Below are 144,179 nucleotides of genomic sequence, written 5' to 3' on the forward strand. Positions count from 1 at the left end.
TCCATGTGTAGGGAGGAGATAAATCCAATTTGTAAAAGAAGATACCCAAAAATGAGTAAATGCTCACATAAGATGAAGAGTTGAAAATGTACAAGATTTATTAGTAAAAAAAAACTATGAGCAATATTAAAAATATGAGATATTTTGGGTATCCAAAAATGAGTAAATGCTCACATAAGATGAAGAGTTGAAAATGTATAAGGTTTATTAGTAAATAAACACATATGTAAGGAAGGGGAGTTCTTTAAAGGAGGTGCATATTTCACATAAGATGAAGAGTTGAAAATGTACAAGGTTTATTAGTAAATAAACACATATGTAAGGAAGGGGAGTTCTTTAAAGGAGGTGCATATTTCACATAAGATGAAGAGTTGAAAATGTACAAGGTTTATTAGTAAAAAAACTATGACACATATGTAAGGAAGAGGAGTTCTTTAAAGGAGGTGCACATTTCACATAAGATGAAGAGTTGAAAATGTACAAGGTTTATTAGTAAAAAACTATGAGCAATAAAATTTTGACACATATGTAAGGAAGGGGAATTCTTTAAAGGAGGTGCATATTTCACATGCTTGAATGAGTTTTAAACTCAAAAATAATGTGATATTTTTATCTCTCATCTCTCTTGAACCAAACCAAATCAAAATGGAACCAAACCAAATCAAAAAGTAACCAAACTAGGTCCAAATCTAGTCCAAATTCAACCAAACTGACTTGGAAAATTCTAGAATCAGTTTGTTTGGTTAGGAGCTCAAATTTTCCTATAAATAGAAGCCTCCCCTTGTTGAAAAAAATATAATGTCTTATGCTTTGTTACTCTACTCCACCTAAGCCAAATTAGATAGTGTCTTATGCTTTGTTACTCTACTCCACCTAAGCCAAATTAGATAGAGTCTTATGCCTTGTTACTCTACTCCACCTAAGCCAAATTAGATAGAGTCTTATGCATTGTTACTCTACTCTACCTAAGCCAAGAGTTGTGAATTCTTTAATAATTCACTAGTTTTTGATACTTCTCTCTTTCTTCGATCCCCATTGGTGGCTCCATCAACATACTAAACCAATTGATTGGTTGGGGGCCTCTACCGTGAATAAAGAATCAAGCAAATCATAAGGTAAGTATATTGAATTTTGATCTTTTCTATGATTTCTCAATGATTCTCTCTTCTCAACCCCTCTCAAGCTTGAGAAGTTTAATTGGTATGGTTTTTTTTAAATGCTATTGAAGTTAATTGGTGAATAGTAGTGAAGAGTTACATAATTTAATAAATGCTATAGAAGTTAATTTCCACTTATATTTAAATTCTAATGGTTTTTATAATTTCTCTCTCTCACTCAAGAAATGGTCATACTCATGACCCATTCTCAATCCAAATGAAGCTTTTCATAAAGCTTTTCCTTAATCCAAGATTAAGCTATGCTTGAGGCCAAATTAATGGCTTTTTGCTATGCTTTTAGTTTATGCACATTGATGATTCAATCCATTATGGATTGATGACCCAATTAGAGACCATTCTAATTGTTTTCTTAATGATCCAATTAGAGACCATTATGGATTGATGATCCAATTAGAGACCATTCTAATTGTTTTCTTAATGATCCAATTAGAGACCATTATGGATTGATGATCCAATTAGAGACCATTCTAATTGTTTTCTTAATGATCCAATTAGAGACCATTATGGATTGATGATCCAATTAGAGACCATTCTAATTATTTCTTTAATAATGAGCTTTATCACTTAGAAAAAAATTTGAGATTTATCAGTCATAGTAGCGGAGCTATGGCAAAATTTTTATAGAAATTACGCATAAAATAAATTCATTCAAAGCATAAAAAGAGGACTTCCTACCATATTCTAGGAACTATCATCCTAGATTAATTAAAAGAATTTTATTATGCATGGAGATGTGGATGTTTGCATGTAGATGTAGATGTATAGATGTAGATGTGGATGTGGAGGTGGATGGATGCATGTAGATGTAGATGTATAGATGTAGATGTGAATGGAGATGTGGATGTATGCATGTAGATGTAGACGTATAGATGTGGATGTGGATGTATACATGTAGATGTAGATGTATAGATACGGATGTGGATGTGGAGGTGGATGTATACATGTAGATGTAGATGTATAGATGTAGATGTGGATGTGGAGGTAGATGAATGCATGTAGATGTAGATGTAGATGTATAGATGTAGATGGGAATGGAGATATGGATGTACGCATGTAGATGTAGATGTATAGATGTAGATGTGGATGTGGAGGTGGATGGATGCATGTAGATGTAGATGTATAGATGTGGATGTGGATGTATATATGTAGATGTAGATGTATAGATACGGATGTGGAGGTGGAGGTGGATGTATACATGTAGATGTAGATGTATAGATGTAGATGTGGATGTGGAGGTAGATGAATGCATGTAGATGTAGATGTATAGATGTAGATGGGAATGGAGATATGGATGTATGCATGTAGATGTAGATGTATAGATGTAGATGTGGATGTGGAGGTGGATGGATGCATGTAGATGTAGATGTATAGATGTAGATGTGAATGGAGATGTGGATGTATGCATGTAGATGTAAATGTATAGAGGTGAATGTGAATGTGGATGTGGATGTATGCATAGGGATGTAGATGTATGCATGTAGATGTGAATGTACGTATATAGTTGTGGATGTATGGATGTGAATATACGATTGTGATGTGAGGGAATCTGAAGTGATGGGATGGAAATGATGTGATGGGATGAGTATACATATAAATGGAATATGGAATAAGTAATGTAGATTGAGGAGGGATAATGTGGAAAAATGAAAGTTAAAATAGAAATTGTATTGTAAACTGTTTGTAAATGCTGTTTGTAAATGCTGTCTGTAAATGATTGATTTATGTCAAGAATGCTGGGGGGAGCATTTTGACCGTCTTGTGATTAAGGTCGTGATGAGAAAGTTGCAACTGCTGACGGGGAGTCAATGAAGGACGTCTCGCGTAGCAAGGTCGGCCGAGGTCTTGACCAGCCTCGGTGCGATTAAAATGGTGAGCTTCCGGTACGGTGGATGAGGGGCCAAGGAAGCGGCCTATGCGTGAAGCGCTAGGTTACCTGCGAAGGATCCTAGAGGGTGCTGACCATACGGTGCTCGGGCTCTGGGTTGCCTAGGATACCCACGCGTGCGTCGAGGAAGATATTGGAACAGAGTTGGAGTTGTTTTCTGAAATCGAGCATGGATCTGGTTGATTGACCTTGCTGGTCTTCAATGGATGAGTCCATGGCTCCTTATATGGATCTGTTGGTTGATCTTGCTGATCTTCAACGAGAGTCCATCATGTTAAGTGATTATATTGCCAAGTATTATGGGCTAGGAACTATCGAAACGGCTCCTGAGCGTTCTAGTTGCCAATGATGCCATAGATACTCTGATGAAGGAATGATGGGAAATTAAGAATCAATTGGATAAATTGGAAGATGGTGATCAATGATACTATGGTTTTATTAAAGGATTGTTTTAAACTGGTTGAATCTGGTTGAAAAAGGCAATTTCATATTGGGTGTGTGAGTGGTGTGACTAGTTTTATTTTGCATGAACATCCGGCTAGGGGGCCTTGGAACTCTTTTCCTTGGTACCCGGGACAAAACCTAACCAAATTTTTAATTGGATCCCATCACTACAGTGGTTGGGCGGTTGGCTAACCCATGGGATTGGATGGGGTTAGGCTGGACTGATGGATCCGTAAATCGAGACTCAAACTTTTGTTTTTACGATAGAAAAAAAAAATCCCGGACAGTAACTGTTCTATGGATAGGAATCAACGGCTGTGCCTCTTGAATGGGGAAAAAAGCGTTGATCCCAATGATCCAAGTGCAAGTTTCTTCCTTGAACTGACTAAGTATCTTATAGATGTAATTGGATCATCTCGATCAGAAATGATCTTGACTACGTTAGAGTAAAAAGTTATCCTGGTGGAATCGCCCGTGCTTCCGGTTAAGAAAGTTTTTCCGGGTTCGGTTTTGGAACAACTGACGGATTAGTCTCTTATCCGGATATCTGTGGGCGAGGCCCCGAGTGTGGGACCCCTGTCCCGCGCGAGAAGCGCTACTTCCGCTGCCAGTACCCTGAATCCGTTGCTCGGTGGGAACAGGGATCTTACAGAGATGATGTGCCTATGATTGATGTCATCATTCAGGGGCAAACAATTTCTAATGCATACATTGATGGAGGTGCATCAATCAATGTCATGAGTGAAAAAACAATGAAAGATGCTGATTTAAAGTTGTCTTCCACTAACTCTCCCTATCGCATCAAACTTGCTGATAATACTAGGGTGAAAACCTTAGGAATTGTCAGGAATTTGGGAGTGGATGTATGTGGTATTTCTGTGCCTACAACTTTTCAGGTCATTCCTACAAAGCCTGATGCTAGGGCTTACCCATTGATATTGGGTAGTAGGCCATGGCTTCGCCAAGTGAAGGCGATTCAAAAGTGGGAGACAGGTGATCTTATTCTACAAGGTGAGAATAAGAAGGTCCACTACAACATCAAGAGTTGTCTCGCAAGAAAGTGGTAAGAGGTGAACCTTCAACTTCCGAAAGTTCAGAGTCAGAGTCATCCAATGAAGAAGAGACAAGTGGTAGCTCCGAGGATTCCATCTCAGAAGGAGAGGTGGAGGAGGGAGTTGCATTTGGTCTTTCCCTGGGAAGGGATTGAGGGGATGCTGAAGACAATGGAGCCTTGGAAGGGAAAGCTTCATCAACCATGTGCAAGAAAGGAGATGTGGACCTCACTAGTCTTCACCAATAGAATGAACTTCTTCGTGTTGAGTCTATAGCAGGTACTGAAAGGGAGAATTACTTAAAAATGTTGGATGGATTTTCTAACCTTTTGGCAAACAGCTACTCACAAGTACGCCAAGTTACCCTAGTAGAGCATAAGATTGATCTCAAGCCCCAAAGTAAGCCAGTGGTGCAGCGGCTAAGGCATTTGGGAGTAGTGCAAGCAGAGGTGCTTAAGAAGGAGGTAAAACTAATTTGCTTGAAGCTGGATTTATTTTTCCAGTAGAGAATTCAGAGTGGATTTCCCCAGTTGTAGTCACTTCCAAAAAGGGTGGAAAATGGCGTGTGTGTGTGGACTTTCGCCCTTTGAATGCATGCACAAAGAGGGATTATTATCCTCTACCCTTTCAGGATGAGATTTTGGATCAGTTGCAGGTCATGAGTTGTACTCAGTGTGTGATGGATACTCAAGATACTTTCAAATCCGGATTTGTGAAGAAGATCAAAGGAAAACCTCATTTATCACCCCTTGGGGAGTGTATGCCTATAGGGTGATGCCATTTGGCTTGACCAATGCACCAGCAACTTTTCAACGCTTAATGAGTCAGGTATTTGCACCTTACTTGGGGAAGTTTATAAGGGTCTTTTTGGATGATTTTTGCATTTATTCAAGCCGCATGGATCACTTGGAAAAGTTGAGGTTGGCCTTGCAAAGTATTGATGATGCAAAAGGGTGTCTTAATCCTGGAAAATGTCGCTTGGCACGAAGGAAGGTGATTCTCTTGGGACATGTTATCTCAGAAGAAGGCATAGAGATGGATCCTGAGAAGGTGCAGGCAATTGTGGCCCTCCCACCACCTACCAATGTAAGGGAGGTAAGGAGAATTTTGGGTAAAACAAAGTATTACCAACGCTTTGTTGACATGTTCTCTGAGAAAATGTATCCTATAAAACTGTTAACAAAGAAGAATGTTTCTTTCCAATGGGGCCCCGATCAAATTCAATTTTTTTGTTTGCTCAAGGAATGCATGAGTCAAAGTTCAACAGCCTCCTAGGTGGGGGGAGGACTTTTATGTGAACCCAAGTGTCTCATCACATTCAGAGGGTGCTATACTCTTGCAAAAGGGAGAGCAAGGGCGTATGCAACCAGTGTATTATGCAAGCCGACAACTCACTGATGCCGAGGAGAGGTATGGTGAAATGGAAAAAGGTGGTTTGTCTCTTGTTTTTGCAGTAAAGAAGTTCAGGTCATACTTGTTACCTCGCCCTTTTTTCTTCCTCACATCTCAACCTTCTTTACAATTCTTGGTCCGCAAACCCAATCCTGCAGGAGGGAAGTTTGCAAAGTGGATTTGCGAGCTTCAAGAATTCTCTTTCACTTTTATTACAGAAAACACCACTAGGGCCTCTCTTGCAGATTTGCTTACAAGGAAGGAAGAGGAAGAAGGAACAGGAGCAAAGGAAGAAGTATATGAAGATTTGGAAACGCCACCAACTTCTTTCACTATGCATTTTGATGGAGCCTTTAGCCCTTCCAGCCAATGTGGGGCTGGGGGGATAGTTTTATTTGATCCAGAAGGAAAAGAGGTATGGGCCAAGGGTAGGGAATTTCCAAAGGCTATATCAAATAATGTGGCTGAGTACAATGCATTAATTTGGGGATTAGAAGATTGCATAAAAGATGGAATTGAAGAGGTAGAGATTAAAGGGGATTCACAATTGGTCATCCGACAAATGAAAGGAGAATATAAGGCAAGGAGTCCTAATCTCCAAGAATAAAAGGGCAAGAGAGTTAAAAGAAGCGTTTGAGTTTTGTAAATTTGTGCATGTTAACAGGAAGGATAATCAAAAGGCTGATGAATTGGCTACTAAAACCTTGGCTTCTTTCAAAGTAGCTACTCTTGCATTAATGGATACAGGTTGGCGTGAGCTCCAAGATGTTCAACACTATTTAGATACAGGATACTTCCCTCCTGGATTGAATCCTCAATAGAAGCAAAGGCTTACAAGGAAAGCTCATCCTTACACAATTCTAGGGGATGTTCTTTACAAGCAAGGTAAGGATAAGATTCTTAGGAGGGTAGTGAGCCTGGAAGAATCTACAAGGATTATGGAATTATGTCATGAATGTTCAGGTCACTTTGCCTCAGCCAGCACAACTCGGAGGATCCTTAACACAGGGTATTATTGGCCTCGACTCAGCAAAGATGTCTATGAGTGGTGCAGAAGCTGTGAAGTATGCTAGGCTTATGGGCATAAGCAATTGGTTCCTGGACCCTTAAACCCTATCCCAGTATATGGTCCATTTGAAAGGTGGGGATTAGATTTTGTGGGCCCACTTCCTCGTTCCTCACATGGGAAGTATTACATATTGGTGGCCACAGATTATGCAACAAGGTGGGCAGAAGCAAAGGCAATGGTCAATAATAAAGCAGTGGCTGTGGCATCTTTTCTCAGGGAATACATATGTGCCCGATTTGGGTGTCCATTAGAAATCCTTACGGATGGGGGGAGGTCTTTCAGGAATGACTTGATTGTGCAGAAATTAAAAATAAAGCATGCTATGTCAACTCCCTATTATCCCGAATGTAATGGTTTAGTAGAAAAAACTAATAGACTGCTTTGTGGATCTTTGTCTAAGCTAGTGGATACTGTGAAGAGAAAGTGGGATGTGCATTTGCCAGAGGTCCTATGGGCCTATAGGACAACTCACAAACTCTCTCTTGGTTTCATACCTTTTCAGTTAGTTTATGGAATGGAGGCTATTTTGCCAATAGAATTGGAAATCACAAGCCTTCACATATCTTTTGCACGCTTGAATAATGAAGAAGAAACACATGCCCAACGCCTAGCACAACTGGAGATCTTGGATGAGAGGTGACTTCAGGCACTTCAAAATTTGGAGGCTGCACAACAACGACGCAAGGCAAGGCATGACACTCTCACGAGGAAGAAGAAGAAGCCAGAACTCAAGCAAGGAAGCTTAGTCATGAGGTATGATGGCCGTGTGGAGAAACGGCTAGATAAGAAGCTTCTTCGACGTTGGGAAGGCCCCTTCAGGATAAAGCAAAAGTTCAAAAATAACACCTATCTTCTAAAGGATGCAAGTGGCCAGGAGGTTCCCGGACGTGCCAATGAGTACCGGCTAAAGATATTCTACCCTCGAGCACCATGGCCAGCAAACCCCCCAGACAAGCATGGAGGATCTGCTGGGGGGGGGGGAAAGATGTGACGTGAAAAATTGATATCTTTCATTGTCAATTTTATGCATATTTTGATGGTTTCTCAATCGTAATAAGTTGGAAGCTTGTCCAAGAAGATTGCGGTGCCCACAATGGAATAACGGCGTGATGATGCGACGGCTTGGCGGCTACCCCGATAACAGCATTGTATCTTCAAATATAATGGTTTTACTACTTGATTTACGGTGCACACATTGTAAATGCCACAAGTATGCTTGATAAATACTTTGGTATGGTAGATAGGCTAGTGATGTGGAAAATAAAAGTGGGCCTTCATGCTCACATGGATTTTAATTGTATTATTAATATGGTATTCACCATAAGGCAACAAGTTAGGGAGTGTGGAAGGCATGTGGAGGAGTGTGTGTAGGTGCATAATTGGGAAAGATTCTTCTAGAATGCCTACATGGAAGAGGAGAATTCTGCCATGTGTAAGTGGGATCTCCACCTACATGCCACTTAGACTTGGTTATTATCTTATCACACTCTCAAAGTCAAAAAGTCTTCAATTTAATAATCAATAGAAGACTTAGCCTAAGAGGACAATTGATGGTGACATCTACCCTTATGTCACTGAAGGGTTGAAGATTTTTATGTTGTAATTTGTAACAATGGAAGAGAGGCTGATTCTCCACCTATAAAAGGAGCCCTCCTCTCCCTTTCAAATCAAGGAATGAGCCTCCTCAATTGAGCATTTTGTGTCATTGCCATTCTCTTATTTTTCAAACCCCTATTCAAACACTCTCTTTACATGTGAATGTCTCATTTAGCATTAGCTCCTCATGCTTAACCCAATTTTGGACCTCTTTGATGATTCATGATAAGTGGGATAAGGAGTTATTATCTTGGCAGGCCTATGACTTCTCAAGGTAGCCCTTGCCTAGCCCTTGCCTTATTACCGCCCTCCTTTGGAGGTACCAATGGTTTTAGCGGTAATAAGCATATGGAAAGACTTTGAGAACCATAGGTAAATCTTTACGATTGTCTGCTGAGCAATATTAACCCTTACCCTTTAGCTTGAATCATGAAGGAGATGAAAGGCAAGAGGCTATGTGAAAATTGAGGGAAGAGCAGTTTTTGTGGTCCAATACCCAAATTTCAACCGGTAATTACTCATCACTCGGGTATTGGTTTCTTAAATTGATCATATGGCTAGGAAGCTCTTTATATGCTCTTTCCACTCATGTAACTAATTTCTTAATCCCTTACTTCATTGATGATCAGAATTTCTCCCAAAGTTGCTAACCTTTAGGCGAATTTTGGCAGTTTTATAGTCTTGTAGTAAAATGCTCATAACTTTTCGCTCGGTTGCCCGTTTTTGAAAGTTTTTATATAGGCGCGAAGCTCTCTTCAAGATGTACGCACCTATATAATCCTCTTTTGCACTATCTATATGGATTTAAAACTGCAGTTCTCTGTGTATCTCTGTTTTTTATAGAATTTTGACAGTTTTATAGTCTTGTAGTAAAATGCTCATAACTTTTTGCTCGGTTGCCCGTTTTTGAAAGTTTTTATATAGACGCGAAGCTCTCTTCAAGATCTACGTATCTATATAATCCTCTCTTGCATAGCATATATAGATTTAAAATTGCAATTCTCTGTGTATCTTTGTTTTTATAGAATTTTTGGCCATTATTTCTTCTTAATCATGATTAATTTCTCTTAATCTCTTATAAAAAGCAAATCCCATGTGTCTTATCCTCTTGTAAGTGATTGCTATATTCATTTGCTTTAATATGTTTCGACCAAATCGTCCAATTCGAACGGATGAACCTTACCAATATTCCCCGTATGTTTCCGTTCACATAATCCTGAGTCGGAAGATTTTCTTCCAACAAAGAATCGCCCTCTTGTTTGGAGCTGCAAGACTGGCAGAAATTCTTACTTCTTTGGAACCTTTCATCTTCCCTTCCATGAATTATGATCTCACCTTTGATGTGTATATCTTTATCTTAACCTAGGGAGAGAAAGGGAGGTGAGGAGGCTGTGAGGTTTCATACAAGTGTGTTTTGATTCTAAGAAGTGACCGAAGTCCAAACCCCAACTTCGTGTCACAATATCTCAATATTTATCTTCCCTTTCCAATCATATGTTCATTCAACATAACACACACACACACACACACACAATGTAGACAAATAAAACATATTGGATAAACATTGAGTTATGATAGAGAAATATGCAATGTGACTAACCTCATATGAGAACATAACAAAATATTAAAATATTCAATTAATATACCCAAATATATGTATCTCAACTCCACTATTGTTAATGGAGCTTGAATTCAAAAAATAGAGTGAAATTGTGCGAGAGAGGGAGAGAGAGAGAGAGAAAAGCTTTCAAAAGAAAATAGAGTGAAATTGTGCGAGAGAGAGAGAAAAGCTTTCAAAAGAAGCTTGCGATACATAATGATGCTTAAGATTACTACATGTGTCGCTTTGCAACACATTTGCATTTTAATAAAAAGAGTTTGTTGATGGCAAGTATGCAATTTTATAAAAGGGCAACTTCTAGATAAAAATGTTTTTTTTGGGGTGTGCTTAATGTCACCTATCATCTCAAAATTTTAATGTCACCTATAATGATAGGTGCTTAATGTCACCTATCATCTCAAAATTTTAGAAGTTTCCATGATGATACGAGTGTATTTGACCCCCTATTTTCTTGTAGTTGATGTTAATTATGATCATACATATGTGCTAAGATGTTCACCTACATACACAATTTAGTTTCCTTGTATGATGATATCTACACATGAGTATACTATTTTCGTGATTGTGAGTATATTTGAGCACATGCATATCCATAGATTCATGATAATGGGCATACCAAGTCTATGATCCTATCCTAACTTTTGAAGACCTATTATTCTTGTTGTAAAGTTACTTCTCACAAAGAGACAAGGATAGCTAGCATGTAAGCATATATAGGCACAAAGATAGTTTTTGTACAAATGTGAACAAAGGCATTAGTGGGCATGAGCATTATAATAGACATTACGAAAGCATCCACCTTTCAAGCCACAATGCTAGAACTTGCTAACGTTGAAGTATGCATAAATAAAAATGTAGAAATCTTATATCAAATATAAGAATTCTCTTGTATTCTATAAAAAGATGTGATAAGACGTGATAAGAGGTGTATGAGATGTGATAATATGTGATAAGATGCGTATGGGAAGTGATAAGAGGTGTATGAGATGTGATAATATGTGATAAGATGCGTATGGGAAGTGATAAGATGTGATAAGAGGTGTATGAGATGTGATAAGATATGATAAGATGTGTATGAGATGTGATAGGATATGATAAGATGTATATGGAATGTGTAGAGCGAGAATGGATGTAATATGGATGTATGGATGTGAATACGGATATGTATGTATGAATGTGAATATGGATGTGGATGTGTATGTATGAATGTGAATGTGGATGTGGATGTGGATGTGGATGTGGATGTGGATGTATGGATGTAGATACGGATGTGGATGTATGTATATGGAAGTGGATGTGTGAATGAGGATGTGAAAATGGATGTATGCATGGATGTGTATGTAGAATAATGAATGTGAATGTGTATGGGAAATAATGTGTCGTCGATATGAGTGAATGGATGATGATGAATACATATGAATGGGATGTGGAATAAGTAATGTGGACTAAGGAGGATAAAATGGAAAGACGAGAGTTCGATATAGAAACTAAATTTTATGAACTGTTTGTAAATGACTGTTTTATGTCAAGAATGCTGGGAAAGCATTTTGACCGTCTTGTGGATTAAGGTCAAGGAGACCTAACTGATAAAGTTGCAACTGCTGACGGAGAGTCAATGGAGGACGTCTCGCGTAGCAAGGTCGGCCGAGGTCTTGACCAGCCTCGGTTCGATTTAAATGGTGAGCTTCCGGTACGGTGGATTAGGGACCAAGGAAGCGGCCTATGAGTGAAGCGCTAGGTCACCTGCGAAGGATCCTAGAGGGTGCTGACCATACGGTGCTCGGGCTGTGGGTCGCCGAAGATACCCACACGTGCGTCGTGGAAGATATTGGAACAAAGAGTAAGAGTTGTTTTCTGAAACCAGGCATGGATCTGGTTGATTGACCTTGCTGGTCCTCACGGATGAGTCCATGGCTCTTTTATATGGATCTGTGGGTTGGTCTTGCTGATCTTCCATGGAGATTCCATTCTGTTATATGAATATATTGCCGGTTACTATGAGCTAGGAACTATGGAAAAGGCCCTTGAGTGAACAGGGGGTGAGCGTTCTAGTTGCCAATGATGCCATAAGTACACCGATGAATGAATGACGGGAAATAAGGATTCAACCAGAGACTTTGAGGATTGTCATCAGTGACATAATGGTTTCATTAAAGGATTGTTTGAAAGTTAGTTGATGCTGAGAAAAAGGCAATTTCATATTGGGTGTGTAAGTGGTGTGACTAGTTTTATGTTTGCATGAACTTCCGGCTAGGGAGCCTAGGAACTCTTTTTCCTGGTACCCGGGACAAAACCTAACCAAATTCCTAATTGGATCCCATCACTACAGTGGTTGTAACCCATGGGAATGGATGGGGTTAGACTGGACTGATGGATCCGTAAATCGAGATTTAATTTCTATTATTACGATAGATGAAGTAAATCCCGGATAGTAATTGTTCTATGGATAGGAATCAACGGCTGTGCCTCTTGATGGGGAAAAAAGCATTGATCCCAATGATCCAAGTGCAAGTTTCTTCCTTGGTCTGACCAAGTACCGCTAGAGGTGCAGTCGGATCAGTTTGATCAGTAATGATCTTGACTATGTTAGAGTAAACAGTTATCCTGGTGGAATCGCCCGTGCTTTCCGGGTAAAGGAAGTTTTTCCGGTTTCGGTTTTGGATAAACCGACGGATTAGTCTCTTGTCCAGATATCCGTGGGTGAGGCCCCGAGTGTGAGACCCCTGCCCCGCGCACGATGTGCTACTTCCGCTGCTAGTACCCCGAATCCGTTGCACGGTGGAGATCGGGATCTTACAGACAGAATTTAAAATTATGATTATACCAAAAAGGTACAAGTGATGGTGCTCTCCACTCATGCTCTCCCAAGTAGAGTTTAGATGGCGATCTAGACAGACTCTGGATGGAGCATGTACGAAGTGTAGAAGAGGGTGGATACTCACATGCATTGGATACCTTAGCTCATGGCAACTATGTCCATATATAGTACTGTAGGCATTATCGTAGACACGTATACAACGAGAATGGTTACACTACATCGACACAATCATCGCTCGCGTATCAAGAACGCGGCCCAGCAACCAGCGACCACTGCCCACTAATGATAGACCTGGTATCCGAGGGAATATTCCTCATACCGTCACCTACATTAATGGACCCCAGCTAATGCTTGTATCCTTGACCATCTCCTAACCATCATCAATGGTCAAAATAATGACCCCATCGACGCCTAAGTGCCGGGGTTCCCACTAAAGACATGCACCATGGCTACTCCTCATAATGGGGGCCTACAATTGTGCATTATACATCAAAGTGAGATACATGTTGAGATGCAAGCATTGAGTGTATACTAACATAGAGAACAAGAGCACTCTATTGTATTAGAATAAGAGAATGAGTGGTGAGACTACAAAATGACCCTTATCTTGGCCCCCAACCTTCACCCCTTGGGCGACCATACTTTAAAACTATCCATGGCTATCCACGGCTACCTAGGCTTGTGCAAACACTTAATCTAAGAATTCAATCTCCATAATTAATCTCGTGGCACGCCTTTGATAGAGAAGCAACGATCACACACGTAAAATATACAATGATGCTGGACAGGTGTCCAATGAGGGTTAACAAAGACAAAGATATACTTACTACTTCATTTGCTCTACAAGCTTGATAGTAGAGCAATCTCACTAACTCTCACTAGATCTATAATTGTACATAATGCTTGGTGATTCTTTGCCCTTGTAATGGAGAATATTTCTCGCTAATTTACAGGCACCGTTTTTCTAGAGAAAATATGAGATTTCTGCTTCATCAAATGCAATGGGTCTAATTCCTCTTGGCCCTAGGGGCTTTCAAGGGTGCTCTACAAGTAGTGAAGACAGAATTTGATTTGATCAAGTCTACAGTGAGATCCAAGCTCTTTATAAAATCTGCAGAGGTGACTTTGGTAAAACAAAGATTAAGCATTCAATCGGTCAAATCTTGTGTTTCTTGGCTTAATCCTCTACTAGACTAATTACTATTGATGGCCTTGAAAGGATTTGAGCTCATTTGAACTCTAAGGCCTCAGATCTCGGCTCCCCGCATACTCTATTTTTTGCACACAAAACAGAGGATTAATTTACTAATCAGTGATTAATCAATGCTAATCACTATTTTTTGGTACAATTGAGGGTTCAAATTAACCATTAGGTATCCGATACAGATCCTTATAACTTTAGATTGCAATTTGGAGATGGTTTGATACTCCAACCATTCCGTACAAATTGGTTATCCTTGATTTAATGTAATTTTTGGTGATTTTATGCTGATAAATCTATTGTAATCATCTCCTAAACACGAAATTGAGTTGTAAAAGGGTATACACTGCCCTTGAATCTTGAAATTGGATCAAGAGGTAAGACCCCCTTCACATTATCATGAGTACGGCACAAGAAATAGCCAAATTTAATGGGGAGCAGTTTTACACATGGCAGACCATGTATCTGCTCATGATGAGGAAAAATCTGTGGGGGCTAGTTGAGGGAAGAGATGAATGCCCGGAGGTGAGAGGGAAAAATGAGTGGAAGAGAAGGAATGAAAAAGGATTGGGACTTATCGCACTCAGTTTAAATGATGAAATCATTCATCACATCACAAGGATACAATGGGCAAAAGATGCATGGGATGAACTCAATAAATTATTTGGCACACAAGCTAAAAATTCAAAAAGAAATCTGTTAATACAATTTTAAAAATTGGATATGAAGAAAAGTGAACCTTTAATCACACACTTGAACAGATATAAAAGCATCATTAAGCAGCCAACTGGCAGCTATATTGCAAAAAGGTAGAAGATGATGAGGCACTAGCAGTGCTACTAAAGAGTGTGGACAAAGGTGAATATGAAAACATTATAGCAACACTAAAGAATGTACCTAAATTGTAGCTACATGAGATAGAAGGAGCTCTACTAGAGCAAGAGACCAGAGACAAAGAGAAGAAATGGCTCAACTCAACAGCAGGAGAAGAAAAAACATTCTTCACCCGAGGAGGATTCTCTTGAGGACGAGGACGAGGAAGAGGCAGAGTAGGAGGAAGGACCTTCACTTGTTGCCACAACTGTGGAAAGCCAGGACACATGGCAAGAGATTGCTATAGCAGACCCAATGGAGAAGGAATGACATCGGCAAACTTCATGGAGGCTCCTAAGGAAGTGGAGTCAGATCATCTTTTCTGAGAGAGAGAGAGAGAGAGAGAGAGAGAGAGAGAGAGAGAGAGAGAGAGAGAGAGAGTGAAACCCCACAACCCAATGTAACCTGCCCCAACAGAGTAAAACCACCTCTGAGCCACCAATGATATAGGCCATGTGGTAGATGTATGTGTGAGCACTTTAGTCAAGGTCACGGGCACTTATAGTAGCCTTGGACACATAGAGAGAGAGAGAGTGTCAAGGACTATGAGTTTAGGGACTTGAGGCACTGGTCGCGGACTATCAAGTAAGAGGGAAACTTGGTATAGGGTCCAGGTGTGCTAGGAGTATTCACTTGAGGGGAGGTGTTGAAATATACAAGTGAATGGAACAAGCCCTTAGCAAGAGGCTATAAAAGAGAATCTGTAAATGTGAGAGAACCTATGAAAAGGTGAGAAGTATCTACTGGGAGAGAATAAAGGGTAGCATGAGAATATTTAGAAAGTGTGGAGATATTCTAAGAGAGGTGGAGAGAATCAAGCAAGAGAGGTGGAGTGAATCAAGGAGAAATCAGTGGGATTAGATGCTTGGATGTAAACCCTATAAATTGAGGCATTGGCCTAATGAGAATTTGCCGGTTTTTGATTATCCATGCCTATATTAAGCTATTAGTTAATTGCCCACTAATCATGTGTTAATTATCATGTAATCTCTTTGTTAATAATATTGATTCTAGCATTTGATCCACCATAGCTCATCACATTGCTGTAACTTTAACACAAGTTCCCTCTCTCCTAGGAAAAGCTGCAAGATCCCTAGGAAGTGCTTTTCAATTTTCCTACATCTTTTGGAGCATAATAGCACAGCCATGTCCTTGACATAAGCCTTATCCGATTTCTTGCTACTTGAGGACGTTCTAAGATAGACTTCAGATGGAGCTTTTGATCTCTCAAAACCCTTTAGTGCCAGCCTCTCAGGCAAAAATCTGAAAAGTGTTTTGAGCTTGTGTACATATGGGATGCATGGCAATCAGGTGAAAAAACTTTGCCCTGAATGCCCTGGCAAATGTATAGAGTGGGTGGTTTTATGTTTTTTTTTACGAGCTCGTGGTGATTCCTTCACGTGAAAGTGTTACGGGAACCTCGAATGTGATGATGGTTGGTCAATCTGGGCTGATTCTAGATGCAGAGACGGCGCTCCATTTTTAGCAAGCAGGTGATGAAGATCGAAAGAACATGGCACCGACTGCAATGGTTGTGTTTTGGTAATTATGATGCTGCTGATTACGAGCTGTGGGCAGATATTGCATTATTTTGGAAAGTCGTGGGCACCGCATGTTCACTTGAAGCACAAGGTAATGAAAAGGAGCATTGTGGCCATCCTTGAGGCTTTAAAGAAAAATAAAAAAAAATATACAGCATCAACATGGCCAGCAAAAGAAAAGTCCACTTGGTCGTTTATTTTGCTGCCAGCAATTCGCCAGCACAACGTGAAGGCGAGAAGGTTGGAGAACGCCAACTGGGAGTGGGTTGAGGTCACCGGTGGTAGCCGCAGGTGCAAAAAAAGGTTGCTTTTGGGGTTTTAGTGTGGAAGGGTGTCGGCTAGTGAAAGAGCCGCGTCGATTGGATGCTGGAGAGAGGCTGGTTGTGACGGCCTTTGGTATGCACAGGCGAAGACCAGAGAAGCCTTGGGTTTTGGTTTCGTCTGCCAGAGCAGTAGCTGGCAAGGGGCTGAGCGCACAGAGCTGACGAAGCTGAGAGAGCTGTAGAGGACAGGTACATTTTGCTGACTACGAGTATGGCTGGTAATGACTACAGACGGAGGGCTGCCTGTTGCTGCGGACGACGACTGGTGGCGACTGCAGGCAGGGCAATAGAGAATTTTCACTGCAATGAAGCTAAAGGAGAGAGCAGAGTGAAAAAGAAGCTGGCGCCAACTACAGGGAAAATTTCAGGCTATTTTGGAGGACGAGCTGGTGGGCTATTTTAAATGGCTGCATTTACAGCTATATGCATGGAGGTTTGGCTACGTGTACAGGGGCTCAGGGATGTATCTCAGGAAAGATAGGAGACAGGCTTGTGTGGGTTTGTGAACTCGAGGCTGTTTGGTACTCCTTGTCTTAAGAATCAGGGACCTGGTCGGAACGTAGTGTTCATGTACTTACAGTTTGTGACAGCCTACGCAATTCAGCGAGGGCTCTTTGAGAGTGTTGGGTAATTATTTTGTTGTTGGTGCCCCTATTTTGGCTATCTTTCTGGTGTGGGTGGGTGGTAAACTGTGTGAGAAGTATTCCAGCCGATGGCTGGAATGGTGGTGCCCCCATTGGTGTTAGTGTTTCCAAAGTTGGGAGGTGAAGGGCTATAGAGGCATGGTCTTTCTTTCTTGTTTTCACCTCACATCTTTTTGGTGCCCCCACTGAGGAGAGCTCTGGTGTTGTTCTTTGCCTAGAAGGGTGTATGTCCCACTGAGGAGAGCTCAGGGATTGTTACAAGTTTTTATGATGTGGTCTTATCCAGAATTTCATGGTAGGAAGGGTGAAGATGTGTTTGACTTTTTGGAGCAAATGGAGTTGGCATGCATTAGCAATCATGTTACAGATGAAGAGCAGGTTTTGAAGCTAATAAAGATTTTCTTGAAGGAAGATGCCCAAGGATTTTGAAGCACAGGATGCGGCATATGAGCTACATGGTGTTTTGACTTTAGACAGGTTGAAAGAAGGCCTTTTGGAGCATTTTCAGCAAGCGGAGGAGCCTAGTGTGCTTTGGCAGGAGTTCAGCATCTTGAAGCAGGTCCATGGGCAATCACTGGATGATTTTGTGAAGGTATTTACATGTTTTTGGGGTAAGTGGTGTATGATATTAAAGCAGGAAGTTCCTCCTATGTTTCTGAAGAAGAGCTTGTTTATTGATGGTTTGTTACCCCATTTGAAGGTCAGGGTTGAGTTGAAGAATCCCAAGTCATTTGATGATGCAATTAGGGTTGCTAGGGAAAAGGAAGGCAAGATTTTGAAGCAGATGGAGATGGGTATTTATCCGCATGAAGGTATTGTGTCTGCAAAGGATATGCATGTAAATTTGGTTGAGGTGGATAAGAGTTCTATGTAAAGTTTGATAAGACAAGAGCCTCAAAGGCCTATACAGGTGCAAAGGGGGATGTTCTATGTGCCTTCTGATTTTTTTCCAAAGTCATTAAAGCATGTGAGGGTGGATGAAAAGCAGGATGAAGAATCTGGGTCAAGGTTTGAGACTTTTGCAGATCAGGAGAGTTGCCAGTGGATTCTTCTTTGGATTTGGAAATCATGATTGTACATGACAGTGATTTGGAATGCTCTATTGAAGATCATTTACATTCGGATTTGGATGACATGCAGCACATGGAAGCAAAGAGGATGATGCCTTGGGATTGGTTGATGATAAGAAGGAAGAGGAGTTGGATACAGAATACTTTGAGGATGATTCTTTGCCAGATTCTACAAGGGGGGAGGATGGGGTAGAGACTTGTGATGAAGTGAAGATGGTTTGCAATGCGAATGTGGAGAGCATGGAGGAAGATCCTATTGTTATGGATTTTCTTGGACAGCTTGATGGTGGTCTGGTACCTACAATGAATGATATGGATGTTTTTCCATTTGATGCGTTATGTGCTGAGGAGTCTTTGGACGATGACACTAGGGGGGTTGGCAACACTCAAGAAGATATGCATGTAGATTGGGCTGATGAAGAGCGTTGTGATGAGAGTATTGTGCTTGAGGATGATATGTGGGAAGTTGCTAGCCTTGACGAACAGGAGCCAGAGGTGGACATGGATGCAAATATGGTTGTGATGAGAGTATTGTGCTTGAGGATGATATGTGGGAAGTTGCTAGCCTTGACGAACAGGAGCCAGAGGTGGACATGGATGCAAATATGGTTGAGAGCATTGTGATGAGAGTATTGTGCTTGAGGATGATATGTGGGAAGTTGCTAGCCTTGACGAACAGGAGCCAGAGGTGGACATGGATGCAAATATGGTTGAGAGTGTAACTTGCGTGTTGCTGAAATGCTAAAAGCAAAGTCCATGGATGACAAAGATTGTGAACCAGTTGAGCTGTATGGTTGTGAAGAGATGCCTATTTCAGCCACAGGTTTTGAAGACAGGGAGGTTTGTTGTGGGTGAAGTGTTCTTTTATGGTTTATTTGAAGAGCAAAGGCTTGAGGGTGATGCTGTGTGGTCAGAGTCTGTGAATGCTTATCAGATGATGGATGGAAATGATTTTGTGGCAAATATGGTTGATGTTTGGTATGTAGTGATACAGCCATTGTTTTTCACAGATATTGGAAAATGGGATGGTGACTTACAGCTGTTTCCTTTTGATCCTGGTGGATAGCTATTGGACTTTATCTTTTTGCTGCTGAGCATGAATGCTCTAGCAGATGGGGGGGTTGGCAAAGTATGTCAGGCGAAAATCTGAAAAGTGTTTTGAGCTTGTGTACATATGGGATGCATGGTAGGTGAAAAAACTTTGCCCTGAATGCCCTGGCAAATGTACAGAGTGGGTGGTTTTATGTTTTTTTTACAAGCTCGTGGCGATGCCTTCACGTGAAAGTAATACGGGAACCTCGAATATGATGATGGTTGGTCAATCTGGGCTGATTCTGGATGCAGAGACGGCGCTCCATTTTTGGCAAGCAGGTGATGAAGATCGGAAGAACATGGCATCAGCTGCAATGGTCGTGTTTTGGTAATTATGATGCTGCTGATTACGAGCTGTGGGCAGATATTGCATTATTTTGGAAAGTCGTGGGCACCGCATCTTCACCTGAAGCACAAGGTAATGAAAAGGAGCATTGTGGCCATCCTTGAGGCTTTAAAGAAAAATAAAAAAATATATACACCATCAACGTGGCCAGCAAAAGAAAAGTCCACTTGGCCATATATTTTGCTGCCACCAGCAATTCGCCAGCACAACGTGAAGGCGAGAAGGTTGGAGAACGCCAGCTGGGAGTGGGTTGAGGTCGCCCGGTGGTAGCCGCAGGCGCAAAAAAAGGTTGCTTTTGGGGTTTTAGCGTGGAAGGGTGTCGGCTAGTGAAAGAGCCGCGTCGACTAGATGCTGGAGAGAGGCTGGCTGTGGAAGGGTGTCGGCTAGTGAAAGAGCCGCATCGACTAGATGCTGGAGAGAGGCTGGCTGTGACGGCCTCTGGTGTGCACATGCGAAGACCAGATTGGGTTTTGGTTTCGTCTGCCAGAGCAGTAGCTGGCGAGGGGCTGAGCGCACAGAGCTGACGGAGCTGAGAGAGCTGCAGAGGACAGGTTCATTTTGCTGACTGCGAGTATGGCTGGTAACGACTGCAGACGGAGGGCTGGCTGTGGCTGCGGACGACGACTGGTGGCGACTGCAGGCAGGGCAGTAGAGAAGCGCTGACTGCAATGAAGCTAAAGGAGAGAGCAGAGTGAAAAAGAAGCTGGCGCCTGCAGGGAAAATTTCGGGCTATTTTGGAGGACGAGCTGGAGGGCTATTTTTAATGGCTGCATTTACAGCTGTATGCATGGAGGTTTGGCTGCGCGTACAGGGGCTCAGGGATGTATCTCAGGAAAGATAGGAGACAGGCTTGTGTGGGTTTGTGAACTCGAGGCTGTTTTGTACTCCTTGTCTTGAGAATCAGGGACCTGGTCGGAACGTAGTGTTCATGTACTTACAGTTTGTGACAGCCTATGCAATTCAACGAGGTCTCTTTGAGAGTGTTGGGTAATTATTTTGTTGTTGGTGCCCCTATTTTGGCTATCTTTCTGGTGTGGTTGGGTGGTGTGAACTGTGTGAGAAGTATTCCAGCCGGTGGCTGGTGATGCCCCCGTTGGTGTTAGTGTTTCCAAAGTTGGGAGGTGAAGGGCTATAGAGGCATGGTCTTTCTTTCTTGTTTTCACCTCACACCAGCCATATTAACATTACAATCAAGGGTGTCTATAAAACACTCATTAAAGGTCATTGTCCTCTACAAAATAAAGATAGTTGTGTAGATTTGGATCTTGTAAACCATCAAGTAACAACGAGATCAAAACCAAATTAGCTTGGTTTCTCGTCAAACTGACAAAATGGAAATAGTAGTATCTCTTATGCTTCGAATGTTCTTCCATACAAACTCAGATTTTTATTAGTAGTTGACATTATTGAGATGGTGGACTCCACTTGAGTCTAGACTTTTAGAATTCTAGCCTTCAAGTATTTTTCAAGGAAACATATGTAGCCTTGTAAGAGGCTTTAGGGTTTGAAACTAACATCGAGATACATCTAAGTTCAAGCCAAAAGCTAATATTAGGGTACATTTATCACAAACAGCTTTTCCTTCGCACATTCTCTCAAAAATTGCTAGGTGGTGCTAAGCATATTGTGTGCCATCATACTTGTGCATCTCTGAACATCTTGAGCTTTTGACTGTATTGTTTTTAAGGAGCACGAGTGTTAGTCCTATCCTCAACCCTCAATCCATAGTTTCCATAAAAGGTGGCATTTCTAGAGAGAATCATAGAGGGAGTTTTTGTCCAACAGGGGCGATCGATGACATAAGAGGTACAACATGGTTTAACAAAACTTCATGTAAATGAGGTGGAACAAATATAGGTGTTGGTTAAGATATGACAACCATTCTTGGTGAAGGAAAAACCATACTAATCATGGGTATAAATGGTTAGACACTTTGGGTCTCATATTGGTCTAATTTAAGGGTGTAGAGAATCCCTAAAAATCCCAAATGTTTGTTCTGAAATAGATGAAGTCTTAGGTGGGTTTCTCAAAAAGTCTAAAGGCTCATCGTTTGGCTCAGAGATGTGGAGATGTTTGGAATTTTTGAGTTTAAAACTCATTCAAGCATGTGAAATATGCACCTCCTTTAATGGACTCCCCTTCCTTACATATGTGTCAAAATGGAATCATTATACCCAAAATATCTCATATTTTTAATATTGCTCATAGTTTTTTACTAATAAACCTTGTACATTTTCAACTCTTCATCTTATGTGAGCATTTACTCATTTTTGGATACCCAAAATATCTCATATTTTTAATACTGCTCATAGTTTCTTACTAATAAACCTTGTACATAGTCAACTCTTCATCTTATGTAAGCATTTACTCATTTTTGGGTATCTTCTTTTACAAATTGGATTTATCTCCTCCCTACACATGGATTGTTGCTATTGGCCCATAGGAACCTTAATTGGACCATAATCCAAAAATTTTTGAAAATCTAGACCCTTAGGCTAAGGTCCTTTATACCCATTTCCAATTAATTCCAATTGCACATTGAAAAGTTCTTTTTGAATTTCTGTTTCAGGGGAATTCATTTTAATAATATGAGAAATTTTTCTATCTAAAAATAATAATTCCAATTGCACATTGAAAAGTTCTTTTTGAATTTCTGTTTCAGGGGAATTCATTTTAATAATATGAGAAATTTTTCTATCTAAAAATATTCAAAATCTGAATATTCTCTCTCTAGAATATTTTCTCTCTCTAAGCCAAAACAGTCAGAGACAAGATCTCTTATATTTCTGAAGAGGGAATTGATTACAGGGAAATATGCTGGACATTTTGAGAGGCTGGGGAGGAATCTTACATTCTCTCCCACTTGAAAAACGCGAGATGTCCTCATCTCGCAAACTTGGGATAATTTCGCAAGATGCACGAACATGAGACTTAGAGAAAAATTTAATTAAGATTAACCACTAAATAAAAAAAGTCTCAAAGAGAGTAAGGGTCAAGACAAGAACAAGATTTAAACTTTATTCATTCTTGGAACATATACAGTAAAGATAGAAGAACTCTTTACACTTCCATAAGCCCATCCATCATATGATCACAAAAGCAGCACTCACAAGCTGCGCACGTATAAGGTAACTCATCTATGGGAATAATTCTGTTGGTTATTGCCGCACCTATCTCAGTGGTATGAGGTGTTCTAACAAAAGGACCTCTGAGAGGCAAGCCAAAAACGGGGTAAAGGCATATCTTCTGATGAGGAAGAAAACACGCCAGTAAGAAGACCCGCTCAGAAAACCCAAGATGTCTTGATCTCATGACGCAGTAGTATCGGGGACCCAAACCCAAGGCTTCAATAACCATGGCCAAGCGGACATTGTTACGAAAGTGCTGCTGACCCCAGGGTGTTACCCTAGTTATGTCTTGATAGGTCCGCCATTTGGTCTGAGCTACAGAAGTTCCTAAGTGAGGAAAAAGTGAGCGCTCATACTGTTCTATAAAATCCTTCTTCACAGACTCGCTTGCGTCTTGAAGGTGAGAAATCATCATGGATAAAACTAATTCCTGTTGCCAAGCCATGAAGGAGATTAAGAAATAAAGGAGATCGATGGAAGTAAGATTACTGTGATCGACAAGTAAAAGTTACGACTTATATAAAGGAAGGAGCTAGCATAACTTAGAAGCCAACGGTAACTTGCCACTGAAGTTTTTTCGTCTTTCCATGATTTGGGTTTGGCACAAATTTCTATAGGAGGAATTAAGAACTTTGAGATGAGGAGATAAAAGAAGTTCGTAGGCTAAGTCACTTACTTTCTTTGGTCCACAATATCTGGGGGATAACTACTTATACTCCCCTAGAGATAAAGAAATTCTTTTGGTCGGTATTCAAATGAAGACTATAACTGCTTCTTTGAATTCTCTGACTGTCCTCTTCTTATCTGAATATTGTCTCTATCGATCCTGGGTAGCGTTTATATCTTTATGAATTGCCTGCATCTGTTGCTCTAAGTCGTCAAGCATTTGACTGGTTATCTCAACCCTAATCAATAGGTCGGCGGTGTTGAAATATACAAGTGAATAGGGTGTGTGTGGGAACAAGCTCTTGGATAGAGGCTGTAAAAGAGGAGATGTAATTGTGAAAGAACCTGTGAAAAGGTGAGAAGAATCTACTGGGAGAGAATAATGGGTAGCATGAGGGAATTTAGGAGTGTGGAGTTATTCTGGGAGATAATCAGGGAAAAGAGAAGAGGTGGAGAGAATCAGGCAAAAGGTGGAGATATTCAGGGAGTGAATCATGGAGAAATCAATGGGATTTGATGCTTGATGTAAACTCTATAAATTGAGGCATAGCCCTAATGAGAATTTTGCTAGTTTTTGAGTATCCATGCCTACATTAATCTATCTGCTAATTATTCACTAATTACGTGTTAATCATTTGCTAATCACTTTCTTAATCATGTTGATTCTAGTGTTTGATCCACCATAGCTCATCATTATGCTCAAATTTCAACATGGTATCAGAGCCATGCCTAGAATCAACTAGATTTATGAGCCCATTAGTGAGTTAATTAGGATTAGTAAAATAATTAGCAAAAAATCAATTTTTTAGTAAGCTTTCACTCTTCCCCTTCACCCCCAGCCAGTGGAGGACTCTATTCTCCATGCACAGTCAATATTAGGCTAAGCCCTTTTAGGCACTTATAGTAGACTCATAGGGCTATACTCAACCTAATTCTTGTGGGCCAATTTAGCGCAGAAACGCAGATTTTCGCAGAATTAAGGGCGCCGTTTTTCTGAGGTATTTTTGCCATTGCTACTTGCTTCAATTCCTCCTAGCCCAAGGGGTTTTCAAGCATGCTCTACAAGCTGGTGAAGACAGAAATCAATTTCATCAAGTCTACAGAGAGATCAAAGCTCTTCATCAAATCTGCAGGTGACTTTGGTAAAACAGAGATTAAGCTTTCATTATTTGGTCAAATCTTGTGTTTCTTGGCTTAATCCTCTACTAGACTCATTGCTATTGATGCCTTTGAAAGCATTTGAGCTCATTTGAAGTGGAAGGCACCAGATCTGAGCTCCCCGCATACTCTGTTTTCTGTACACAAACCAGAGCATTAATTTGCTAATCAGTGATTAATCAGTGCTAATCACTGTACTTTGGTGCAATTGAGGGTTCAAATTAACCATTAGGTATCTGATACAGATCCCTATAACTTCAGATTTCAAATCGGAGTTGGTTTGATACTCCAACCATCCCGTACAAATTGGTTACCCTTAATTTAGTGTAATTTCTGGAAAATTGTGCTGATAAAAATTATGAAAATCATCATTTTGCATTTAACCCTTGGTTAATGCCTGTAAATCTCACTCAAATTCAAGATTATTCACAGCCAGAGTTGCATTTGGAATGTGCATGAGAATGAATGCTATACGCATTATGTATTGGGCACATTTTATCAGTGTAAAAATGGGAACAGACACTGCCCTTGTCCACATTAAGGCAAGAGGTAAGACCTCCCGCATAAATTTGGGTTTGCATTGCATAATGACAAAAGATAAACATAAAAAGCCCAAAGGAACTGTCAGCAAAACATTGAAACATGTTACTCACATGGAGCAAAAAGACCTGACGGACGAGCTCACGGCCCCAGCCATGAAAGAAGAAGAATATCTCTTCCCAAGAAGAGGATCCACACCGAGAAGAAGACCTGAAGGAAGACAGGGACACGAAAAGAGAAGCTGCCACAAGAAGAGAAGCTGCCCCGAGAAGAGAAGCTGCCCCGAGAAGACTGAAAGAAGAGACGGACGCGTGGAGAGAAGCTGCCACGACAAGAAGACTGAAGACAAGAGAAGATGTGAGGCTCCAAAGAGTGAGGAGCCATGTGAAAATCTCTGAGAGAGAGAGAGAGAGAGAGACCCCACAACCCAATGTAACCTGCCCCAATAAAGTAAAACCACCTCTGAGCCACCAATGATGTAGGCCACGTGGTAGATGTATGTGTGAGCACTTTAGTCAAGGTCACGGGCACTTATAGTAGCCTTGGACACATAGAGAGAGAGAGTGTCAAAGACTATGGAGTTTAGGGACTTGAGGCACTGGTCGCGGACTGTCAAGTAAGAGAGAAACTTGATACAGGGTCCAGGTGTGCTGAGATAACTTGAGGGGAGGAGTAGACACTGGTCGCGGACTGCCAAGTAAGGGGAGGCAAACTTGGTATAGGGTCTAGGTGTACTAAGAGTATTCACTTGAGGGGAGGTGTTGAAATATACTAGTGAATAGGGTGTGTGTGGGAACAAGCTCTTGGATAGAGGCTGTAAAAGAGGAGATGTAATTGTGAAAGAACCTGTGAAAAGGTGAGAAGAATCTACTGGGAGAGAATAATGGGTAGCATGAGGGAATTTAGGAGTGTGGAGTTATTCTGGGAGATAATCAGGAAAAAGAGAAGAGGTGGAGAGAATCAGGCAAAAGGTGGAGATATTCAGGGAGTGAATCATGGAGAAATCAATGGGATTTGATGCTTGATGTAAAGTCTATAAATTGAGGCATAGCCCTAATGAGAATTTTGCTGGTTTTTGAGTATCCATGCCTACATTAATCTATCTGCTAATTATTCACTAATTACGTATTAATCATTTGCTAATCACTTTCTTAATCATGTTGATTCTAGTGTTTGATCCACCATAGCTCATCATTATGCTCAAATTTCAACAGGCGGACCTAGTTAATGGAGTTAAGCAATCTTGTCCGAGACGGACCATGATTAGATTGGTATGAAGGAATTGGTCTCTGAATTTGGGTTCTTGACTTCCCTGTGCCCTTGTCATGGCAGGAGTCGGGCAGTCTTTTAACTGATGACCAAAACCTTGGCATCCAAAACACCGGTTCTCACTTCTGAACTCATTGTTATGAATCCTTAAAACAGGTGGGCTCCTGATAAGGTATTCTGGGGAAAATGTCTTCCCTTTTTAAATAGAATCTTTCTTTTATTTTAGAGAGGGAATAATTTTAAGATCAGAAAGGGAGATTCTTACTCCTGTATACCTCGAAGGTTGGGGGAGGAATCTTACATTCTACCCCACTTAAAAAGGTGCAAGATGTCCTCATCTCGCAAAGTAGAGGACAACTCTTTTTCTTAAGATCCAATTTATTCTGGGGTTCCTTATATTTTGGTCAAACCAACAGAATACTGGGATAAATATTCTTTCTATAGAACTCATCATTAAATAACAATTCATTTAGATCATATCATTCATACGATAATGGTCCATTAGACCAAAAAATTTCCTTCTGAACATTTCTCCACAGGAATTTCAGTTAAGTTCTCAATTTATCATCCCTTAACTTGATCTACCGTGTCAAGTGTTAACAGTAGCAATTTGATAACACAATCCACTAATCTCATAGTGATTTGCTAAATTCATTATCATCATTCTAGTTATGAATATCATCACAGGGACTCGTCCCAATCATCCACATTGTGGTTTCGCTCAATTTATTACATTTCAATCCATTTTCAGGGATCATCATTTTTCAATCAGAATCCAAATCAACTCATCAGTTCTCAAACAGAATTAAAAAATCATATCAACCACATTCGGAATCATCATCTGGATAGTATTAATGCTTATAACTTCAACTCTTGGATTTACTCGTATATACTGCCGGTAAAGAGTTGCAGTTATACCCTCGGTATATACGGTAGTCGTGATACTTGGAACTATAAGGTAAATACCATCATGTCTAGGCCTCAAGCAAGTCAGGGTTCCATACAATCGCGGTACTTCCAATTGAAGACCCAATTACTAATTTACGAATTTCAATTTGAATTAACAATTTATATGAATTATATCACACAATTACAACCTTTTTGTGCGTCTTGATAAACCTTTGACATAATTGGCTCCTCAGTTGATCTTATTGGAGATCTATAACATAAGTCTGATAAACAGATTTTTCTTTATCCGATCGTCTGTAAACAAACACTTAAATTAAAAAAAACATTTGTATATTTATATACAAGTTGCAATAAGTACATAGAGTGGCTCGGCTCCAAAATTCAAAATCTCCTCGAGAGACGCATAAGACGACGGTACTGGGCCATAGTCATGCCCTGTTATATAATTTCTCTAATTGCGAAGGGAGCTATTATTTTCTCCTTAGGGATAAATCGACTAAAGAGTCTATAAACTCGGCAAGCAAGTCTGAAATTTTGAGGCGTTGAATGATATAGAATGACACCACGCGTCATTTTCAGCGTTATCAAAATCATGGCCAATGAGAGGTTCTGCCTCAGCATTGCATGCCGATTGCAAGAGGCATGGATATATAGCCCTGCAAACCACTTATGCTGTTGTCTCTCCACTAGGTTAGGAAATCATAATTCCTCAAAATGGCATGCGAGTCTTGCTGGGCTTGTTCACGTTGAAGCGGAAGAGATGAGATGCTCGAAGGCAAATGCAATCATATCTTGAGACTGGGTGAGGTCGGGAATACCAGATAAATGGGAAACTTCCATCTATAAAAACAATTTCTTTGATTAAATTTCTTCATTAAAGAAGCTTACGGAATGAAAATACATTATGAAAATGTTGTTTTTGAATTCTTATTACCAATTTCAGATAAGAATACTAGCAGCGGAAGTAGCACATCGTGCGCGGGGCAGGAGTCTCACACTCGGGGCCTCGCCCACCACGGATATCCCGAAAAGAGACTAATCCGTCGGTTTATCCAAAACCGAAACCGGAAAAACTTCCTTTACCCGGAAAGCACGGGCGATTCCACCAGGATAACTCTTTACTCTAACGTAGTCAAGATCATTACTGATCAAACTGATCCGACTGCACCTCTAACGGTACTTGGTCAGATCAAGGAAGAAACTTGCACTTGGATCATTGGGATCAACGCTTTTTTCCCCATCAAGAGGCACAGCCATTGATTCCTATCCATAGAACAATTACTATCCGGGATTTACTTCATCTATCATAATAATAGAAATTAAATCTCGATTTACGGATCCATCAGTCCAGCCTAACCCCATCCATTCCCATGGGTTAGCCAACCTCCCAACCACTGTAGTGATGGGATCCAATTAGGAATTTGGTTAGATTTTGTCCCGAGTACTAGGGAAAAGAGTTCCTAGGTCCCCTAGCCGGAACTTCATGCAAACATAAAACTAGTCACACCACTTACACACCCAATATGAAATTGCCTTTTTCTCAGCATCAACTAACTTTCAAACAATCCTTTAATGAAACCATTATGTCACTGATGACAATCCTCAAAGTCTCTGGTTGAATCCTTATTTCCCGTCATTCATTCATCGGTGTACCTATGGCATCATTGGCAACGAGAACGCTCACCACCTGTTCACTCAAGGGCCTTTTCCATAGTTCCTAGCTCATAGTAACCGGCAATATATTCATATAACAGAATGGAATCTCCGTGGAAGATCAGCAAGACCCACCCACAGATCCATATAAAAGAGCCATGGACTCATCCGTGAGGACCAGCAAGGTCAATCAACCAGATCCATGCCTGGTTTCAGAAAACAACTCTTACTCCTTGTTCCAATATCTTCCACGATGCACGTGTGGGTATCTTCGGCGACCCACAGCCCGAGCACCGTATGGTCAGCACCCTCTAGGATCCTTCGCAGGTGACCTAGCGCTTCACTCATAGGCCGCTTCCTTGGTCCCTAATCCACCGTACCGGAAGCTCACCATTTAAATCGAACCGAGGCTGGTCAAGACCTCGGCCGACCTTGCTACGCGAGACGTCCTCCATTGACTCTCCATCAGCAGTTGCAACTTTATCAGTTAGGTCTCCTTGACCTTAATCCACAAGACGGTCAAAATGCTTTCCCAGCATTCTTGACATAAAACAGTCATTTACAAACAGTTCATAAAATACAGTTTCTATATCGAACTCTCGTCTTTCCATTTTATCCTCCTTAGTCCACCTTACTTATTCCACATCCCATTCATATGTATTCATCATCATCCATTCACTCATATATCGACGACACATTATTTCCCATACACATTCACATTCATTATTCTACATACACATCCATGCATACATCCATTTTCACATCCTCATTCATACATCCACTTCCACATACATACATCCACATCCGTATCTACATCCATACATCCACATCCACATCCACATTCACATTCATACATACACATCCACATCCACATTCACATTCATACATACATATCCGTATCTACATCCATACATCCATATTACATCCATTCTCGCTCTACACATTCCATATACATCTTATCATATCCTATCACATCTCATACACATCTTATCACATCTCATACACCTCTTATCACATCTTATCACTTTCCATACGCATCTTATCACATATTATCACATCTCATACACCTCTTATCACATTTTATCACTTTCCATACGCATCTTATCACATATTATCACATCTCATACACCTCTTATCATGTCTTATCACATTTTATATCTTTTTATAGAATACAAGAGAATTCTTATAATTGATATAAGATTTCTCTACATTTTTATTTATGCATAAATTCCATTTAAGAAGACTAACACTTTCGAATTAAAAATCAATCTTTTATGCATCTTCCTTTGCATAATTTCATTTTAAATGAAAATGACACTTTTGAATTAAAATTCAATCTTTTATACATCTTCTTATGCATAAATTCAATTTGGATGAGGATTGACATTTTTGAATTAAAAATCTATCTTTTATGCATCTTCCTATGCATAAATTCAATTTGGATGAGAATAACGCTTTTGAATTGAAATTTTATTCTTTTATGCATCTTCCTATGCATAAATTCAATTTAGATGAGAATGACACTTTGAATTAAAAATAAAACTTTTATGCATCTTCTTATGCATAAATTCAATTTATGCATCTTCTTATGCATAAATTCAATTTGGTAGGAATTACACTTTTAGAATAAAAGAATTTCTCTTATGCATCTAAGTTATGCATAAAATCCATTTATGATGAAAATCACACTTTTAGTATAAAAAGAATATCTTTTATGCATACCTCTATGCATGAAATCCAATATGATAAAAGTAACACTTTTACAATAAAATAATCAACTTTTATGCAAAACCTCTATGCATGAAATTCAATTATGATAAAAGTCACACTTTTATAATAAAATAATCAACTTTTATGCATACCTCTATGCATGAAATTCAATATAATAAAAGACACACTTTTATAATAAAATAATCAACTTTTATGCATACCTTTATGCATGAAATTCAATTATGATAAAAGTCACACTTTTATAATAAAATAATCAACTTTTATGCATACCTTTATGCATGAAATTCAATTATAGTAAAAGTCACACTTTTATAATAAAATAATCAACTTTTATGCATACCTTTATGCATGAAATTCAAATATGATAAAAGTAACACTTTTGATATAAAAATTTATCCATTATGCATACTTCTATGCATGAAAATAAAAATGATAAAAATAACACTTTTGATATAAAAATTTATCCTTTATGCATACTTCTATGCACGAAAATAAAAATTGATAAAAGTAACACTTTTGATATAAAAATTTATCCTTTATGCATACTTCTATGCATGAAAATAAAAATTGATAAAAGTAACACTTTTGATATAAAAAATTATCCTTTATGCATACTTCTATGCATGAAAATAAAAATGATAAAAATAACACTTTTGATATAAAAATTTATCCTTTATGCATACTTCTATGCACGAAAATAAAAATTGATAAAAATAACACTTTTGATATAAAAATTTATCCTTTATGCATACTTCTATGCATGAAAATAAAAATTGATAAAAGTAACACTTTTGATATAAAACTTTATCCTTTATGCATACTTCTATGCATGAAAAAAAAAATGATAAAAATAACACTTTTGATATAAAAATTTATCCTTTATGCATACTTCTATGCATGAAAATAAAAATTGATAAAAGTAACACTTTTGATATAAAAATTTATCCTTTATGCATACTTCTATGCATGAAAATAAAAATTGATAGAAGTAACACTTTTGATATAAAAACTTATCCTTTATGCATAATATAAAAATTCAATTTCTCCATGATTACACATTCCATATACATCTTATCATATCCTATCACATCTTATCACATCTCATACACCTCTTATCACATCTTATCACTTTCCATACGCATCTTATCACATCTCATACACCTCTTATCACATCTTATCACTTCCCATACGCATCTTATCACATATTATCACATCTCATACACCTCTTATCACGTCTTATCACATTTTATATCTTTTTATAGAATACAAGAGAATTCTTATAATTGATATAAGATTTCTCTACATTTTTATTTATGCATAAATTCCATTTAAGAAGACTAACACTTTCGAATTAAAAATCAATCTTTTATGCATCTTCCTTTGCATAATTTCATTTTAAATGAAAATGACACTTTTGAATTAAAATTCAATCTTTTATACATCTTCTTATGCATAAATTCAATTTGGATGAGGATTGACATTTTTGAATTAAAAATCCATCTTTTATGCATCTTCCTATGCATAAATTCAATTTGGATGAGAATAACGCTTTTGAATTGAAATTTTATTCTTTTATGCATCTTCCTATGCATAAATTCAATTTAGATGAGAATGACACTTTGAATTAAAAATAAAACTTTTATGCATCTTCTTATGCATAAATTCAATTTATGCATCTTCTTATGCATAAATTCAATTTGGTAGGAATTACACTTTTAGAATAAAAGAATTTCTCTTATGCATCTAAGTTATGCATAAAATCCATTTATGATGAAAATCACACTTTTAGTATAAAAAGAATATCTTTTATGCATACCTCTATGCATGAAATCCAATATGATAAAAGTAACACTTTTACAATAAAATAATCAACTTTTATGCATACCTCTATGCATGAAATTCAATTATGATAAAAGTCACACTTTTATAATAAAATAATCAACTTTTATGCATACCTCTATGCATGAAATTCAATATAATAAAAGACACACTTTTATAATAAAATAATCAACTTTTATGCATACCTTTATGCATGAAATTCAATTATGATAAAAGTCACACTTTTATAATAAAATAATCAACTTTTATGCATACCTTTATGCATGAAATTCAATTATAATAAAAGTCACACTTTTATAATAAAATAATCAACTTTTATGCATACCTTTATGCATGAAATTCAAATATGATAAAAGTAACACTTTTGATATAAAAATTTATCCATTATGCATACTTCTATGCATGAAAATAAAAATGATAAAAATAACACTTTTGATATAAAAGTTTATCCTTTATGCATACTTCTATGCACGAAAATAAAAATTGATAAAAGTAACACTTTTGATATAAAAATTTATCCTTTATGCACACTTCTATGCATGAAAATAAAAATTGATAAAAGTAACACTTTTGATATAAAAAATTATCCTTTATGCATACTTCTATGCATGAAAATAAAAATGATAAAAATAACACTTTTGATATAAAAATTTATCCTTTATGCATACTTCTATGCACGAAAATAAAAATTGATAAAAATAACACTTTTGATATAAAAATTTATCCTTTATGCATACTTCTATGCATGAAAATAAAAATTGATAAAAGTAACACTTTTGATATAAAACTTTATCCTTTATGCATACTTCTATGCATGAAAATAAAAATGATAAAAATAACACTTTTGATATAAAAATTTATCCTTTATGCATACTTCTATGCATGAAAATAAAAATTGATAAAAGTAACACTTTTGATATAAAAATTTATCCTTTATGCATACTTCTATGCATGAAAATAAAAATTGATAAAAGTAACACTTTTGATATAAAAACTTATCCTTTATGCATAATATAAAAATTCAATTTCTCCATGATTACAATGAAATTCTTTTAATTAATCTAGGATGATAATTCCTAGAATATGGTAGGAAGTCCTCTTTTCATGCTTTGAATGAAATTATTTTATGCGTAATTTTTATAAAAATTTTACCATAACTCCGCTGCTATGACTGATAAATCTCAATTTTTCTAAGGGATAAAGCTTATCATTAAGAAATAATTAGAATTATCCCTAATTGGATCAATAATCCATAATGGATTCAATCATCAATATTCATGAAATACATAAACTAAAAGCATAGAAGAAAGCCATTAATTTGGCCTCAAGTATAGATTAATCTTGGATTAAGGAAAAGCTTTATGAAAAGCTTCATTTGGATTGAGAATGGGTCATGAGTATGACCATTTCTTGAGTGAGAGAGAGAAATTACATAAAAACCATTTGAATTAAGCATAAATAAAAATTTATGTAATTCTTAACTATCATTAATCAATTAACTTCAATAGCATTCATCAAATTATGTAACTCTTCACTACCATTCATCAATTAACTTCAATAGCATTCAAAAACCATTCCAATTAAGCTCCTCAAGCTTGAGAGGGGTTGAGAAGAGAGAAACATTGAGAAATTATAGAAAAGATCAAAATTCACCATTTACCTTACAAATTGCTTGATTCTTTGTTCACGGTAGAGGCCCCCAACCAATCGATTGGTTAAGTATGTTGATGGAGCCACCAATGGGGATTGAAGAAAGAGGGAAGCTCCAATTTCTTCAATTTGGAGAGAATTTTAGAGAATAGTAGAAATTAGCATTATTTCAGTATAACTCTAGTATAGTAAAATTCTTCTATTTATTTTGAAGGACTCATGTTCTATTTATAGAAGAGGGAAGCTCTAACCAAAGCTAACTGAATTCTAGAATTTTCCAGATTCAGTTTGGTTGAATTTGGACTAGATTTGGATCTAGTTTGGTTCCTTTTTTATTCGGTTTGGTTCCATTTTGATTTGGTTTGATTCAAGAGAGAGGAGAGATAAAAATATCACATTATTTTTGAGTTTAAAACTCATTAAAGCATGTGAAATATGCACCTCCTTTAATGGACTCCCCTTCCTTACATATGTGTCAAAATGGAATCATTATACCCAAAATATCTCATATTTTTAATATTGCTCATAGTTTTTTACTAATAACCTTGTACATTTTTAACTCTTCATCTTATGTGAGCATTTACTCATTTTTGGATACCCAAAATATCTCATATTTTTAATATTGCTCATAGTTTCTTACTAATAAACCTTGTACATAGTCAACTCTTCATTCTATGTGAGCATTTACTCATTTTTGGGTATCTTCTTTTACAAATTGGATTTATCTCCTCCCTACACATGGATTGATGCTATTGGCCCATAGGAACCTTAATTGGACCATAATCCAAAAAATTTTGAAAATCTAGACCCTTAGGATAAGGTCCTTTATACCCATTTCCAATTAATTCCAATTGCACATTGGAAAGTTCTTTTTGAATTTCTGTTTCAGGGGAATTCATTTTAATAATATGAGAAATTTTTCTATCTAAAAATATTCAAAATCTAAATATTCTCTCTCTAGAATATTTTCTCTCTCTAAGCCAAAACAGTCAAAGACAAGATCTCTTATATTTCTGAAGAGGGAATTGATTACAGGGGAATATGCTGGACATTTTGAGAGGCTGGGGAGGAATCTTACATTCTCTCCCACTTGAAAAACGTGAGATGTCCTCATCTCGCAAACTTGGGATAATTTCGCAAGATGCACGAACATGAGACTTAGAGAAAAATTTAATTAAGATTAACCAATAAATAAAAAAAGTCTCAAAGAGAGTAAGGGTCAAGACAAGAACAAGATTTAAACTTTATTCATTCTTGGAACATATACAGTAAAGATAGAAGAACTCTTTACACTTCCATAAGCCCGTCCATCATATGATCACAAAAGCAGCACTCACAAGCTGCGCACATATAAGGTAACTCATCTATGGGAATAATTCTGTTGGTTATTGCCGCACCTATCTCAGTGGTATGAGGTGTTATAACAAAAGGACCTCTGAGAGGCAAGCCAAAAATGGGGTAAAGGTATATCTTCTGATCAGGAAGAAAACACGCCAGTAAGAAGACCCGCTCAGAAAACATAAGATGTCTTGATCTCATGACGCAGTAGTATCAGGGACCCAAACCGGACCATGATTAGATTGGTATGAAGGAATTGGTCTCTGAATTTGGGTTCTTGACTTCCCTGTGCCCTTGTCATGGCAGGAGTCGGGCAGTCTTTTAACTGATGACCAAAACCTTGGCATCCAAAACACCGGTTCTCACTTCTGAACTCATTGTTCTGAATCCTTAAAACAGGTGAGCTCCTGATAAGGTATTCTGGGAAAAGTGTCTTCCCTTTTTAAACAAAATCTTTCTTTTATTTTAGAGAGGGAATAATTTTAAGATCAGAAAGGGAGATTCTTACTCCTGTATACCTCGAAGGTTGGGGGAGGAATCTTACATTCTATCCCACTTAAAAAGGTGCGAGATGTCCTCATCTCGCAAAGTAGAGGACAACTCTTTTTCTTAAGATCCAATTTATTCTGGGGTTCCTTATATTTTGGTCAACCCAACAGAATACTGGGATAAATATTCCTTCTATAGAACTCATCATTAAATAACAATTCATTTAGATCATATCATTCATACGATAATGGTCCATTAGACCGAAAAATTTCCTTCTGAACATTTCTCCACAGGAATTTCAGTTAAGTTCTCAATTTATCATCCCTTAACTTGATCTACCATGTCAAGTGTTAACACTAGCAATTTGATAACACAATCCACTAATCTCATAGTGATTTGCTAAATTCATTATCATCATTCTAGTTATGAATATCATCACAGGGACTCGTCCTAATCATCCACATTGTGGTTTCGCTCAGTTTATTACATTTTAATCCATTTTCAGGGATCATCATTTTTCAATCAGAATCCAAATCAACTCATCAGTTCTCAAACAGAATTAAAAAATCATATCAACCACATTCGGAATCATTATCTGGATAGCATTAATGCTTATAATTTCAAGTCTTGGATTTACTCGTATATACTGCCGGTAAAGAGCTGCAATTATATCCTCGGTATATACGGTAGTCCTGATACTTGGAACTATAAGGTAAATACCATCATGTCTAGGCCTCAAGCAAGTCAGGGTTCCATACAATCGCGGTACTTCCAATTGAAGACCCAATTACTAATTTACGAATTTCAATTTGAATTAACAATTTATATGAATTATATCACACAATTACAACCTTTTTGTGCGTCTTGATAAACCTTTGACATAATTCGCTCCTCAGTTGATCTTATTGGAGATCTATGACATAAGTCTGATAAACAGATTTTTCTTTATCTGATCGTCCGTAAACAAACACTTAAATTAAAAAAACATTTGTATATTTATATACAAGTTGCAATAAGTACATAGAGTGGCTCGACTCCAAAATTCAAAATCTCCTCGAGAGACGCATAAGACGACGGTACTGGGCCATAGTCATACCCTGTTACATAATTTCTCTAATTGCGAAGGGAGCTATTATTTTCTCCTTAGGGATAAATCGACTAAAGAGTCTATAAACTCGGTAAGCAAGTCTGAAATTTTGAGGCGTTGAATGATATAGAATGACACCACGTGTCATTTTTAGCTTTATCAAAATCATGGCCAATGAGAGGTTCTGCCTCAGCATTGCATGCCGATTGCAAGAGGCATGGATATATAGCCCTGCAAACCACTTATGCTGTTGTCTCTCCACTAGGTTAGGAAAATATAATTCCTCAAAATGGCATGCGAGTCTTGCTCGGCTTGTTCGCGTTGAAGCGGAAGAGATGAGATGCTCGAAGGCAAATGCAATCATATCTTGAGACTGGGTGAGGTCGGGAATACCAGATAAATGGGGAACTTCCATCTATAAAAACAATTTCTTTGATTAAATTTCTTCATTAAAGAAGCTTACGGAATGAAAATACATTATGAAAATGCTATTTTTGAATTCTTATTACCAATTTCAGATAAGAATTTAATTATCCTTATTAGCTTTCAATTTGGCTCTGATACCAACTGTAAGATCCCGGTCTCCACCGTGCAACGGATTCGGGGTACTAGCAGCGGAAGTAGCACATCGTGCGTGGGGCAGGGGTCTCACACTCGGGGCCTCGCCCACGGATATCCGGACAAGAGACTAATCCGTCGGTTTATCCAAAACCAAAACCAAAAAAACTTCCTTTACCCGGAAAGCACGGGCGATTCCACCAGGATAACTCTTTACTCTAACGTAGTCAAGATCATTACTGATCAAACTGATCCGACTGCACCTCTAACGGTACTTGGTCAGATCAAGGAAGAAACTTGCACTTGGATCATTGGGATCAACGCTTTTTTCCCCATCAAGAGGCACAGCCGTTGATTCCTATCCATAGAACAATTACTATCCGGGATTTACTTCATCTATCATAATAATAGAAATTAAATCTCGATTTACGGATCCATCAGTCCAGCCTAACCCCATCCATTCCCATGGGTTAGCCAACCTCCCAACCACTGTAGTGATGGGATCCACTTAGGAATTTGGTTAGGTTTTGTCCCGGGTACTAGGGAAAAGAGTTCCTAGGTCCCCTAGCCGGAAGTTCATGCAAACATAAAACTAGTCACACCACTTACACACCCAATATGAAATTGCCTTTTTCTCAGCATCAACTAACTTTCAAACAATCCTTTAATGAAACCATTATGTCACTGATGACAATCCTCAAAGTCTCTGGTTGAATCCTTATTTCCCGTCATTCATTCATCGGTGTACCTATGGCATCATTGGCAACCAGAACGCTCACCACCTGTTCACTCAAGGGCCTTTTCCATAGTTCCTAGCTCATAGTAACCGGCAATATATTCATATAACAGAATGGAATCTCCGTGGAAGATCAGCAAGACCAACCCACAGATCCATATAAAAGAGCCATGGACTCATCCTTGAGGACCAGCAAGGTCAATCAACGAGATCCATGCCCGGTTTCAGAAAACAACTCTTACTCCTTGTTCCAATATCTTCCACGACACACGTGTGGGTATCTTCGGCAACCCAGAGCCCGAGCACCGTATGGTCAGCACCCTCTAGGATCCTTCGCAGGTGACCTAGCGCTTCACTCATAGGCCGCTTCCTTGGTCCCTAATCCACCGTACCGGCGGAAGCTCACCATTTAAATCAAACCGAGGCTGGTCAAGACCTCGGCCAACCTTGCTACGCGAGACGTCCTCCATTGACTCTCCGTCAGCAGTTGCAACTGTATCAGTTAGGTCTCCTTGACCTTAATCCACAAGACGGTCAAAATGCTTCCCCAGCATTCTTGACATAAAACAGTCGTTTACAAACAGTTCATAAAATACAGTTTCTATATCGAACTCTCGTCTTTCCATTTTATCCTCCTTAGTCCACATTACTTATTCCACATCCCATTCATATGTATTCATCATCATCCATTCACTCATATCGACGACACATTATTTCCCATACACATTCACATTCATTATTCTACATACACATCCATGCATACATCCATTTTCACATCCTCATTCATACATCCACTTCCACATACATATATCCACATCCGTATCTACATCCATACATCCACATCCACATCCATATCCACATCCGCATCCACATTCACATTCATACATACACATCCACATCCACATTCACATTCATACATACATATCCGTATCTACATCCATACATCCATATTACATCCATTCTCGCTCTACACATTCCATATACATCTTATCATATCCTATCACATCTCATACACATCTTATCACATCTTATCACATCTCATACACCTCTTATCACATCTTATCACTTTCCATACGCATCTTATCACATATTATCACATCTCATACACCTCTTATCACATCTTATCACTTCCCATACGCATCGTATCACATATTATCACATCTCATACACCTCTTATCACGTCTTATTACATTTTATATCTTTTTATAGAATACAAGAGAATTCTTATATTTGATATAAGATTTCTCTACATTTTTATTTATGCATAAATTCCATTTAAGGAGACTAACACTTTCGAATTAAAAATCAATCTTTTATGCATCTTCCTTTGCATAATTTCATTTTAAATGAAAATGACACTTTTGAATTAAAATTCAATCTTTTATACATCTTCCTATGCATAAATTCAATTTGGATGAGCATTGACATTTTTGAATTAAAAATCCATCTTTTATGCATCTTCCTATGCATAAATTCAATTTGGATGAGAATAACGCTTTGAATTGAAATTTTATTCTTTTATGCATCTTCTTATGCATAAATTCAATTTAGATGAGAATGACACTTTGAATTAAAAATCAAACTTTTATGCATCTTCTTATGCATAAATTCAATTTGGTAGGAATTACACTTTTAGAATACAAGAATTTCTCTTATGCATCTAAGTTATGCATAAAATCCATTTATTATGAAAATCACACTTTTAGTATAAAAAGAATATCTTTTATGCATACCTCTATGCATGAAATCCAATATGATAAAAGTAACACTTTTACAATAAAATAATCAACTTTTATGCATACCTCTATGCATGAAATTCAATTATGATAAAAGTCACACTTTTATAATAAAATAATCAACTTTTATGCATACCTCTATGCATGAAATTCAATATAATAAAAGACACACTTTTATAATAAAATAATCAACTTTTATGCATACCTTTATGCATGAAATTCAATTATGATAAAAGTCACACTTTTATAATAAAATAATCAACTTTTATGCATACCTTTATGCATGAAATTTAATTATAATAAAAGTCACACTTTTATAATAAAATAATCAACTTTTATGCATACCTTTATGCATGAAATTCAAATATGATAAAAGTAACACTTTTGATATAAAAATTTATCCATTATGCATACTTCTATGCATGAAAATAAAAATGATAAAAATAACACTTTTGATATAAAAATTTATCCTTTATGCATACTTCTATGCACGAAAATAAAAATTGATAAAAGTAACACTTTTGATATAAAAATTTATCCTTTATGCATACTTCTATGCATGAAAATAAAAATTGATAAAAGTAACACTTTTGATATAAAACTTTATCCTTTATGCATACTTCTATGCATGAAAATAAAAATGATAAAAATAACACTTTTGATATAAAAATTTATCCTTTATGCATGCTTCTATGCACGAAAATAAAAATTGATAAAAGTAACACTTTTGATATAAAAATTTATCCTTTATGCATAATTCTATGCATGAAAATAAAAATTAATAAAAGTAACACTTTTGATATAAAACTTTATCCTTTATGCATACTTCTATGCATGAAAATAAAAATGATAAAAATAACACTTTTGATATAAAAATTTATCCTTTATGCATACTTCTATGCATGAAAATAAAAATTGATAAAAGTAACACTTTTGATATAAAAATTTATCCTTTATGCATACTTCTATGCATGAAAATAAAAATTGATAAAAGTAACACTTTTGATATAAAAACTTATCCTTTATGCATAATATAAAAATTTAATTTCTCCATGATTACAATGAAATTCTTTTAATTAATCTAGGATGATCATTCCTAGAATATGGTAGGAAGTCCTCTTTTCATGCTTTGAATGAAATTATTTTATGCGTAATTTTTATAAAAATTTTACCATAACTCCGCTGCTATGACTGATAAATCTCAATTTTTCTAAGGGATAAAGCTTATCATTAAGAAATAATTAGAATTATCCCTAATTGGATCAATAATCCATAATGGATTCAATCATCAATATTCATGAAATACATAAACTAAAAGCATAGAAGAAAGCCATTAATTTGGCCTCAAGTATAGATTAATCTTGGATTAAGGAAAAGCTTTATGAAAAGCTTCATTTGGATTGAGAATGGGTCATGAGTATGACCATTTCTTGAGTGAGAGAGAGAAATTACATAAAAACCATTTGAATTAAGCATAAATAAAAATTTATGTAATTCTTAACTATCATTAATCAATTAACTTCAATAGCATTCATCAAATTATGTAACTCTTCACTACCATTCATCAATTAACTTCAATAGCATTCAAAAACCATTCCAATTAAGCTCCTCAAGCTTGAGAGGGGTTGAGAAGAGAGAAACATTGAGAAATTATAGAAAAGATCAAAATTCACCATTTACCTTACAAATTGCTTGATTCTTTGTTCACGGTAGAGGCCCCCAACCAATCGATTGGTTAAGTATGTTGATGGAGCCACCAATGGGGATTGAAGAAAGAGGGAAGCTCCAATTTCTTCAATTTGGAGAGAATTTTAGAGAATAGTAGAAATTAGCATTATTTCAGCATAACTCTAGTATAGTAAAATTCTTCTATTTTTTTCAAAGGACTCATGTTCTATTTATAGAAGAGGGAAGCTCTAACCAAAGCTAACTGAATTCTAGAATTTTCCAGATTCAGTTTGGTTGAATTTGGACTAGATTTGGATCTAGTTTGGTTCCTTTTTTATTCGGTTTGGTTCCATTTTGATTTGGTTTGATTCAAGAGAGAGGAGAGATAAAAATATCACATTATTTTTGAGTTTAAAACTCATTAAAGCATGTGAAATATGCACCTCCTTTAATGGACTCCCCTTCCTTACATATGTGTCAAAATGGAATCATTATACCCAAAATATCTCATATTTTTAATATTGCTCATAGTTTTTTACTAATAAACCTTGTACATTTTCAACTCTTCATCTTATGTGAGCATTTACTCATTTTTGGATACCCAAAATATCTCATATTTTTAATATTGCTCATAGTTTCTTACTAATAAACCTTGTACATAGTCAACTCTTCATCTTATGTGAGCATTTACTCATTTTTGGGTATCTTCTTTTACAAATTGGATTTATCTCCTCCCTACACATGGATTGATGCTATTGGCCCATAGGAACCTTGATTGGACCATAATCCAAAAATTTCTGAAAATCTAGACCCTTAGGATAAGGTCCTTTATACCCATTTCCAATTAATTCCAATTACACATTGGAAAGTTCTTTTTGAATTTCTGTTTCAGGGGAATTCATTTTAATAATATGAGAAATTTTTCTATCTAAAAATATTCAAAATCTGAATATTCTCTCTCTAGAATATTTTCTCTCTCTAAGCCAAAACAGTCAAAGACAAGATCTCTTATATTTCTGAAGAGGGAATTGATTACAGGGGAATATGCTGGACATTTTGAGAGGCTGGGGAGGAATCTTACATTCTCTCCCACTTGAAAAACGTGAGATGTCCTCATTTCGCAAACTTGGGATAATTTCGCAAGATGCACGAACATGAGACTTAGAGAAAAATTTAATTAAGATTAACCAATAAATAAAAAAAGTCTCAAAGAGAGTAAGGGTCAAGACAAGAACAAGATTTAAACTTTATTCATTCTTGGAACATATACAGTAAAGATAGAAGAACTCTTTACACTTCCATAAGCCCGTCCATCATATGATCACAAAAGCAGCACTCACAAGCTGCGCACATATAAGGTAACTCATCTATGGGAATAATTCTGTTGGTTATTGCCGCACCTATCTCAGTGGTATGAGGTGTTATAACAAAAGGACCTCTGAGAGGCAAGCCAAAAATGGGGTAAAGCTATATCTTCTGATCAGGAAGAAAACACGCCAGTAAGAAGACCCGCTCAGAAAACCCAAGATGTCTTGATCTCATGACACAGTAGTATCGGGGACCCAAACCGGACCATGATTAGATTGGTATGAAGGAATTGGTCTCTGAATTTGGATTCTTGACTTCCCTGTGCCCTTGTCATGGCAGGAGTCGGGCAGTCTTTTAACTGATGACCAAAACCTTGGCATCCAAAATACCGGTTCTCACTTCTGAACTCATTGTTCTGAATCCTTAAAACAGGTGGGCTCCTGATAAGGTATTCTGGGGAAAGTGTCTTCCCTTTTTAAACAAAATCTTTCTTTTATTTTAGAGAGGGAATAATTTTAAGATCAGAAAGGGAGATTCTTACTCCTGTATACCTCGAAGGTTGGGGGAGGAATCTTACATTCTACCCCACTTAAAAAGGTGCGAGATGTCCTCATCTCGCAAAGTAGAGGACAACTCTTTTTCTTAAGATCCAATTTATTCTGGGGTTCCTTATATTTTGGTCAACCCAACAGAATACTGGGATAAATATTCCTTCTATAGAACTCATCATTAAATAACAATTCATTTAGATCATATCATTCATACGATAATGGTCCATTAGACCGAAAAATTTCCTTCTGAACATTTCTCCACAGGAATTTCAGTTAAGTAAGTTCTCAATTTATCATCCCTTAACTTGATCCACCGTGTCAAGTGTTAACGATAGCAATTTGATAACACAATCCACTAATCTCATAGTGATTTGCTGAATTCATTATCATCATTCTAGTTATGAATATCATCACAGGGACTCGTCCCAATCATCCACATTGTGGTTTCGCTCAGTTTATTACATTTCAATCCATTTTCAGGGATCATCATTTTTCAATCAGAATCCAAATCAACTCATCAGTTCTCAAACAGAATTAAAAAATCATATCAACCACATTCGAAATCATCATCTGGATAGCATTAATGCTTATAATTTCAAGTCTTGGATTTACTCGTATATACTGCCGGTAAAGAGCTACAGTTATACCCTCGGTATATACAGTAGTCATGATACTTGGAACTATAAGGTAAATACCATCATGTCTAGGCCTCAAGCAAGTCAGGGTTCCATACAATCGCGATACTTCCAATTGAAGACCCAATTACTAATTTACGAATTTCAATTTGAATTAACAATTTATATGAATTATATCACACAATTACAACCTTTTTGTGCGTCTTGATAAACCTTTGACATAATTGGCTCCTCAGTTGATCTTATTGGAGATCTATGACATAAGTCTGATAAACAGATTTTTCTTTATCCGATCGTCCGTAAACAAACACTTAAATAAAAAAACATTTGTATATTTATATACAAGTTGCAATAGGTATATAGAAGGGCTCGGCTCCAAAATTCAAAATCTCCTCGAGAGACGCATAAGACGATGGTATTGCACCATAGTAATGCCCTGTTACATAATTTCTCTAATTGCGAAGGGAGCTATTATTTTCTCCTTAGGGATAAATAGACTAAAGAGTTTATAAACTCGGCAAGCAAGTCTATTATTTTGAGGCATTGAATGATATAGAATGACACCACGCATCATTTTTAGCTTTATCAAAATCATGGCCAATGAGAGGTTCTGCCTCAGCATTGCATGCCAGTTGCAAGAGGCGTGGATATATAGCCCTGCAAACCACTTATGCTGTTGTGTCTCCACTAGGTTAGGAAAATATAATTCCTCAAAATGGCATGCAAGCCTTGCTCGGCTTGTTCGAGTTGAAGCGGAAGAGATGAGATGCTCGAAGGCAAATGCAATCATATCTTGAGACTGGGTGAGGTCGGGAATACCAGATAAATGGGGAACTTCCATCTATAAAAACAATTTCTTTGATTAAATTTCTTCATTAAAGAAGCTTACGGAATGAAAATACATTATGAAAATGCTGTTTCTAAATTCTTATTACCAATTTCAGATAAGAATTTAATTATCCTTATTAGCTTTCAATTTAGCTCTGATAATAAGTGTAAGATCCCCGTCTCCACCGCGCAACGGATTCGGGGTGGTAGCAGCGGAAGTAGCACATCGTGTGCGGGGCAGGGGTCTCACACTCGGGGCCTCGCCCATGGATATCCGGACAAGAGACTAATTCGTCGGTTTATCCAAAACCGAAATCGAAAAAACTTCCTTTACTCGGAAAGCACGGGTGATTCCACCAGGATAACTCTTTACTCTAACGTAGTCAAGATCATTACTGATCAAACTGATCTGACTGCATCTCTAACGGTACTTGGTCAGATCAAGGAAGAAACTTGCACTTGGATCATTGGGATCAACGCTTTTTTTCCCATCAAGAGGCACAGCCGTTGATTCCTATCCATAGAACAATTACTATCCGGGATTTACTTCATCTATCGTAATAATAGAAATTAAATCTCGATTTACGGATCCATCAGTCCAACCTAACCCCATCCATTCCCATGGGTTAGCCAACCTCCCAACCACTGTAGTGATGGGATCCAATTAGGAATTTGGTTAGGTTTTATCCCGGGTACCAGGGAAAAGAGTTCCTAGGCCCCCTAGCCGAAAGTTCATGCAAACGTAAAACTAGTCACACCACCTACACACCCAATATGAAATTGCCTTTTTCTCAGCATCAACTAACTTTCAAACAATCCTTTAATGAAACCATTATGTCACTGATGACAATCCTCAAAGTCTCTGGTTGAATACCTCTATGCATGAAATTCAATTATGATAAAAGTCACACTTTTATAATAAAATAATCAACTTTTATGCATACCTCTATGCATGAAATTCAATATAATAAAAGACACACTTTTATAATAAAATAATCAACTTTTATGCATACCTTTATGGATGAAATTCAATTATGATAAAAGTCACACTTTTATAATAAAATAATCAACTTTTATACATACCTCTATGCATGAAATTCAATTATAATAAAAGTCACACTTTTATAATAAAATAATCAACTTTTATGCATACCTTTATGCATGAAATTCAAATATGATAAAAGTAACACTTTTGATATAAAAATTTATCCATTATGCATACTTCTATGCATGAAAATAAAAATGATAAAAATAACACTTTTGACATAAAAAATTTATCCTTTATGCATACTTCTATGCACGAAAATAAAAATTGATAAAAGTAACACTTTTGATATAAAAATTTATCCTTTATGCATACTTCTGTGCATGAAAATAAAAATTGATAAAAGTAACACTTTTAATATAAAAATTTATCCTTTATGCATACTTCTATGCATGAAAATAAAAATGATAAAAATAACACTTTTGATATAAAAATTTATCCTTTATGAAAACTTCTATGCATGAAAATAAAAATTGATAAAAGTAACACTTTTGATATAAAAATTTATCCTTTATGCATACTTCTATGCATGAAAATAAAAATTGGTAAAAGTAACACTTTTGATATAAAAATTTATCCTTTATGCATACTTCTATGCATGAAAATAAAAATGATAAAAATAACACTTTTGATATAAAAATTTATCCTTTATGCATACTTCTATGCATGAAAATGAAAATTGATAAAAGTAACACTTTTGATATAAAAATTTATCCTTTATGCATACTTCTATGCATGAAAATAAAAATTGATAAAAGTAACACTTTTGATATAAAAACTTATCCTTCATGCATAATATAAAAATTTAATTTCTCCATGATTACAATGAAATTCTTTTAATTAATCTAGGATGAGAATTCCTAGAATATGGTAGGAAGTCCTCTTTTCATGCTTTGAATGAAATTATTTTATGCGTAATTTTTATAAAAATTTTGCCATAACTCTGTTGCTATAACTGATAAATCTCAATTTTTCTAAGGGATAAAGCTTATCATTAAGAAATAATTAGAATGATCCCTAATTGGATCAATAATCCATAATGGATTCAATCATCAATATTCATGAGATACATAAACTAAAAGCATAGAAAAAAGCCATTAATTTGGCCTCAAGTATAGATTAATCTTGGATTAAGGAAAGGCTTTATGAAAAGCTTCATTTGGATTGAGAATGGGTCATGAGTATGACCATTTCTTGAGTGAGAGAGAGAAATTACATAAAAACCATTTGAATTAAGCATAAATGGAAATTTATGTAATTCTTAACTATCATTAATCAATTAACTTCAATAGCATTCATCAAATTATGTAACTCTTCACTACCATTCATCAATTAACTTCAATAGCATTCAAAAACCATTCCAATTAAGCTTCTCAAGCTTGAGAGGGGTTGAGAAGAGAGAAACATTGAGAAATTATAGAAAAGATCAAAATTCACCATTTACCATACAAACTTCTTGATTCTTTGTTCACGGTAGAGGCCCCCAACCAATCGATTGGTTAAGTATGTTGATGGAGCCACCAATGGGGATTGAAGAAAGAGGGAAGCCCCAATTTCTTCAATTTGGAGAGAATTTTAGAGAATAGTAGAAATTAGCATTATTTCAGCATAACTCTAGTATAGTAAAATTCTTCTATTTTTTTCAAAGGACTCATGTTCTATTTATAGAAGAGGGAAGCTCTAACCAAAGCTAACTGAATTCTAGAATTTTCCAGATTCAGTTTGGTTGAATTTGGACTAGATTTGGATCTAGTTTGGTTCCTTTTTTATTCGGTTTGGTTCCATTTTGATTTGGTTTGATTCAAGAGAGAGGAGAGATAAAAATATCACATTATTTTTGAGTTTAAAACTCATTCAAGCATGTGAAATATGCACCTCCTTTAATGGACTCCCCTTCCTTACATATGTGTCAAAATGGAATCATTATACCCAAAATATCTCATATTTTTAATATTGCTCATAGTTTTTTACTAATAAACCTTGTACATTTTCAACTCTTCATCTTATATGAGCATTTACTCATTTTTGGATACCCAAAATATCTCATATTTTTAATATTGCTCATAGTTTCTTACTAATAAACCTTGTACATAGTCAACTCTTCATCTTATGTGAGCATTTACTCATTTTTGGGTATCTTCTTTTACAAATTGGATTTATCTCCTCCCTACACATGGATTGATGCTATTGGCCCATAGGAACCTTAATTGGACCATAATCCAAAAATTAGGCTAAGGTCCTTTATACCCATTTCCAATTAATTCTAATTGCACATTGGAAAGTTCTTTTTGAATTTCTGTTTCAGGGGAATTCATTTTAATAATATGAGAAATTTTTCTATCTAAAAATATTTAAAATCTGAATATTCTCTCTCTAGAATATTTTCTCTCTGTAAGCCAAAAGTCAGAGATAAGATCTCTTATATTTCTGAAGAGGGAATTGATTACAGAGGAATATGCTGGACATTTTGAGAGGCTGGGGAGGAATCTTACACTGTCCATTGTATAGCTATTGCATTGTCTATTGTGCTTTGTCTTGCTATCTCTTTCCACTGTGCCATATTCTTATACTCTACTGTCCTATGCTATTTCTTTCTTGCTTGCCTCTTGCTTGTTTGAGATCTTGTGTGCTTGGTTGCATGTATGTGAGAGAGTCAGTGTGTGCGATTGAGTGAGAGAGAAGGGTTGAGGTTCCATTAGAGTGTGGCAGCAGTGTTGGAGTGGAGCTTGGAGTGTGACTATGCGGCAACATTGTCTCCTACCAAAATCCGAGCACAAGCATTCACGAGGTGAGCGAAACATCTTGTTTATGCAATTGTGGGCCAGGTTATGGTAGATTAACTTCTCGATTTGATCTGTTTTATTCTCCTGAGTGCGATGAGGCAAAGCCCCACAACATTGGCTAGTTCCTACACTCTTTCTATGGTGCAAGCGCTTCCCATAAATGGCACCGCTTTGCCAAGGAATGGCCCTATTGCTTAGCCACAATGCATTTTGAATATGTGTGCGTGTGTGTGTGTGTGTTTGTGTATGAAAGAATTCTGTTATAATTATGTTTTCTACTTTTACAAAGGAGGGTAGAAATGAATAACTGAAAATGTGTCCATTTTGTGGCATTGTTGATATTCTTGTTGATTTCTACAATTTCTATAGTTTCTACATATTGTTCAATTTCTTTAATTCTTACATGTTTCTTAGTTTTTTCCATTTCTTGTGAGTGTTGCAATTAGTGCATTTTGATTAATTCTTATCCCACGTCTAATTTATAATTTTTACATTTTCTAGTTTTTATATTTTTTCAAATTCAAACTAAAAAAACAATCAATTGAGCATTAAATTGAAAGAATTGGGTGAATTAGACCATAAAATCAGTTTCCTGGCATAGTGTTTATCCCAATTTCAACTCCTTGCATAAATTGGGATAATAACAAAAATTAGGGGAGAATTTGGCACACACAAAAAATTTTGTGTTTTTCTATATTTTTGCATTAGTGTAATTAATGTGAGTTAATTACACTTAATCGTATTCCTAATTTGGGACATGTTGATAGGCCGGCCGCATTTATTGCATATAGGCTTTTAAGCCACTAGCCAAAAATGTCCAAAAGTCTGTTTTGTGTGGCAGTGGATGCATTTAATGTGTGTTGGCCCTAAGTCAAAGATTCTAGGAAAACCCCTTTTCAGTGAAACCTAAAAATAAAACCCTAAACAGAAACAAAAAAGGTGAAAAGAAAAAAATAAAAAGATAAAAGTAAAAAGATAAAAAGATAAAAAATAAAAAGTGAAAAGTGAAAAGGTAAGAGAAAAAAGGTAAAAGTTCTGAGGGTAAAAGAAAACGAGTATATAATTTTTTTGGAAAGTGATCGCACCAACTTTCCTAATATATCTTTTGGGCTATTGATCACATTGGCGCAACTTGTGTGACACCCAAAAAATTTACAGTTTTACATAGTTAAGGAGCCTCGTAGTACTATGGGAGCCAGTGCATGTAGTGCTTGACTCACGCGAAAAAAACACACTATTTCTGGTGCCAAATAGGTTAAGAAACACAAATGACATGTTTCGAAAAAACTTTGGCCAATCCAAAATTTTTATGAAAAAAAATATTTATAAAAATTAAAAAAACCAACTTATCCAGGGCATCTGTAGGAAGTTCCTACATCCTATAATCACATACACCTACGATCTGGGCATAAATTAGTGGTGGCTGATATAAATGATAGTGCATCTATTGAGCTAGATATGTGGATTATTTTCAAGGAGACAAAATTCTCCAAGGTTTTTAGACACTTCCCTATCATTCCTCAGTCAGCACATGTTTAAATGTAAGGGGATTGCAAAACTCATGACATGGCATGCTACTTATCGCTCAATTGATGGCATCATGAGGATCGTTAGCTAATTCACCAGACATGGAAACATGTGGAGTATCAATGGCAAGATTTTAAAGATGAGCCCCATAACTTACGTCTTGCCTTGGGCATGGATGGTGTTAACGCATTCGACTTCAAGTCCACATCATGGTCTACTTGGCCTATTATATTGGTGAATTACAACCTCCCTCCATGGGTGGAAATAAAGAAAGGTCTTATCATGCTTGCTCTCCTTGTACTACCATGCAAGTATAAGGTGGCAAACATGGATGTGTACCTCGAGTCTTTGATCCAGGAGCTTGAGACACTATGGCGAGGTATCAAAGTGCCTGATATCTCAAGGCCAACAAATAGGCATGAGATGGTGTAAGGAGTTTTGCTTTGGACGATGCATGACTATCCCGAGTTCTCAAAGTGCTCAGGTACATACTTGAATCGGATAACTTTAATCTTTAAACTTAAAACTTTAAGTTTATATCTCTACCTCTCTCAACCATCTCAGTTTTAAAATAGGTTTAGAAACCTCCGGATATCATGTATATCCAATTTTTGGACCATCACTTGTTTCGAAAAGATCCTCTCTCATAAAGAAGGTGTTGTATGAAAAACATCATCGATTTCTCCCTCCTTCCACATCCCACGTATGTGCCACATGATGTCTATGTCTCAGCACTAGTGATGAGAGGTAGAGATTAGTTTGAGGCATGGAGAAGCACTCGTAATCCACCACCCGATGGGATGTCTGGACACTAAATCTTCTTTCGACTTCTATATTGGTGTGAGTTGAAGATCAATAATCTCTTAGATCCCATACATATCTTCAAGAATGTGGCAAGAAATATTTGGGACCATTTGATTTGTAAATGAGATACGTAGGGTACAAGGGATGACTTACAAAACATTGGACGCCTTCAAAGTGTATTGCCAATTGTAAGTGAGAGATACGCAGGGTGCAAGGGTATTAACCAAGAAGGAGTACAATAAGGTGAAAAGTGTGATTTCCTCTTTCCGTACACCAACGGGAGTAATGCTTTCATTGAAGGGTGCCTTCACAAAGACCAAAAAGAAAGTAGAGGTACAATTATATGGCCTCAAGACACATGATTGGCACAAGATATTATAGGTATATAAATATTTACTTAATTCATTTTCTCTTTATGGTACATAATTTGTAGGCTTATATTAGTACTAGTTTCCATTTTTTTCTATGCATAGTTTATTCTTCCAATTGCTATAGTTGGTTGTGTGGAGACAAGAAGGTCAGAGAGGTTATTTACAATCTTGGTGAAGAATGAATCTTCTCTTCAATTCACTAGAGCTAAGTTATATTTACTATTTGGTATTCTCATGCACGTGATATGTATAATAAATAGTATACATGATTGTTATGTATGTAGGTACATATCGTCTCAATGCTATTGTGTAATCGAGGAAAACTTTCCTAGAACAATTCTCACCAGCCAATTGCATGTTGTGGTACGTTTAGTTTATGAAATGGTGCTTTGTGGTGTTGTTCATGTTTGATGGATGTTTTTTCTTTAAAGGTTTATGAAAAACCTAAAGGATTTTGTGAGAAAAAGAGCAAGGCTAGAAGCAAACATGGAAGAGGGATGGTTGATGCAAGAGTCTCTTGTGTATATCTTAAAACATCTTTCTTGCATAGATCCTTCCATTCCACGATTGTGAAGTAATGAGGAGGATGACTGAGTAATCACTAATGTGCCACAAGGAAAAGGAAGGCAACAAAGCATTGCACCAAAAGGTGAATACATTCTACATTCTAAATAGTCCCATCATGGAAAAGTGGAGTGGGAGATACAAGGATGCAATCGATAGACAAAAAGGTATACATTCTTCATTCTAAATAGTCCCATCATGGAGAAGTGGATTGGGAGATAGAGGGATGCAATCAATAATAGAAGAAGGATGAGAAAAGAGATTTCACAAGAACAAATAGACGCTTGCCATTCTCACCCAGCTTAGAACATCTACCAAATGTGATCAATATCGGATGACTTCCGACGGAAATCTCGATCGCATTGAAAAATTAAGAGATGGTCACAACATAAGAGCATGAGTATACACGAGTATGTAACCCTCAAGTAAGTATATGCTTCATCTTTGTCTCATGCTTCAATCATTATATACCTTATTTAATGCACTATACTAAATGTCATGCTTTTTTTAAATGTTATTACAAACTATATAATGCAATATGGTTAGAGGGGAGGCACTTTCACATGGAGCGTGTGGATTCTAAAATAAACACATTTGATTGTGGTGTGATGGCAAATTTTGAGCAAGAAAGTCGAGATTATAGACATGATACCAATTTCATAGAAGATAATCTTGAGTATTGTAGAACTATTCAAGATATTCTTGAGATTGGACTTTGATGTCAAATGGTTCAAGGTGATATATAGAGGTGCTCAAGAAACCAAGAAGAAACATCCAAATGGGTTCTTTCAAAATAATTCCACCAAGTTTTGAAATGATAAGGATACTTTCATACTACCTCAACACTGTCACAACAAGTTAGTAACCCAACCAATCTCAACGGTGCATCTTGATGTATTATAATAAAAGTGTAACCCCTGTGCTTTGTGATATAAGGTTGTGTTTCATGCAGATTAAATTGATCCAAAGTGGTGGTATGTTATACAAGTTTTTCCTCATTCAAAATTTGAAGATCAAGATGTTGAGAGAATGAATCTTTGGATGAGATGTAAGTACTACCTCAAATCGACTCATTCGAAGAAGACAATGACGAAAACAATTTAGATGAGGCCGATCAAGAGCACAAGGAACATTAATCTGAAGAAGATGATAAGTCACCTTTCAATCATGATAATGCTACATTGGATAATGATAGTGATATTGATATGGAACCCCATCTTTTCATTGAGCTTCCATTAGATATAGACATTGATAAGGCAACACATATGGATCTATTACAAGATGGGACAGATTCATGATCTTGAAATTGTTTCCCTTCTCACAAAAGATGTCAACTATCTTCTTCTTTTTTTGCTCGCAACATGGCTCCAAGGGGTCTCATGGATGCTTTTTTAAAACTATAATCATTTTTTGAGTGTATGTGACATGTATGACTTAAATTCAACACTCAACAACTCTCTGGAATTTTATGCAACAAGAAAATTTGTTGCTAGTCCAGCAACAAAATTACAATATACCAGCGAAATTTTGCTGCGAGGCCAGCCAAAAATCCCCGACAACAAAATAAACAGTGCTATGCCCCACACATGTTGTAGTGCACTGACCATCTGCATTACTAGAAAAGTGGTAGTTAGCATCATGGGAAACAATTAGCACTAGAATAGTGTTAATTACCACTTAAATAGCGCTATTAACACTCATCACTGGCATAGTGGTAACTAGCAGTTCTGTCAAGGTGATCACTAGCATCATTAGTAGCAATCACAACCACTACCACTGGTAATGCACAAGCTACCACTACTCCAACGGTGATTATTGCATATGATGCTAGCTACCACTTTTATATGTATGTAGATGCTCAAGTGGTACTAGCCTATGAATCACCAGTGGTAGTGGTTATGAGTGCTACTAGTGATGTGAGTGACTACTTTGACAGACGTGCTAGTTACCGTTGTGCTAATTGTGAGTGTTACTATATTTATGCCACTATTCCAGTGTTAATTGATGCACATAATTGGTAACTACCCTTTTCCCATAATGTTCTCTACTATCTTAGGCAAGTGGACTCAAAATGGAAAGTGGTAGGAGAAGCTTTACAAGTGTGAGTGAAGAGTGAAATGCCCCAATGCACTATCAATTGTAACCACTCCTAATGGTAGTTACCAATTTGCTACCACTTCTCTCTCTTGGAGGAGAAGTAGAACCTATGCTAGTTAGTAGTCAAATATCAGTCCACTAACACCTATTATAATTGGAACCAGGGGGAAGACCTACATATAGCGTGCGTTCAAAGGGTATTAAAAAATACCCTTGTCTAGGAATTTCGGCTTAATAGAGTGACCCCTTTTTCTTTATAAACTTATAGTTTTTTTTTCCAAAATTCCATGAAAACCTCCCTTATGTAAGTAGATTTATGTAAAAAAGAAACCTTTAATTTTCACTATCCATGTGTTTCAAATAATTCCATAAAGCTGGTCAGTATTGAAGACATAAATATGTCCGCGGGTACATTTCTATCCTATTACCAAACTAGTGTTAAATTAAAGGGCATTTTCACTGTTTAAAAACAAATCCCGTCATGGGTGGACTACAACCCTTTTTGAGAAGATAGACTGTAGGGAAAGTAAGAAAAGCAGATATCCTTTTATGGTGGCTAGCCACTCTTGGAGGGTCATTACATTGAAGGGAGAAGGCATTGTCAAAAGAGTACTCAAACCAAAAGGTTTTTCCAAAAAAAGTACTCATGATTAATTGGCGAGAACCATTGTGTGTGTTGCTCATTTATCAACAAAAGAATGTATAATTGATTTGGCAAGAGCAATTAGCTCGGGGGGTGGGGGGGGGACTCATAAAAATGTAAGTGTAGCACGTGGGTTCAACAGAAGGGATTTTTAAAATCTGATTTTTACACATTTTTATATACAAAAGGGTACCATTTAAACAGGTTGAATAGAAAAAGGGGGTATTCACAGGTTGAATAGAAAAAGGGTACATTTTAGTCATGAAAAATTCACAGATAAGGGTGTTTTAAAGTAGGCATTGAACGCACGTGATATAGAGGGTTTACATATGGTGAACCCCCCGAGGCAATCAGAACCATTGATTTTGATGTGGATGCCCGCTTGTTGAGTGCAGATACATGATGACGATGATAAGAAGCCAAGAAGGGTCGAGTTCATAAATAGGACGTTGTGATAGGAGGGGAGGGACACTTCAACAAGGAGCCATTTTCACATGCTTGAGCTTGTGGGGTAACATGGATTTAGGTTCTATATCCATACCGGTGTGGGCCATGGCCGAAGAGGATGTTGTCTTGCTGCTAAGAGAAATGGACAACATCATGGGGAAAACTTATAATACAACGTTTCTCTTTTTTATGGGAGAGCATTGCTCCTGGCCATCAAAGACCAAACTTGTTGAGGATGGACGGCGCTGCTGCTGATGATAAGATTAAGCCTGCAAGAGGGCCCTTGCTCGGTTTGGTTTGGTTTGGTTTGGTTAGGTCACGATATCGATGGGAGAGGAGGTCTTTGCCCACTTTTGCATGATCATGGCACTCAGTCGATCAGGAGGAGCTTGCGTGCTTATTCTCTTTCTTGTGTGCCTTGTGAGTGCACGCTTGAGCTTGTGGGGCAACGTCGCGGCTGCAAGCGCTGTGTCTAGTGACATTGACCAAGGAGGAGGAGGAGGAGGACGCTCTCTCGCTGAGAATGGTGGATCTGCTGGGGAGAATATAATGCATCGTCACCTTTTCTGATGGTCGGGGGGTGTGAGGCGCGGGACTCTTGGGATTTCTATCCGGCCTCACATGGTGCTCTCGAGGTATGCTTGGGTGTCCCGAATTCTTTGCATCTATATGGGAGTACCTTGAGGTGGAGTAATGTGGCCTAGCCCGACCTCTCCTACCTACGATTAGATACAAGACGGCTTGTGGGCAAGGGATCCCGTGCCTCGGACACCCGCAAGTTATTTTCTCTCATCACTCTTGTGATCCCATTGTAATCTCGTCGCTTGTCGGCATTTGATCAATACAAGTTTTGGGTTGGAAGCCCGTTTTTGAATGATACCGTTTTCCATTGCCGGTTATACGTTTTTGGTCATAACTCTCTCATACGAACTCCGTTTTCGGAGTTCTAGTACTCAAAACGACCGGCTCGTCATCCTCTTCGAGACGAGCTATAGGTCTTGAGGTGCAGCATTCAGCAAGTGCTCGCTGTTTTCACTTTTGTCCTAGATTTTCTAGTCCCGAGCGGGAACTCGCGCCCAGAACGCGACCCGGGGTCACCGCTCCGTGACACTTGGTATCAGAGCAGAAAACGCCGCGACGCGGTGAGTTTGGTGAAGACTTATGCCAAAAGGGAAGACCACAGAAGGTGGCTACCTAGACGCGGAAGAAGCCGCGAGGATTGAGGAGGAAGCAAGGCAAGAGAGACAGGCAGAACTTGACGCCGAAGTAGCAGCTTGGATTCGGCGTGAAAGACACAATAGGCGTCTCGAGGCAAGGGCAATAGAGACTCGAGAACACCAAATGGATGATCTAAGGGATGTAGGGCCGAGTTGGCAAGATCACCAAAATGACAGGCTAGACCGGCTAGAAGGCATGTTGGCCTCCTTGGTCGATCAACTACACAAGAAGGATGGCAGCCGACCTTCGTCACCAAGACAAATGAGGTCGAGGTCCCCCCCCAGGCGACAACACAGAAGACGGCATGATAGGCGGGACTCAGAGTCATCGGATGAGGGATACGGGAAGTATAAGCTGTTACCCCCGGAAAAATATACTGGGCAACGAGATTCGCTTGTGTTGACAAGATGGATCCATGAGACAGAGGATTACCTCACCATGAACAAGGTATCTCATAAACATTGGATCCGGGTGGCCTCGCGACTGCTGGCAGGGGATGCTTACACTTGGTTTCTGGCAGGTGATGCAAAGAGGCCGTGGACAAGGTGGGATGACTTTACCAAGGACATGGCTGAATATTTCGTACCACGAAACGAAGTCTTCAAGGTACGGGATGAATGGCGTAATCTCAGACATGCAGATGGAAAGCTGCGAGACTATATCAATAAGTACAGACAACTTATGCTGCAGATTATGGATATGCATGCTACTGACAGACTACATGGGTTCTTGTTTGGGCTGCGTGATTGGACCCGCAGAGAAATTGAAAAGCAAGAGCCTGAAAATTATGAGGCAGCTCTCACCATGGCGGAACGGCTGTCAGACACTGAGAGCAGAAAGTGGCAGAATAAAAGCAATGTAACAGGAACAGGGGGATGGAATGGTGCCAAACCGCAAAATAGGAATGAGAACTCCTCCAATGAAACTCGAGGAGAAAGCTCTGGGACTAATGCAAGCGGAACAAGGTCGAGTGGATCTATCGTACCCCGAACCTATGGGAGCAACTTTGGGAATAGAAACTTTGTGCCGGGAAGGGGGGCGTCCCAATCCACCAATACAGGGACATTCACCAATACTGCTAGGCGCCCTCTACCTCCCCCAACGCGCCCATGCAGAGGGTGCGGAGGCAATCATTATGACAGTGAATGTCCTCGGCAACCTGCACAAAGTCGGATTACCACCGTTCAGGCCCAAGGGCAAGAAGAGCCTTATGAACGGATGGACAGACTCAGAATCACTGAGATTGAGGACGCAGAAACATCGTCTCGTCGAGGTGATAGCCCGCCAAGGGTAGGTGCAGTGAAAGCAGTACCAAAATGCATGGCAGCCCACTTAGCGGCAGTACAAAATGTCTATTTTGAGGCCAATGTGAATGGCCTGGAACACAACATAATGTTGGATACGGGGGCCACCCATAACTTCATCACCCCAAAATGTGCTAGAAAGCTGGGAGTGAAGGTGTGCGACTCCACCAAGTTGTCAGTGTCGTTTGCACAAGGACAGGATGACAATGTAAAGATGGCATACAATGTGCAGGTGCAGGCAGGCGCATGGAAAGCGCGATTGGATTTTATAGTTGTGCCAATGGATACTTTTGAAGTGATTGTCGGGCTCACCTGGGTCGACAAATATCTCATCGCCTTTATGGGAAAAGGTGTGAATAACATGATATTGGATATGCAGGGTACAGGAGTCAATGTGCCATGTATCCGTCCTCATTCGGGGGATAGAATCGTCAGCAAGAGCGTGGGAAGCAAACTCCAAAATACTTCGATGTGTGCAGCAAAATCAAGTAATGCCCACACAGTAACAGAGTGCCGTGGCAAAGCGCCAGAATGGTGCAGTGCAAAGCAGGCAGAGCGAGCAGCCAAGCAAGGGTGCCAAATACACTTATGCATAATGAGGGCACATGATGCACGTCCAACAAAATGCAAAATTGGTGAAGCAGAAATACACGAAGTGCTAAAGGAATTCCAAGATGTCTTGCCCGAGAAATTGCCAACCGGGTTACCGCCAAAACGATCAGTGGATCACAAAATAGAACTCTTGCCAGGACATAGCCCTCCAGCTAAAGCGCCATATAGAATGGATGCTACTAAACTCAAGGAGCTCAAGGTACAGTTGAATGAACTGACCGAGAATGGTATGGTGCGCTCTAGCAAGTCACCATATGGTGCACCTGTACTGTTTGTCACGAAGAAAGATGGGACAGCCAGGTTGTGCACCGATTACAGAGCTCTGAATAAAATTACAATTAAGAATCGATACCCCATCCCAGTAATGGAGGAACTCTTAGATCAACTGGCGGGAGCAAAGTTCTTCAGTCGGATCGATCTACGATCCGGATACCATCAGATACGCATCGCCGAAGAAGATATTGAAAAAACGGCGTTTCGCACGAGGTATGGGAGCTACGAGTGGCTGGTGTTGCCATTTGGGCTAACCAACGCCCCGGCTACCTTTTGTACGATGATGAATGATATTTTCAAAGAGTATCTGGATGAATTTCCGATCATTTATATCGATGATCTGCTCATATACAGTAAGACTTTGAGCGAGCATAAAGAACATCTAAGGAAAGTTTTTCAAACCTTACGGCACCACAAACTGTATGCTAAACCAGAGAAATGTGAATTTGCAGTTACCGAAGTTGAATTTCTGGGCTTTGTGGTCAATCAAAAGGGGGTCCAAGTAGACCCTAAGAAGATTGAAGCCGTGTTGAAATGGAATGCACCCCGAAATGTGCGGGAAGTCCGTGAGTTCGTAGGCTTCACACAATTCTGTAGAAAATTTATCAAAGATTTTAGCAAAATCGCTACTCCACTCACTGATATAACCAAAGGCATCAAGACTTTTAAGTGGACCGATACCGAAAAGGATGCTTTCGAACAAATGAAAATAGCCATGTGCAGTACCCCGGTGCTTAAGCTCCCAGAATTCAACAAAGAGTTTGAAATTCACACCGACGCATCGGACGGGGCCCTTGGAGGAGTATTACTACAAGATGGGCACCCGACCGGTGGCATATGAGTCTCGTAAGTTCAGTGATGTAGAACGCAGATGGACCACACATGAAAAGGAAATGCAAGCAGTGGTCCATTGCCTTAGAAAATGGCGTCATTATGTGCAAGACAAACATACCAAGGTTCTCACAGATAATATCTCCCTCAAGTATTTTCAGACACAACCCAAATTATCACCAAAGCAAGGCCGATGGCAAGATTTCATTGCAGAGTTTGACATTGACATTATTCACAAACCGGGAAAACAGAACTTAATGCCAGATGCCTTGAGTCATATGCCGCAGGTAAATGCAGTAAGTGTGGCAAATGGGGCACTATTGGACAAAATCAGGGATGCTCAGAAATTAGATGCAGCAATCACACGCATGGTTACAGATTTACACAATGGCACTGCAGCCGTGGGTTTATTTGAAATCAAAGATGGAATATTCTACGCTCATCAAAAGGTGTATGTACCCGACGACCCGGACCTCAAAGCCATGCTACTTTGGGAAACCCACGACTGTAAACTGGCCGGGCATGGTGGGCAAAAGCGCTCGCTCGAGCAGCTTCGACGTCATTTCTTTTGGCCCCGCATGACAGATGATGTCACCGAATATGTTCGTACATGCCCAACTTGTCAACTCGTGAAGGCACAGCGAGTCAAACCAGCAGGTTTGTTAAAAACCATGCCCGTCCCGTCAAGGCCGTGGGACATTGTGAGTATGGATTTTATTGTGGATCTCCTGGAGTCCCATGGGTACAATACCATATTTGTGGTAGTGGATTATTTCTCTAAGCAAGCCCATTTTATTCCAGCAAAACCACCGCTCACGGCCTATCAGACTGCAAAGCTGTATTTTAGTCAAGTGTTCAAATACCATGGGCTGCCAACAGCTATAGTATCAGACAGAGACAGTAGATTCATGAGCAACATGTGGAGAGAATTGTTTAAGTTAATGGATACACAATTACGCATGTCTTCAGCCTATCACCCACAAACAGATGGCCAAACAGAACGCATCAATCAAGGTATGGAGGACTACATTCGTAATTATGTGCGTGCAGATCAGAAAGATTGGGCCAATTATCTAGACATTTTAGAATTCCATTATAACAACTCTGTGCACAGTGCTACCGGGTACACGCCATTTGAATTGGCCACTAGGAAGGAAGTCATTACACCTCTCGCCATTGCCACCGGCGACGTGCATGCAGAAGATGCAGATGCAGAGGACTTTTTACAAAAATGGCAGAAAAGAATGCGTATTGCACAGCAGAATCTAGAACAGAGCAAAATCAGATATGTGAAACATGCAAATAAGAAGAGGCACGATGATGAATTTCATGAGGGAGACTTGGTCTTGGTTAGTGCACAAAACATCGCACTTCCCGCCAATCTCACACCAAAATTCAATCACCGTTTCTATGGGCCATACAAAGTGCTGAAATCTTACAATGGAGTCACCTACAAAATCGATTTGCCTGCTACCGTACACATACATAATGCATTTCATATAAGCCTTCTCAAAAGGTTTGTCCCCGACACCCGTTTTGGGCGCCATGTACCTATGCTTGCAGATGGTAACACACCCGCTGTGACACCTTTTGAACCAGAACTCATACTGAAAAAACGGTTCCGGCGGGGGATACCAGAATACTATGTGAAATGGAAACATCGTCCCATGACAGATTGCACATGGGTGCCGCATGGCAAAATTATCGAAATGGCACGTCCGTTGCTTTTGCAGTTTTACAACATGGTGCCCGTTGAGGATGATGTACCGCCCGAATAATGGCTTGAAAGGGACTTCAAGCTCTTCAAAAGGGGGGTGTATGTGAGGCGCGGGACTCTTGGGATTTCTATCCGGCCTCACATGGTGCTCTCGAGGTATGCTTGGGTGTCCCGAATTCTTTGCATCTATATGGGAGTACCTTGAGGTGGAGTAATGTGGCCTAGCCCGACCTCTCCTACCTACGATTAGATACAAGACGGCTTGTGGGCAAGGGATCCCGTGCCTCGGACACCCGCAAGTTATTTTCTCTCATCACTCTTGTGATCCCATTGTAATCTCGTCGCTTGTCGGCATTTGATCAATACAAGTTTTGGGTTGGAAGCCCGTTTTTGAATGATACCGTTTTCCATTGCCGGTTATACGTTTTTGGTCATAACTCTCTCATACGAACTCCGTTTTCGGAGTTCTAGTACTCAAAACGACCGGCTCGTCGTCCTCTTCGAGACAAGCTATAGGTCTTGAGGTGCAGCATTCAGCAAGTGCTCGCTGTTTTCACTTTTGTCCTGGATTTTCTAGTCCCGAGCGGGAACTCGCGCCCAGAACGCGACCCAGGGTCACCGCTCCGTGACAGGGGGCGCCCGCCACAGGAGACATCGCCGTCACCACAGAAGACATCGTCGTCACCACTACAGCGATTAAGAAGCCATCTGAATGACGCCGCAGAGCAGCAACCTGTTAATAAGTAATTAATAATCAAGCGGCCTCTGCCAGCTTGAAACTATAGCCATGCACCCTATCACTCCCTAAAATAAAACTTCCATAATAATTAGGCACCATGCCGCGCACACAGCCCAGCGTTGCTGCTCTAATAATATACGAAAATGGAACTTTTTTTTAACGATGTTGAAATTCTAAGGTTTTATTAGTTTTTCTCGCGAGTGAAAATTGGAGATTTTATTAATTAGTCATTGCAACCTTACAACTTAACTTGTTCCTCTAAAGCTTTAATAACCTGGGTTATTTTTCTAACCTTTACTTTTTGGTAGCTTATCACTACTACGGGCCCTTGTAAATTTATGTCTCCTAATAGATGTCTCTCCATATCTCTCTCATCGCTTGTTGTCGACGAACAATGACAACATAAATCTCATTGATTATGAATCATGCGTGTAGGCTAGGGTAATGCTCAGAATGACCACAAATCATTGTGCGTTGAGGATGGTAATGCTCAGAATGACACGTGTTATACAGGGGATTCTTTCTCGAAGGACATGAAGAGGTGCAAGACTTCGAACATAGTACAATGGGGTTCGAATTTCTGCCTCACATGTAAGTCAACGACCTCTCTCTCTCTCTCTCTCTCTCTCTCTCTCTCTCTCTCTCTCTCAACTCTCTCTCTTTCTTGAGACCTTTCAGACCTACCATGTGCTAGTCAAAAACGAACGCTGATTTCGTACCCAATGCTTGCTATTTGCGTTTTAAAATAGTCATGATGTTGCACCCACACACCAATATGAATTCCTATGAGAACAAATGTGTAATGATGCTAAGGAGGAACCGTGAGTACGTGAGATGGATAGGATCCTTGAGTTTGTGTTTATTTTCATTCTTTCATGATGGATTCCTCATATATTGTACATTTGTTGATGTGAGATATATATATATATAATGTTTACATAAACACATGTACACATGCACATTAACATGTTTACAAGCACACATGTACACATGTAGAAATACATGCACGTGCACACACACACACACACACACACACATAAAAACATACACAATGTACACACACACATAATGCAGACAAATAAAACGTATTGGTGTGGATAAACATTGCATCGTGATAGAGAAATATGCATTTTGACTAGCGGCCTCATATGAGAATGTAACCCAAAAAAAAAAGTCAATTAATACGCCCAAATATATGTATCTAAACTCCGCCTTATTATTGGAGCTTCAATTTTATAAATTAAGTGAAATTGTGTGTGTGTGTGTGGGAAAGAGAGAGAGAGAGAGAGAGAGAGAGAGATTTTCTAGAGCTTTCAAAAGAAGCTAGCCTATCAAGAATAGTTGTTACTATGTTAATATATTAGGATATAAAATGATGCTTAAGAATACTACATGTGTCTCTTTGCGACACATTTGTATTTCAAAGAGAAATTATTGATGTCAAGTATGCATTTTTAGAAAAGGACAGCTTCCTGATAAAAATGATGTTTTGTGGGGTGTGTTCAATGTCACCTGTCACCTTAAAATTTTACAAGCTTCCATTATGTTACAAGTGTCATACGCAATCCCCTATTTTCTTATATTGTGATGTTAATTATGATCATACATATGTGTTAAAGACGTTTCACCTACACACATATGTATAGCATGAGTGTATTGTTTTCATGATCATGAGTATGTTTGAGCATGTGAGTACCAATAGCGAAGAGGTCCATCCTAGATTGATAGTTTAAGGATCTTATCATGCTTAAATTTTGACAAGATCGGATACCAAATGATCTTTGACACTTGCACTTCATTCAAATCCAAGGGCACCTTATTTCTGACACCATAAGTCTATTTCTAGCGGAGGCTTAGAAATTGGCTTAATTTTCTCCATCGGATTGTCAAATATCCTAAATGTGATGAAAACTGGCCAAAATTATGCATATAGAATTTATTTAATGTGGGCTAGCCTTGGTTGAAACCATAGTTAAATCTAGGATAAGCAAATCACCCAACCAAAATATCTAGGCTTGTTGCTTTACAATTTTGTTTGCCTAATAAAAAAGAGGACTTTTGGTGCTCAATTTTAGATCAACTTTGGCACAATGTTTTATCTTTCCAATATCCACAAGCATGTTAGATTTCACATGCATCGGACAACTGGAGCATATAGTCACTCTAATAGGCCAAAAAAGAAGATTCGTTGTACATTTCAAGGCCCAAACCCCTCTCCACATTTCCATGCTTGGTAAAAATAGGGGAATCTAGTAATCAATTGACCTTGGTAAAAATAGGGGAATCTAGTAATCAATTGACCTTGTGAATTTTTGCATTCCTTCATCTAACCTTGTGCCACATGTAATCAAATTTGGGCTGATTCTAACAAGTGTAGGCATGCCAAGTTGTGTAAAAGCACCTTTCTGACATCAAATTCTAGCCAAATGCCAACCTGGGCTTGTGTATTTCAATGCTAGGTTCAATATAGGTCCATATGATGTCACATGGTTGCTCATCTTCACACATGTGTGATATTCTTTGACCTTAGCCTGTATTTTGAGCATAAGAGAGTGTCGTGCAAGTAAAAGCACCTTTGTTGTTTTTTTGGAGGCTATGGCCTATTTCGAAATAAAGATTTACGTAAGTTCTCATGTGTGGAGAGATGCCAGACACATGAGGGGGGTTGATTGCACCCTATTTTTGAGTCATTATCTCAAGCTTAGTATTTTTCTTTGTTATTCACTCAAATCTTAAATGTGTTAAATTTGTGGTCTTTTGATGAGTTATTTGGCGGCATGAATAATCTATTTTCTTGCAAGTTCCTATTTTCTCTGTCTTCCTAGAATTGGATCTGTGTCACATATGCACTATCATCCTACAATGCCTCATTAGCACCACCAACATCATAGGCTTGGAGATATTATAGTTACAAACTACCATAGTTATGTAGTAATAGGATCTCACCTACCACCAACCAAGCTTAAAGGTCTATATATACCTAATGTAACTCGTTGTGATTAGAGTAAGTAATACAAGGATAGAAAGGAATATTAAGGGCTGATCTACAAGCCACTTAGGTATTGAGGGATTTAGTTAATTCTCCTATTTGTCAAGTTCATCTGATTTATTTGAAGTTGTAGTGCACAAGCATTAATCTTTCATAATACAAGCATTTTCTTGATATGCATGAATAAAGAGCTATATCGATAATTAGATCACTCTATGCAAGCATAGATCTCATAGAGAGATCTATATGTATGCATAGAGAGCTATATCTATGTATAGAGCCTATAGAAAGCCCTATGCATGTATAGAGAGCTATATCCATGCATAGAGCACCCTATGCATTTATAGAGAGCCCTATGTATGCATTTATAGAGAGCCCTATGTATGCATAAAGAGCTATATCTATGAGCTCTATGCATGTATAGAGGGCTATATCCACACATAGAGAGATCTCTCTATGCATGTATAGAGGGCTATATCCACGCATAGAGAGATCTAGGCATGTATAGAGAGTTATATCCATGCATAGAGCACTCTATACATGTGATACCCTTACCCCTTTTTTTATACATTAATATGGTAGCATAAATCACACTAAGCATAGAGCACCTCACTTGAGGCCTCATATCACAGTATCGTGACACTTAGCTATTATGTCACCTCCCCTTAGTTTCAATGAAATAATCTTGTTAAGTAAAGTTGAATTATTCCTCCATGTATTTTCCCTCCATAATTCTCACTAGAAGGTAACATCCCATTGACTTTGTGAGTCTCAATAAGATGTTCTAACTCCTTGGTGAAGGTGATTCCTCTATCTGACCGTTGGTCTAGACTACTTATTCTTATTTGTGAAATATAATTTGGTCTCATTTTGGAAAATACCCACAAAGTCGGGTATCCCTTACCACTCACTTTCTAGAGTTTTATCCTTTTTCTACTCGGACCAGCTTTATAGCTAGCCTAGCCATGTCCAATCCTAAGGATCTAGACTCTCTAGACCTATGGATCTTGTGTGAACTCTCACACCCATAATTAAAATTGCCATTTAACTCACACACACCACTTAAATGGAGCTCACACATGTACTCTAAAAAAATTCTTTTTGTTAAAACATTTCATACAAATCTTGCACATAACATCCATAAGCTCCACATATCTAATCACAACATAAAGAAACACATCAGTGTCACAATATAATCACATGTCCAATAACATAATGTAAAGAAACACATCAATGTCTTAATAACGTCACACATATCTTCCTGCACCATGATTGTGATCCTCAACAAGATGGTATGTATTGTCAAGCACAATCACTCCTCATCGATGTCATTAGCAATAGTGCATACGTCATACATCCACCAAAATTATGAAAATCCCACTATCCTAAAAGGAGTTGTTTTACCCATCCATTATCATTCCCGGAAGCTTGTACACTCTACTATGCAGAGCGAGGGGCCATGTATGTCTAGTACTGACATGCTTCCTTAGTCACCAAGCTCCATCCTACCCTCAGTCAATCTAGAGTCACTTCCTTATAATCACACCAACCATTCTGAGATCCCACCCACATACGACCATGAAGAGTCAAGCCTTCATGTGATGCACCCACGGATGATATCCATGTAGCTATTCATGAACCTGTGTGATACCTTCATAGAAATCAACAAAAAAAAACACATATGCGACACATGAATATAATATCTCAGGGGGTTCACTATAAGTGAACCCTCTATATCACATGAACTCAAGGCCTATTTTTAAAATCCCTTATTTGTGAGTTTTTCATGAATAAAACATACCCTTTTTCTATTCAACCTGTGAATACCCCCTTTAAATGGTACCCTTATGTATGTAAATAATGTGTAAAAAGAAATCCCTTCTATTTAACCCACGTGCTACGCTTACATATTTATGAGTGACCACCCCGCCCCCCCTCGAGTATAATATTCCAATAGTAAAACATGACTTTACCCGAATATGTACAAAATTCATATCAAAAAGCAATGTACACCACCACAAGCTTGAGGAGGCAACTCTCCACTTGATACTCTGAGTAAGTTAAATTACTCTAGTTGCATGTTCTTTGCAAGTTCTTCTCAAGACATTCCTTTGTAACTTATTGAAGTCAAGTCATAGGATATTACAACTCCTTAGTCAAATGGTCATTCTCGTCAGAGTTTTAACGTGAAGTTTTTTAAGTGCATTAGGGGTATTTCTAAGGTTTATGTTCTCTAAGAGCCTCCTTAATTTAACAATGCACATTAATATAAGTCTGAGACTTCTTTACCTAAAAATCTTTTAATGTTTTTTTAAGGTGATGGGCTATATCATTTCTCCAATTACATTCTCTAATTTGTATATTAACTATAGTGTTATGTGTGCATGTGCATGTTTAGAAAGTGTACCTGTTTCCTTCTTTTTTGTAGATTGTTTGGCCGTTTTCGCTTTGCTTTTCCCTTTGCTCGAAAAAACTCGCTCTCGACAAGAATGGTTTTCCTCTCTTTTACTTACGAGATAAATCAAACTTGTAAACTTAGGATATATTATTATTAATTTTGGCTAGAGTATATTAGTTTAAATTTATGTTCATGACCCCAAATCAATGAACTGAAAGGTCAAAAATAATTAAATTAGGGCTTAGTAAAGTAAAGGTTTGTGACCTTAGTTTATCATGTAAATTTATGAGCATTTTCCTAAACCTAAATTAGTTTAAAACATGGATAAGTTAAGATGAATTTACCTAACCCTAAGAAATTAATTGATAACGTAATTATGGATTATCACATAAATTACAGAGAAAAAACATTTATACACATGCCTATTTTTAACCCTAATAATCCTTCTTTGTGTACCATAAAAGTATTTTATTTTAAGGATAGGACCTTAGAATGGATTTAGAATAATTGGATCGTAATTGGCAAGCTAGGATGATTTTTTTACGAATTTGTAAAAATGAGAAAAACTTGTAAAGTGAGCATTAATTAAGGGCATAAATGTGCTAATGATTATTTCTAAGGATGTGTCTTGACCTTTTCTTATGAAGAAAAGAGAATAAATTAACCCATGTGAATACAATTTATAATCTTGGAAAATCCCATGGACTTCACATTTTCTCTCTTTTTTAGAAAATAGTAAAGAAAATGATCAAACCCTCAAAAAGAAATCAAAATTAGAGTTAACTAAATTGGGTGTGGAGTTATATCACTGTAAGTTGAAAAATTAGAGAGAGAGAGTTCTCAAAATGAAATAGGATTAAGGCCTAGAAGGACCATTGTGAATCTTTCTAAATATGTATGGTTATCAAGTTGTAGGGATTATGGAGAATAAGTCCTTAAAGAGGAAAAACTTGAATGGAAAATAAGGGAGACTTATTTGTTGAGATAAAATATACTATCTGTTTCCTCGCACGATATTGAAACCCAACTAGAGTAAATTTAAATTTGGGTTCTAATCCTAGCTAAATTGTTATATTCAAATGGTGCAAGCACCCCTCTAATATTAAGCTCACCACAAGAAACTTCAACACAGCTCAACCATAACAAAAAGTTCCACCATATGTCAAGGTGCTATATTTTACCCAAAAAAAAAGGTTCGACTATATTTCAAGGTGCTATAAAGTTCCACTATATTTCAAGGTGCTATAAAGTTCCACCATATGTCAAGGTGCTATATTTCAAAAAGTGACACCGAAAAAACATCTCCTTATGTAGGTACATTGCATCTTCTACCTCACCGAGGACTTGAAAAAACATTCCATCGTGGTGGTGAGTGTTGCATGGTGCATGAACTCATGAGCCAATGAATCTAATCTGAGAACCTATAAGTACAAATCTACCAAAGAGCTTCAATTGTAGTGTTAATGCCTTACCTTTGGTTTTGGGTATGTCCTTCTTAAGAGGTGGGAAGGATAGCAATTGTCGAGGAATTTGAGCAAGATAAGAGGATTTAGGCAGTGAAGTGCTAGAATCTATGCTCAAAGGAGACTCATGTAAAGTTGGATTTGTCTTAGGTACACAAGTTGATGGTAATGTTGGATTTGTCTTAGGTACACAAGTTGGATTTGTCTTAGGTACTCATGTAAAGTTGGATTTGTCTTAGGTACAGAAGTTGATGGTAATGTGTGTAACAAGGAGAAGTTGGGACAACTGGTGATTCAATACATGTTTGGGGAAGGTCAACACAAGGAGATTTGTAATTTTATCACGATACATGCCTCAATTTTCCCTCCTTGTACACCTTTTTGGGCACCTTGCCGATTTTTCACTGTATCAATCACATATTTAGGCTTGTGATTGTCCTCCTCGAAGATGACACCTAGAGGATCTTTTTTGTGAACACTATGTTGATCTACATTCCCACGCTACATTTTAGGAGAGTTTATCCCCATCTCTTGAGAGTGTGCTAGATCCATGAGTCTTTTTCTTGAAGATGTTCTTGCACCCTGATTATAAATTTATCTACCATATCTTGTATCCCTATTCCATTTCCCATATGCGTTCCTTTCAAGTAAGCATTATTTTAACACTTTGTAGAATTACCATTGCCATGTCAATTCCAGTGGCCTCAAAAACGAGATTTGGCTCTTGTAACCCACACTTGCTCGAAGTTTAACTTTAAACCGAGCATGCATGAACCGAGCAGAGATAGAAACCGAGCATGCAAAGACCGAGCGGAGCAGTAAAAAAGAGCAACATGAAGAGAAGTGATAGAATTCAACCACTATAGAACCAAAATCACACCTCTTATCTACTCTAATTGTTTATTGAAAACTCTCAAACCTTACAACACCACGACTTGAAGCGACAAAAAAACACTCCATGCATGCTCAAATTTGATAATTAAACCATATGATAGAGATTAAAAGACCCGAGGTTATCAAATTTTTCAAACCAAAACCTACAGTACTCATAGTCTTTGCACAATAGTCATTGTCTTAACACAACACCAAAAGCTCAATACACTTCACACCCTCTCTTCTCCACACTCATCATCTACAAAACAACATCCCACTCTTCTCCCTTTATTGGTTTTTGTCTTGATTGTATCATAGGAGGCATCCTTGCTCATCTCCCTTGCAACTTTCTCCGCATAACATGGTAGTACACTACAAGAAGAATTTTATAAACCGCATTTCATTAACATTTCAAAGCACATGGCAAAAACTCACACACAAAAGCATATCATCCTAGAGTGCATATAATGTCCTAAATAAGTCAATAGTAGTAACCTTGACAAACCATGACAAAACACAAGTCAATAGTAGTAACCATACTAATCAAAAGGGCAGCCATATGCATCATCCACTGGCTCACTCTGAAATCTCCTCGTCTGAGCTGGACTGATCTCTAGTACTTGGAGAAGGTCCCTCTACCAAAGGTTGTAGAATGGGACCAACAATGTTAGGGTCACTATCAAAAGAATTATAGGGGCGGCCAGATGCGATGCATGCACACATCAAAGGGGTTGTACCACTACCCATCTCCAAAGCCAATCCTCCGGGAGGACAAAGAGCCTCTAGAAAGCATCACACAAATCCGACACTCTGCTGCACACCTGATCTTAAATGTGCCTCCTCGCCAGCCTCCAATACCCTTGCAGTATCTGGCAAATAGTGACGAATGACATGCTGCGAGAACTGCACACCATGATCATGTCGTAATGTGGCACTCTCCTGAAGACGTAAAGAGGCCATGTAGCCTCGACGTCGTAGCATGTACAAGTAGAAGGCATCCATCTGTCGCACAATAATGATAAAAAATAGAGACATGTCACAAACTAATCAAGAGCAACAAAGCACCAAGAAAACTAAGTGTACAATAACCATGTCAAATACCTCTACGGCAATACCCTCAATCGTAACCTCATCCATGAAGGCTAAGTCCTCAATTATGAATCTACACACAATCTCCAGCTCACACCGTGGGACATATTTCTCCACCCACGAGGGAGAGTCCCTTGACAGAAAGAAATACATTGACAATTACCTAAATAACAATCTTATTCACAAGTACCTAACAATCCTATTTACATATTTCTGACTCAAAGAATCACCTGAAATGGAGGCAAGACAAACAACCCATCCTGAGTCCGCCAAACAAGCTGCTGCCACTCCAAGTCCATGCCGAATATGATCCTCCGACACCTTGTTCCACAATGGAACACTGTCTCGTCCATGCGTAGAGTCCATGGGAAGATCCAAGAGCACAAACTCAGCAGCCCATGCCACCGTCTTTTTCTTTTTCTTATACTCCACCCCCAATTTATTGATTTCAAAAAAAAATGTATGGATCTTTGCATAATCCTCATTTCTAATAGAGGATGCAAAATCCTTACCCATAGAAATATAATCTCCACATCCAAATGAAAAGATAGAGCGATCCAAAGAAGCCCCCCCTGGACAAGAGTGGCACATATTCTTTTTGGGATGGTGGTCTAGGACGTGAGGATGGACCTAAATAATCACGACAAGTATAATGAATTAACAACAAGCATAACATACAAAACAATCGCCTTGCGTATATCCATAAAAAGAAGCATACCACTATGAAAGCTACCATGCATACCAACATCGAGTGGTGGTGAATTGTCATCAACAAAAATTTCACGATCTAAAACAAAACAAACAAAGAAACATAAATCTTTATTTTACAAGGAAGGTATATAAAGTATCCAACATAGAGAGCTAGCCTTCTCTAAGTTGCATGAGACATGAATATGCAAAGTGAAATAAGTAAAAGTCACATGTACTCTGTGTCTCACTAATTTGAGCTTGCTTGCCCTTTTGAGCTTGCTTGCCTCTTTGAGCATGCTCACCCCTTTGCGCTTCCTTGCCCCTTATTTGATCACCTTCAAAACCACTTCTTTGTTAGAAAAGTAAGGCTTAAGGAAAGAGAGGAGACAGTTGTGGAAGCCACTTTACCTTGACTCAGACAGCCACCACTTGCACCCTTTCCCTTTGATTTTTGCCATTCCTCAAACTTAGCTTTCTCACTTGGAAATACATGGGGCAAGGGCATGTCAATCCACCAAGGGCATGTCTCAATCTCAAATGGTGAGAGAGAAATCATATTCTCCTCATACATAGTGGACTCTTTGTTAGTGATATCCACCCATGTTTTACAAGCCTTGGGCAAATCAACAAGCAGCTTGAGGTCTCTCCAGTGCAAAAAATACCTAGAATATTCAAAGATAATTTATCCAAGCCAACACAAACTACACACTGCAATGTCAAACAAAAGGCATTAAAAGAGAAAACCAACTGATAGAGCAACCGACAAGCGACTGCATCAAGATGGGACTAAATAGGTTGACCCTCTTTTTTTTAGACTTTTCTTTAGCACCAATTTTCTTAATGTTGCCAAAAATATATTTTCTACCCTCGTATCGTCGTATGGATGCAAAGTAAACGTGAAGAGATGGCTCATCGGGCAAATTAATTGGATGCTCTATGGTAGCTGCTATTCTTATCTCTTGCTCCAAAGAACGAAGTGCATTCTTTTTTATCATGTCTGGCAATAGTTCCCTAGACAACCACCTACAATGATAGAAATAATGAAAGGCACGAAAACATGCAAAGCGAAGATAATTTTTTTCTATGAAGCATAGAGATAAAGCAAGAAAAGTGAAAAACTCTTACGCTCTGAACTCTGTGTTTGTTGATGGCATACCATGGGTATTGCAAACAGATCTTGAACTCTCAAGCAATCTCAACCAAGTTATCTTTTTCTCTACACTAACGGAAGACATTACTATCAAATTCAACTTTTCAATACCCACAATGGTGTCCGCTCCATCAAATTGAAGAGAAAACAAAGTTTCTCTCCATTCCTTGCCAAGGGATGGATTAATAATATTCAAAACCTAATAAATATACCAAAACCATTTCATATTAGTAGGAGACAAACACAACAATAATAATTTTAAACAAATCAAACATTGCAATACTTTTTGTATACGATCAGTGTACTTTCGTTGCAACTCAATGGAGATCTCCTTTTCTTTTAAAGCCCTCTCCTCCGCACTTAGACCTTTTGTCACTTCAGCTACTTTGGTCCTTACTTCCTTTTGAAACTCAACCTACAAAATTTTGGGAAAATCATTGCATACCATACTTTCTAATCCTCTCATAACAAGAAAGAGCCCAAATATATATCTACCTGGTAAACAAGCTGGGCCAAATCCTCTCTAGCCAGCGGATACCATGGGGGTGAAGTCTTTGATTCAAGCTTCTTTTTGGCTTCCAAGGTTTTAGCCACATTAGCAGGTTGCTCTTGCAAATAGGATTTAATGTCACACTCACAAATATTTGCAGCATTGACCAATGTATCCTTCAGATTTGTGACGATGACTGCATGCTCATTCAAGCTTCCAAAAAAAACAAAAATTTAATACAGACATGCATTTAATGAGAAGGATCACATGCGCATTGTGTTTTGAGAGGAACTTATTCATGCAAAGAAAGCCAGCAAGCAAGGAGACTTCACTGAGTCTAGTTGGATCAACAACAGTGCTAAAGACCCTCAAATGCCATTCTTTATCATCTTTATATTTCTCTGTAATGAGCTCCATCCAAGCCACTGTGCGAAGAAAGCCAGCAAGCAAGGAGACTTCACTGAGTCTAGTTGGATCAACAACAGTGCTAAAGACCCTCAAATGCCATTCTTTATCATCTTTATATTTCTCTATAATGAGCTCCATCCAAGCCACTGTGCGATGGTTTCCCTCCCACACATAGAACATTTTATTGGAAAGAAAAGACAACCCCTTCTTGGTTCTCAACTCATTCTCAAACTCTTTATCTATAGCCTGCCAGTGGGCATCCCATGAAGCCCTCATCTCACTTGTCACTGGAATTGCAACACCCAAAGGGGAGACAACAGAGACAATGAAAATACCCTTCTCTCGACACAGTAAGTTTCACCCGCTAAGGCTATTTTGAGTAGCGAAGTGTCACTTCTCAAACCTCGAACCCTAGGGTATGGAAACATCCTACAAAGGGGAATGGGTGGGCACCTTGAAACATCTAAAACCCTGCATTTAGCCAATACATCTCCACCTTTCATAATTTCCACCACCTCATTTTCCCCTTGCTCTTCTTTCTCACTACACATGGACTGCATAGTGCTGCTGTTGCATTATATCACCATCCATTCACATCATTCCATATCCAATCACATCCATTCACATCATCCTACATCCATTCACATCATTCCACATCCATTCACATTATATCATATCCATTCACATCCATTCACATCATATCGCATCGATTCACATCCATTCACATAATTCCATATCCAATCACATCCAATCACATCCATTCACATCCATTCACATCCAATCACATCCAATCACATCTATTCACATCCATTCACATCATATCACATCCATTCACATCCATTTATCTAAATGAATCATTTCCATAATTCTCATAAATTGAATGATTCTAGAAAATTTGTGCATAACCTTCTTTATTTTTCTGAAACATAGAACTTAGAAACTGGCAAACTCAATATAAGCAACATAAAATATTCCCTAGAAAAAGCATACAAACAAGAACCTGGATAGGAGAGAAATCATCGCCGCCACTCTCATCTGCTGTAGGACTAGATGCACACACTTCTTTCTCCTTGCTTGTTGGCTGAATTATAAATCATTAGTTCACACAGAAATATTAAGAAATCAAAGCTGCAGCAATTGAATGTAAAATCTTACTGTAAGAGACCCGAACTCCCTATGTTTTTTTGCTTTTTTTCTCTTTCGTGGAGGCATGATTATTCCCTAACATTTCACATAAGATTATATTGGTGTCAGAAAATTAAGATCATGGCCACAAAATGGCCATGAGGTAATCAAGATCATGGTCATTGTGGCAAGCATCCTAAACTCCTCTACTCACTCCTATTAAATTTACCTATCATAAGATTGAACCCTTCTATCATAAGATTGTCTATGGCCTTAGCTCCTTCCCACCAAGGGCAAGAAAGCCCATACGCTGGCGTATGGGCTTTCTTGCCCTTGGTGGCAAGGGGCTAAGGTCTCATTGTCTGTGGCCTTAGCTTCTTGCCACCAAGGGCAAGAAAGCCCATATGCTGGAGTATGGGCTTTCTTGCCCTTGGTGGCAAGGGGCTAAGGTCTCATTGTCTGTGGCCTTAGAAACTTTCCACCAAGGGCAAGAAAGCCCATACGCTAGCGTATGGGCTTTCTTGCCCTTGGTGGCAATAAGGAAACCATGCCCTAAATCTTTGTTGAAAGCTTCAAACTTGGATCAAGGTAAGACTTCTGTAAAGATGTTTGACACATTGTCTTGTGTGTGGCAAGGGGCTAAGGTCTCATTGTCTGTGGCCTTAGCTTCTTGCCACCAAGGGCAAGAAAGCCCATACGCTGGCGTATGGGCTTTCTTGCCCTTGGTGGCAAGGGGCTAAGGTCTCATTGTCTGTGGCCTTAGCAACTTGCCACCAAGGGCAAGAAAGCCCATACGCTGGCGTATGGGCTTTCTTGCCCTTGGTGGCAATAAGGAAACCATGCCCTAAATCTTTGTTGAAAGCTTCAAACTTGGATCAAGGTAAGACTTCTGTAAAGATGTTTGACACATTGTCTTGTGTTGGACAATATGCTAAATGTATCTCCCTTGCTAGAATCATCTCTCACACATAGTGATAATCCATTACTATGCATTTAGTTTGAGCATGAAATACAGGGGCTTTTGCAACTACAAGTGCTATTTGACTATCAATGTAGATAGTCATAGGAGTGTCTTGAGCTAGTAGGAGATCATGAAGTAGCCTGCATGTCCATACACAATCTACTATAGTAGAGAAGGTTACCCTATAAACGTAAGTAGATGTAGCCTCTATGGGTTATTTCTTGCTAGAGATAAGAAACACAAGCATTATCCAATTATAAGTAGTTCTCACTAGTGGAATGAGAAATCATTGATCCAATCCAACTCTATATGGGCATGCAATTAACATGGTCCAATCCCCATTAGGGAAAAAAAATAACAGTCGAGGGTGCCTTGTATTATGTAGCACGTAAGTTTTTTAATAATGTCTAGTATTTTGTGCTTGGCCAATGCATAAATTTGCAAGTAAAATTGAAACTAGACATTGAATATCTGCGTGGTTTTTGTTGCTAGTAAATAGATGAGGCAACCCACAATGAGTATGAACATCAAACTCTTCACTTACATCAACAAGAGAGAGATGCAGGTGAGGCTCCATAAGGATAGCTATTGACTTGCACTTTTCTATACCAAACCTTACATGCATTATATGACTGATGTAAAAAATACCATGTTCATTTTTCTTGAACTCAATGCCCAAATAAATGTGCAAAAGGCCCATGTTTGACATGTCAAAAGCACCCCACAAAGTGTCTTTAAACTCTTTGATGGAGTGCAAAGTATCACTTACATAAAGCCTTGAGATAGTAGTGAAGCCTTCTCAAACAAAGCACAGGATCTTAGCTCCTTCCCACCAAGGGCAAGAAAGCCCATACGCTGGCGTATGGGCTTTCTTGCCCTTGGTGGGGCTTATTGCCACCAAGGGCAAGAAAGCCCATACGCCAGCATATGGGCTTTCTTGCCCTCACACTGCTACGCTAGCTACACACTCATGCCCTCGGCTTCATATTCCACCCACACATGCACTCACCCTTCACACCTTAATCCCACACAAGCCCATGGATGCCCTCTGCTGGACACGCACACACACAGGCACACCCATGGCTGCTTCTTATCCCATACTCAACACACAACACACTCAACCCTTGCCTCATAATATTGTGCCCTCACACTGCGGCACCAAGCCAAACACACGCACACTCCCTGGTTGATTACTCAGGGCTCGAAGCATTACTGGATCTTAAGGAGAAAACAAATAGGCGATACCCTTTCTTTCATAGCCTCTTATTTCCAAACTAGCTTGCAAGCAATGTGGAGCCACATGTATTTAAGATGTCATCTGTGGGTCCTCGAAGTGGGATCAACTTGGTTAATCAAATGAGGCCGGGTTGACCATTAGAGAAACAATTTGTCCACTTTGATCATGTGCACAGGACAAGTGGCTGGACCACAATGAGTGCACATGTTTATCACCCTTTTGTCAGAGAATTGCTTACAATTGCAGTAGGTGAGTTCAAGGTGGAGAATACAAATGCACAGGTTTTATTTTGGACTTTGATGAATGAAAGGTTGCAACAATGTGGATTTGAGAGTGCAGAGTTTGGAGGTTTCATGGGGCTGATGAGGCACAAGCAAATTGGCCTTGCATCAATAAAGGTAAAAGGAATGTGATGATGTTCAAGGAACGCTCGTGTTCTTTTCACTGGGAAAAGAGTATGCTGGAACATACACGAGTTTGTATCAAACCACAATTTCAAGAAGAGCATAAGGATTTGTGTTGACGGTGGAGTGATGCACCAAGTGAAGTGTCAACCGCATCAGCAAAGGACAAACTTGTTACATTTTGGAGTTTGGGACATGCGCATGAGACAGAGCTACATTCATTAGAGACATGGTTATCTTGGTGGGAGGTGCGGGGATTTCACTGGGAAAAATGGGTATTGACACAAGGGGGTGGAGGTCCATTTGTGCCTACGGTTAATCTCTCAGAGTCTAAGCATGCATCCATGCAAGCAGCTTTGGGATACGCTCAACAAGTTAGCTTGTTCTCTGCTTCAGCTGTGCAGACCTTGCCATGTCAATCTTGCAAAGTGCCCATTATATGGCCTACTTGCAGGAAGACATGAGAGTTCTGGGCCGAGTTTAAATCAAATTAAGAAAAGATTTATGTCCAGAGACGAAGGGGTTCGAGCAAAAAAAAATCTTGCGGACCTTGCATCAACAGTGTTGGAGGAACAAGATATTGTTGCTCCAGATGTTCAGAGGACAGTCCTGAAACGTGTGATGTGCAAGAGAAGAAAAATGGATGCAAAAATTATACTTGATACAGATAGTCATCGGCCAGAATACGAGAACGTTACTATTCATGTTCCAAGACCAAAAGGGGGTGCTTCATGCATTCATGGGACCCCAAAAGAGAGTGAGGTTGATGTGAAAGAATGGGCTATCCGGAGAACACCACCCAAATGTCAATCTACATGCTGGGGTATTTTGGAAGGGAGAGCCAAACGCTGTGGAGCTTTCGTTCCACTGAAGGGTATTCCTGCACCTTGCTTCAAAGGACGTCGATAAGGAGAGTTGGTAGATGTTCTACTTTTGTCCATCGAGTGTAATTCATTTAGCTAGAGTGGATGAGCAGATTCAGAAGTCTTGTGGGCCAGTTCCTCTTCTTTGCAAGGTTGCTAGAGGCACATGTTTGTCTGCGGAAGAGACAACCAAACTCATCAACGCGGGTTTTATTTTGGAGGGTGTAAAACACAGTGTTTCCACTATTCAGACAACACCATGCAATGTTCGCCCAACGAGCAGAGGTGATGGCCACATTGTAAGATGGAAGGAGAAGATAAGCAAGGCAAGCCATGATTGCATTAGCAGAGCACTTATAATGGAAGGAGAGATAGTGCGTGAGACAGTTGTTAGTCAAGCAGAGTCACACATTTTTTGGATTTCAACAACTGATTCAAAGAAATCAGGAATCTCCTTTGCGGTTAATGTATGCGAATTTCCAAGGTGCTCTTGTCCAGAGTTTGCTTTGAGGGATATGAAAAAAGAGTCGTACGTGCCATGTGAGCATATATATTTTGTGTTCATTAGGGTGTTTGGTTTGCAACCTGCAATACACAAATTTATGTACCAAGCTGTAATTACAAAGTTAGAGCTTAGTCAAGAACTCTCGGGACACCGCAATATTCCTTCTACTAGTGTTATATAGAAGGAATGTATAAGGGATGTTTGGCATTTGGTTGGATTTTTTGATCCATTGCGGAAATGCAGAAATTGCAGGGAAGCAAGAAATTATGTAAAGCAAGAAATTAGGTTTGCGCCATAGATAAGTCAGTAACTTTTTGGCATCGCCACAGGAAACATCACCATGGCCTCAAGAAGCATCACCACAAGAAACATCACCATGGCCAAGAGAAGACACCACATCAAACATGACCACAAAACATGAAACATGACCACCACAAGAAATACAGCAATTAAGATGCCATCGAATGAAGCCGCACAGCAGCACTCTGTTAAGTAATTAATAATCAAGCGGCCTCTGCCAGCTTGAAGCTAGCCCTGCACCCCTAAAATAAACTTTAATATTAATTAGGCACCATGCCACACAGCACCATGCCGTGTATGCACGCATGCTTAAGCCTCTCAATTTAATAATAATATATGAAAATGGAACCCTTTTTTACGATGCTGGGTGCTCAATTACACTACCTGCTGCAAATGTCTCCTAATAGGTGTCTCTCCATATCACGCATGTACATTTATATGTGCACAAGCACCCACTCACACATGCACAAATACATGTGTGTACACACACACACACACACACACACACACAAACATAGATACGCACACACACACACACACACATACAAAAACAAAGAGTGTTGATTTATATCTCAATATTTATCTTCCCTTTCCAATCATATGTTCATTCAACATAACACGCGCACACACACACACACACACACACACACACACACACACACACACACACACACACACACACACACACACAATGTAGACAAATAAAACATATTGGATAAACATTGAGTTATGATAGAGAAATATGCAATGTGACTAGCCTCATATGAGAACATAACAAAATATTAAAATATTCAATTAATATGCCCAAATATATGTATCTCAACTCCACTGTTGTTAATGGAGCTTGAATTCAAAAAATAGAGTGAAATTGTGTGAGAGAGAGAGAGAGAGAGAGAGAGAGAGAGAGAGAGAGAGAGAAGCTTTCAAAAGAAAATAGAGTGAAATTGTGCGAGAGAGGGAGGGAGAGAGAGAAAAGCTTTCAAAAGAAGCTTGCCTACCAAAAATAATCGTTACTATATTAATATATTAAGATATATAATGATGCTTAAGATTACTACATGTGTCGCTTTGCAACACATTTGCATTTTAATAAAAAGAGTTTGTTGATGGCAAGTATGCAATTTTATAAAAGGGCAACTTCTAGATAAAAATGTTTTTTTGTGGGGTGTGCTTAATGTCACCTATCATCTCAAAATTTTAATGTCACCTATAATGATAGGTGCTTAATGTCACCTATCATCTCAAAATTTTAATGTCACCTATCATCTCAAAATTTTAGAAGCTTCCATGATGATACGAGCGTCATTTGACCCCCTATTTTCTTGTAGTTGATGTTAATTATGATCATACATGTGTGCTAAGATGTTCACCTACATACACAGTTTAGTTTCCTTGTGTGATGATATCTACACATGAGTGTACTATTTTCGTGATTGTGAGTATATTTGAGCACATGCATATCCATAGATTCATGATAATGGGCATACCAAGTCTATGATCCTATCCTAACTTTTGAAGACCTATTATTCTTGTTGTAAAGTTACTTCTCACAAAGAGACAAGGATAGCTAGCATGTAAGCATATATAGGCACAAAGATAGTTTTCGTACAAATGTGAACAAAGGCATTAGTGGGCATGAGCATTATAATAGTTTGATATGAAGATTACTCACATTACAAAAGCATCCACCTTTCAAGCCACAATGCTAGAACTTGCTAACGTTGAAGTGAGTTCCAAACATCAACACCTATATTTGTTCCACCTCATTTACATAAAGTTTTATTAAACCATGTGGTACCTCTTATGTCATCGATGGCCCCTGTTGGACAAAAACTCCCTCTATGATTCTCTCTAAAAATGCCACCTTTTATGGAAACTATGGATTGAGGTTTGAGGATAGGACTAACACTCGTGCTCCTTAAAAACAATACAGTCAAAATCTAAAGATGTTCAGAGATGCACAAGTATGGCACACAATATGCTTTTAGCACCACCTAGCAGTTTTTGAGAGAATGTGCGAAGGAAAAGCTGTTTGTGATAAATGTACCCTAATATTAGCTTTTGGCTTGAACTTAGATGGATCTCGATGTTAGTTTCAAACCCTAAAGCCTCTTACAAGGCTACATATGTTTCCTTGAAAAATACTTGAAGGCTAGAATTCTAAAAGTCTAGACTCAAGTGGAGTCCACCATCTCAATAATGTCAACTAATAAAAATCTGAGTTTGTATGGAAGAACATTCGAAGCATAAGAGATACTACTATTTCCATTTTGTCAGTTTGACGAGAAACCAAGCTAATTTGGTTTTGATCTCGTTGTTGATGGTTTACAAGATCCAAATCTACACAACTATCTTTATTTTGTAGAGGACAATGACCTTTAATGAGTGTTTTATAGACACCCTTGATTGTAATGTTAATATGGCTGGCACTAAAGGGTTTTGAGAGATCAAAAGCTCCATCTGAAGTCTATCTTAGAACGTCCTCAAGTAGCAAGAAATCGGATAAGGCTTATGTCAAGGACATGGCTGTGCTATTATGCTCCAAAAGATGTAGGAAAATTGAAAAGCACTTCCTAGGGATCTTACAGCTTTTCCTAGGAGAGAGGGAACTTGTGTTAAAGTTACAGCAATGTGATGAGCTATGGTGGATCAAATGCTAGAATCAATATCATTAACAAAGAGATTACATGATAATTAACACATGATTAGTGAGCAATTAACTAATAGCTTAATATAGGCATGGATAATCAAAAACCAGCAAATTCTCATTAGGTCAATGCCTCAATTTATAGGGTTTACATCCAAGCATCTAATCCCACTGATTTCTCCTTGATTCACTCCACCTCTCTTGCTTGATTCTCTCCACCTCTCTCAGAATATCTCCACACTTTCTAAATATTCTCATGCTACCCTTTATTCTCTCCCAGTAGATACTTCTCACCTTTTCATAGGTTCTCTCACATTTACAGATTCTCTTTTACAGCCTCTTTCTAAGGGCTTGTTCCATTCACTTGTATATTTCAACACCTCCCCTCAAGTGAATACTCCTAGCACACCTGGACCCTATACCAAGTTTCCCTCTTACTTCATAGTCCGCGACCAGTGCCTCAAGTCCCTAAACTCATAGTCCTTGACACTCTCTCTCTCTATGTGTCCAAGGCTACTACAAGTGCCCGTGACCTTGACTAAAGTGCTCAGACATACATCTATCACATGGCCTACATCATTGGTGGCTCAGAGGTGGTTTTACTCTGTTGGGGCAGGTTACATTGGGTTGTGGGGTTTCACTCTCTCTCTCTCTCTCTCTCTCTCTCTCTCTCTCTCTCTCTCTCTCTGTCTCAAAAAAGATGATCTGACTCCACTTCCATAGGAGCCTCCATGAAGTTTGTCGATGTCGTTCCTTCTCCATTGGGTTTGCTGTAGCAGTCTCTTGCCATGTGTTTTGGCTTTCCACAGTTGTGGCAACAAGTGAAGGTCCTTCCTCCTACTGTGCCTCTTCCTTGTCCTCGTCCTCAAGAGAATCCTCCTCGGGTGAAGAATGTTTTTTCTTCTCCTGCTGTTGAGTTGAGCCATTTCTTCTCTTTGCCTCTGGTCTCTTGCTCTAGTAGAGCTCCTTCTAGTACAGCTCCTTCTATCTCATGTAGCTACAATTTAGGTACATTCTTTAGTGTTGCTACAATGTTTTCATATTCACCTTTGTCCACACTCTTTAGTAGCATTGCTAGTGCCTCATGATCTTCTACCTTTTTGCCAATATAGCTGCCAGTTGTTGCTGCTTAATGCTTTTATATATGTTCAAGTGTGTGATTAAAGGTTCACTTTCCTTCATATCCAATTTTTAAAATTGTATTAATAGATTTATTTTTGAATTTTTAGCTTGTGTGCCAAATAATTTATTGAGTTCATTCCATGCATCATTTGCCCATTGTATCCCTGTGATGTGATGAATGATTTCATCATTTAAACTGAGTGCGATAAGTCCCAATCCTTTTTCATTCCTTCTCTTCCACTCATTTTTTCCTCTCACCTCTAGGCATTCATCTCTTCCCTCAACTAGCCCCCACAGATTTTTCCTCATGAGAAAATACATGGTTTTTGTCTGCCATGTGTAAAACTGCTCCCCATTAAATTTGGCTATTTCTTGTGCCGTACTCATGATAATGTGAAGGGGGTCTTACCTCTTGATCCAATTTCAAGATTCAAGAGCAGTGTATACCCTTTTACAACTCAATTTGGTGTTTAGGAGATGATTACAACAGATTTATCAGCATAAAATCACCAAAAATTACATTAAATCAAGGGTAACCAATTTGTACGGAATGGTTGGAGTATCAAACCATCTCCAAATTGCAATCTAAAGCTATAAGGATCTGTATCGGATACCTAATAGTTAATTTAAACCCTCAATTGTACCAAAAAATAGTGATTAGCACTGATTAATCACTGATTAGCAAATTAATCCTCTGTTTTGTGTGCAAAAAATAGAGTATGTGGGGAGCCCAGATCTGAGGCCTTAGAGTTCAAATGAGCTCAAATACTTTCAAGGCCATCAATAGTAATTAGTCTAGTAGAGGATTAAGCCAAGAAACACAAGATTTGACTGATTGAATGCTTAATCTCTGTTTTACCAAAGTCACCTCTGCATATTTGATAAAGAGCTTGGATCTCACTATAAACTTGATCAAATCAAATTCTGTCTTCACTACTTGTAGAGCACCCTTGAAAACCCCTAGGGCCAAGAGGAATTAGATCCATTGCATTTGATGAAGCAGAAATCTCATATTTTCTCTAGAAATTAGTGCCTGCAAATTAGTGAATTTCTCCAGCTGTGCGCGGTAGTTTGACCTTCTGTTTGGATGGACTGGAGCACAAGTGTGTTAGCTATGTTTGCCTTAAGTGGCTTGAGCTAATTTGATGTATGATGGGAGATAGAGCTCTCCACCAGCTAGGGGTACAGAGGGTTTGTTGAAAAAGAGGTAAAAATATTAATTATCTACTAATCCTAATTAGCCATGTGATTAGTAAGATAATGGGCTCACGATTTGATGGATTCTAGGCTTGGCTCTGATACCATGTTAAAATTACAGCAATGTGATGAGCTATGGTGGATCAAATGCTAGAATCAATATCATTAACAAAGAGATTAGATGATAATTAACATGTGATTAGTGAGCAATTAACTGATAGCTTAATGTAGGCATGGATAATCAAAAACTAGCAAATTATCATTAGGCCAATGCCTCAATTTATAGGGTTTACATCCAAGCATCTAATGCCACTGATTTCTCCTTGATTCACTCCACCTCTTTTGGTTGATTCTCTCCACCTCTCCCAGAATATCTCCACACCTCAACTTATAGGGTTTATATCCAAGCATCTAATCCCACTGATTTCTCCTTGATTCACTCCACCTCTTTTGCTTGATTCTCTCCACCTCTCCCAGAATATCTCCACACCTCCTAAATCTCCTCATGCTACCCTTTATTCTCTCGTAGTAGATACTTCTCACCTTTTCACAGGTTCTCTCGCATTTACAGATTCTCTTTTACAACCTCTTATGCTAAGGGCTTGTTCCCGCACACACCCTATTCACTTGTATATTTCAACAACTTGGTGCCCTTATTATTGTAGAGGTAAATAGAAATAAGTGTCCACATTGCAAGGGTGTGGTGTGGCTATTGTAGAAGATATATTAATCACTCATGATACCCGAATTGACCCTGTACTATCGGTATAATCGAGCAAATCATGGTATGTGTGCTCCCACCTTACTAGTAGTCAATCAAATTATTGCACTTCCTACTCCACCTGGAGTGGGTAGTGGAGATTGTACACTAGGCTACTACTGCTACCAATCCTCTGCAACAAAGAGGAGTCCTTAAATTTCCAAACACAGCTCCTCCCATTTTGGAACATCAACCTACCACCACATGTGTGGCATCCATAAGGCATATGGAAGCTGGGCTTCTGATTGAAGATATCCCTGACACTTTTGTGCCACAACCCCAACCTTTAGAAATACCATCCAAATATCATTCCTATTATGTTCCATTTCAAAAAATGAGATGTAATACTTGTGAGGATGCTGAACAAAACTCTAACAAGATATTACCTCTTGCAGAATGGGTAACCAATGAGCTGTAGGTCTTGGGAGATGAATCCTATAGCCCATGGCCAACCCTTATCTGAAAAGATGTCGGGGAGAAGAGAGCTTGAGCTCTTGCAAGCACACACACACTCACACTAACCCTAGAGGTGAACACACAAGGTGAGAGGCTGAAAATTCTTCTTCGTCTTCACACAACAAAAGAGGTCTACAAAAAGGATAAGATGACTAACACACATAATAGAGTATATACAAGCGGTCCATAATGTGAACACACTAAGTGGACTGGGTAGATGTGGACTAGTTAGTCCAATTGCTGTAGAATCTCTGGTGAAGATATGTCAATGCCAGCTACCAAACTTGCTAGTGATATAAATGTCGAACGGTCATACAGGCGCCTCGTGAGTGTTAGCTCATGTTGAGCTTGACATCTCAACACTCCTCCTCAAGCTCAACTCCAGCTCATGAAATCTAAGCATATCTCAATATCTGTTAAGCTTCTCATCTCCCAAGGCCTTCGTGAAGATATGTCAGTGCCAGCTACCAAACTTGCTAGTGATATAAATGTCGAACGGTCATACAGGCGCCTCGTGAGTGTTAGCTCATGTTGAGCTTGACATCTCAACACTCCCCCTCAAGCTCAACTCCAGCTCATGAAATCTAAGCATATCTCAAAATCTGTTAAGCTTCTCATCTCCCAAGGCCTTCGTGAAGATGTTAGTGACATGATCCTGTGTGCTAATGTCGATGTCGCCTCTGCTACCCAAGACTCTCTCCTTGATGAAGTGGTAATGTGGCCTCAATGTGTTTTGTCCGCACATGGAAAATTAGGTTCTTGGCTAACTGTATACTACTAAGATTGTCACAATATATGACAACCTTTCTCTCCATATGCAACCCCAAATCAGCAATAGCTTGCATAACTAAGCTACCTCACATGCTGCCATCGTCGTAGCTCCTCTGTACTTTGTCTCTGTGCTCAATAAGGCAACTGTGGGATGATTCTTTCTGCTCCATGTCACAGAAACACTCCCTAATGAAAACATAAATCCACTGGTAGATCTCCTTTTTGAGATGCTACCTGTCCAATCTGCATCTATGTACCCATATAGCTCCAATGGTACACCTTTTGCATAAAAAATGCATAATCCAACAGTGGCCCTCAAGTATCAAAGTATAAACTGGCTCTCTAAGTCAACAGTGTAGCTCAAATATGGCATACTGATTGTGACATAGATCAAACTCCCCACAATCTTCCTGTACATAGTGGGATCCTCCAACACATAACCTACATCCGCACTAAGCTTGCCATTTTGATATAATGGCACCGAGATTGACTTACAATCAGCCATCCCATACTTGGACAACATGTCCAATACATATTGTCTCTGTGACAACCAAATACTTTCAGGTGTGCGAATGACCTCAATTCCCAAAAAGTAGTGCAGATCTCCCAAATCCTTCATCTCAAATTTCCTTTTCAGAAGACTTTTCACATGCTGAATCTCTTCCAAGTTGTCACCCCCCCCAACAATAAGATCATCTACATAAATGGTGATGATCACAATACCCTTATCACTATTGCCCACATACAAAGAATGAATACAAAGAATGATCTGCATCTGCCATATGAAAACCAATAGTGACAAGATACTCAGCAATCTTGTCATGCCATGCTCGTGGAGCTTGCTTCAGCCCCCTATACAAGGCCTTACAAAGCTTACATACATACTCTGGGTGACCTGTATCCTCAAAACGAGCCTGGTGGTGGCTGATCCATATACACCTCTTCTCACCATGCAAGAACACATTTTTTACATCCTTCTGATGTAAAAACTAGCCTTTAGCTACAGCCACCGCAATCACAACTCTCACAGTTGCCATCTTTGCAACTGGGAAAAATGTCTCCTCATAATCAATCCCATGTATCTATGCATATCCTTTGGCTACCAATCTAGCCTTGTACCTGCTTATGCTACCCTCACTGTTATGTTTCACCTTATACACCCACTTACAGTGAATAGCTTTCTTGCCTTCAGGCAATGGCACCAAAATCCCAAGTCTCATTTCTATACAATGCATCCATCTCCTCATCCATAGCTTTCTCCCAAAACAGATTTCCAATAGCCTCATCAAAACATGTGGGTTCTACAACGTGCACAACTTTTGCCATATAAGCATAGTGATATGCCACATAACCATCATAAGTCAACCTCTGCACAGGGTTTCTGACTCTTCCAGATCTTTGTAACTTTGCATTCATGGCTTCCATAGCCTTCTTCACACCATGTGTCCGCATTGTTGGAATCCCAAACTCCTCATCAAGGCTCATCTCCGAGCCACTAGACTCTCCACCATCAACAAGAGAATGACCTGCATAAATATTTGACATACCAAGGGGATCAACCATTTTCTCTTTGCCTTTATGTGATGTACCAACTATTACTAATATTGTTGTCCCTGTATTTTGGATGAAAAGCACTAAGAACTTTTGCTGTAGTTGTGTTTTTTTGAGCTGATTATGGAGGTGGACCCCCACTTTAAAGCACAAATCCATTTACTTGAAGCATTTGTATCTCATGTGGCTGCAGACATGTTCCATCATCCATTGGGACACACCCCAAGTGTGCGGCCACCAAGTGTGCCAATCACATGTTTTTTGTCAACATCCCAAGAGTGAGTGGGAGCCACGTCATAAAACCAAATAAACCTCCCCCCCACACAACACCACCAGGGTATTTATGACATCCCTAAAAGCATGGTGCATGCACTTTGCCATTTCTATCTCCATCTCCCTCGTTGATGTATCTCCTACACTTTACTCATGTAGTCGCCCAAAATAGGTCATTTTCTTACCTAGCTCTGTCCTTTGAATAGCCCACATTGTTTTGGGTAATTTTATCACGATACATGCCTCAGTTTTTCCTCCTTGTACACCTTTTGGGGCACCTTGCCGATTGTTCACTATATCAATCACATATTTAGGCTTGTGATTGTCCTCCTCAAAGATGACACCTAGAGGATCTTTTTTGTGAACACTATGTTGATCTACATTCCCACGCTACATTTTAGGAGAGTTTATCACCATCTCTTGAGAGTGTGCTAGATCCATGAGTCTTTCTCAAAGATGTTCTTGCACCCTAATTATAAAAGATGTTCTTGCACCCTGATTATAAAAGATGTTCTCAAAGATGTTCTTGCACCCTGATTATAAAATTTATCTACCATATCTTGTATCCCTATTCCATTTCCCATAGGCGTTCCTTTCAAGTAAGCATTATTTTAACACTTTGTAGAACTACCATTGCCATGTCAACTCCAGTGGCCTCAAAAAATGAGATTTGGCTCTTGTAACCCACACTTGCTCGCATGCTTGCATGTGTAGTCTCTTAAAGGTTAGTCGTTTTGGCACAAAAACACCAGACTCATCTTGAGTCATGAACCAAGGTCCCCAATGGAATGCCTTGATATCCCACCAAGCCAGCCATGTTTACAATGCTGGTACCTCCCCTTGTATTTCATGTCCTACCTACAAAAGTTTCTTGATTTTATTTTTGTTCCCTATGGTGGTCTAAGGTTCCTCCTATGGAAAAGAATAGGGATGAGAACAAAATCCCCATTGACAGGGGTAAGGATATAATGTAGAAAACAAGGCTTTTTAGTTATGAATGTCCCCCATTGATTTCCCTATGCAAGAGTTAGGGCATCAAGAGATGATGTTTTCAAGTCTAAAGATAACTTTTGGAAAGGTGGGTTATGTAGTTGTGAAGGGTGCCTTCATTGCGCCATGTGGACATGTGATAGGGAGAGCACGATGGCTAATGATGTGATCATGGCCGAGTGGGATAATATTTGGCATAACATTAACAAGGAGTTTGAAGAAGAGATTCAAAGAAGATCAAAGTTTCTAATTCTTGAGGTTTGAATGTTTTATATTTGCAAAGGAAACCACTGTACAATAGCATGGACTACTGTGCAGTTAAAGAAATATTCTCCATTACAAGGGCAAAGAATCACCAAGCATTATGTACAATTATAGATCTAGTGAGAGTTAGCAAGATTGCTCTACTATCAAGCTTGCAGAGCAAATGAAGTAGTAAGTATATCTTTGTCTTTGTTAACCCTCATTGGACACCTGTCCAGCATCATTGTATATTTTACGTGTGTGATCGCTGCTTGTCTATCAAAGGCATGCCATGACTCACGAGATTAATTATGGAGATTGAATTCTTAGATTAAGTGTTTGCACAAGCCTAGGTAGCCATGGATAGCCATGGATAGTTTTAAAGTATGGTCGCCCAAGGGGTGAAGGCTGGGAGCCAAGATAAGGGTCATTTTGTAGTCTCACCACTTATTCTCTTATTATAATAAAATAGAGTGCTCTTGTTCTCTATGTTAGTATACACTCAATGCTTGCATCTCAGCATGTATCTCACTTTGATGTATAATTCACAATTGTTAGGCCCCCATTATGAGGAGTAGCCATGGTGAATGTCTTTAGTGGAAACCCCGGTGCGATGGGGTCATTATTTTGACCATTGATGATGGTTAGGAGATGGTTAAGGATACAAGCATTAGCTGGGGTCCATTAATGTAGGTGATGGTATGAGGAATATTCCCTCGGATACCAAGTCTATCATTAGTGGGCAGTGGTCGCTGGTTGCTGGGCCGCGTTCTTGATACGCGAGCGATGATCGTGTCGATGTAGTGTAACCATTCTCATTGTATACGTGTCTACGATAATGCCTACAATACTATATATGGACATAGTTGCCATGAGCTAAGGTATCCAATGCATGTGAGTATCCACCCTCTTCTACACTTCGTACATGAGAGTCTGTCTAGATCGCCATCTAAACTCTACTTGTGAGTGGAGAGCACCATCACTTGTACCTTTTTGGTATAATCATAATTTTAAATTCTGTCCATTGTGTAGCTATTGCATTGTCTATTGTGCTTTGTCTTGCTATCTCTTTCCACTGTGCCATATTCTTATACTCTACTGTCCTATGCTATTTCTTTCTTGCTTGCCTCTTGCTTGTTTGAGATCTTGTGTGCTTGGTTGCATGTATGTGAGAGAGTGAGTGTGTGCGATTGAGTGAGAGAGGAGGGTTGAGGTGCCATTAGAGTGTGGCAGCAGTGTTGGAGTGGAGCTTGGAGTGTGACTATGTGGCAACATTGTCTCCTACCAAAATCCGAGCACAAGCATTCACGAGGTGAGCGAAACATCTTGTTTATGCAATTGTGGGCCAGGTTATGGTAGATTAACTTCTCGATTTGATCTGTTTTATTCTCCTGAGTGCGATGAGGCAAAGCCCCACAACATTGGCTAGTTCCTACACTCTTTCTATGGTGCAAGCGCTTCCTATAAATGGCACCGCTTTGCCAAGGAATAGCCCTATTGCTTAGCCACAATACATTTTGAATATGTGTGTGTGCGTGTGTGTGTGTGTGTGTGTGTTTGTGTATGAAAGAATTCTGTTATAATTATGTTTTCTACTTTTGCAAAGGAGGGTAGAAATGAATAACTGAAAATGTGTCCATTTTGTGGCATTGTTGGTATTCTTGTTGATTTCTACAATTTCTATAGTTTCTACATATTGTTCAATTTCTTTAATTCTTACATGTTTCTTAGTTTTTGTTTTTTTTTTCCATTTCTTGTGAGTGTTGCAATTAGTGCATTTTGATTAATTCTTATCTCACGTCCAATTTATAATTTTTACATTTTCTAGTTTTTACATTGTTTCAAATTCAAACTAAAAAAACAATCAATTGAGCATTAAATTGAAAGAATTGGGTGAATTAGACCATAAAATCAGTTTCCTGGCATAGTGTTTATCCCAATTTCAACTCCTTACATAAATTGGGATAATAACAGAAATTAGGGGAGAATTTGGCACACAAAAAAAATTTTGTGTTTTCTATATTTTTGCATTAGTGTAATTAATGCGAGTTAATTACACTTAATCGTATTCCTAATTTGGGACATGTTGATTGGCCGGCCGCATTTATTGCATATAGGCTTTTAAGCCACTAGCCAAAAATGTCCAAAAGTCTGTTTTGTGTGGTGCTGGATGCATTTAATGTGTGTTGGCCCTAAGTCAAAGATTCTAGGAAAAGCCCTTTTTAGTGAAACCTAAAAATAAAACCCTAAACAGAAACAAAAAAAGTGAAAAGAAAGAAGTAAAAAGATACACTACAAGGGATCGGGCTCATACCCGCGCTCCTAGCCGCTAAAAATGACTTGTGAAAAAAAGTAGCGGGCCCGTGTATCAGCGCGTGTATCATCGCGGCCACAGACATGCGTGTAAAAGCGCGTGTATAGGACTGCTCAGACACGCTCATACACGGGTGTATACATGCGTTCTATTCAGTTCAGATGCATTTAGACGTGTTGATACATGCGTCTATACACGCGTTTTGCTAATTTAGATGCGCTTATACATGTGTATTTCTCAGTTTTGACGCGTTTATACACGCGTGTTTTACAGATTATCTGCGTATATACACGCGATTTTTAGCAGTTCTGATGCGTTTATACACGCGAACAGAGAGCAAAAAAAAAATCTAGAGAGTGCTATTTGGTGCCTGAATACTGTTCCAGCATTCCAGCACCCAATAACACTCTCTGGATTTTTTTTTTTTGTGCATTAGACCATCCACGAAGAACATATGCACGAGGGAGATTAAGACAAGAATGACATGAATGCATACATTGTCAATACACGATTCAAGACAAACATGAATGTAATACTATCGATTCACGATTCAATATTACTATCAAAATTTCACACATATATACAAGGGAGTCCATATCTCGAAGTAGCCCATGGCTTCAGTTTACAAAAAAATATATACAACCACATCCTCAATATGGAATGTGATACTATAAGTCTGAGTACTACTCAGACCCAGATGATGACTCGGTGCTCCCTCCATGCTCAGATGAGCTCACATCAGTCGGAATGTCCGATGAGTAGTGCTCACGTCCACCCTCTGCAGTGGCGGCGGGTGGATCATCAGCAGCTTGTGCCTGTTCAAGTAATATATAGTATATAAGTATATATATATGTAATTCAATAAACCAAAATCATTCGTTTAGAATTTTCAAGTACCTGTCGACCGTATGGTCTCATGGGACCATCTCAAACTACGCGTCCATAATATGTCCCTCGGCTCTGAAGATGGCCCACGTGTCACGTCTACTATGCCGACGAGCATACGCAGTATCGTGGGTTGTGGGCTTCCTCCCCGTAACCCGTCGCTGTATCATAATCAACACAATTTGTAAGATTAAAACAATCATAGAATCAATGAATTAAGTAAACAATCAAATAAAAAGGCAAGATACTTACGAACTCTGCCTCCCATGACTTGACGCCGCCAGATCCGAAATGCAAAGATCCAATGGTCTCCATCTGGATCCGTCGTGCCTCCACATGCTGCCTGCTCTTCACGCCACCCTCTGCTCGTTTCTTTGCCTCCTTCCACTCGCGTTTGTGCGCAGTGGTTGGTAGGTTTCTCGACAGGATAGCCACCCGCAGCTACATTTAGCCGGTCATCGTACGCGAGTTTTTTAAGGTGAGATCTTTTATTACTTAAGATCTCCCTTATTCGCGTCCTTCCCCATACATCCCCGAGAATGTAGCATGTGGGGGATTGGGGTACCGACTATGTACAGCCTCTATCACCTCCCCAACTAATCGGCTATTTTGATCTTTAAATTTAATAAAACAATTTCTATACGAGTTTGATACTACCCCATGCATGTACTCCATTACCTCCCTCCCCCTCGCATCCATCACTATCCCGCCCCTATCCGTCACATCATAGCAGATCACTCTCTCCACCTCTCTCATCTCCTCCTCTTCCGAATTGTCTCCTCTAACTCTTCTCCCTCTATCTCCTCTCTCACCGCGTGCCCTACTACCTCCCCCACCTCCCCCACCTCCCCCACCAAAGCACCCGCCGCATCCTCCACTCCCACTCTTCCTACTGCTGCGGGTGGAGTCACGACTGGGGGATTGTGTACGTGACGGTGGCTGTGAGCCCTGACGTGACGGTGGCTCTGAGGGAGCACGTGATGGTGGCTGTGAGGGTGTGCGTGAGTGTATCTGGGACGAGGTATGTCTCCTCGGTGGACGTGGAAGAGGAGAAGCTGCATGCCGTCTCGTCGGACTCGTAGGCATAGACGGCACTGGAGTGCCCTGGATACTCGCGGTAGGGGTATAGACACCAGGCATGGAAGGAGGGGGATGGGCATACATATACTCTGTAAGCTCAACTGGACCAGGATGGCGCCCAAAATGATTTAGCATCTCCATCAGCCAATTGCTGTACGCAAATGGATCGGATGAAGAACCTGGAATATCCATAAAGAACCTGCAAAAATAACCTTCATGTACATCATGGGCTGTCTCTTGACTCACACAAATATCATCATTCAAGTCACCTATCAGCCTGCAAACCATAGAAACATGAAACGCAGTCTCGTGTATACACCCATCCAGAAACGCGTGTATACACCCGTCAAAAAACGCGTGTATACACCCGTCCAGAAACGCGTGTATATCCGCGTGAACAGAATCTGTTCAAAAACCATTCCAATTAAGCTTCTCAAGCCTGAGAGGGGCTGAGAAGAGAGAAACATTGAGAAATTATAGACAAGATCAAAATTCACCATTTACCTTAAAAATGCTTGATTCTTTATTCACGGTAAAGGCCCCCAACCAATCAATTGGTTAAGTATGTTGATGGAGCCACCAATGGGGATTGAAGAAAGAGGGAAGCTCCAATTTCTTCAATTTGGAGAGAATTTTAGAGAATAGTAGAAATTAGCATTATTTCAGCATAACTCTAGTATAGTAAAATTCTTCTATTTTTTTCAAAGGACTCATGTTATATTTATAGGAGAGGGAAGCTCTAACCAAAGCTAACTGAATTCTAGAATTTTCCAAATTCAGTTTGGTTGAATTTGGACTAGATTTGGATCTAGTTTGGTTCTTTTTTTATTCGGTTTGGTTCCATTTTGATTCCAGTGTCCTTATAAAAGGACCACTGTCGCCCCTGTCAGAATCGTTCACCCAAAATCGTGTGCACAGAAGCAAAAGGACGGAGACAAACCCAAAAAGCAAAGAGAAAATAGCATAAACAAATCTGAGGAAGGAGACAAGGCAAAGGACAAACTGACTCACCTCTGAAAAAGTGAGTCTTCTTTCTTGCTCGGTTTCCTCCCGTGTGTGCTCCTTCTCTGCTCCCTCCTTGCACTTAGGTTTCGTTTCTGTTGGAAGAGGTGAAAACGAAAGCAGTGTTGATATGTTAGTTCAAAATCTTTATTTGGGGAAGGCGGGCTATTTTTAGTTTAAACAGACCGTCGCATTTATAAACGCGTGTATGTTCGCGTGTATGATAATTTAGCTGCGTTTATACACGCATTTTGTAGGAATTACCCACGTTAATACACGCGATTTTCAGGAAATATCCGCATTAATACACGCAATTTTTAGGAAATAGCCGCGTCAATACACGCGATTTTTATACTTTCATTAAAAACATATTATGATTTTGTGTTTTCTGGTTTGTACATAGGATGTCATCAACCTCTTCAAGCAGTTCTGGGGAAGATGAGACAATGCGTCATCGTAATCGCGATGTGTGGTTGGGACAACGGATCAAATGTATGTGTAATCGATGTCAAGGATGCATTGTACGAGCACGTCGAACTACCTTGAATCACATCTCCATGTATGGAGAATGGAATCAAACAGGTTTAGAGGTGAGTAGATGTAAATTGATGGTATTCAAATGACTCATGGTATCCAAATTAAATTAATAGAGTTGTAATATATAAACTCTAATTGAAGCGTCAAGCTTGGCCACGAGAGGTGGGTGGGCACGTTGTCGTGCCATGGCACGTCTATGGTGTGAAACCGTGCATGTGAGGCCATCAAATACAAATCCAGATGCATGAGTTCAGTGCCATGACGAGTCATTATATGATGCCATGTACATATGTTCATATTGTAAATGAGGTTCAATAAGATGAGTTGAGGCAGAGCAAGATCTAGGAGTTTTTGTACATGAATGTGGTGTGAATTATGGAGTTTCATGCATATGATGGACCTTGTAGTAGGGAACATCCGTCTTAACATGTATGGAAATGCAAAGGTTTGATGCCAGATGAGTTAAAAGAAATTCAGTGGGAGCCAGTGTTGTGAGAACTCATCCAAGTCTGTCGAGCCATTAAAAGGAGCTTCTCTCAGCTTGTTGGTCTCCAGAGCTGGCAGTGGCAGCTTTGACTATGAGTATGTTAATAAGAAGGATGAGGAAGTGGATGTGTCTCTAAGTTGGCTTCAGTGCAACCACCACTTAAGCTTGGTCTCTCGCTTGCAAGCCACCCGGAGGATAAAGATGAACAAGAGGAGGAGGAGTAAGAGGCGGTTGATGGATCCCTTTTATGAAAATGATGAGGCCTTCGCTAGAGCTTTAAAAGAGGGTGAGCACCATGATGCAACCATACTTCTATGTGGACATTCTTTTGGAAGTGAGAGTCTCCAACGTGTTCTAGAAAATAATGCCTGTATATCATGCGGAGCAGTAGCTAAGAGGGAAGATATGGCACCAAATCATGGGGTGCTTTAATGGATGATGCAACCGCTTACATGCATACTTGCTTCTCTATATTGGTAATGAAAGAAATGAATATGAGACATTTGGCTGGCAGCTTACGTGTAATAATCTCTAGAAGAAACACAAGCATTAATGCGCAGCTTTTTTTTAAAAATGGAAAGCCGAATTCTAAGCTGCAAAAGGCGAGGGGACGTCGCATCTCTTGCGGGGAAACGGAGAGAAAAACCGGAGGCAGACGGCGGCGAGGTCAGTGAGGAAAAAAATCTCTGCAGAAAAGAGGAACAGCGTCCAATCGACCAGTGCTCCTAATTTCTTGATGGTGGCGACTGTACATGATGTCTTGGGTCTCAAACTGAAGAGGAAATGAAGATTGATAAGGAGATACGATTCTCAGAAAAACCTTTATGTTTCATGTTACTCTGTCCTCACGCCTACAGCAAGGTGACGAATGAAAGGAAAGAAACGAATACTGAAAATCGTTTCTTTTTTCCTTAAAGAGATAAGCGAATTTTTTTTAAAAAAGTTCCCCTCAAAAGGCTTTCAAATGAGGTCTTGTAAAAGTTTTTTTTATTATTACCTTGGTGAGCTTTAAAGCTTGGATTTCAAATTCTATTTAGCCGGGTTTTGAATGCAAGATAGGGAACTTCAAAAATTACAAGATTATGTGATACATATGCTATGCTATTTTCCTTGTGAGATGTTAGAATATTAAGGCAGGTTTTCAGGTGATAAAGTGCATCTCGAAATAATGGTTTTGATGGCACTGGATGTAAAGGATGTAACTGGTCACATGTATATTGGAAAAATTGGAAGGCCTTGTTATGCCTACATGTGAATGGTTCAAAGGATTTCGAGAGAGAAGTCAGTGAGTAAAGGAACAAACACTTGGTATGCAATTTTGTGCAATCATCAGAATGAATTCAAGGATGTATTGAGGTGAATGAACACATGTACTTGTCATTGGAAATAGTGATGTTCAATACTCCTTGGGAAATTTTGTGCGTGAATTTCCTTGCTAGATTTGACATTCACTCTCACAGCTAGAAGTCTCGTACTTTCCTGGCTGTACCGCACACTTCACGACATCTTTGGTGAACCCGACGTGAAACTGCTGGGGTGAGAGTGTGGTGAAATATACAGGGAAGCTATGGCTGAGAATTCTGAGGGTCAGGGGGTTCATTTTGACCCCGGAGTTATGCAGATGTTTCAAATGTTTACCATGTACATGCAACAGCAACAAGCTGCTGAGAGGGGACAAATTTCCACGACCAAAGCATTACAATCAATTGTGAAAAAGGTGGATCAATTTGATGGGAAGGACATTACAAAGTACCTGCGCAATTATATAAAGGAGATGGAGCTAAACAGGGTGACTGAGGAGGATATGGTTCGAAGTTTCAAGCTGGTATGTGTTCCTGAAATAAGAGAGCGCATAAAAGGATTGCAGACAGCACATGGTGGCAGAAATTGGGAGGAGTTCAAGCTTGCTTTAAAGGATGAATATTTTATGGAGGATTCTGAGCGAGTGACCAAACGAACTTTCTTGGAATAGGTCACAAAATCTAAAATGGGAATTTCTGCCACAGAATTGCTAAGAGAGTTCGAGAAGCGTTATGCCCAGTTGTCAAGGATAGAGCATGCAACTTTGGACAGAGAAAAGACAGAGCTCTTCTTACAAGCAGCTGGGAAAGATCTCCAGGAGAAATTGGAAATCCTCCTTGAGGATAAGGATACAGAGCAGGGATTAAAGAGTGATTGGAATGATGTTGAGGATGCAGTCACTATGTTAGCAAAGCGGCAGCGAAGGAGGGATAAAATGGTGATGGGCTCTGCAACCCCAATAACTGCTGTTACCCCTGAGAATCTATCCAAACCAGCTGCTACAATTCCAAAGATAGATGGGCCGATGGATGAGCTTATCAAGGGTATGTGTGACTTAAAATTGAAGATGTCCAGGATTGAAGAAAAAGGTCTACCATTGGGGCAGGCTTCTATGCAAAGGCCTCAAAGCAAAGAAGTGTTTACATATAGATGCATATGGTGTGATGACCCAGAGCATGCAAAGAAGGATTGTGCTAGCTATAAAGAAGCTCTTAAAAATCAACTTGTGTTTTTCAAAGATGGGAAAATCCATCTTACAGAGACTGGTCTTCCATTGAGTACAAACTTTGGGAAAGGAGGGATGAAAAAACTGGTAGAGGATATGGCTGCTAGTCATGCCATTTCTATGGTTGAGGCAGCAACCTATGGATTAAAGGTTGGTCAATTAAAGCAGGGATTTGAGAATGATGAGGATTATGAGAATGAGGATTTTTGGCCATCAACAATGGAATTAATTGCGTCAAAGAAAGTGTCAAAGCAAGCTTTGCATGAAGCAGGTGATTGTATACGTCTTGAGACTGGCTGGGAGGAGCCTGTGGATTCTTTATCCATTCATGCCTATATTGCCAAATGCCAAAATAATGAGGCACAGGTAGAGGAGAAGCGAAAAAGGGAAAATGAGGAAGGAGGGCCATCAAAAAGAGTTACACGTGGAAGTTAAAAGAAGGATCCTGGGCCATCACATATGCCTCCACAACATAGCAGACCTCCACAGGATGTTTCAATGGAAGAAGCGCCAGCAAAAATGAAGGAGAAGGGTAAAGGGAAAAGTCCACTCTATAAGCTTCAATCTGATATTGAAGTTGCAACAGATCTCAAAAAGGTGCTTGAAGAGAGAATTCTAAACAGCAGGGTGGAATTCACACTAGGGGAAGTCTTGGGGATTGCAAAGAAAGAATTTCATGATGAGATAATTGATATTATACGAAGAAAAAGGCAGTCCATAATTGAATCTATTCCATCACAAGGGGAGGCAAGCACTTCCAAGACTCATGGAGTACAGGTACAGAAAAAGGAAGAGAGAGAAAATGTGGTGGAATGTAATCACTCTGCTGATGGGGCACGACAAGTGCGCTTTGTGGAAGAGGATGATGAAAAAGAAGTTCTTACAAAGAGTCATTACTCCAGGAGCCATTGGGCAAGAGCAACCACTGAAACCCTTGTCAAGATAGGTGATTTGGAAGAGCCATATGTCGCTCTAATTGATCATGGGTCTGAAATAAATCTTATGGCTAAAAATCTCTACAACAAATGTAAGTGGCCAATGGATGTGGATCATGGGTGGATGATTAAAGCAGCTAATAATTCATCTGGAGAGCTTTATGCAGCATGTCCAAATGTAAGGGTAACTATAGGGGATGTGAAGGATGATCAGAATTTCTTTGTTCAGGAGATGTCATCGTATCCCCTCATTCTTGGGCAACCCTACATTACAGCTGTAAGGATGGAAACAAAGGTTTTGGATGATGGTTCAGCATATGCAAGAATAAGGAGTAAAGATGGCAAAAAAGCTGTTCAGTTTTTGACAGTTTGCATTAATCATGAAAGGAATCGTGAGTCTCTTCGGGCACAGTCACTCCCAAAGATAAACAGAGAGTTCATGAATTACAGGGAGATGAGGGATTTTGGCCAGGTGCCATTGTAAAGCGGGATTCCAATGGTACAAGGGGAAATGAGTTCTCGCAGGACTCAATCAATGTAAATAGTTTTTCAGCAAATTTTCAGGGATTCTCCAGCTATGGGTCACTGGTTTTTGTAAAAAGCAAGGATTTGAAGCGTGGCATGCAAAAACATATACAAAATGAACAAAAAAGTTTTGAGCAGTGTGGTCTTTTGGAGAAGAATGAGTTTATTTCAGGGGTGCTTGATGAGGTGTCATTTATAGATACTATGGATGTGCTTTTTGATATGGGAAGAGCATGCTTACAGGGTGGAAATGAAATGATAAAGGTGTCATCTGTGGAGATGTATGATATAATCCAGGAATTTGAGGGGGTGGAATGTAAAAACATGAATTGTGAGATGGATGCTCATGTTGATACAAAGTACAAAACGGTTGCAAAGAAGGTGAAACCAGTTGCCTTGCCCTTGCCACCGGGAAGCAAGGAGAAGATAGATGAAGCTTCTATGCAGCCAAATCTTAGAGATCCGAAGAAAATTGGGCATAAATTTACTCAAGAAACTCTGAAAGAGCTGAAGATTGGTGAGAAGGATTTTCTGTTGCCAGTTGAAAGGGAATGCTTTGAGGAGATGCTTGTAAAACATGGGAAAGCTTTTGCCTTTCAGCCGCATGAGATAGGTTGTGTTGATCCAAGTGTAACAGCACCAATGGTGATCTTTACTGTTCCACATGTGCCCTGGAACCTGCGGCCAATTCCAGTACCAAAGGCTCTCTTGCCAAAGTTGATGGAATTACTAAAGGAAAAGATCAGGATGGGAATCTTGGAGCCTTCATGTGCCCCATATTCCAACAGATGGTTTACTGTACCAAAGAAAAATGGGACATTGCGCTTTATTCAAGACATGCAACCTGTAAACAAAGTCACAATCAGGAATGTGGGAGCAGGTCCAATTGTGGATGAGTTTGCAGAAGCATTTGCAGGGAAAGCTATATACTCTATGGGTGATCTGTATTCGGGATATGATCAGTTCCAGCTGGATATACAAAGCAGGGACTTGACCACAATGAGAACTCCTTTGGGATTAGTAAGGATGTGTACCTTACCACAGGGAGCCACTAACTCAGTGGCACATATGATGAATGGAATGAATAAAGTCTTACGAGACTTCATACCACAAAAAACTATGCCATTTCTGGATGATGTGCCAATAAAGGGCTATGATGAGAAAGACAAAGATGGGGATTTGGATTCAAAAGGGTGCCACAAGTTTGTGGCAAATCATATAAAGGATTGTGACATGATTCTATCCAGGCTTGAAGAAGTGAATCTTACTTTATCTGGGCTGAAATCAGTGTTTGGAGTTGGTGAAGTGCTAATAGTGGGACATCTTTGTAGTACTAGTGGACGCCGACCTTGTCCAGCCAAAATAGATGCAATACAAAGAATGAAAGAGACATGCATTAATGTTACAGAGCTGAGGAGATTTCTTGGAGCATGTGTCTTTTATGTTATTTGGATCCCACATTATGCACATGTAGCAGATCCTCTTTATCAACTTTTGAGGAAAAATCAAAAAATTTTGTGGAGTGCAGTACATATTAAAGCTATGCGGAAGCTGAAATATTTGCTCCAATTATCACCCATTTTGAGAAAGGCAGATTATGAGTGTGGCAGGCCTATGATTGTTATAGTTGATACTAGTCCTACTGGGATAGGATGGGCAGTAGGGCAAGATGATGAGGATGATCATAGGTATGTAATTAGATTTGGAGCAAAGGTATTAAGCTTTCGGCAATGAAAGTATCCACAGATCAAGAGAGAATTATGGGGGATAGTCACTGCTCTAAAATGTGAAAAAGAATATCTTATTGGGGCATCTGTACTTGTGGAAACTGATTGCTTGCCACTTCTTGGGATGATAGCAAGATTTACCACTCCAGATATTGCTATGCTTAGGTGGATTGCTTATATCAAGTCACTAAATCCTGAGTTTGAGCATATTGCGGGAAAAGATAATCCAGTTGCAGATATGCTATCAAGAGCCAGGTATGAAGATGAGAAAGAGATGATTAGTGACATTGATGATGTGGGTACAAAGTTCTATACTACAGCATATGCAAAAGGGGATCATATTTGCCTATCAAATGCACTTGAGTCTTTTATTGAGGAAATATATGAAGGAGATTGGTTGCTTATTGGTCAATATTTAAGTACTCTGACAAGGCAAGAAAATTGGTCTGACTCAGAATTTAAGAGGATCCGCAGAAAAGCATATGGTTATTTCCTAAAGGATGGGTATCTCTGGAAGCATCCTAAGCAGAGGAATGCTATGCCACAAAGAGTCATATGTGATAAAGAGACTCAAGGAAAGCTTGTGAAAGAATTCCATGAGAGTCTCTGGGCTGGACATAGAAGTGTGTGGGCCACCTTTACCAAAATAAAGGAAAAATATTGGTGGAAAGGAATGTACAAGGATATTTCCCAATATGTGGAAACATGCATAGTATGCCAAATGTACTCAAATGTGCGGCATCGTGATGGCTTGCAACCAACCTACCCACCTGCCATGCACTACAAATGGGTAGTGGATCTAGTTACAATGCCTTTGGGAATTTGGCAGATGCGGTATATAGCACTTGCAAGAGAAGATTTGACAAATCAGGTAGAAGGGCGTGCTCTTAGAACAAAGAGTACGGAAACAGTATGCAAATTTCTCTTGGAAGATGTGATCTGCCGATATGGTTGTGTTGGGAAAATAACAGCTGATAGGGGTGAGCTAGATGTTGAAGAAGCAAGGGAATTCTTCTCTAGAATTGGTATCAAACTGTCCCTAACATGTGCTTACAATCCTGAGGGCAATGGGAAAAGTGAGCGAGGACATCCTCCAATCATTAAAGCTTTGGCTAAGGCATGCAGAGAAAGGATGAGAGAGTGGCCAAAGCTGCTACCATATGCCTTGTGGGCTGACCGTACAACTCATAGCTCAGTGACAGGATACATGCCTGCAGAATTAATGTATGGTCAGAAGCCAGTGATGCCAGTTGAAGAAGTAATTCTAACTTGGAATGTATTGCCCTGGGTGGAAGGATTGAGCAGAGATGATCTCCTTGCATTGCGAATAAGACAGTTGGAGAGGAGGCCTGAAGATGTAGAGCTTGCTAAAGCTCGCTTGAAAGATGCAAGGCTGAAAAATAAAGAAAGATTTGATTGTAGACACAGACTCCGGCCAAAACCTATTGAAGAAGGTGATTGGGTTCTAATGTATGATAGTAGTCTTGACAACCAATTCACTGTTCAAAGAAAATTTGCAAAAAGATGGTTTGGCCCTTACATTGTCAAGCATGTGCATGGAAATGCCACGTATACTCTGTGTGAGCTTGATGGAACAGAAGTAAAGAATCTTGTGGCTGGCAAAAGAATCAAGATATTTAAAAGAAGGCATGATGGTGATCCTTTTGATTCACAAGAGATTCAGGATGAGAAGCTTGACAATGGTAGTATGGATATGGTTGAAGAGGAAGAGGATGATCTTCCTGACAATGTAGAAGATGAAGACGACATCCAGCTATATGTAGATCTTGATGATGATTTGGCACATACCAGAGGATGTGCAGGTTTAGAGGGGGTGGATGTCGTGCCATGGCACGTCTATGGTGTGAAACCGTGCATGTGAGGCCATCAAATACAAATCCAGATGCATGAGTTAAGTGCCATGACGAGTCATTATATGATGCCATGTACATATGTTCATATTGTAAATGAGGTTCAATAAGATGAGTTGAGGCAGAGCAAGATCTAGGAGTTTTTGTACATGAATGTGGTGTGAATTATGGAGTTTCATGCATATGATGGACCTTGTAGTAGGGAACATCCGTCTTAACATGTATGGAAATGCAAAGGTTTGATGCCAGATGAGTTAAAAGAAATTCAGTGGGAGCCAGTGTTGTGAGAACTCATCCAAGTCTGTCGAGCCATTAAAAGGAGCTTCTCTCAGCTTGTTGGTCTCCAGAGCTGGCAGTGGCAGCTTTGACTATGAGTATGTTAATAAGAAGGATGAGGAAGTGGATGTGTCTCTAAGTTGGCTTCAGTGCAACCACCACTTAAGCTTGGTCTCTCGCTTGCAAGCCACCCGGAGGATAAAGATGAACAAGAGGAGGAGGAGTAAGAGGCGATTGATGGATCCCTTTTATGAAAATGATGAGGCCTTCACTAGAGCTTTACAAGAGGGTGAGCACCATGATGCAACCATACTTCTATGTGGACATTCTTTTGGAAGTGAGAGTCTCCAACGTGTTCTAGAAAATAATGCCTGTATATCATGCGGAGCAGTAGCTAAGAGGGAAGATATGGCGCCAAATCATGGGGTGCTTTAATGGATGATGCAACCGCTTACATTCATACTTGCTTCTCTATATTGGTAATGAAAGAAATGAATATGAGACATTTGGCTGGCAGCTTACGTGTAATAATCTCTAGAAGAAACACAAGCATTAATGTGCAGCTTTTTTTAAAAAATCGAAAGCCGAATTCTAAGCTGCAAAAGGCGAGGGGACGCCGCATCTCTTGCGGGGAAACGGAGAGAAAAACCGGAGGCAGACGGCGGCGAGGTCAGTGAGGAAAAAAATCTCTGCAGAAAAGAGGAACAGCGTCCAATCGACCAGTGCTCCTAATTTCTTGATGGTGGCGACTGTACATGATGTCTTGGGTCTCAAACTGAAGAGGAAATGAAGATTGATAAGGAGATACGATTCTCAGAAAAACCTTTATGTTTCATGTTACGTGTCCTCACGCCTACAGCAAGGTGACGAATGAAAGGAAAGAAACGAATACTGAAAATCGTTTCTTTTTTCCTTAAAGAGATAAGCGAATTTTTTTTTTAAAAGTTCCCCTCAAAAGGCTTTCAAATGAGGTCTTGTAAAAGTTTTTTTTATTATTACCTTGGTGAGCTTTAAAGCTTGGATTTCAAATTCTATTTAGCCGGGTTTTGAATGCAAGATAGGGAACTTCAAAAATTACAAGATTATGTGATACATATGCTATGCTATTTTCCTTGTGAGATGTTAGAATATTAAGACAGGTTTTCAGGTGATAAAGTGCATCTCGAAATAATGGTTTTGATGGCACTGGATGTAAAGGATGTAACTGGTCACATGTATATTGGAAAAATTGGAAGGCCTTGTTATGCCTACATGTGAATGGTTCAAAGGATTTCGAGAGAGAAGTCAGTGAGTAAAGGAACAAACACTTGGTATGCAATTTTGTGCAATCATCAGAATGAATTCAAGGATGTATTGAGGTGAATGAACACATGTACTTGTCATTGGAAATAGTGATGTTCAATACTCCTTGGGAAATTTTGTGCGTGAATTTCCTTGCTAGATTTGACATTCACTCTCACAGCTAGAAGTCTCGTACTTTCCTGGCTGTACCGCACACTTCACGACAACGTTTGTCTTCCACCTGCACCATGGATTATATCAAAGAAAGAGGAGAAGCAGGTAAAGCAGGCCATCACCACTTTGCGTACTCCCACTGGATGCATGAGATCATTGAAGGGAGCCTTTACAACCACTAAGAAAAGAGGCGTTGAGCAACTATATGGGTTGAAGTCCCACGATTGGCACAAGATGCTTCAAGTAAGTGTTTTCCAAGTCTTGTACGTTGAAATTAAATTTTGTAATGCCATAAACCATACATACATGTGCTCTTATGTGCACAGTTCATACTACCTACTAGCATCGACCATTGTGCAAATAAGAGTTTGAAAAAATGTATTTATAAGATGGGCGAGATTGTGAGGTATGTAAAACCCATGTCAAATCACCCTTCATTATACCTTGCAAAATGAACGTGCATGAGGTATAACGTACTATTTATTTATTTTTCAGATATGTTAGTTCCAAAGCAATTGATCCAGCCACGTTGGATGATGCGCGTGTTATGGCAGTGGAGGTGGTTTGTTTGGTAGAGGAGACTTTTCCGCGAACCATTCTCACAAGTCAACTACATCTCATTGTGCATTTAGTGGACGAAATCGCTTTATGTGGTACTGTGCATGCACGTTGGATGTTCTTCCTAGAGCGCTTCATGAAGACCTTAAAAGACTTTGTGAGGCAAAGTGCAAGGCCTGAAGGAAGCATGGCCGAGGGTTGGTTGATACAAGAGTCTCTTGTATATATTTCAGAATTTCTTGGTCAGGTGGACAGCTCTTTGCCACGACTATGGAGCAATGAACAGGACTTGAGGATGACCTCTATTGTGCCTCAAGGAAAAGGACAGAGTAAAGTAATTGACAGAACATTGATTGATGATCTCAATTTCACTTGTATCCTTAATAGTGATGTGATGAGCAGATGGGTTACAAGATATGAGGATGCAAAGACAAAAAGGCAAGCAGAAAGAGCTCTCTTTCGGAGGCAACATGGCTCTCGGAAGGCGTACCCTAAGAATCTAGCAACACTTCCGAATGATATCCATGTTGATTGGTTGCATGAGGAAATGGAGAGAGCAGAGAGCGACGAGGGGCTGCATATCACGGCGGAAGAATGGGAGTATGCACGAGGATGCATGTTAAAGGTACATAGAACTAATGTTTTGCATTAGTTGTAAGTGATTTTCTTTTAATATTTATTCACATTGCTTACACAAATATTGCTTCTATTTTGGTCCAGTGCACTATGTTCAATGCTATATGGTATGAAGGCAAGCATTTTCGAACACAAAGAATTGATGAAAAGAGAAATACACAAGATTGCGGTGTCGTTAGTAGCTTTGAGGGAGCTAATGGAAAAATGGATGATTATTGTGGCATAATCCAAGACATATTTAGGCTTGACTTTCGTCGCTTCTTTGTGTATGTTTTGGATGTCAAATGGCAAATGAACGTGGTGGAAAAAGGGCCTGATGCAACGATAAAACGCCATGCAAGTGGCTATGTAACTATTGACTCTACAAAGTTTTGGCAAAGAAAGAAAGATAGGCTCGTATTGCCACAACAATGTGAGCAGGTATGCATTTTTTTACTAATGTGTTTCATGTACATATATATCTAAGCTCGCGTACCCCTTGACTTTTGATATGCTAATTAATTACTGTACTATGTGTATTTGAGTAGGTTATCTATCTACCAATGGTGCATGACATTAAATGGTGGTACGTCATCCCTATTGCACCACATTCCAAAGTGATGTATAATACATTCACTGATATGGAGCATATGGAGGATGTAACAAGCCGCAATGAAGATGATGTCGAACATGCCAATGAAGATGTTGTGATCGATGATCAAGAAATAAGAGATGATCATGATAATGAGGATGAGCGTGCCATTTCTCATGATCATGAGAATGACCCTACCATTGAGGATGATGGTGATGTTGATGAGGATGATCAGGACATCGATACCATTATCAATGGAGTACAGAATATCGATAGTGGAATAAATTTAATCATAGCCTTACAAATTGATCAAATGGATATTGATGTTGATCGTTTGGCAAGGATGGATCTTATTGAAGATGAGATCGAACCCTAACCAATCCGTCACTGTACGTTCTAAATTGATGACATTTCTATCATCTCATATGCATGATTTATTTTTGAATATATTTCATTGTTGTAAATGCATGTAGTGGGATTGTGTAATGATGTATACTGTAATGTACTATGAGATGGTTTAAAGAAAGTAGTTCTTAATTTTGTAAAGGAATTCAGTTTTTCTTTACCATGCGTGTATTAATCCGTGTATGGCAGCGTGTATAGATGCGTGTATTACTGCGTGTATATAAACGCGTTTATACACGCGTTGATAAATGCAAATATACACGTGAATTTAAATGCCAAAATACACGCGCACGATTCTATTCAAATACATGCGCGACCATACACGCGCTCGTAATTTATCGCGTGTATGAAATGCGTGTATGGCAGCATTGTCTTGTAGTGATAAAAAAGATAAAAAAAATAAAAAGTGAAAAGTGAAAAGGTAAGAGGAAAAAGGTAAAAGTTCTGAGGGTAAAAGAAAACGAGAATATAATTTTTTTGGAAAGTGATCGCACCAACTTTCCTAATATATGTTTTGGGCTATTGATCACATTGGCGCAACTTGTGTGACACCCGAAAAATTTACAATTTTACATAGTTAAGGAGCCCCGTACTATGGGAGCCAGCGCCTGTAGTGCTTGACTCACGCGAAAAAACACACTATTTCTGGTGCCAAATAGGTTAAGAAACACAAATGACATGTTTCGGCCAATCCAAAATTTTTATGAAAAAAAATATTTATAAAAATTTAAAAAAACCAACTTATCCAGGGCATCTGTAGGAAGTTCCTACATCCTATAATCACATACACCTACGATCTGGGCATAAATTAGTGGTTGATATAAATGATAGTGCATCTATTGAGCTAGATATGTGGATTATTTTCAAGGAGATAAAATTCTCCGAAAGGTTTTTAGACACTTCCCTATCATTCCTCAGCCAGCACATGTTTAAATGTAAGGGGATTGCAAAACTCATGACATGGCATGCTACTTATCGCTCAATTGATGGCATCATGAGGATCGTTAGCTAATTCACCAAACATGGAAACATGTGGAGCATCAATGGCAAGATTTTAAAGATGAGCCCCATAACTTACGTCTTGCCTTGGGCATGGATGGTGTTAACGCATTCGACTTCAAGTCCACATCATGGTCTACTTGGCCTATTCACAGATAAGGGATTTTAAAAATAGGCCTTGAACTCATGTGATATAGAGGGTTTACTTATAGTGAACCCCTCGAGATATTATATTCATGTTTTGTAAATGTGTTATTTGTTTGTTGATTCCTATGAAGGTATCACACAGGTTCATGAATGGCCACGTGGATATCATCCGTGGGTGCATCACATGAAGGCTTGACTCTTCTTGGTTGAATGTGGGTGGGATCTCAGCATGTTTGGTGTGATTAAGGAAGCGCTCTACATTGATTGAGGGCAAGATGGAGCTTGGTGACTAAGGATGCATGTCAGTTACTAGACATACGTGGCCCCTTGCTCTGCATAGTAGAGTGTACAAGCTTTTGGGACTGGTAATGGATGGGTGAAACAACTCCTTAGGATAGTGGGATTTTCATAATTTTGGTGGATGTATAACATATGCACTATTCCTAATGAGATCAATGATGAGTGATCGTGCTTGACAATACATACCATCTTGTTGAGGATCGCAGTCATGGTGCAAGAAGATATGCGTGATGATATTAAGACATTGATGTGTTTATTTACATTATGTTATTGGATATGTGATGATACTGTGACACTGATGTGTTTCTTTATGTTATGTGATTAGATATGTGGAACTTATGGATGTTACGTGCAAGATTTGTATGATATGTTTTTACGAAAAGAATGTTTTCAGAGGAGTACATGTGTGAGCTCCATTTAAGTGGTGTATGTGAGTTAAATGACAATTTTAATTATGGGTGTGTCAGTTCACACAAGATCCATAGGTCTAGAGAGTCTAGATTCTTAGGATAGGCTGGCTATAAAGTTGGTCCGAGTAGAAAAAGGATAAAACTCTAGAAAGTGGGTGGTAAGGGATACCTGACCTTGTGGGTATTTTCCAAAATGAGATCAAATTATATTTCACAATAAGAATAAGTAGTCTAGACCAACAGTCATGAATAAGGATAGAGGAATCACCTTCATCAAGGAGTTAGAACATCTTATTAAGCCTCACAAAGTCAATGGGATGTTACCTTCTTGTGAGAATTATGGAGGGAAAATACTTGGAAGAATAATTCAAGTTTCCTTAATGGGATTATTTCATTCAAACTGAGGGGAGGTGACATAATAGCCAAGTGTCACAATATTGTGATATGAGGCCTCAAATGAGGTGCTCTATGCTTAGTGTGATTTATGCTACCATATTAATGTATAAAAAAATGAGTACGGTATCACATGTATAGAGTGCTTTATGCATGGATATAACTCTCTATACATGCCTAGATCTCTATACATGGTTAGTGTGATTTATGCTACCATATTAATGTATAAAAAAAGGAGTACGGTATCACATGTATAGAGTGCTTTATACATGGTTGTAACTCTCTATACATTCCTAGATCTCTCTATGCATGGTTATAGCCCTCTATACATGCATAGAGATCTTTATGAGCTCTATGCACAAATATAGCTCTTTATGCATACATAGGGCTCTCTACTATTAATGCATAGGGTGATTTATGCATGGATATAGCTCTCTATACATGCATAGGGCTTTCTATAGGCTCCATACATAGAAATAGCTCTCTATGCATGCATATAGATCTCTCTATGAGATCTATGCTTGCATAGAGTGCTCTATGTATTGGTATATCTCTTTATTCATGCATATCAAGGAAATGCTTGTATTATGAAAGATTAATGCTTGTGCACTACAACTTCAAATAAATCATATGAACTCGACACATAGAAGAATTAACTCAATCCCTCAATTGATATCTAAGTGGATTGTTGATCGTCCCTTTATATTCCTTTCTATCCTTGTATTACTTACTCTAATCACAACGAATTACATTAGGTATATATAGACCTTTAAGCTTGATTGGTGGTAGGTGAGATCCTATGGCTACATAACTATGGTAGATGGTAACTATAATATCTCCAAGCCTATGATGTTGGTGCTAATGAGGCATTGTAGAATGATAGTGCATATGTGACACGGATCCAATTCTAGAAAGATAGAGAAAATAGGAACTTGCAAGAAAATAGATTATTCACACCAAATAACTCATCAAAAGACCACAAATTCAACATATTTAAGATTTGAGTGAATAACAAAGAAAAATACTGAGCTTAAGATAATTACTCAAAAATAGGGTGCAATCAACCCCCCTCATGTGTGTGGAATCCCCCCCCACACATGAGTATTTATGTAAATATTTATTTCAAAATAGGCCATAGCCTCCAAAAATACAACAAAGGTGCTTTTACTTGCACGACACTCTCTTATGCTCAAAATAGAGTGTCCATAAATTGAGGCTAGGGTCAAAGCATATCATGCTTTACAAAAATATTGAATTTTAAGTCTAAGCTTGATAAACCATGGCTTTCAAAAATAAATCAAAATGTGCACAAGCTAGCACATGTATATGCAAAGCTTGTTTTCAAAAATATGTGCCAAATAATAATAATGTGCAAATTCTCATCAATCTTTTGAATCCTCTTCACCTATAAAATAACCAACAATAAATTAGCAAACAAATATTTCAAAAGTATACAAACCATAACCACACACATGTTTGCTAGGTGTAAGTAACCCATGAATCACCCTTCCATACAAACCAAACTGTAACAAACATTGGAGGCCCCAACCATACGTCAATGTATACCAAACATATTAATATTTATAATGGCATCACCTAGGATATTAACATGATTTAGCTTGACACAAAGATAATCCAAGCATCCTAGAATTGTCTAAGAGGGTAGAATAATGTATTTAAGAGAGCTTAAAATATATTCCCATAATAATACGATTGGATACAACTTTCTAGTTTTGACCATCTTCAAATTTGACACTATTTGAGATATACTAGATGTTCAAAGTAGGAGTTGGTGTAGTTTACAGCTTACTTGAATGTAGGAGTTTCCTACCTATGATTTTGGTAAACAATCAATTAGCCATAGATTTAGGTGTAGTGATTCTACCATGTTACCAAGTGAGTAAAGGTGAAGTAAAAACACCCTTATAAGTGAGGATAATTTTTGCAAATGCAAATGAAATATTTTTGCAACATACTCCGAAGTGTAGATATATACACCCTATGTGGCTATCTTCACCACACTATTCTTCTACAACTCAATCAACTTCTCATTCACATCACAACTAAGTGTCATAGGGCTCCGTGGTGGCACAAATGCAGATAAACTCTAGAATTGCCTACAGATAACCTACCTTATCTCGAATCTCATTTTTCTTTCGGAAAACAGGAGCCAGTGAATCATCGAATTTCTAGAGTTCTACGCGCTCCTCTTTGTAAATAGCACCTCTGTCTCCTTTAGGGCATCGTTATAATTCTTATCCAATGAGCAATTCTATGTTCTGATTGTATTCTCTACTCCCGCACTCACGCAAGTCACTAACCTTCACTTGGTATGTGGCATCGAACTCAAATTGCAAAACGTTTTAGAAACATTTTTGGAAATCAAAATATGGCTTTATTATAGTTTGAGTATGAGGCGTTCACATACTTGAGTGAGGGAGAGAGTGGAAAGAGTATGAGGGAGAGAGGATGAGAGGGAGAGAGAGGAAAGAGTATGAGGGAGAGAGAGCCTACGAGGGTGTGTGAGGGAACCAACCACTGTGAGGGCGTGAGAGGGCTTGCAGGTGTGTGAGAACTTGAGCATAGGGGGCATGTGAGGGCTTGAGTGCAGGGGGTGGGTTGTTTATGAAAGGGGGCATGGTCAGAGAGAGCCGTTAGATGGGCCATCTAACAGTGACTACCACCATGGTAGGCACCATGTGTGCAAGAAGTGCCATGTCAATGCCATGTGTATTGCCCCCCATTTAGGCCATACACATGGCATTACCATGTGTATTTCATGAATGTAGGCATTGCCATGTGTATTGGCTAAACGCGAGCAATACACGTGGTGCAAAGTTACTGGTGCCATTTGTAATGCCTGCGTTCAAGCATTACACATGGCATACACTAAACTGGTGCCATGTGTAATGCCTCGATGGGAAGTACACATGGCATGCCATGTGTACTTCCCATCAAAGTATTACACGTGGCATAAAAATGTACAATACATGTGGTATGCTAAGTCTAATGCCTGAATGCGGGCATTACAAATGGCACATGCCACAGATGTACATATATATATATATATATATATATACATACATACATACATACATACATACATATATATATATGTACATAGAAACACTTAATCTTTTTTTGAGATTTTCTAATCACCTTATGAAAGTGCGCTGAGCTCACATAGAGAAACCCCTATATGCTATAGAAAACCATTTAAGCCAAGAATCAACCATAATTCCAATTTCTTTTTCTTAGTGTTAAAGCATTACCTCTTTTTCTTAAGATTATGAATCGTCCCAAACCTATAAATCATTTCATCTCATGATCCATCTCATTTCATAAAGGATTTCCCTTGGTATGATTCACAATTCATGCTTTTTATTGAAGCTTACCTACTCATGAGAAGCTTTTTATTGAAGCTTATCTACTCATGAGAAGAGCACTAACTTCATCCTACCTTTACATGAATAGGAAAAAAGCTTTAAGGGCATAAATATTAAAATACAATATATATTTATGTACTATATATATATATATATATATATATCTTGAAAATCTATACCAACTGTACATAAAATTTGCACTGAAATCTATTCAAATTTGCTATGAATCTACACTCAACACAACACTCTCCAACTCTACAACAGAAATCTAAGAACTCTGCATAGCAATGTGAATATTCTACACAATAATTTGAAAACTCTAGATAGCAACCTTGACTTTTTGCACCACAATCTTCTAGTTCTTGTTACAATGCTTCTCCAAGAACTCAACATTTGGGAATCTAGGGTTTCATCTTGCAGTAATTAGGCCTGAAGGATTGATATTTAAAACTGTAGGCTCTCTAAGCAAGATAGTAAAAGAAAATCACTCAATATTAGTCACTAAAATCTTTGCAAATCCTAATTCAAAAATCAAGAAAATTTCAAGAAATCAAGATTAAGAAGATAAAGAAGTTTAAGAAATCAAATAGTAAAGTGGATTAGGGTTTTAAAAATAATGATTAATAAAAATTCAAAAATGATTAATAGAATTTTTATTTCTAATCTTATCAAAACAAGAAATTAGCAAATCTAAAAATTATGTAAAAATAAATTTTCCTTCAAATTACAAACCTCTCCAAACGATGCCACCATCTTCACAAATAAATGATCTTCAATCCTTAGTGAAGATATCTATATTAGCCTCGCAAGTCAACTAGCTTTTCTTATTCCTTCCGGAGAAGCACACACCATTGAATGTCATTCAACATCCAAGCCATCGACAAAGCTTGTTCATTCTCCCCACACAAAAGTCTTCAACACGATCATGAGGATGCGATCGTGAGGATGCGATAGTGAGGATGCGATCGTGAGGATGCGATCGTCATCCCCAGGAAGGGGGGAATGTTAATCTAATTCTAGGATTAACAAGAGCTACCACCATTATCTTACATCAAGGAGTCACGATAGATACACCAAAGGGTCATACATTCAAGATATCAAGCAATAGTGTCCAAAGCTACAACTTGGACAGGCGCCTGTAATGGTGTGACGAAGTATTTACGGCAATTCCCACTTAAAGAGCATGTGGTAGAAAGTTAGGATGAAGTCCTAAGTGATGTACTTCATGGATATATTATGAGAGTAGTCATTGTAATAGCATTAGGCCTCTTATGAGCCTAAAGTGTCCGACCGGCCATAGTTTAAGTGAGTGTGAACACTTATGGTCATGTATACCATTATACGATTGAGTTTTGCTCTTGCTAATCCTCTTGCTAATCTCTCTCCCTAATGCATGCTAGTGAGTGTGTGTGAGTGAAGTGAGGTGAGAGAGGTGAGAGGAGGGACAAGGTCCCGTAGTGCAACGCGGCGGTGTGATAACGCTCATGTGAGATGCGGTGGAATTGCTTCTCAAGGAGTCGTAGAGCTTGGAGACTTCAAGGGTTACGAGCTCGACCACTGGAAATATCCTCACGATAGTTTGCAGTTCACCAGGTCCCTCCAGCATTCTGGGGTAAGACAATCCTTTAAGAAAACAGGGTTTATATGCAATTTTTCAGTTTTGATTTTCTTTTGAATACAATGAGTATATCTTAATTCCGTATCCCAAGACTTCTAGATCACAGGTCTGGATTCCCAAGCAGAATTCCTCGAATTCTGTAATCTTGATCCTCATATCAAAATTAAAGGTCTCAATTTAATTTCAGATTCGGTGGGTGATTTGATTAAATTTTCTTGAACTGGTCACATCGTCTTTTCTTGAAACTGACGAAGGAGATTAAGTCGTGGTCATAGTCTGATTCAGGGTTCGAGTCTGGAAAGGTTCTCCCTGAACTATCTTTCTCAAAGGGTAATATTTTAATTTCTACTTTACTGAATTTCATTCATTGAGTATTTTGCTTAACTGAATTCAAAACTAAACACGTATTCCTATGAGGAATAAATTAATCATTTATCTAAAATTCTGACTTCGATAGATCTTCTGTATTTTCTCATTACCAACCTAGAGAATATGAAACAGTAGAATTTTCCTTCACAGAGTATTTACTTATTCATTTAACAATATTCATGGGATCTAAACAATGATTAAAGAGAACTCTCATTTTGATATTAAAAAAATTCTGTATGCATGTATTTATGCATAAAATCCAACTTCTATGGAAATAACACTTTTATATAAAAGAAAATCCTTTTATGCATCTATTTATGCATAAAAATCAATTTTGATGAAACTAATACTTTTATAATAAAAAAACTCTTTTATGCATCTATTTATGAATGAAAATCCATTTTGATGAAAGTAACACTTTTTTAATTAAAAAAGTTCTTTTATGCATCTATTTATGCATAAAAATCAATATTGATAAAAGTAACACTTTTATAATTAAAAAAAATCTTTTATGCACAAAAATCAATATTGATGAAAGTAACACTTTTATAATTAAAAAAAATTATTTTATGCCTCTATTTATGCATAAAAATCAATATTGATGAAAGTAACACTTTTATAATTAAAAAATTTCTTTTATGCATCTATTTATGCATAAAAATCAATATTGATGAAAGTAACACTTTTATAATTAAAAAACTTCTTTTATGCATCTATTTATGCATAAAAATCAATATTGGTGAAAGTAACACTTTTATAATAATAAAAAAATATCCAACATGCATCTTTCTATGCATAGAATTTAAATCTAATGAAAATCACTCTTTTATATAAAAAAATAGCCAATATGCATCTTTCTATGCATAGAATTTAAATCTAATGAAAATCCCTCTTTTATATAATAATAAAAAATAACCAATATGCATCTTTCTATGCATAGAATTGAATTTTAATGAAAATTACGCTTTTATAATAAAAATATTTCTACTATGCATTTTTCTATGCCTAGAATGAAACTAACACTTTTAGAATACACAAACGGTGGGGATTACTCTTTTTGAATAATAAAAGATAAAACTTATTTCATGAAATTTAAAAAAAAATTACCATAACCTCCTTTGTATGGCTGTTCATTTTTCAATTTTTCCTATCCTTAAGTCACTTAAAAATTATCCCCAAATGGTTTAAAGCATTCTAAACTAATCAAATTCCATTTTAAAAGAGAAATAGTATGAAAAGTTTCATTCCAATAATTAGATTACTTATCTAGGATAAAGAAAGGCTGAATTTAAGAATGAGAGAGGGAGAAGCCTTTCCAACTAGGCATAGCATCATTTTACATTTCAAAGAAAACAAAAATTAGAAAACCATTAAAAAGAATAAAGAAAAAGTAGGATTTCTAGCTTACATGAATTTCTGAGAGCTTTCCTTTGGCTTGATGGGTTTGAGGGATCTACTCTTGTTTGCAACAAGAGTGGCCACCAATTCTTTAGAAGAGGGAATGGTCAAAAACTAATGAATTATTAAGAAATTCACAGTTTTTGGCTCTGGGAAGGAGTAGAGTAACAGTGCATAAAACACTATTAAGTTTCTACAAAGGGAGAGGCTTCTATTTATAGGAAAAAGTGAGCTTCTAACCAAGAAAACTAATTCTAGAATTTTCCAGATCAGTTTGGTCAATTTTTGACCATTTTTGGGTCAGTTTAGCTTACTTTTTGGAACTAGACTTGAATTAAGAGAGAGGAGAGATGAAATATCTCAATATTTGAGAATTTAAAACTCCACCACACATGTGAAATAGGCTCCTCCTTCATGAGGGGGAATCCCCACTCTTGAGGTGTCAAAAATTCATTTTTTTAGTATTTCCTTTGGCCACTCTTCATCTTATGTGAGTATTTACTCATTTTTGGGGGGATTTTCTTTATTTCTTCTATTTATCTCCTCCCTACATTTGGATGAATCTGATTGGCCCCTCAGAACCTTAATTTAAAATTTTTTAAAAATTTGGACCCCTAGGATAAGGCCTTTTGAATAGACTATAATTGATTTCTAATGCACCTTCTGAAAATCTTTTTGAACAGATTATAATTGATTTCTAATGCACCTTTTGAAAATCTTTTTGAACTTCTATTTTGTAAAAATTTATTTTAATAAGAAGAGAGAATTTTTCCATCCAAAAATATCTAAAATCTGAATAACCTCTCTCTAGAACATTTTCTCTCTCTATATAAAAACAGGTAGAAACAAGATCTTTTATATTTCTGAAGAGGGATTTGATTACAGGGAAAGATACTGGACATTTTGAGGGGCTCGGGAGGAATCTTACATTCTCTCCCACTTGAAAAACGCGAGATGTCCTCATCTCGCAAACTAGGAGTAATCTCGCAACAGTTCGGCTTCTTTCTCCCAGGTGGCATCTTCAAAAGGATAGAACTTCCATTTGACCAACAATTCTCTCAGAATTCTGTTCCTGAGAACCTTTTCTCCAACATCAAGGATTTCTTCAGGTTGGAGTTCTATCTGCCCTTGGGTTGAAGAAGTTAAGATTTCATCATCAAGCACATGATTCGGGCTTGGTATATACTTTTTAAGAAGGCTGACATGAAATACATTATGTACTTTGAGATGAGGAGGCAGAGAAAGCTCATAGGCTAAGTCACCTACTTTCTTTGTGATTAGATATGGTCCACAATATTTGGGGGATAACTTCTTATACTTCCCAAGAGATAGAGAACTTCTTTTGGGGTGTACTCAAATGAAGACCATATTTGCTTCTTCGAATTTTCTGTCTATCTTCTTCTTATCTGTATATTGCTTCTGTCTATCTTGGGCAGCTTTTATATCTTTGTGAATTGACTGCATCTGCTGCTCCATGTCGTCAAGCATCTGTCTGGACATCTCAACCCTAGTCGGACCAAGTTAATGGAGTTAAGCAATCTTGTCCATACAGAGCTTTGAAAGGGCTCATCCCAATACTTCGGTGATAAGAAGCATTGTAGGCGAATTCGACTAGGTGCAGATAGCTTAGCCACTTCTTGGGTTCCCTACCACAGCATGACCAAAGTATATCTTCAATTACTTGGTTCACCCTTTTAGTTTGATTATCGGTCTCAGGGTGGTAAGCTGTGCTGAGATCCAAGAAGGTTCCTACTGCTTCGAAAAATGCAGTCCAGAATCTTGACGTGAACTTGGGATCTCGATCACTTACTATTCTCCTGGGTAGGCCATGCAATCTGAAGATTTCCTTGAGGAACACTCTGGCCACATCCACTGCAGTGTAGGTTTCTTTTACTAGAATCAGATGGGCAACTTTGGTTAGTCTATCAACTACCACGAAGATGGAGTTGTAACCTGATTACACTGAAGGTAATCCAGTAATAAAATCCATACTGATACATTCCCACTTCATCTGGGGATGTCTAATGGATATAACTTCCCAGGCATTTTTACTCTCTCGGCCTTGACTTTCTGACAGGTCAGACATTGACGTACATGATTAAGTACATCCTTTTTTAAACTAGGCCAAAAGAAGCTTTTCTTCACAAACATGTAGGTTTTGATGAAACCTGGATGTCCTGCAATAAGGCTATCATGGGCTTCATTCAGAATTTGACCCTTAGTTTCCTCATCATTGGGAATGCATAGCCTGCGATTATAATACAGAATTCCATCATCCAGGCTGTACCCTTGAACTCGGTTGTTCAACTCCTATGGAGTTTTGCTTTCCTACATAAGTAGGGTAGCAATAGGGCCAAAGAATCTATCCTGCATGATCTTCTCTCTTGATTCAATAATCAAGGGATTTGACACTACAGTACTTGCAAGTAAGGAGGCTTTTCTGGTGAGGACATCTGCTACCACATTTTCTTTGCCTGGGTGGTACAAGTGAAGATCCTTTTTAAGCCCTGATGATTTGTCATCAAAGTGAATCTTTGACCCAGTAGGTGATGTCTCCACAACTTCAGGGCATATACTACTGAAAGTAGTTCCAGGTCATGGGATAGCAAAATTTCTCTCATGCGTTCTAAGTTTTCAAGATTCATAGGCCACTGCATGACCATCCTGCATGAGTGCACCTCCCAGGGAAAAACCACTGGCATCAGTTTTTACTACCTCAGGGTAGAGAGAAATCTGGCAACTTCAAAATGGGATTGGTTACCAAGGCAGTCTTCAGCTTATCAAAAGCACTCTGGCACCTGGTAGACTAGTCAGGGGGAAAGTTATGAGAGCATACTTTGGTATAAAAATTCTAAACCAACTAGTTAATCCCAAGAATCCTCTGACTTCTTCACTGACTTTGGTTCAAGCCAATGTATGACTGCTTGGACTTTTGCAGAATTTGGACAAATTCCATCTTACCAAAAAGCCCAAGTATTCAACATGGTCGGCAAAGAAAGTGCATTTGCTCTTTTTTGCAAAGAGTGGGTGCTTCCTTAGAATCTCAAGAACTTTTCTGACATGAGCTTCATGGTCAGCTGCATTCTTTGAGTAAATCAGAATATCATCAAAGAAAACAAGAACAAAATCATCCAAGTATTCTCTGAGAATGTCCTGCATTAAGCGATTGAATGTAGCTGGGACATTTGTCAATCCAAATGGCATGACAGTGAATTCTCTGAGAATGTCCTGCATTAAGCGATTGAATGTAGCTGGGACATTTGTCAATCCAAATGGCATGACAGTGAATTCATAATGCCCATACCGAGTATTGATGGCTGTCTTTGGGATATCTTGCTCATTAATCCTGATCTGATAATACCCTGATTTGAGATCTATCTTTGTGAAGATCTGGGATCCACTTAGCCTGTGGAGATAGGATATTTATTCTTAACTGTCAGCTGATTGAGACCTCTGTAGTCCACACAGAGTCTTAGCGTTCCATCTTTCTTTTTCTAAAAGAGAACTGGCTTCACAGGTTCTTTCACATTTACTCATTCTCTTTTACGGCCTCTAACCAAGGGCTTGTTCCCACACACACTTGTATTTTTAACACCTCCCCTCAAGTGAATAATCCCACACACCTCCCCTCAAGTGAATAATCCTAGCACACCTAGACCCTATACCAAGTTTGCCTCCCCTTACTTGATAGTCCGCGACTAGTGTCTACTCCTCCCCTCAAGTTATCTTAGCACACCTGGACCCTGTACCAAGTTTCTCTCTTACTTGATAGCCCGCGACCAGTGCCTCAAGTCCCTAAACTCCATAGTCCTTAACACTCTCTCTCTCTCTATGTGTCCAAGGCTACTATAAGTGCCCGTGACCTTGACTAAAGTGCTCACACATACATCTACCACGTGGCCTACATCATCGGTGGCTCAGAGGTGGTTTTACTTTGTTGGGGCAGGTTACATTGGATTGTGGGGTCTCTCTCTCTCTCTCTCTTTCAGAAAAGATGATCCGACTCCACTTCCTTTGGAGCCTCCATGAAGTTTGCCGATGTCATTCCTTCTCCACTGGGTTTGCTGTAGCAGTCTCTCGCCATGTGTCCTGGCTTTCCACATTTGTGGCAAGTGAAGGTCCTTCCTCCTTCTCTTCCTCTTCCTCGTCCTCGTCCTCGAGAGAATCCTCCTCGGGTGAAGAATGCTTTTTCTTCTCCTGCTGTTGAGTCGAGCCATTTCTTCTCTTTGCCTCTGCTCTCTTGCTCTAGTAGAGCTGCTTCTATCTCGTGTAGCTTCAATTCAGGTACATTCTTTAGTGTTGCTACAATATTTTCATATTCACCTTTGTCCACACTCTTCAGAAGTACATCTAGTGCTTCATCATCTTCAACCTTTTTGCCAATAGCTGTTGCTTAATGCTTTTATATTTGTTCAAGTGTGTGATTAAAGGTTCACTTTCCTTCATGTCCAATTTGTAGAATTGCATTAACATATTTATCTTTGAATTTTTTGCTTGTGTGCCAAATAATTTATTTTCATCCCATGCATCTTTTGCCCATTGTATCCCTGTGATGTGATGAATGATTTCATCATTTAAGCTGAGTGAAATAAGTCCCAATGCTTTTTCATTCCTGCTCTTCCACTCATTTTCCCCTCTCTCTGGGCATTCATCTCTTCCCTCAACTAGCCCCCACAGATTTTTTCTCATGTGAGCAAATACATGGTTTTCGTCTGCCATGTATAAAACTGCTCCCCATTAAATTTGGCTATTTCTTGTGCTGTACTCATGGTGGTGATGTGAAGGGGGTCTTACCTCTTGATCCAATTTCAAGATTCAAGGGCAGTGTCTACCCTTTTACAACTCAATCTGGTTTTTAATAGATGATTACAATAAATTTATCAGCATAAAATCACCAGAAATTACATTAAATCAAGGGTAACCAATTTGTACGGGATGGTTGGAGTATCAAACCAACTCCGAATTACAATCTGAAGTTATAGGGATCTGTATCAGATACCTAATGGTTGGTTTGAACCCTCAATTGTACCAAAACATAGTGATTAGTATTGATTAATCACTAATTAGCAAATTAATCCACTATTTTGTGTGCAGAAAACAAAGTATGCGGGGAGTCCAAATCTGGTGCTTTAGACTTCAAATGAGCTCAAATGCTTTCAAAGACATCAATAGCAATGAGTCTAGTAGAGGATTAAGCCAAGAAACACAAGATTTGACCAAATATTGAAAGCTTAATCTCTGTTTTACCAAAGTCACCTGCAGATTTGATGAAGAGCTTGGATCTCACTGTAGACTTGATGAAATTGAATTCTGTCTTTACCAGCTTGTAGAGCATGCTTGAAAACACCTTGGGCTGAGAGGAATTAGAGGCATTTGAATTGAGCAAGCAGAAATCTCAAAACCCCTTCAAAAAGATGGTGCCTGCTAAATCGTCAATTTCTCCCTCATGCATCGGCGGTTTGCTACTTGGATTCAACTGGCTGGAGCTCCTTTGGGTTAGCTACCTTGGGCTAGAAGGGTTTGGCCAATGATTGAGTATGCAAGGAGCTAGAGCTCCTCCACTAGCTGGGGGTACAGAGGTGAGTTGAAAAAAGAGGGAAAATTATAATTTTCTACTAATCCTAATTAGCAAAATAATTAGAAAGATAATGGGCTCACAAATTAGCATGGCTCTGATACCATGTTGAAATTAGGGCATTGTGATGAGCTATGGTGGATCAAACACTAGAATCAACATCATTAACAAAGTGATCAGCAAATAATTAAGACGTAATTAACAAATAATAAGATATAATTAGTAAATAATTAAGATATAATTAGTGGGTAATTAATAAATAGATTAATATAGGCATGGATACTCAAAACCAGTAAATAATTAAGATATAATTAGTAGGTAATTAAGACATAATTAGTGGGTAATTAATAAATAGATTAATATAGGCATGGATACTCAAAACTAGCAAATTCTCATTAGGGCAATGCCTCAATTTATAGAGTTTACATCAAGCATCTAATCCCACTGATTTCTCCATGATTCACTCTACCTCTTTTCCCTGATTCTCTCCACCTCTTCACTTTTCCTAGAATATCTCCACACTTCCTAAATCTTCTCATGCTACCCTTTATTCTCTCCCAGTAGATTCTTCTCACCTTTTCAGAGGTTCTTTCACATTTACTCATTCTCTTTTACAGCCTCTAACCAAGGGCTTGTTCCCACACACACCCTATTCACTTGTATTTTTTACAATACTCGGCTGGAGTATGGATGATGGAGAATTGGCGATTTGGCCCTTGGTTTTCAATTGCTGCATAAATCTGTCCTCTTTCCTCTTCCACTACTTCTGCTATTGTGACTGCTTCTGCTATTGTGACTGCTCTGGCTACTGCAATCTGAGGCGAAACTCTTTCTCTTTGGTTGCCCCAGCTCTGGGAAGGAGTTCTGAGGCTACTCTGGATAGAGGCAGATGGTTGAGCTGGAGTTCTCCTGGGATTGCCCTGATTTTTACGAGATGGACCCTGATTTGACTGATAGGAAGGTGCTGGTCTCTGCACTCTCGGTCCTTGACATATGGCAGGAGTCGGGTAGTCTTTTAGCTGCTGCTGGTGACCAAAACCCTGCTGGTCTCTGCACTCTCGGTCCTTGACTTCCCTATCCCCTTGACATATGGCAGGAGTCGGGTAGTCTTTCAGCTGCTGTGCTGGTGACCAAAACCCTGACATCCAAAACACCGGTTCTCACTTCTGAGCTCATCCCTCTGAATCCTTGAAAGAGGTGGGGCTCCTGAGAAAGTGGTCTGTGGGAAGGGTCTTCCTTCATTGAATCTCCCAGTGTCCTGATTCTTATTTGGGCCTTGCTGCCTCTTTGGGGGAGGAAAGTTTGAAGTACTTCCCGGGGTTTGGAATCTTTTAAAATTAGATGGTGGACCTTAACTACAAAGGCTTTGGCAAAGTCCTTTGCCATTCTTACTGCTTCAGCCATTGAGACAGGTTTGGCATTCTTCACTAAGGTGTCCAATGGCTCGTTCATTCCTCGAATGAATCTGGCCATCAGCTACTCTTCATCCAATTGCGGGGAATATTTAAGAAGAAGGGCAAAAGCCTGATGGTACTCTTCAATTGTCTGGTTATCCTGCTTTAGTTCCAAGAACTCATTCATTTTAGTTTCAAGGAAGCTCGGAGGACAAAACCTCTTTCTGAGGTAAGCTTTAAGATCGGTCCAGGTCTGGGTATTCCGGTCGAGACGGTTAGTCTCGCAGTGATTCCTCCAAGCGACCCTGGCAGTTTCCACAATATTTAACCTAGCGAGAGCCATCTTGCTTCTCTCATTGTAGCCAGTTACATCAAAGTATTCTTCCATAGCCTCAATCCACTTCTCCACTACTTCACACTCTTCGTCACATCGGTTAGAGGATCCGGTTGCCTTGCACGGGCCGCGCGCCTCATGACTCTGACAAAACAAGATTTTTGTCAACTTAACTTTGACAACAGATTTATGATTATTTAATTTTTGTGATTTATTCTTTAAACAGATAATTATTTCATCATACTTCATGAAACAAGACTTACTCTGATAATTTTATTAACCATTCACAATCATGAAAACAATTTGGAATTTTTTTGTAAAACATCGTTTATTATCAAAATTTTTCGATATATACATAGAGCATCACGGCTCCCAAAATCACCACCTCAATCGTATATGCATAAAGAAGCGAAACTGCGAAGGAGACATGCCATGGTACACACGATTCATTACAGAAAGAGGTGCAGTAATTCTACTTCTAGGGATAAAGCGGCTAAGAAGCCTAAAAATTTGGCATGAAATTCTGAAGTTCCTGGGTGAATGATCAAAGAGTTGCACATGCTGAACAAGCCCTAGCCTTATCACAATCATGGCTAAGGAAATATTTTGCCTGGACCTCTGACGCTGACTGGTACTGACATTAATACATCGTCCTCCACGCTGACTGGTACTGACATTAATACATCGTCCTCCACAGAACCACATATACCAACGTCGCTCAAGAGGATCAAGAAAGTAAAGAATCTCAAAATAGCGTGCGAGTCTCACTCTGCTTACTCGGGTCATAGCAAAGTTGATGAGGTGCTCGAATGCAAAGGCTATCATATCCTGACTCTGGGAGAGTTCAGGAATGCCAGATAGATTCGGGGTATCCATCTATAAATTTCCAATTCAATTTATGAGTTTTCAATTTTTAAAGTCCATTCAACATGATATTAACAAGTGAAAACATTATTTCCCAAATTTACTTTAAAAATTTAAGCAATTTATACTACTATTACGTAAATTTACAATAGTGCTCTGATACCAACTGTGAGATCCCACTACCCCCTCTGCGCACCGGATTCCCGGATGGTAGCAAGCAGAAGTAGCTTCCTCTTGCACGGGGTAGGGTTTCTCACTCGGGGCCTCGCCCTCGAATGTCCGAGCACACGAGACTAAGCTAGTGGTCATTCTGAAAACCGAAACCGGGAAAATTTTCCCTGCCCGAAAAACGGGGATGATTCCACCATTTTTTTTTTCTTAACGAATTTCTCTAACGAGGTCAAGATACTGAACTAACCTTCTATCTGATTAAATCAGATAGAAGGGAAACTATTACAGACTTAACTTGAAGAAATCAACATTTTTTTCCTAATTGAATCAGGCACCACAGCCGTTGATCTATTCATCAAAGAAGTCTTCAGGCAATTTTATTATTAAAACTCTACTGATTCCAGTATAACCCCATCACCGCCCAACCATTGGAATTGGTACAACTAGACAAGTACTCACCCAGAATGCCTTTCTTAACTTTTGCTTTAGAATATAGATACGCACACACTCCTCTTTAAACTTTAACTCTTAAAACAATCCATTGACAATTATTGGTTACAGATGTCATAACTCAAAATTTCCATTCAATCCTTGTTTCTCACAAAACAGTACCACTCTGGACTCTCCGTTGAGACCAGCAGGTCAGCAATGAGATCCGGTAATAGATTACAATAATTTTCTCGTCATCATACATATATATATCTTCCACGACATATGCATGGGTGTCCTAAGCACCGCAAGCCCATGCATCGCCTGGTCAGAACCCTCCAGGATCCTCCTTAGGTGTCCTAGCACTTCACTCAGGAACCACTTCGTCGGCCCTCACCCATCGTACCGGAAGCACACCATTTTTCACCCATACCCAGGCTGGTCAAGACCTAGGCAGGTTTTTATCCCGCATGAGCCGTCCTTTGAACACTCCCCGCTAGCTGTTGCAACCGAACTTCCCTTAAAAAAACACATATACCAAATGCTCCCTCTAGTATTCTGGGGTAAGACAATCCTTTAAGAAAATAGGGTTTCTATGCAAGTTTTCAGTTTTGATTTTCTTTTGAATACAATGAGTATATCTTAATTCCGTATATCCCAAGACTTCTAGATCACAGGTCTGGATTCCCAAGCAGAATTCCTCGAATTCTGTAATCTTGACCCTCAGATCAAAATCAAAGGTCTCAATTTAATTTCAGATTCGGTGGGTGATTTGATTGAATTTTCCTGAACTGGTCACATCGTCTTTTCTTGAAATTGACAAAGGAGATTAAGTCGTGGTCATAGTCTGATTCAGGGTTTGAGTCTGAAAAGGTTCTCCCTGAACTATCTTTCTCGAAGGGTAATATTTCAATAGCTACTTTACTGAATTTGAGTATTTTGCTTAACTGAATTCAAAACTAAACACGTATTCCTATGAGGAATAAATTAATCATTTATCTAAAATTTCAACTTCGATAGATCTTCTGCATTTTCTTATTACCATCCTAGAGAATATGAAACAGTAGAATTTTCCTTCACAGAGTATTTACTTATTCATTTACCAATATTCATGGGATTTAAACAATGATTAAAGAGAACTCTCATTTTGATATTAAAAAAATTATGCATCTATTTATGCATAAAATCCAACTTCTATGGAAATAACACTTTTATGTAAAAGAAAATCTTTTTATGCATCTATTTATGCATAAAAATCAATTTTGATAAAACTAACACTTTTATAATAAAAAAATTCTTTTATGCATCTATTTATGAATAAAAATCCATTTTGATGAAAGTAACACTTTTATAATTAAAAAAAATCTTTTATGCATCTATTTATGCATAAAAATCAATATTGATAAAAGTAACACTTTTATAATTAAAAAAAATTCTTTTATGCATCTATTTATGCATAAAAATCAATATTGCTGAAAGTAACACTTTTATAATAAAGAAAATTCTTTTATGCATCTATTTATGCATAAAAATCAATATTGATGAAAGTAACACTTTTATAATTTAAAAACATCTTTTATGCATAAAAATCAATATTGATGAAAGTAACACTTTTAAGCGTATGCTAGGAACTTCCCAGATGGAAGAGGAGGTCCTAAAACCTATTTTCCATCACTATCTCAAGACGAAAAAAAAAATTTGAGAATTTTTTTCCTGTTTCGCAGCACGTTTTTTAGGGTGATCCAAAAGGAATTTTAAAAACTTTGTATGAGGAAGTTCTAGTATTTTTAGAGTATTACAACTTTGTTTCCCTGATTTATCTGTGATTTTATCGTTTAGACCCTTAAAAGTAGCCCGAATATGGCTCGTCATCGTTTTCGCACTATTTTTTATGATTTTTCGTGGTTTTTGGGTTGTTTTTTTCGAGGGAATATTTTTTGAATTTAGAATGAAAGGGATATGGGCATTTTCCCAAAAAAGGTAAGTGGAATCAAAAAAGCCAACCCTTTAATGACACACCTTACACCCCCCAAAATGGACAAATTGACAGCACATGAGCATCTTCTCATTGAATGCTCATTAGCCTTAATGAGTTATGTAAAAAGGTGATTAAGGATTAATCCAAGATTAATCCTTTCACTAATCTTTCCCTCTTTTACACTAATCAAAGACTCTAATTAACCACAAATCCCTAATTAATTCACACAATTGAGCACACCATTGGATAGAGTAAGAAAAAACTAATCTTTGTGCATCAACAATTGTGTAAATTAATCTAAATTAAGAGATTAATTAGACTCCTAATTATAGTCTCCTCTTAAGGTAAAATTAAGCAAAGAGAGACAAATTTTTCCAATTGATGTGATTAGGTGTTTTGATGCATCTAGATGCTCTCAAAACACTCAAAAACCCTAATTTTGACTACTTATATGATCAATTTAGACCCCAATTAACACATTTTCTAAAATTTTAGCCTCTTAATGACAAAAACTAGTCCATTAAGAGAAATTAGTCAAATTCAAGGGTTTTTTATGGTTTAAAGAAATATTTTGAAAGATTAAGCTACTCCTAATGCTTGCTAACACTCTAATCCAAACAATTCAACAAAAAACACATAATTAAACTAAAATTAATGATCTTCGATCTATGTTTAAACTAAAGAGAGCTAACATTCACTAAGAAATGCATTCTCTTGCATTGTTTAATACAATGGATACCAACTACGCCTAATACAAACTATGTGCAAGCCCTAAGAACATGAAAAACCATAAAAACAACAACAAAAATAACAAATTAATCTAAAAATTAAGTAAAAAGCATTCTTTTCAAAAACACAAAAGAGAGCTATTCTACACCAAATCTCACACAAATCACCATCAAATCCACATCTTTTTCATGGAAAACCACTAATCAAGATAATGGTCAATGGGTTATGTGTAGATTAGAGACAAAATGATGGAAAAAGCCAAGGGATGGCTCCCCAGCAGCAGCGACGCCAAAAATGTTAAGGCTCACCATAACCCTACTTTGAAACACATCCAAAAAGAGCTTACCTAGTGAACCGCAATTATCGTGAGGATCTTTCCAATGGCTGAGCTCGTAACCCTTGAGGTCTTCAAGCTCTACAACTCCTTGAGAAGCAATTCCACCACGTTTCCCGTGAGCGTTGTCACACCGCCGCGTTGCACTACTACGGGTCCTCGTCCCTCCTCTCACCTCACTTCACTCACACACTCTCACTAGCATGCATTAGGGAGAGGATTAGCAAGAGTAAGACTCAATTGTATAATGGGAGAGTATGTTGTATTATGAGAGAAATTCACTTATATACATGGCCATAAGTGTTCACACTCACTTAAACTGTGGCTGGACGGACACTTTAGGCTCATAAGAGGCCTAATGCTATTACAATGACTACTCTCATAATATATCCATGAAGTACATCACTTAGGACTTCATCCTAACTTGCTACCACACCATTACGAGTGCCCGTCCAAGTTGTAGCTTTAGACACTATTGCTTAATATCTTGAATGTATGACCCTTTATCGTGACTCCTTGATGTAAGATAATGGCGTTAGCTCTTGTTAATCCTAGAGTTGGATTAACACCTCCCTCACCCTCTCTCTCACCCCTTTGCCCAACCACTCCCCCTCACCACCCTCACTCTTTCTCCCTTGGGACCCACTCCTCACCCACAATGTCTAACCCTCGTAGTAGCCTTTCCACTCATCTTCTCCCCCTCTCGTCACCTCCTCTCCTCTTTGTAGGTTACACACACAACCGCAAACTTCTCCAACTCTCTCACCCTCCCCTATTGTCCCCCCTCTTCGTGCTCTCTCTCTATCTCTCGCTTTCTCACCCCCTAGATCTCTCACGCTCTCCCCCTCTCCCAGGTCTCTCACTCACTCCTCTCGTCCCACCTCCCTCATTCTCTCACTCCCTCTCTCAAACGCCACTGAGCCCATCTCTCTCTCTCTCTCTCTCTCTCTCTCTCTCTCTCTCTCTCTCTCTCTCTCTCTCTCTCTCTCTCTTTGGTTTATCCCTAATTTGCACCTCTTGCTAATTGTCAAGTTTCACGATCTTGCTTCACCTATTTATCAGTTTTACACTTCAAGGCACACCGTTGCTTTTGAATTTACATGGTTTATTAGTACACAATGGCTGACTGTAATGAGATAGCCACCTCAACAAGTGGATCAGACCACTAGTCATGATCATGCAGCAGTAAGGTTACCTAATGGAGGCACCAGAGTGGCCTCCTCAAGAAGGCCTTTGATCTCTCCATCCTTTGGTTTATCCCTAATTTGCACCTCTTGCTAATTGTCAAGTTTCACAGTCTTTCTTCACCTGTCTATCAGTTTTACACTTCAAGGCACACCTAAATATATGCTATGTATGCATAATAAAATTTTAGTTTAAAAGAGGAGTTCCTATCACATTTCAATTATGAGTATTTATTTAAGTTTAGAAAATTAAACATTGAATTTCTTTGAAATTGCAGCGAAGCTATGGTAAAACTTTTCAGAAAAAAGATGAATCTTATTTTTATGCATAAATTTAATAATGTAAAAAGAGGAATTCCCATCATATTCTAGGCATAAACATTTTTATGCTAAAAGAATGATTTTTGTTATATTTATGGAAAATACTTTTATAGTATTTATGCATAATTGTTTAAATAGAGAAAAGAGAAATTTTTGTTATTTTTATTTTTACATGCATAAAAATTTAGATGCAAAAAGAGGAATTTCCACGATATTCTAGGTACAAACATATTGAATATTAAAAGAGGAATTTTTGGCATATTTCAAAATATGGGTATTTTTATTTATTTAAAAGTGGAATTTTGAGTATTATCATTTCTTAGAAAATATGGGGAAGCTATGGAAAAATTTATATCAGTAGAGAATGAATTTATGCATAATAAGTTTTATGCTAAAAGTGAAGTTTTGAGCATTATTCAATTGTCAGATATGATGTGAATGGATGTGATTGGATATGGAATGATGTGAATGGATGTGAATCGATGCGATATGATGTGAATGGATGTGATATGATGTGAATGGATGTGAATGGATGTGGAATGATGTGAATGGATGTAGCACGATGTGAATGGATGTGATTGGATATGGAATGATGTGAATGTGAATGGATGTAGCACGATGTGAATGGATGTGATTGGATATGGAATGATGTGAATGGATGTAGGACGATGTGAATGGATATGAATGGATGTGGAATGATGCGATGTGAATTGATGTAGAAGAATGTGGAATAATCAGAAATGACGTGGAATAATGGAAGTTTGTTGGAAAGTGCATTTGTATATGAAATATGTTTTTAAATATTGTTTTATGTCAAGAATGTAGGGAAAGCATTTTGACTATTTTGTTGAATAAGGTCATGAGTGAGGACCTAAGTGAAAAGGTTACAACAGCTGACAGAGAGTCAATGAAGGACGTCTCGCGTGGCAAGGTCGGCCGAGATCTTGACCAGCCTCAGTTCGATTAAAATGGTGAGCTTCTGGTACAATGGATGAGGGATCAAGGAAGCGGCCTATGAGGGAAGTGCTAGGTGACCTATACGAAGGAACCTATAGGGTACTGACCTTACGGTGCTCGGGCTCTAGGTGCCCAAGATACCCACACGTGCGTCGGGGAAGAAAATGAGTTGGAGTTGTTTTCTGAACATGGGCATGGATCTGGTTGATTGGCCTTGCTAGTCTTCAACGAATGAGTTCATGGCTCTTTTACATGGATCTTGTTGTTTGATCTAGCCGATCTTCAATAGAGAGTCCATATAGATTTTATGTGATTATATTCTTAGGTACTATGGGCTAGGGACTATTGAAAAGGCCCCTATGTGAGCAGGTGGTGAGCGTTCTAGTTGCAAATGATGCCATAGGTACGTCGAGGAAGAAATGATTGAAAATTGGACTGGGAAATGAAATATTGAGGATCCTGATGGGAAACACTGAGGTTTCGTTCCAACTCTATTTTAAAGACAGCTGAATCTATGAAAAAGACAATTTCATATTGGGTGCGTAAGTGGTGTGTCGATTTTGTAATTTGCTTGAGTGCCGACTAGGGGGCTTGGGAACTCTTTTCCCTAGTACCCGGGACAAAACATAACCAAATTTTTATAATGGATCCTATTAATACAGTGGTTGGGTGGTTGGCTAACCCATGGGATTGGAATAGGCTGGACTGATGGATTCCTATATAATAAAATTCAATTCTGTTCAAGTTACAATAGTTGAAGTAAATCACAGATAATCCTTGTTCTATGGAAAAGAATCAATGGTTGTGTCTCTTGATGGGGAAAAAAGCGTTGGTCTCTATGATCCAAGTGCAAGCTCCTCCCTTGATCTGGCCATGTGACCCGCGGGTTTGGTCGGAATGAAAAAGGGTAATTAAGGCTCTTGACTACGTTAGAATAAATTTTCCTGGAGAAATCGCCTATGCCTTCTGGGCGAGGGAAGTTTTTTCGGGTTCGTGAACCGAGGGATTAGTCTATTGTCCGGTGGGTGAGGCCCTGAGTGGGAAGCTCTGCCCTGTGCAAGAAGTTGTTACTTCCGCTGCTAGCACCCCAGAATTCAATGTGTAGAGGGGGCAGGGATCTTTTAGCTAGTATCAGAGCAAATTGATTAAAGTTGATCAACCAAGAAGCAAGAATGTCAAAATTTTATGAGTTACCAGTAAAAGATTGTAATTGCGTGTTAAAACTCGTACACGAATCGATATTCAAAATGAAAATTCATAAATTGGGAATTGTGTTTTTAAATGGACGTACCACAACTGTGTGGAATCCCCGACTTGCTTGAGGCCTAGATATGATGACATTTACCTTATAACACCAAGGACCATGACCACCTATAAATACCGTGAGTATAACTGTAGCTGTATACTGACAATATATATGAGTGAATCTAAGACGTTGAAATTATAATCAAAAATGCTATCCCACATGATGATTTCGAATGATGGTTGATATGATTTTAGAATTATGGTTGAGAATTGATGAATTGATTTGGATTCTGATTGAAAGATGATGATTTTTGAATTCAGGATGACGAGCTGGATAAGTCATGATGATGATAAATGGAGAGAATTCCAGTAATGATGTTGGTAGCTAGGAAGACGATCAAGTCTTTCAGTAGATCACTATGAGATTAGTGGATTGTGCTGACAGATTGTTCACAGCTTGACCTTTGGCCCACTGGACCCAGTTATGAAATGGCAAATTAAGAACCTGTATAACTGAAATCCCCGCCGTGGGGAATGTTCATATGATAATTGGAAATTACTAGTCTGATGGACCATTTTTGTGTTAAGGATATGAATGAACTATTTTCTGATAATGAGTTTTGTATGTTCTTCTTGTAGAAGGGATCTTTATTCTAGGATTCTGTGAGGATTGACCAAACTTTAAAGAACCACATAATCAATTAGATCTAAAGTTGGATTCAAATTATAAAGTGGTCTTTTCACCAGAGTATCTTGGTTAAGTTGGAAAAAGAGACTTAACAAGAATTTTCGTATTGATAGGATCAGGATAGAGGTCGTCGTGGTAGGAATGTTAACCCCCAACTCGATGAGGAAGAGCCCAACCGGAGATGTTCGCAAAGCTCTTCATAGAAGAGGAGCACTTGGGAAAAACAGTAGAGAAGTGGATCAAAGCTATGGAGGAGTACTTCGATGTCACAAGGTACAATGAAAAGAGTAAGGTGGCTCTTGCCAGGCTGAAGATCGTAGAAACAGCCAGAGTAGCATGGAGAAAACACTGTGAGACAAACCATTTGGATCGGAACACCCAAACATGGAATGATCTCAAAGCTTACCTAAGGAAGAGATTCTATCCTCCCGACTTCCTAGAAACTAAGATGAATGAATTCTTGGAGCAACCCAGGGAAGCTGAACTATGGAGGAACATCACCAGGCGTTCGCTCTCCTCCTCAAATACTCGCCACCGTTGGATGAATAACAGTTGATGGCTAGGTTCATTCGGGGAATGAACGAAACCTTGGATACCCTGGTGAAGAATTCTAAGCCAGTTTCTATGGCTAAAGCATGTTGAGAGATGTAATCGTGGTGTTGTGTGTATGTGGGAAAGCACCCTAGAGGTGCAAGATATTGTGGTGGGATAGGAATGCCACATGTAATATTATACGGTGTGTGACTGTTGACCAAAAAGAGTGGAAAAGGGAGTGCCACATGGATGATGACATGTAAAGTGGGATAAGGCTAGAGAGCCTATATCATTGTATGGTTCATTTGAGATATGCAATAGAATTGAGTGTTGAGTGTGCAATCTCTCTCTCTTCTCTTATGGAGTTCTTAGTGTGGTTTAATCCACCTTAATTATGCTGCTTAATCTATGGCCTTCACCCCATGATCAATCCCATTTTAGTATTGTTAACATGGTATCAGAGCTTGGGTGGGCTCTTGGTCATGGGTGGTGAATATTTATGTATAGTTTTTTCTTGGTTATGAGTTCTTTGATTAAGCATTATTTTCAATTATTATGAAAAAAAATATGCACTCATATTATCATTTGGATTTGCATTTGTGAGGATTTGAGAGATATTTGGAGATGCCATTCTCAAGTTTGAGAGGAGATTTGTAACAAGGAGGTTGCATAGAAGCTGCCCAAGAGAGTTGCAAATGGGAGTTTTGCAACATGGAGAGCCTGCTCTCATCAAAGAAGCTCAAAATGGAGATTTCAGCAAGTATGAAGGCTATGAAGTCTTTGGTGTCATCAAGGAGAAGCTGCCAAGGAGATTTGTGAAGGTAATTTGGTGTTTTTGCCTCTAATTTGGTGTTTGAGCATAGAAGAATGCTCGTATTTGAAAAGGGTTGCCATGTTGGGATTTGTGAATCCTATGGTTCTTTGCACTTGGGCAAAGAGCATGTGTGGAGGTGCATGCTTGTCATCAAGCTGATGACAAGTGAGATGGTGGACTCAATGGAGTTCACATGTGTGTGCATCAAGAAGAGGATGCACTTGTTGATGTTGCTCAAGGAGATGAGCAAAGTTGTGAAAGCTGTGGGAACTTTCACAATGGTTTATGCACCTTGGTTTCTTGTGAGAAACCATTTTGAAGAAGAACCCTTGAAGATGGTGTGTGGGGATGAAGCATACATGTCATGGAGCTCATTTTGGAACACATGAAGGCCGTGTCAATGGTCATTGAAGACCTCAACTTGGAGGTCTTGAAGAGGCAAAGAATCTCGTAGAAAAGAGAGCATGAAAATTGTAATAAAGTAGGAACTTTATTAAATAGGATTAATAATGGGGACAAGTCCAGGTATAAAAGAGGGGGCTTGGCCCATGGATGTAACTTTTGATGATCATTTTTTAGAAATGGAAACTCATGTTTCTTGGAGCTCATGGCTTCTTGGCTTGTGGAAGGCTATTTCCATTCTCTTGGTGTGAGAGACTAAACACACTTAGGCATCATGTTTACATGGTGATTACTCATATTTTCATGCATTACATCCCTTCATTCCAATTGGTATCAGAGCTCTTGATTTTGATCATGGGCATGCATGGGTTGTTGGGAAAATTTGCTTGAAAATTTGAGTTTCTTTTAATTTTTTTTCATTTTCTTGTAATCCTTGAGTGATTCTTGACAAATCTTCTCTAATCTTGCTTAATCTCATGGAGATGGTGAGCATTTCATGGAAATTGCTTGAATTTTGAGTGATTTTGGCCAATTTTGCCATTTTTGGACCAAATTTTGGGCCTCTGGACCAAAAATTTGGGGCAGTCGGGCCAAAACTTAGGGCAAGTGACTAATTGCAATTAACTTTTCTGTTAATCATGATTAGTAATCATCTTCTTCTTCCTCAAGCTTTCCATAGCCATGGGATGCTCTTCCTTTACCCGTTTTGATGCCAAACCTTAGGGTTTTTGTAGAGCTCATTGAGATCTTTCATTTGAGCCTCTTCTTGCTAATTTTTTTTCTCAAGATTTGGGAGCTTTTGTTCATTCTTCCATGGCTGAAAGTTGAGCTTAACCTACCTTCCATTGAACCATATCTTGCATTGCTAAGCTTCTAAACATTTCATATGCATGATTGGCACTCTAATCATCTCATGGAGGGAGTAAAGAAGCAAACGGCGGGCTGCTGCAGCCTCAAATCTGCGCTGAAAATTGGTGAGGGAAGAGCTAGGTGAAGCCTAGCTCTACTACCTCAAGACATGGAAGCCTTGCAATAGGGTTTTTAGCTATTATTTGGAGCATATTTTCAAGCCTTATTCAAGCACATGGGAGATGTATTTTGGCTGCAAATTTCAGAGCAAAAGAGAGCTACGTTTTTCTTCAACAAGAGGCTTCTTCAACATATTCTACCATTGAGGCTTTCCGGATGACATTGGTGAGTGGTATGATCAATTTCTTGCAAGTTTGAAGCATTTGGTGGAGCTTGGGAATGAATTAGGGTTTTCCATATGAAGAAACCCTAATTTTCAGAAATTAACCATTTGGCTTGACCATTCACATGCCAATGATGCTTGTCTATGCATTATTGCTTGCATTTGTGCAATGGATTGCTTCCACATGAGCCTTGGCCAAACAATGGATCATATTTTTGGAGATTCTCTTCACTTTGATTCAATTGGCATGCCATTGATGGAGTATCAAGTTTACTCAATGCTTTTGGGAGCCATTCATGCTTATCTTTATGCCACATAGATGCCTTGAATCATCTACATAGCCATTCAATGCTATGACTTGCATTTTGGCATAAGAAAGCATAGCTCTTGGATCAATTTTGGGGGATTGAACTCATATTTCACAAGTGTCAATGTGTTGTTGGATGTTGTTGATATTGGGATTTGTTTGATGGATGGTGAACACTTGGAGTGAGAAGAATGAGCATGAGTTCATGCGTATTGATTCATGAGAAAATTGTAAATGGCATGAGTCATGCCATATACTTGTAAGTGATCTCTTCCATTACATTCACATCATTTTTGTACCTACACTCACCATTGCTACCACTTCAAGTTTTCTAGAATCTAGCAATGTGTGAGGGTACCTTGGCATTGGTTGGAGAGGCCAAGGGGAGAATGTCTTGAACTCTTTGTGCCGTGATTGCCTTGGAAAAGCGGTACAAAGAGGGATTAGGTACACGGAGTGAAGAAATGGCCTCAACCTTCACCTTGGAGGAAAACTTGGTGAAGGGGTGAGAAGGGCTTGGCCGGGAGATCGGCAAGCTTCAACGCGCGTCCTCAACAATCCTCACATCGACTTTATGGATGCATTTGGGCAATGGGGCCCCCTATTCCATCATATTGTGTGGATGTGCTAATGCCTTGATGGACAAAGATTGCATAAGAGCTTTCATGGCATTGTGGGATGCAAAGAGCATTGTATTTTGATTTCAAAAATTGCATTTTCAGTTGAGATTTGGCTCCATTTACAAAGGAGACTATGACGAAATTTTTCCAAAATCTTGGCTATGCATGGCAATTGAGGTTGGTGAAACATTAATTGCAGACCTTGGGATGCAAAGGAAGTGCAAAAGGTGCTAACAAAGGTGTGGGAACAAGCAAGGATCATTGGGGGCACAAAAGGGTCACTTGGGCAAGAAAATTGCAGATTTACAAAACCCTAATTCAGTCCCAAACCTTTTGGACTGAATTAAAGGTGATCATACGAGCTCTTAGTGCTTCCTTAGAGCTACCCAATGAGCCCTTAACCTTTCCGTTTCGATATCTCTTTGGGGTAGAAATTAGGGTTTTTGCAGAAACAGTAAACCCTAATTCAGTCATAGGGGTTTTAAGGTCTTCAAGATCTAATCACATAGGCTCGTAGTACTCATCGAGGGCTTCGATTTGAGCTAAGAAGTTTTGCATTCGGATATTTCTAGCTCAAGTTATGCTCAAAATACTATTTCAGCCTATAACCCTGTAAACCCTAAAACAGAGAATAGTAGCACTTCTCACCTCTTAAGGGTCTTTGTATAGTGGTCTAGTACACCTCATTAGCTCTCCAACAAGCTCTAGACCACTTCAATCGGACATCCCTACCTCAAGTTAGAGCCAAATCTTTGAAACCGATACTTTCCATGGGAACGAGGACAAGAGGGCGACCAAAGCATAACACCTTGACTCCCGACGAGGTAGAGGGAGAAGAAGCAATTATGGAGCAAGGAATCTTAGATGCTCCGGAAGATACTTGTGGGCATACTTCAAGGGAAGTGCATGAAGAAGTGAATGTTGGAAGTGCCCACAAGCCCACCCCACAAGCGTCACATACCATCCCCATCGATTCGATCATGCAAATGCTGATGCAAATGAATGCGAAGATGGACACGATGGCTACAAGGGTGGAGGTCAATGATAGACTTGATACTATGGCCACAAGGATGGAAGTCTTGGAAGAGAGGGTGGCTCGGCCAATGAGCCAACCTTCATTTGATAGTGGTCATGGTGTTTCACATGCAGGCAAGCAATATGGGACAGCTTTTGAAGGCCGTAGGGAAGGCAAGCTACCTATGGCACAAGAGGTTTCTTCCAAAGTAATGCATGAGCATGCCACCAAGAATGCTACTTTTGGATTCATGGCGGATGCACGGAGGCCCCTTGTCAAGGACATGTTTCATTCTTCTTTTCACTCGGGTCCATCTAATTCCAATATGCACATGATTGATGAAGAGGTGGTACTCGATTGGAACCAATTGTCCTTTGCCCAAAGACAAAGGGATGCTCATGAGAAGTGGATGGAGTTACCAAATGACATCAAGAGGGACTACAAAGACTTTGCGCAATTCATGGAATCGTATATGAAGATGCAAAGGTTCAAACCCTCTACCCAACATGACAACCCATCCTACACAGCTTCTAAGGATGTCAAAGACAAAGTCTCACTATCAAAGTTCAAAGGTGATGGATCATCTCCGCAAGAGTTGGAGGAGTGGGCTACCAAGCTTGACACCTATTTCCAACTTTACCCAAAAAGTGAGCGTGATATGGTACAATTTGCTTCCCTACATCTTGAAGACTATGCTCATCAATGGTGGAGGTATATGGTCAAACAAGGGAACACGCCATCAACTTGGGAAGGATTGAAGCGAGAGATGAACTTGGCCTTCCTTTCATCCTTAGTGCTTGATCGATACCATGAAGAATGGTATGAGCTTTCTCAAAAGGGGATGATGGTGAGAGATTATATCAAGAGGTTTTTGAAGCTTTCAATGTATGTGGAAGGTTTGAGTGAAGACATGAAGATGAGAAAGTTTGTGCATGGGCTTGAACATTTCATCAAGGCGGATGTGTCGGCTCAAAGGCCTAGCTCTCTCAAAGAAGCTATGAGGTTAGCCGAACTTTATGAGCCAAAGTACAAGAGGTCTCAGCCCATGACCTTCGCCATAGACACACCCAAACCAACCACTACTACTTGTAACCTTGGGAAGGATCCTACCTCCACATTACCATCCTCTACTCCAAGGTTTCCTACATCATGTGGGAGTGGACAGCCAAAGGATGGAGTGCATATTGATGCCAAAAAGGGTAGTGATCCTACGAAGAAGCCCTTTCAACACTTCAAGGAGATTCAAAGAATGGATGATCAAAACATTGAGGAGTTGAGAAGCAAAGGGCTATGCTTTAAGTGCAAAGAGAGGTGGTCACCCGGGCATGCTTGCAAATCAAAGAAGATGGTGATCACTATGATCCTCATGGACAAAGAAGAGAACAAGTATGACTCTCATGACATTGAGGAATGGGAGGATTGCAATGATGAAGTGCATGAGGATGGTGAGTTTCCTTTTGACCCGGGAGGGTGAGTTAAGGAAAATCTTGTGGATGGAGACATGCCTACCAATGCAGAAATTTCAGTTTGCATATGCTCTATCTCACAAGATGTATTGACGGGTTGCAAGGACCCAAGCACACAAAGGTTGGTGGGGCCTAGAGTGCTGAAACTACCTTGCCAAATGGATACAATTACCCATGAATATGGCTACTTGGCAATCAATGGACTATGCCCAACAACATGGCTTACTTGTGGATGATTTTCTTGGCCAAGTGGTATGATTTACTTGAGCAAATTGGGTAATATGAGGAGGATTATACATGCTGTAATTTCTGGACAGCTTTGGAAAGGTCTACTATTGGGCCTATTTTTCTACTCCAACAAGCTTCATTCGGCATCAAAATGGAAGACCATGATGTGGGACATATATGGCTGAGTGTACATATCATTTCCAGCCCATTTTATGGAGTTTACATGAAGAATTTTCAAGGTATTTCATCGACTAGAAGGGCTGTCATAACAGTCTCACTCATACTTTTTGGACTTGGAGCTTGGCGGACTTGTGTACATCCGGATTTTCATTGCATATGTGCTTTGGATGTACTTGAGGACTCTCAACCACTTCCCATTGATTACATTAGAGTCTCATATTTGGAGATTGTACACATTATAGATTTTGAGGACAAAATCTTTGGGAAGGGATGGTTTGTAATAAAGTAGGAACTTTATTAAATAGGATTAATAATGGGGACAAGTCCAGGTATAAAAGAGGGGGCTTGGCCCATGGATGTAATTTTTTATGATCATTTTTTAGAAATGGAAACTCATGTTTCTTGGAGCTCATGGCTTCTTGGCTTGTGGAAGGCTATTTCCATTCTCTTGGTGTGAGAGACTAAACACACTTAGGCATCATGTTTACATGGTGATTACTCATATTTTCATGCATTACATCCCTTCATTCCAAAAATTGTGAGCCAATTGGGAGCTCAGTAAGGCCATATTGATGGTTGGTTAACCTCATGAAGGAGATTTTGTTGAGGAGTTGGATATTAAATTTCACAAAAAGGAGAGCTTGAAAGAGAGAAGAGCTCCACACAAAGGTTGCAGCTAAAGAAGACACAGTGCTTGGCTAATGAACAAGAAGGATCATGTACTCATGAGATAAAAGAGGCAATAACAACGATGGTGGTTAAATTACTGGAAGATGACAGACGGCAATTTTGCTATGGCAAAAAAAAAAAAGAAGAAAAAGAGAAGGCCCATCAGAAAGGAATGAGGGTTGTGCTCCAGCATGGCTGATCATAGAGAGAGGTGACGACCCAGAGCTGAGGCTTGTGAAAATTTGACAGCACGACAAGCCTGCGCCTCACAGACTAGAGCATGGAAGTGGAGACCTGTTGCACCTTCCGCCTCTAGTAGACTGACAAATGCCAAGGCAAGGTAAAATGGCTCCTATGGGGCGACCTCTGGTACTACAGAGTAGTAGAGAAAAAAAGAATAGTAGGCACAGTGAAAGCAGGTAGCAACGACATCATCATTACAACTGTAGAGATCAGGTGATCGAGTCGCTCTCAACAAGAGGCCCCAACTACAACATAACCATCGCCAGCAGCACAGCAAAGCGAGCATTAGACCTCAACTTAGGTGTAGCTCAACCTTGACGAGTGGCGATGGGGGCAGCGGCTATCAGAAACAAGCACAAAGGAGAAAACTGTGTACAGCAAGTAACGAATGGTGCTACTGTAAAAGACAAAGAAAAAAGGCTAGATCCAATGCCTGTAGATGCCAGCAATGCAAATGACAAAGCATCTCTCTAAATTTTTGAAGAGAAAAAATAATTTAACCTTTTAAAAATAAAGGTTAATTCACACACACACATGTTTCAATTGTTTATAAGCCTTATTCACATGCTTTAAAAGCAAAAAGTATCACCTTGAAATAGCAAGAAAATATCGGCTTCACAAATACAAAACTGTGGATGATTTTTTACATTTGGTCCACTGCCCAGCTTCAGCCAAAATGATTGTATTGTTTCACCCACCATGATTATGAGGGTAATCGTACCCGAGTTTAAAGCTCAAAATGAGATATGTATTTTTTGCTCACCCATTGGTATGAGGGTTTCCCTACCCGAGCTCACCTAGAAGCTCGAAATGGTTGTTGCGTGATGTGTGCATGAGTGATGCACGTGTGAGGTGCATGCGCATGGGTTGGTTCCCACCCGAACTTCCATGTTCAAATCGGACTCAATGGTCTCGCTGTGAGCGAGTCGGCTCAAAATGGACTAGGTGTCTAAGATGGTAGACACGCGCACACATGTTTGGTTGATGGACACTCCAATGTATCATTGAGGGGGAGTCTTGAGAGGTAGCGATTGCGATTGTGCAATGCTACATTGAGATGGATGATGGGTGAGTTGTGGAACACCTCGATTAAGAGGGGGTGTTGAGAGATGTAATCGTGGTGTTGTGTGTATGTGGGAAAGAACCCTAGAGGTGCAAGATATTGTGGTGAGATAGGAATGCCACATGTAATATTGTATGGTGTGTGAGTGTTGACCAAAAGAGTGGAAAAGGGAGTGCCACATGGATGATGACATGTAAAGTGGGATAAGGCTAGAGAGCCTATATCATTGTATGGTTCATTTGAGATATGCAATAGAATTGAGTGTTGAGTGTGCAATCTCTCTCTGTCTCTTATGGAGTTCTTAGTGTGGTTTAATCCACCTTAATTATGCTGCTTAATCTATGGCCTTCACCATGATCAATCCCATTTTAGGATTGTTAACAAAGGAGTGCGGATGGCGAAGGATTTCACCAAGGCCTTTGTTGTCAAGGTCCCGTCGAAGCCAATACCATCATCTTTCAAAATATTCCTAGCTCCGGAAGGTGATTCCAACTTTCCACCTCCTAAGAGAAAATAAGGTCAAACTCAAGGTACGGGAAGTTCCAGAATGGAAGAAAGGTCTTTTTCTCGGAACACAATTCCCTATAATTCAACTTCAAAAGTTTCACCTTGATCAAAGAAGTTAAATGCTTTAACTACCAAGGACACGGTCACCATAGTATGGACTGCCCAACTCCTTTTGGATCAAGGTTTTCAGGACAAGGAAGTCAAGGACCAAGATTCCAGATGCCAGCTCCTTCCTTCCAAAAGTAATAAAGGTCCTTCCCGTCAAAATCAAAGAAACCCCAGAGGAAGATACCCTAACCAACCCTCAACTTCAATGCAAAGTATGTAAGACCTCAGCCTCAAAATAGGGGAAGTCAAAGAAATATATTCTTAAACTAGCCATCTACTTCCAAGGCAATAACACTGGAAGTAATAGAAGAAGAAAGAAAACTAAGAGATTATCCTCCAGCTGTGCGAGATGAGGACATCTCGTGTTTTTTAAGTGGGGTAGGATGTAAGATTCCTCCCTCCAGCTTTTGAGATGTATAGGTGTAAGAACCTCCCCTTTAGTCTCTGTAATCATCCCCTAATTCAGAATACAAGAAAACATTGTTTTCCCTTGTTTTTGGCCTAAAGAGAGAAAATGTTCTAGAGAGAGGTAATACAAATTTGAGATATTTTTTGATACAAAGTTTCTCCTAATATCTAAGATGGATTCCCCTAAAACAGAAGTTCAAAAAGAATTTTTCAATGTGCATTAGAAATTAACTGAATATGTGTATTGGAGACCTTAGCCTAAGGATCCACATTTTAAAAAAAATTTGATTAACGTCCAAATAAGGTTCTAAAGGGCCAATAGGATTAATCCAAGTGTTGGGATGACAAAAATACAAAGAATAAAAGAAAATACCCCAAAAATGAGTAAATGCTCACATAAGATGAAGAGTTGACCAAGTACTCGGTTTATTAGTTAAAAATTAAGATTTATTAGTAAAAAAATCAATTTTGGACACCTCAGTAAGGAAGGAGAGGGCTCATGAAGGAGGTGCATTTTTTCATCATTACCTTGTATTTTTAATTCAAAAAAATGAGATATTTTTATCTCTCCTCTCTCCTGCTGCAAACTAGATCAAAAAGTGAGCTAAACTGGTCCAAATCTTGTCCCCAAATTGGGTCAAACTGAAGCTAGAAGCCTCTAGAACCCAATTGGACTTGGTTAGTGGATAGACCCTCATTCCTTTGTATTTTCATCTTTGTGTATTTACATGCCAGTATTATTTTCATTTTAGTGTAATTCTATTATCCCTCTATTTTGCCTCTACTTTGGGAAGCTTTGGAGCTTCACAAATCTCCATCCTCTCTTGGAGATTACCCTCCCCATCTTGGTGGCCAAGTTTGCCTTGTGGGCTTCACTTCTTTTTAAAAGAATCAAGCCAAAAATCAAGGGTAAGCCTCAATCCATGGTGTTTTTCTATCTTTCTCAATGATAATCTTCTTCCCAACCCCTCTAATGCTTGGAAAGCTTTTTAATCAATGGTTTTTTCTTGAAATCAAGCTTTTTAATGATTCATCATGTTTAAATGGTTTAATGCTAATCTTTATGCTTAATTATAATATTTTTTTTATTAGTAAATCTCTCCTTTTGAAAGATTAATCATCTTTATGGTTAGATCCTTGTTAGAAGGATGGATCTTAATGATAATCTCATTATCTTAATCAAAACTCTAGGCTTGACAAGCTAGAGAAGAAAATTATATATTTTTATGATGATGATTAATTTCTTTATGCTTGTTTATGATTAAGAAAAATCATATTAATTCATTTTAAGTTGAAAGAGAGTTATGCTAACATTTTGTAAGTATTTTCATATAGTAATGATGAATGGATATTTTAAGAATAATGTATGCATAATAAAATTTTAGTTTAAAAGAGGAGTTCCTATCACATTTCAATTATGAGTATTTATTTAAGATTAGAAAATTGAACATTCTCTGAAATTACAGCGAAACTATGGTAAAATTTTCTAGAAAAAAGATGAATCTTATTTTTATGCATAAATTTAATAATGTAAAAAGAGGAATTCCCATCATATTCTAGGCATAAACATTTTTATGCTAAAAGAATGATTTTTGTAATATTTATGAAAAATACTTTTATAGTATTTATGCATAATTGTTTAAATAGAGAAAATAGAAATTTTTGTTATATTTATTTTTACATGCATAAAAGTTTAGATGCAAAAAGAGGAATTTCCACGATATTCTAGGTACAAACATTTTGAATATTCAAAGATGAATTTTGGCATATTTCAAAATATGGGTATTTTTATTTATTTAAAAGTGGAATTTTGAGTATTATCATTTCTTAGAAAATATGGGGAAGCTATGGAAAATT

General features: G+C 38.7%; 1 protein-coding gene across 1 annotated transcript; it reads left to right on the forward strand.

The window, feature by feature from the left end:
• Positions 1-57,064: 57,064 nt before the first annotated feature.
• On the forward strand, positions 57,065-60,151 carry LOC147626571 (uncharacterized). The gene has a single exon (XM_086816834.1). The coding sequence runs from the start codon at positions 57,065-57,067 to the stop codon at positions 60,149-60,151; it is 3,087 nt and encodes a 1,028-aa protein (XP_086672960.1).
• Positions 60,152-144,179: the final 84,028 nt, after the last annotated feature.

The sequence above is a fragment of the Cibotium barometz genome, chromosome 22, assembly GCF_041138505.1.
Source record: "Cibotium barometz isolate CiBa-2024 chromosome 22, ASM4113850v1, whole genome shotgun sequence".
NCBI classification, from domain to species: Eukaryota; Viridiplantae; Streptophyta; class Polypodiopsida; order Cyatheales; family Cibotiaceae; genus Cibotium; species Cibotium barometz.

What these genes read in the sequence shown, in the direction of transcription:
- LOC147626571 (XM_086816834.1), top strand. Translation starts at nt 57,065, where the DNA reads ATGCCAAAAGGGAAGACCACAGAAGGTGGCTACCTAGACGCGGAAGAA.